Source organism: Dendrobates tinctorius, unplaced genomic scaffold (assembly GCF_039654945.1).
Source record: "Dendrobates tinctorius isolate UK_male_01 unplaced genomic scaffold, ASM3965494v1 ptg000151l, whole genome shotgun sequence".
NCBI lineage: Eukaryota > Metazoa > Chordata > Amphibia > Anura > Dendrobatidae > Dendrobates > Dendrobates tinctorius.
In genome coordinates this window covers 9,188,024-9,331,034 of record NW_027361818.1, presented here as the reverse complement: position 1 = coordinate 9,331,034, position 143,011 = coordinate 9,188,024, and the positions used below count along the sequence as shown (strand labels likewise).

The 143,011-nt window shown below is 50.5% G+C and overlaps 2 protein-coding genes and 1 long non-coding RNA gene across 8 annotated transcripts; all 3 read left to right on the top strand.

The window, feature by feature from the left end:
* The first annotated feature begins 41,030 nt into the window (after positions 1–41,030).
* Positions 41,031–127,688, top strand: PLD2 (phospholipase D2). Of its 6 annotated transcripts, XM_073547096.1 has the most exons (26): positions 41,507–41,635; positions 85,197–85,317; positions 87,756–87,886; positions 89,828–89,979; positions 90,233–90,332; positions 91,193–91,258; positions 91,634–91,692; positions 92,160–92,252; positions 94,667–94,789; positions 94,910–94,939; positions 97,797–97,946; positions 98,043–98,126; positions 105,936–106,014; positions 113,955–114,065; positions 114,137–114,313; positions 114,843–114,966; positions 115,238–115,356; positions 115,438–115,551; positions 119,187–119,291; positions 122,719–122,807; positions 122,999–123,112; positions 123,435–123,484; positions 124,066–124,203; positions 124,306–124,459; positions 125,498–125,612; positions 125,695–127,688. In XM_073547096.1, exons 2-26 carry the CDS (start codon positions 85,209–85,211, stop codon positions 125,917–125,919), a joined length of 2,811 nt encoding a protein of 936 aa, XP_073403197.1. In that variant the 5' UTR covers positions 41,507–41,635; positions 85,197–85,208; the 3' UTR covers positions 125,920–127,688. The 6 variants fall into 6 exon arrangements, with proteins under 6 accessions (XP_073403195.1, XP_073403196.1, XP_073403197.1 ...); XM_073547094.1 differs by lacking the exons at positions 41,507–41,635; positions 94,910–94,939 and adding an exon at positions 41,031–41,154 and having other exon boundaries at positions 94,667–94,819; XM_073547095.1 differs by lacking the exon at positions 94,910–94,939 and having other exon boundaries at positions 41,435–41,553; positions 94,667–94,819.
* Positions 70,283–76,044, top strand: LOC141050235 (uncharacterized). Its single transcript, XM_073547098.1, has 2 exons — positions 70,283–75,654; positions 75,744–76,044. The coding sequence occupies exon 1, from the start codon at positions 73,279–73,281 to the stop codon at positions 74,923–74,925; it is 1,647 nt and encodes a 548-aa protein (XP_073403199.1). The 5' UTR covers positions 70,283–73,278; the 3' UTR covers positions 74,926–75,654; positions 75,744–76,044.
* Positions 127,689–129,760: 2,072 nt separating the features above from the next.
* LOC141050233 (uncharacterized) lies at positions 129,761–131,360 on the top strand. The gene is made up of 2 exons (XR_012220485.1): positions 129,761–130,329; positions 130,485–131,360. It is a non-coding gene; the product is annotated as an uncharacterized lncRNA (long non-coding RNA).
* The last annotated feature ends 11,651 nt before the right edge of the window (positions 131,361–143,011 follow it).

Genomic DNA, 143,011 nt, shown 5'->3' with positions numbered 1-143,011 from the left:
CTTACCGTCCTGGGGCTAAAAACACCAAGGCAGATGCCTTGTCCAGGTGTTTTCCGGGGGGAGAACCTCGGGAAGATCCGGTACCCATCCTCCAGGAAGGCGTAGTGGTTTCGGCTCTCACGACTGAGGTAGAGGCGGAGATTGCCGAGGCCCAGGAGGAGGTACCGCCAGGACTTCCCGCTAATAAGTCATTCGTACCCCTTCATCTTCGTCTTAAAGTGTTGGGGGAACACCACGACTCTGTCCTGGCCAGTCATCCAGGGGTTAGGGGCACCTTGGAGCTGGTATCGCGCCGCTTCTGGTGGCCAAAAATCCGGCAGGACGTGGTCTCGTACGTGACAGCTTGCATCACGTGCGCCAGGGCCAAATCGCCCAGAACCCATCCTGCTGGCACTCTAAAGCCTCTGGGGGTACCTAGTAGGCCATGGACAGAAATCTCCATGGACTTTATCACGGACTTGCCTGCTTCGGCGGGGAACACGGTCATCCTGGTGGTGGTTGATCGATTTTCGAAGATGGCGCATTTTGTGTCATTGCCTTCCTTGCCCAACGCGAAGACGTTGGCTCAGGTCTTTGTGCAGGAGGTGGTCAGACTACACGGAGTTCCGTCGGACATAGTGTCTGATAGGGGGACCCAGTTTGTGGCGAAGTTTTGGAAAGCTTTTTGCTCACGATTGGGGATCAAGTTGTCTCATTCGTCGGCGTTTCATCCGCAAGACAAATGGTCAAACTGAGCGCATGAACCAAAATCTGGAGCAGTATTTGCGATGTTTTGTGTCTGACAACCAAGAGGAGTGGTCGACATTCCTTCCCTTGGCCGAGTTCGCATTAAATAATCACCGCCAAGAATCATCGGGAGAGTCTCCGTTCTTTTGTGTTTATGGGCACCATCCTCAATTTTGTACCTTGCGTCAGGGGGGCTCTGGGGGCGTCCCAGAGGAGGACCGGTTAGGAGTTCAACTATCATCGGTCTGGAGGAGTGTGAAACAGCGATTGCTGAGCATGAGTGCAAGGTACAAACGTGTGGCTGACGCCAGACGCGTGCAAGGTCCGGACCTGTGTGTGGGTGATTGGGTGTGGTTAGCTACTAAAAACATAAAACTCAAAATTCCATCATTGAAATTGGGTCCAAGGTTTATTGGCCCTTTTAAGATTGCTGCCATCATTAACCTGGTTGCTTATCGGTTGGACCTTCCTGCGGTATACAAGATACACAACGTGTTCCACAGGGCTTTATTGAAAAAGGTGGTAGGCTCTGTGGACATGACGCCGATGCCACCTCCAGTCATGGTGGATGGCAATTTAGAGTTTGAAGTCTCCAAGGTGGTGGACTCTCGAGTACTGCGCCGTTCTCTTCAGTATTTGGTACACTGGCGGGGGTATGGTCCGGAGGAGAGGTCCAGCCTGACCAGCCTCGGACATACATGCGGATCGGCTGGTCAGTTCCTTTCACCGCCGTCATCCGGACAAGCCGGGTCCTATGAATCTTGAGGGCCCTGGGGTCCCTCGTAGAAGACGGGGTACTGTCATGTCGGACGCTATTCACACTACAGCGTCCGGCAGGCAGCGGTAGTTCCATCTCCGTCCACTATAGCCTCAGTGGCGCCGGCTTGATTTTACTCAGGTTATCGGGGGTTAATCTAGCTGGAAATCAGGTGGGATGTTTGGTCATGCCCACGGTCTTTAAATAGTCGTGCTGGCCTGTGGGCGTTGCCGATTATAGCTTGTGGTTTATGCCAAGTGGTTCCGGTCTGGAGAGGAGGTGTTGGAGAGAGAAATTCATATCTGGTGTCGTATGATCCGTTGTTACCTTTTCGCCTTCCTATATTTGTGTTTTGTTTTGCCCTGTTCGCATTACGGTATTGTCCTGTGTGTATGCGGCGCTGTACGGTTTAAGTTCTCCCTGTCTGTCATTACTGTGTGGGCTTTGGTGGTTTGACAACTCACTGGGTGGAGGGTGGAGGGTTCAGCATAGGGCTGAGCAGGAGATAAGGAAAGGTTGGAGGCTCAGGCATTTGCACCATTAGCAAAAACCCTGGGTTGAGGGTCAGACAGGGTTTTCCCTAGTTGGAGGGACTCCGCAGGGGCCCCGGGTATTTCAGCCTCCTTTGACCTAAGCCCCGCATAACAGTAGAATTGCAATATTGAAGCTGAAGAACCTGCAGTCAATTGCAGTGTTGAGGCCGAAGAACCGGCAGTAGAGAATTGCAGTGTTTATGCTGAAGAACCTGCAGTGGAGAATTGCATTGTTGAAGCTGAACAACATGCAGTGGAGAACTGCATTGTTGAGGCTGAAAAAATCTACAATGGTTCTAGAATTTCAATTTTGAGGCTTTCCTGACGGTGTTTGAAAGGGTCGCCTAGAGGGAGAAACTCCTGCCAGAGCAGTGGGCACAGGTAGTGGCGCCATACTTAACGAGGGATCACCAGAAAGCATACTATGATTTAGTTTTGCAGGACGCTAAAGAGTATGGCAAGCTAAAAATGGAGATTCTTGCACACTTGGGGGTAACACTGCCTCTCAGGGCACAGCGGGTTCACCATTGGGCGTATCACTGGGACAAACCACCGCACTCCCAAATGTTTGATCTGTTGCACCTGCCGAGGCCCATACAGACTTGGGTTGCCCAGGGTGATCCCCAGAATGATTATGAACTGGTCAGACTAATCGAGAGATCCCAGGGGATGCAAGGTTCCGTGGGAAAGCAGCCCACTCCATACTGGGGGTCCCAACATGGGGCGGAGGCCCAAAAGGGGGTGGGTCTCCCATACTGCTTGCCTATGCAGTGAATGCTTGAGCTGCCCTAATTTTAGACGCACCCCAAAACCCCTTGGAAGAGACGTGGAGGAGGGCCTCATAAAACAATTTTCTCATTATTAGGAAGTTGGTCCCATGCTGTTTGCCTATGCAGTAAATGCAATGGCTGCCAAAAATTTGAACGCACCCCGATACCCCCTTTGACGAGACATGGAGGAGGGCCCCATCAAAAATGTTCCCATTAGAAAGGAGCCGGTCTCCTATACTTGTAATGCCCATACTCTAAGACAGTATAAGGGCTGACAAACATTTACCCCTGGGGATATACATGAACATACTGTATAACCATTTTTTTTTGGTACGGGCATCATAAACACCCTTTAAAACAATTATGTGGGTGTTGCATCACGGACCACGGTCACCCTGGTGATCTGGTGGTGTAGGATGAGGATGCGGAGAAGGAGGAGGACAACAGCAAACAGCCAAAATCAGGAAGCATATGCCCATGTGTGGATGTGAAGAGGTGCATGGGAATACACCTCCCAAAAAAAGACACTGGATTTAAGTTTATGTTACGCTGCTATCATGCACTGATGTAGAGAAGTCTGGTCCAATCCAGCCCTTGTTCATTTTTATAAGCGTCAGCCTGTCAGCATTTTCAATTGACAGGCGAATGCACTTATCAGTTATAATTCCACCAGCGGCACTAAAAACCCGCTCTGACAAAACGCTAGCTTCAGGGCAGGTCAGGACCTCCAAGGCGTAGAGAGCCAGTTCATGCCATGGGTCCAGCTTGGATACCCAATAATTATATGGCACAGAGGAATCACGGAGGATGTTGGTACGGTCAGCAAGGAACTCCCTCAGCATCACCCAAAACTTTGCACTCCTCTGGGCCAGGGCAAGGGGAGGGTCTGAGAATACTCTCCCAGAACCTTGCCAGTGTTCCAGTGCCTCGGCTGGATTGGAATTGTGTCTCTCTCACCTGTACTCCTTGGTTGCAGATCTGTCTGCCTCAGTAATAAGAAATAGAAAGTTCTCCTTGTAGCGTGGGTATAGAAGTGTCACCAACCAGTAATGACTGTCACCCAAAATTTTGAGAACATGAGGGTCACGGGAAATGCAGCATAACATAAACTGAGCCATGCATGCCAGACTGCCAACAGGCAAGACTTTTGTGTCCTCACCAAGAGGACGACTGACCATGCTGTCCTCCTCCTCCTCCCTGTCCTCAAGCCATCCACGTTGAACAGACGGCATGACAGTTGTGCTTGTAATATCGTCTACAGCGCATGAAAGTAGCTCCTGTTCTTCCACTTCCTCCTCTTCCGCATTGTCACCCAATCCACGTTGGGATGAGATGAGGCTGGGCTGAGTGTAATCACCTTGTATGGTTCCTTGCTGTTAGGCATCAGGTTTCTGCGTCTGCTCTGCAGGAATCCAGAGCCTCACATTCTGCGGTCTCCTGCTGTCTATCTACTGCAGAGAAGATTTCTTTACAGCAGACCGTTCCAGAGACTAAGTTCCTCTGTGCTCCTACTGGGCATACTCACGGAACGATCTCCCATTGGAGATCGGGAGTCATGTGCCCAGGTCCTGCTCCAGATCTCATTGGTCCATCTCGGAGATCTGGAAGGTCCCGCACGGCTATAAAAAGCGCGCATGACCGTTTGGCCATGCGCTAGTATAGACTTTTCAAGCTAAATGTGTGAATGGTGACGGATGTATGACTCTGGTGACTGACTCATTTCAAACCCCTTCCCTCTGATATTACGCATGTGGATAGGGAATTAGTGCAGCAGTCAGCGCCAGTCAGTGGCAAGCCTTAGGCCACTGTGCACACCGCACCTCTACTGTAGCGTCCGACATTGCGCCTGCTTCCTAGCTTTGTCGACTAGCAGCTGTGTCCTACGCCGCGCTGCAGTTTCAGCCCTCCTTGGCGTCCGCAGTAGCGACACCGCACAAACGGTAGGTCTAGACGGACGCAACTCCTCTGCCTTGGGTCCTGCTCCTGTGACCAGATACCGTATGTGCATTTCCCTGTGGTCTGTGACACTAACAGGCTTAGCGTTTTTGTATGTTTATGTTGCGGCGCCTCTGTGTGTGAACAGAGTCCGTTTTGCGCACTTCGGGTGAAGTTGAACCCGTGCGCATTATACCACCATATTGCTCGTCTGTCATTACCTAGCAGCGGTGTAACATCTACTGCACGGTGGACCCCGAGCGGCGAACGCACTTTATTATCTATTTTTATTTAGTGCATTCCGCCGTTCCTAACGTTATACTAGGGCCAGGGTCTGGCTAGTAATGGCACATCAGCAGCAACTCCTTCAGTGCATTCGCCAGCTAGAGGGCCGGTTGGCTACTCTTGAGAGTGTTATCTCAGCGGCGAAGTCTTCGGAGGCTGCAGTACAGACGATCGCAGAGGCGGTTTCACGTATGTCCATGTCCTCCCCTGCGCCGACAGTTTCCCGCCTCCCGTTGCCCGATTAATTTTCTGGCGATTGCGCCTCCTGTAGGGGTTTCATGAGCCAGTGCTCTATCCAGCTGGAGTTACTGGCTGCGCGATTCCCTACGGAACGGGCTAAGGTGGGGTTTATTATTTCCCTTCTGTCGGGCAGGACGTAGGAGTGGGCCACACCACTGTGGGAGCATGGTGACCCTGAGGTTCGGACCGCTGCTCAGTTCTTAACTTCTATCAAGCAGGTTTTCCTGGGACCACGGGTCACGCACAATACCTCTCTTCAGCTCCTTGCATTAACTCAGGGATCCCTCTCGGTCAGCCAGTATGCCGTTCGTTTTCGGACACTGGCTTCCAAGCTGGAGTGGTCTGATAAAGCCCTCATCCCTGTGTTTTGGAGAGGTTTAGCTGAGCATGTTAAGGATGCTCTATCTACCAGAGAGGTTCCTGCAAGTCTGGAGGAGCTGATTGCCATTGCCACCCACACTGATCTCCGTTTCTCGTAGCGCGGGCTGGAGCATGCTCAATCCAGACGGAGGGTTACTCCGGCTCCCAACCTCTTTGAACTTCTGGAATCACCCGAGCCAGAGTGTTCACTCCCAGAGCCCATGGAGGTGTCTCACACCAGTCTCAAGGCGCGTCCGGCACCAAGCTTTGCTTGCGGCTACCACGGTCAGCACTCTGTTCCCCAGGATAACGGGGCCCCACAATGGCCAAACTCTGTGCCGCCGGGCAAGACCTTTGTCCCCCCTCGCCTTCGGCCGAAAGTTCTCGCGTGGGCACACGCGTCCAGGGCGGGTGGTCACTGTGGCTACATGCAGACCACAAAACTGGCAGGGTTGTATTGGTGGCCGCACAGGGCTCGGGACATTAAAAAATATATTCGGGCATGCGCCTCATGTGCTCGGGATAGCCTCCTTAAACAGAGAGTGGAAACATCCGCCGACACTCCGCGGCGTTCCACTTCAACCTATGCTCCGAGCGGTTTTGCTGCTCCCGTTGTCTCCCACATGTCCCTTCTTAAACTTGGCCATCTTGCCGCCTCTGATACCTTTCGCGTGTCCCGGTTTTCCGTGTCGTCTACCGGGACATCAGACTTGCCTTTGGACGAGTCTGAGTCCTATGCCTCTGATGGGCACAAGGTGGTGGATTGGAAGGCTCAGAGGGGAGGGGGCCCTAGAAGGGGGGGTAATGTTAGGCGTCAGGTTTCTGCGTCTGCTCTGCAGGAATCCAGAGCCTCACATTCTGCGGTATCCTGCAGTCTATCTACTGCAGAGATTTCTTTACAGCAGACCATTCCAGAGACTAAGTTCCTCTGTGCTCCTACTGGGCATGCTCACGGGACGATCTCCCATTGGAGTCATGTGCCCAGGTCCTGCTCCAGATCTCATTGGTCCATCTCGGAGATCTGGAAGGTCCCGCACGGCTATAAAAAGCACGCATGACCGTGTGGCCACGCGCTAGTATAGACTTTTCAAGCTAAATGTGTGAATGGTGACGGATGTATGACTCTGGTGACTGACTCATTTGAAACCCCTTCCCTCTGATATTACGCATGTGGATAGGGAATTAGTGCCGCAGTCAGCGCCAGTCAGTGGCAAGCCTTAGGCCACTGTGCACACCGCACTTCTACTCTAGCGTCCGACATTGCGCCTGCTTCCTAGCTTTGTCGACTAGCGGCTGTGTCCTATGCCGCGCTGCAGTTGCAGCCCTCCTTGGCGTCCACAGTAGCGACGACGCACACACGGTTGGTCTAGACGGATGCAGCTCCTCTGCCTTGGGTCCTGCTCCTGTGACCTGATACCGTGTGTGCATTTCCCTGTGGTCTGTGACACTAACAGGCTCAGCGTTTTTATATGTTTATGTTGCGGCACCTCTGTGTGTGAACAGAGTCCACTTTGCGCACTTCGGGTGAAGTTGAACCTGTGCGCATTATACCGCCATATTGCTCGTCTCTCATTACCTAGCAGCGGTGTAACCTCTACTGCATGGTGGACCCCGAGCGGCAAACGCACTTTATTATTTATTTTTATTTAGTGCATTCCACCGTTCCTCACACTTGCTCTATCTCATTATGCTCAGCCTGCAATGCATCCTCTTTGATTGGGAGCTGAGAGAGTTTCAGAACAGAATAAGAGAGAAGCGGAATAGTGACGGTAATTAACAACTGCCCTCTTCTGCTCATAAATCCTTTCCAACGTCAGCAGTGTAGCGTTCCAATGCCTGGGGACATCACACAACAGTCGGTGAGCCGGAAGCTGCAAACGCTGCTGAAGCATGGCAAGGGCAGCTGAAGCTGTAGCTGACTTTCTAAAATGGGCACACAGGCGACGTACTTTGACAAGCAGTTCCGGCAGCTCCGGTAGGATTTTTGAGAAACCGCTGAACAACAAGGTTAAGCACATGGGCCAGGCATGGTATGTGTGTGAGCTTGCCTTGCCTCAGAGCCACCACCAGGTTCCGGCCATTGTTACACATGACCATGCCTGGCTGTAGGTTCAGCAGATTTGTCTGCTCTTACAGAGCTGTCCACAACTTTTCAGCATTGTGCAGTTTGTCACCTAAGCATATTAGCTTCAGTACAGCCCGTGCCTCAGCCCCAACTTCCAAAAAGGTCATGCGTGGATTTACCTGCAAGCGCTCTCGCAAGGCCTGTTTCAACATCGCGTCTCTCAAGCCTGCCACTAAGTGATCTCGCAGTACTATATCAGAGGGCCCTACACCTACACCATCGCGCTTAACAATTACAGTTTGAATCTCTTGCACCGCGTTCATGTAATGGGTCACGGTCTCCCTCTTCCTTTGTACACGATTTAATAGGCGCATGCACAATTCTCCATCTGTAGGGCCTCCATGCATCTCCTCCAGTATTTGTAGCTCCTTAATGAAGGTATCTTGATCACGTAAGGGCAGGAGCATGACGGAACTCCTCGCCTCTCCGTCTAAAGCCATCACAGCATCCTCTGCCTCTAATGCCGGGGTCATGGGGTGCATCCTCAACATACCCCTGACCCGTTCAGTCCAGCCCCACAACAGAGTGTTGCTTCCGGTAAATTTCGGGAGGTTACTCAGCATTGCGCCCAAGGATATGCTGGTCCTTGGAGCAGCCCCAACTGCTTGATCTGCCTCCTTCATGCTGGAAGACTGCATCCTGCCGACTACGCCAAGTGTGAGCAGGTTGCGGGATGCAGTGACAGACAAGAGACAGATCAAGGGTTAACGTATTTACTTGAACTGGGTTTTACTCCACACAGGGAGTTAGGCAGTTATGCAGGAATATTACAGCATCGGAGGTAACACAAGTAAATAAGGAGGGTGAAAAACACTGGTGATAAAGTGGAAACAAGTTCTTAAGGTATAACTTATCCGGGTCAGACAACTTCCAGGTGGCGGATATAACGATGCGGAGAAGTGGCGCCAACAGCGGTCAGAGAAGGCTTGATCCGGTGAAGTCCTGATGTAAGCGAGCATCCGGTGAAGTCTTGATGTAAGTGAGGATCCGGTGAAGTCTTGATGGCAACAGTCTCTGATACCCTACCCAGGGTCCTTAGACTGGGGGTTATGGTTGCGGGCAACGTACGAGCCGCAACAGTCTGACTCCCCGCTCCACATTGGGGTCAGACCCGATCTCTCTTAGGCTGGTTTCACACTAGTGTTTTATCGCGCAGCGTATCGTGCGCTATCGGGCGCACGCGCAATGTTCCCCTATCTCTAACTATCTCTAACATGGTGGTCGCAGGGTCTTGCGATTGCACGTGCTCATCAGCATTTAGTGTGCGCTGCGCATTTTACAGGTGTGCGCCCAGACGCACCGTACGCTACATGTTGCATTTTTTGTTCCGCCTACATCGTTAAAAATATCGCACGCGCACGTGTGCACCCAAAGATAGCATTACAGTCTATGGGGTCGCTGACGTGCGTTTGGATGCGCGCACGTCAGCGCTTTGTGCGCGCACGCGATTTCAGTAAACAATGTCTAAACAAGCAACATTGTTTGAGAGGAGTCTAGATAAGAGAAGGTGTCTTCAGGGCCAGACCAATACTCTACAGAGAGCCTTGAAGAGACAAGACAGCCTTCCAACTGTGGATTCCAGCTTCAGAAGCCAAAATGTGAGTATTCTTCAACATAATGTCTGTGTGTCCTGTACAATTTTATAATGTACTAATGTATTTTTTGTTTAAATTTCAGCATGTCTTCTTCTGGATCGGTCTATTCGCCATCTCGGCAAGAACTGGTCCAAGCTGATCGTGAGGTGAGGATGTTGCTGCCTTTGGGTAAGTTTAGCTGCCTCTAGAAATGTGTTTTTTTTCCTGTCTTTATTTTCATCTTCTTCTCTGTTTATTTTTCTATCTTTTTCATTCTCCAAAATTACAAAGATTTTAATTTTTTTTTCTAGGTTCCACAATGGGATGACGAAGAAGTGTACATCGACAACGAGCACCTGATCCGCCTTGTTAAGGAGCGTATCCCGTCGTGGCCGTGACCAGCAGTACAAAGACACACTGGTGACCTGGCAGCTCTGGAATGAGGTGGCCGCAGCGATGATGAATGGCTGGGACAGCGCCTCTCCAACTTCAAAAAGGGCGTTCAGTAAGTATAAAGATGCTCTGTTATACTGCATTGATTTATGGTCCTGATGGTGCTGGTGTGTTTGTGGCAAAATATATATTCTTCCATCAAACACACCAATGCCTGCTGGAAAACAGTGATTGCTTTTTGTTTTGAACTGCTGTCTTGAAGCTGCATTGATTTTTGGTCCTGATGGTACAGGTGTGTTTGTGGCAAGATATATTCTTGCATTAAACACACCAATGCCTTCTGGAAAACAGTGATTGCTTTGTGTATTGAACTGCTGTCTTGAAGCTGCATTGATTTATGGTCCTGATGGTGCTGGTGTGTTTGTGGTGTAGGATACAGCATGTTCTCAGGATGCAGTGACGAGACACGAGACTGAATGTGGTTTGTGGAATCAACTTTACTTTCATAAATTGTAGCCGCTAGGGCTATGCTGAGCAAACAAAAGGAGTTAACAACAACAACAACCGGTCAGGGACTCAACAATATTGATAACACTTTCTTAATATAATTGTGACTAACCCGGTTTGCCCGGGTGTGATAGGCCAAGTATGGGTCCTTATTTCCTATGGTAACTTATCCTTCCAGGGGTCTGTCAGGATCACAAGCGTGGCTGCGTAGAGGTCGTTGATGTGGCTGCCCTGGCTCCCCGATATCCAAGGATGGATAGGCTCGACTGGCCCTGAAGGATCGCTGCCGTTGGGGCTCAACAGGCCCTGAAGAATCTGTGCTGTTGGGGCACAACAGGCCCTAGAAGATCTGTGCTGTTGGGGTACAACAGGCTCTGGAGGATCTGTGCTGCTGGAGCACAACAGGCCCTGGAGGATCTGTGCTGTTGGGGCACAACAGGCCCTGGAGGATCTGTGCTGTTGGGGCACAACAGGCCCTGGAGGATCTGTGCTGTTGGAGCACAACAGGCCCTGGAGGATCTGTGCTGTTGGGGCACAACAGGCCCTGGAGGATCTGTGCTGTTGGGGCACAACAGGCCCTGGAGGATCTGTGCTGTTGGGGCACAACAAGCCCTGGAAGATCTGTGCTGTTGGGGCACAACAGGCCCTGGAGGATCTGTGCTGTTGGGGCACAACAGGCCCTGGAGGATCTGTGCTGTTGGAGCACAACAGGCCCTGGAGGATCTGTGCTGTTGGGGCACAACAGGCCCTGGAGGATCTGTGCTGTTGGGGCACAACAGGCCCTGGAGGATCTGTGCTGTTGGGGCACAACAAGCCCTGGAAGATCTGTGCTGTTGGAGCACAACAGGCCCTGGAGGATCTGTGCTGTTGGGGCACATCAGGCCTTGGAAGATCTGTGCTGCTTCTCGTTCTCAGACTGCATGTGTGACGCAGTTTCTAAGGTGACGGTTTGCCGGCCTCTGCTCAGGGTCCCTTTGTAGACGGGACGTAGGCCTCTACTGCCGCCTATGGCGAGAAGGCGTCCACTGAGGTCGGTGATGGACGGGCCGTAGCCGCGGGCGGAGGCAGGGAGGCAGTGTCCAGGCCGCTGCAGCGTGTGGATCCGCAGTCACAGCAGCGGCAGGGGGTCGCAGACCAACCGCTAAGGAGCGACTAACAGCCGGCACGGCTGTGGCTGAACGTGGACGGCGGGCGGCCCCCGGTCGGGATCGAGCACCCATGAATAGTCCGTGAGTGAGTCGCTTACCCCTCACAGACCCCTGATCGTCTCTCAACTTCACCGCGTCCATTACACCGTCTCTCTCTAGATCACACGGGCTCTTGTCTCTTGTCTCTTGTCTCTTGTCAGTCTCCCTGCCAACTGACTCCTGAGCGCGCCCCCTCCTCCTCTTATCCTCGCCCCGCCCCCAGTTGCCCTGACAGCCTCAGTCGTGTCTCTCCCTTCGTTGTCCCCCCGGTGTTGTTCCCTCAGGAACCCTGATGGCGGTCCCCCTGGTTCCGACTCATTCACTTTCTGGGAGTCCTCCTCCCTACAGTGGCAAGATATATTCTTGCATCAAACACACCAATGCCTTCTGGACAACAGTGATTGCTTTGTGTATTGAACTGCTGTCTTGCAGCTGCATTGATTTTTGGTCCTGATGGTACAGGTGTGTTTGTGGCAAGATATATTCTTGCATCAAACACACCAATGACTTCTGGAAAACAGTGATTGCTTTTTGTATTGAACTGCTGTCTTGATCCTGTTTTCACTCTTGCTCCTGATGATACTGTTGTTTTGGCTGCTACATATATTCTAGCAGGAAACATAAGTGTCCTCAGGATCAACAGTGACTGCATTGTGTATAGAATTTTTTTTGTGCTGCAGCATTGACTGTTGCCTTCAGTGCATTGTCTAACTATTTTTCTCTTTTTTTCCCAACAGTGAACAAAATCCGCACACGTTGGCGCTTGATGAAGGACCGCTTCAACACTGATGTTCGTGCTGAGGGACAGGTTCGCAGTGGTTCAGCGGCAAGGTGCAGAAGAAAGTACCGCTACCATCGCGAGTTGGCTTTCCTGAGACCGGTCCTTGCCAGCAGAGCGTAAGTATTTTTTTTTTTTATTACTATGTGCTTTTCTATTCCACAGCTGATGCTTCTTGTTAATGCATGATACTATTATTTTCCCTTTCTTTCCACAGCACTTGGAGCAGCACCCTGCAACCTGTCCTGGGAGCGGTTCTTCATCGATCGACCTCGGACCCGTCCCAGCCATCCGACAGCCAGGAAGCATCTTGCAGGTCAGCAACACAGACAGCTGGTGACCTGGAAGCTTGTTGTGAGTTCATTTTCCCCTTCACCATTGAGGTCTGATGAACTCCCTCTTCTGGTGAAGGAAGGTAGTGAGGCTGATTACCAAGCACCTGAGCAGGATGATGATGACTGGGTGAATGGAATTGCTGACTGGATATAAGGCAGCTGACGCCCTTCTGCCTTGCTGGTGATTTCACAGAGGGATTCTAGGAGACCAGTCTGATTCCTGCTCCTCAAAAGCTAAGTTTTCTGCTCTGCTTTTTGCATTTGTGTTTTGGTTTTGTTTTGCCTTGTTTTTCTTGATTTCTGCCATTCCCTGCTGGGGTGAGCTGAATTCCTTTTTGCTCTGTCTTCAGAAAATACCTGAGTACTGATATAGTCTTTTCGAAGCCTAGCGTCTTCAGGGCTTTTTTCCCTATCAGTCTGTTGGCTCTTGTTTTGACTGATTGCAGACAGCAGCTTTTCTTTCCTGTCTTATTTAGTTAGCTTGGGCCCCATTATTTGCTCAGCCTATCTTTCTGTGTGAGTGTTTTTTCATCTTGCTTCACCGTCATTATATGTTGGGAGCTGCCTATTGCTTTGGGGTCTGCTCTGGGGCAGTTTAGATTTCCCTTTCTATCTTTAGGCTATTTAGTTCTCCGGCTGTGATCGAGGGGTCTAGGGCACCGTAGGAACCCCCCATGGCTACTGCTAGTTGTTGTTTTTAGGTTCAGGGGTCTGCAATCCGATAGCTGCCAACTTCTCTGGTTTTCTGGACTTAGCTAGTATTTCTGTTTTTGCCTCCTACGGTGACTCATTCATAACAGAATCACCAGCCATACCGCAGATCCTAGGGTACTCAATAGAAGGAAAGAAGTGTGTATATTTTTTCCTCTATGTCTTTGAGGCCGTAGGGGGAATTTTTTTTTCTCTCAATGGAGATAAAGCAATTGTCTGATCGTGTGGAGCAGCTCGCTGCGGAAGTGCGGGGAATTTCCGCCTACCTTGCTCATTCACATGCTGCTGAACCAAAGATCCCTACTCCTGATGTGTTTTTTGGGGATCGGTCTAAATTTTTGAATTTCAAAAATAACTGTAAATTATTTTTTGCCTTAAAGCCTAACTCGCCAGGGAGCTCCGCGCAGCAGGTTAAAATTGTCATCTCTTTGCTGCGTGGCGATCCCCAGGATTGGGCGTTTTCTTTGAAACCAGATGATCCTATTCTGACTAATGTGAACGCATTTTTTCAAGCCTTGGGGTTGTTGTATGATGAACCTAATGCTATTGATCAGGCTGAAAAGACCCTGTTGGCATTGAGCCAGGGTCGAGATTCTGCAGAATTGTACTGTCAAAAATTCCAAAAGTGGGCGGTCCTTACTACCTGGAATGATAATGCCTTGGCAGCTCTCTTTTGGAAGGGTTTGTCAGAAGCCGTAAAAGATACTATGGTGGGATTTCCAGGTTCCCTCTGGTCTTGACGATTCTATGTCATTAGCCATTCAGGTTGATCGGCGTTTACGTGAACGCAGGACTGCACGAGAGGTGTTGCCACCTGCTGAACAAGTGTCTGAACCTATACAATGTGATAGAGTTTTGTCCAGGGAGCAACGTCAGGAGTTCAGAAGGCGTAAAAAGCTGTGTTTTTTTTGTGGAGATGCCTTGCATATTATTCCTGTCTGTCCTAAACGAGAGAAACGTTTTGCACACACGTTTTCTGTGGGTGGTGTTCAACCTAAGTTTCTTCTGGCAATTACTCTGATCTGCTCCCTGTCCACATTTTCCGCCAAGGCTTTTGTGGATTCGGGAGCAGCCCTGAACCTAATGGACTTGGATTTTGCTAAACGTTGTGGATTTCCGATGACACCTCTGCGGACGCCTATCCCTTTGAGGGGGATTGATGCCACTCCTTTGGCGAAAAATAAACCTCAGTTTTGGACCCAGGTGGTAATGCGGGTCGCCCCAGACCATCAAGAAAATTGCAGATTTTTGGTGTTGCATAATTTGCATGATACCATTGTTCTGGGGTTTCCCTGGTTGCAAATTCATAATCCAGTTTTGGATTGGAAATCTGTGTCTGTGGTGAGTTGGGGTTGTCGGTGTGCCTTTAGTGAGGCTCCGGTGTTTTCCACCTCTCCTCAGTCGCATGATGTTCCTGACTATTTGGCAGACTTTTATGATGTATTTAGTGAGAATGAGTCTGCGTCTTTGCCTCCTCATAGGAGTTATGACTGTGCAATTGAACTGAGCCCGGGGTGTAAATTTCCCAAGGGTCGGCTCTTCAATTTATCTGTACCCGAGCACGAGGCTATGCGATCCTATATTAAGGAGGCGTTGGAGAAGGGTCATATTAGACCATCCTCTTCACCCTTAGGTGCCGTTTTTTTTTTCGTGGCCAAAAAGGATGGTTCATTAAGGCCTTGTATTGATTATCGTGCCCTCAACAAAATTACTATCAAATATCAGTATCCGTTACCCCTGATTTCGGATCTATTCTCCAGAGTTAAAGGTGCTTGCTGGTTTACCAAGCTTGACCTCAGGGGGGCGTATAATCTTATCCGCATTAAGCATGGGGATGAATGGAAGACGGCGTTTAATACTCCGGAGGGACATTTTGAGTACCTGGTGATGCCTTTTGGGCTCACTAATGCCCCTTCTGTCTTCCAGTGCTTCATGAACGACATTTTCCAGGACTTTGTGGATAAATTTTTGATTATCTATCTGGATGATATTTTGATCTTCTCCAAGGATTGGGATTCTCATGTGTAACATGTTCGGACTGTGTTCCGGATCTTGAGGGAGAATTCCCTGTATGTCAAAGGATCGAAATGCCTTTTTGGGATACAGAGGATTTCATTTTTGGGATTAATTTTGTCTCCGTCAACTATTGAAATGGACCCGGCCAAGGTACAGGCCATTTATGATTGGGTTCAGCCCACTTCTTTGAAGGCCCTCCAGAAGTTTTTGGGATTTGCTAATTTTTATCGGAAATTTATAGCAAAATTTTCTAGTATTGCCAAGCCATTGACTGATCTGACTAAGAAAGGTGCTGATGTGTTGAATTGGTCTCCGGAGGCTGTTTCTTCCTTTCAGGAGCTGAAGCGAAGATTCACTTCTGCCCTGGTTTTGTGGCAACCTGATGTCTCACTCCCGTTCCAGGTAGAGGTGGACACTTCTGAGATTGGTGCAGGAGCTGTTTTGTCCCAAAATGATCCTGTAACATCTAAAATGAATCCCTGTGCTTTCTTTTCCCGAAAGTTCTCTCCATCTGAACGTAACTATGATGTGGGGAATCGGGAACTGTTAGCCATGAAATGGGCATTTGAGGAGTGGAGACATTGGTTGGAGGGAGCTAAACATCAAGTCGTGGTCCTCACGGACCACAAGAATTTGATTTATCTGGAGTCGGCCAAACGCTTGAACCCTAGACAGGCTAGGTGGGCCTTGTTTTTTACACGTTTTGATTTTGTGGTCTCTTTTCTTCCTGGCACTAAGAATGTCAAGGCTGACGCTCTCTCTAGAAGCTTCTTTGCTGATTCTCCTGTGGTGACCAAGCCTGCTACCATCTTAGGCGAAGGGGTAGTTCTTTCTGCCATCTCGCCCGATTTGAGACGTGCTCTGGAAGAGTTCCAGGAGGACAAACCTGAGCGTTGTCCCAGTGGAAAGTTGTTTGCTCCTGACCAGTGGAAGAAGAGAGTGATGTCTGAAGTTCATTGCTCTGCATTGGCTGGTCATCCAGGTATTTTTGGTACTAGAGATCTGGTGAGTCGGTCTTTTTGGTGGCCCGCCTTGTCTCGTGATGTCAGGAATTTTGTGCAGTCCTGTGGGACTTGCTCCCAGTCTAAACCTTGTTCTCGCTCTAGTGGGTTGTTGATGCCTTTGCCGGTCCCCAGGAGGCCATGGACCCATATTTCAATGGATTTCATCTCTGATCTGCCTGTCTCTCAGAGAATGACTGTTATTTGGGTGATTTGTGATAGGTTCTCTAAGATGGTTCATCTTGTACCACTCCCTAAGTTGCCATCTTCCTCTGAGTTGGTGCCCCTGTTTTTGCAACAGGTGGTTCGCTTGCACGGGATTCCTGAGAACATTGTATCTGACAGAGGAGTTCAGTTTGTGTCTAAATTTTGGAGTACTTTCTGTTCCAAGCTGGGAATTCAGTTGTCCTTCTCCTCTGCTTTTCACCCTCAGACCAATGGGCAGACGGAGAGAACAAACCAGACCTTGGAGTCGTATTTGAGATGTTTTATTTCCGCTGATCAGGATGATTGGGTTTCATTTTTACCCTTGGCCGAATTTGCTTTAAATAATAGAGCTAGTTCTGCCACTTTGATGTCACCTTTTTTTTGTAACTTTGGGTTTCATCCTCGATTTTCTTCAGGGCAGGTGGAGCCTTCTGCCTGCCCAGGTGTTGACACTGTGGTGGAGAGAATGCACCAGATCTGGGACCAAGTGGTGGATAAGTTATCTCTCTCCCAGGAAAAGGCCCAGCGGTTTTCCAACCGACATAGGACCATTGGTCCCCAGTTTAAGGTTGGTGATATGGTTTGGTTATCATCAAAAAATATCGCTACGAAGGTGGCTTCTCCTAAGTTTAAGCCTAGATTTATTGGACCTTACAAGATTTTGGAGATTATTAATCCGGTCTCTTTTCGTTTGGCTCGTCCTGTCACATTTAAAATCCATAATGTGTTTCTTAAGTCCTTGTTGAAGAGGTTTGTTGAACCAGTTGTTCCTGGGGTGGCACCTCCAGACCCTGTATTGGTTGAAGGTAACATGGAATATGAGGTAGAGAAGATACTGGATTCCCGTCTGGCTAGACGGAGACTCCAGTATTTGGTTAAGTGGAAGGGTTATGGTCAGGAGTATAATTCCTGGGTCTCTGCCTCTGATATTCATGCCAAAAGATTGGTGCGTGCCTTTCATCGGGCTCACCCTGATCGCCTGGTGGCGTGGATGAGGGTTCGGTGACCCCTCCTCAAGGGGGAGGTACTGTTGTGAGTTCATTTTCCCCTTCACCATTGAGGTCTGATGAACTCCCTCTTCTGGTGAAGGAAGGTAGTGAGGCTGATTACCAAGCACCTGAGCAGGATGATGATGACTGGGTGAATGGAATTGCTGACTGGATATAAGGCAGCCGACGCCCTTCTGCCTTGCTGGTGATTTCTCAGAGAGATTCTAGGAGACCAGTCTGATTCCTGCTCCTCAAAAGCTAAGTTTTCTGCTCTGCTTTTTGCATTTGTGTTTTGGTTTTGTTTTGCCTTGTTTTTCTTGATTTCTGCCATTCCCTGCTGGGGTGAGCTGAATTCCTTTTTGCTCTGTCTTCAGAAAATCCCTGAGTACTGATATAGTCTTTTTGAAGCCTAGCGTCTTCAGGGCTTTTTTCCCTATCAGTCTGTTGGCTCTTGTTTTGATAGGGTTTTGGCGGATTGCAGACAGCAGCTTTTCTATCCTGTCCTATTTAGTTAGCTTGGGCCCCATTATTTGCTCAGCCTATCTTTCTATCTGTGTGAGTGTTTTTTCATCTTGCTTCACCGTCATTATATGTTGGGGGCTGCCTATTGCTAAGGGGTCTGCTCTGGGGCAGTTTAGATTTCTCTTTCTGTCTTTAGGCTATTTAGTTCTCTGGCTGTGATCGAGGGGTCTAGGTCACTGTAGGAACCCCCCACGGCTACTGCTAGTTGTTGTTGATAGGTTCAGGGGTCTGCAATCCGATAGCTGCCAACTTCTCTGGTTTTCTGGACTTAGCTAGTATTTCTGTTTTTGCCTCCTACGGTGACTCATTCATAACAGAAGCTGGTCCATCAGATGTTCCCCTGTCCCAGGTCTCTGTCACTGGTTATGCGGGCACTACCTCTGGCATTCTCTTCCTGAGGAAGTGGTGATGGCCAACTCACTGAATGAATTTAAGAAAGGAATGGATGCTTTTCTTGTGAGTAACAGTATAGAAGGTTATGAATAACAGAATATTATAGGTAGATGGTTGACCCAGCTTAGGGGAAGGAATTTTTTTCCCTATGGAGAAAATTGGCTTCTACTCTGTAGGTTTTTTGCCTTCCCCAGGATCAACAATGCAGAACAGCTGCACTAAAAATAGGCTGAACTAGATGGACATAAGGTCTTCCTTCAGCCTTCAAAACTATTTTACTATGTTACCAGCCAGTGGCAGAGGGCCTCGGTCAGGCCTGTCATGTCCGAGTTCATGTACTTGAGTGAGGCCTTTCAGGCCAGTCTCAAGGCGCTGTCCGCCTGATGGAATGTGGTTTTAACCACATGGAACACCGCTTCCACTCTGTCGACCAGCGCCTTGAACGTCTGGAGGCCGACCTCAACAGACCAGCGCACCATTTTTTCAGTAAAATTGAACAGGGCATGGCAGAACACCTTAGTCCTGAGCAACAGCTGAGTGTGTTACAGGCCTGAAACACTGCTTTCATGCAGGTAAGCAGCAGAATCGGTATGTGCAGCAGTCAGTGGTATCATTTCCAACAGTGCCACCGCTGACTCGCACCTCCCTACCGACTTCTGTTGCATACCACTGCACGGCCACCTGCATTCCCAGCGAAGCCGGATACCACTACACCACCCCAAGTCTGAGTGCTGCTGGACACTCCTCTGCTACCACCACTATGGCAAGTGCTGCTCCTGTATGGAGCACCGCCACAGCACCACCTGCTTGGAGCAAAACCACCACAGAACCTGCTTGGGCCACCGACACCACCAGTCAACATCAAAGGAGCACCGCCAGCACTCCTCATCAAAAGAGCACCGCCAGCACTCCTCATCAAAGGAGCACCGCCAGCACTCCTCATCAAAGGAGCACCGCCAGCACTCCTCATCAAAGGAGCACCGCCAGCACTCCTCATCAAAGGAGCACCGCCAGCACTCCTCATCAAAGGAGCACCGCCAGCACTCCTCATCAAAGGAGCACCACCAGCACTCCTCATCCAAAGAGCACTGCCACCAATTATCCTCCTCGGAGTCCCGCCAGAACTTCTGCTCAGATCAACTACACGACTACATCTCCAAGGATCACCGCCACTTCTTTGAGCACAGACACGATTTCGTCTCGTATGACATCCACCGCCGCCACTTCTATGAGCACCGACACAACTTTGTCCCCTTCTAGGAGCACCGCCACCGCCACCACAGAGCAGCAGAGTGGTGACCCGCATTCGATATTTTACAGGTCAACGCCACGGTCCACCATCTCCAAGCGGTCGAGCAAAATAAGGCGGTCACACGGTGGAAGTCGGTCCAGGCAGGATAGTCCTGCGCCAAAGAAAAGAAAAAATAGACTTTGTTCGTCCGTCCACCCTCTCCTCCTAATGTGTCTCAACCTGCCTCCATGTCCATTCCAGAGCTCCCTTCCCCCAGTACTTTCGTCGCCCCTTCTCCTAGAACCCCTTCCTCAACCTCCAGCCGTTCCTTGTCTCTCCACACCCCCAAAGTATCCCGATCTTCCCCCAAAAGTCATTCCTAATAAAATCTTTTTTTTGTTGTTGTAAAAATAAATGTGCAATTCTGCTTTCGACTACACACACTGCGCCGTACACACACTGTGCCGTACACTTAGCGTTTTTGCCACCAGATATCTCCATTACTGAGACATGTTTCTTGTGTCAGTCTTGGAGATTCTTGTGTCAGTCTTGCAGATATGTGTTATCAAAACAACCAATCTATATGACTTTTCTTTTCCACAGCAGTCTCTACATTCTTGTAATATTGCACAGACTGGATCCAGCAGGGTTCCCCAACTCCAGTCCTCAAGGGCCACCAACAGATCATGTTGTATGGAATTCCTTTTTTTTGCTCTTGTGAAGCAGTTATCAGCGGAGATATGGATTTCCTTACAACATGATCTGTTGGTGGACCTTGAGGACTGTAGTTGGGGAACCCTGCTAGATCCAGTCTGTGCAATACTCCAAGAATGTAGAGACTGCTTTGGAAAAGACAAGTCATGTAGATTTTTTTTTTTTATTTTTACAACAATTTAGTTCTAGACTGACACAAGAAACATCAGTAATGGAGATATCTGGTGTATTGCACAGACTGAATTGAGCAGGGTTCCCCAACTCCAGTCTTCAAGGCCAACAAAAAAAATTAAATCCTTAAAACATGATCTGTTGGTGGACATTTAGGACTAGATTTTGGAAACCCTGGCATAGAGGATGGTGTTGAGTGCAAGGCATATCTATTGTTACCTTGCCTATTTTGTACCATCATCATTTAACTATTAGAGATAAGGCAAGGAACTGTAGATATACCTTGTAATTAACCACATACTCTATTCCGTGTGTGTTGAAGAAACTGATTAATGATGGTGAAAATAAATGTTATATATACTTCACCAATACCCTGACCTTGTATCATCATCACTATCACACCTCTGCAGGTGAATACACATGAGTTTGAACCTGCAGCGTTGCTTAACTCTCCTTACATTTGAAGAACAGTGTAGTGAGGCTGCAGTTTAATGTGTATTCTCCTGCCCATTTGTGATAAATTTGTGAAGTATTCGTCACTTCAGCATGACACCAGGCCTGGGTATTTTACCAGTGTGCTTTCAAAATCCAAGCCACAGTGCTGATCCTACAAATAATATTTATAGTCACATGTTTCGGTGGCATAAAAAGTGAAGTATGCCAGTGAATCCAAAAATCACTATTTGTAAAATCGCCCCATGTGACACAAATATTAGTTGTATTATCTCCACGGTCGCTGTTAATTGAACACACACTGTAGAGATTATAAAGGTAATACAACTTGTGTGTGTATGTATAGTCACCTACTCAGGAGTATTAGTGAAGAATTCATGATGCACAAAACACAGCATCATAAATTCCCTGATACACCTGGCTACTTGCTAATGGTATTGGGAGTGTAAAAACACAGAATGCACTCAGTACAGGTAGCAAAACAGTGTTTTTTATTAACATACCAACCAGACAATTTTTTTTACACCATTTGCTCTTGCCATTCCACCCGTCCTACATCTGAGTTGAAGTAGGCCGCAGATTGGTCCCTCATTTGGCCAACTTCGACGGATGACCTGAGAGGGTGCTGAGTAAATTCAGGCAATGGGTTAGGAGCAACATCATCAAGATCTAAGTTCGGGTGTTCTCTAGCAATTACAAAATTATGTAGAACGACACAGGCCTTCACCACCTCATCCACTGTTTCCAGTTTCAGATTAATGGCTGTGCCAAGAATGCGTCATCTAGATACAAGTATACCAAAGGCACACTCTACTGTTCTCCTGGCCCTGGTGAGCCTGTAATTAAAAATTCTTTTGTTGTGGTCCAAGTCCTGGCTGGATTAGGGCTTGAGCAGGTGTTGGCACATCTGGAATGCTTCATCACCAACCATTACAAATGGCTGTGGCGGACCTTCGGTGTTGGGAAGAGGCCGTGGCATGGGAAAATTGAACTGGCTGCCATACAACCTCCTGCCCATGTCCGAGTTCTTAAAAGCCTGGGAGTCATTCCCACGGCCATATGCCCCAATGTCCACAGCAATAAACATACAGTCTGCTTCCGCAATGGCCATGAGTACAGTAGAAAAGTACTTTTTATAGTTGTAGTACTCAGAGCCTGTTCTTTTGGGCTTGATAATCCGGATGTGGTTCCCATCCACCGCTCCCAAACAGTTAGGGAAATTGCAGACAGTCCAGAATCTTTCGGCGATTTCCAACCACTTTTCTGCGGTGGGCAGGGGAATGAATTCTGGACAAAGAACGTTCCACAAAGCCCGGCAGGTGTCCGCTACAATTCCAGACAGCGTGGAGATTCCAATACGGTACTGGAAGTGCAGTGAAGAGAGGGTCTCTCCAGTAGCCATGAATCTGTGACACAAAGAAAAAAAAAAATTAATATTTGTGTATAGGGATTTTTGTACACACCTAAAATTCAATAAAAAAAAAATATATATATACACTCACTGGCCACTTTATTAGGTACACCTGTCCAACTGTGTGTTAAGACTTAATTTCTAATCAGCCAATCACATGGCGGCAACTCAGTGCATTTAGGCATGTAGACATGGTCAAGACAATCTCCTGCAGTTCAAACCGAGCATCAGTATGGGGAAGAAAGGTGATTTGAGTGCCTTTGAACGTGGCATGATTGTTGGTGCCAGAAGGGCTGGTCTGAGAATTTCAGAAACTGCTGATCTACTGGGATTTTCACGCACAACCATCTCTAGGGTTTACAGAGAATGGTCCGAAAAAGAAAAAAAATCCAGTGAGCGGCAGTTCTGTGGCCGGAAATGCCATGTTGATGCCAGAGGTCAGAGGAGAATGGGCAGACTGGTTCGAGCTGATAGAAAGGCAACAGTGACTCAAATTGCCACCCGTTACAACCAAGGTAGGCAGAAGAGCATCTCTGAACGCACAGTGCGTCGAACTTTGAGGCAGATGGGCTACAGCAGCAGAAGACCACACTGGGTACCACTCCTCTCAGCTAAGAACAGGAAACTGAGGCTACAATTTGCACAAGCTCATCGAAATTGGACAGTAGAAGATTGGAAAAACGTTGCCTGGTCTGATGAGTCTCGATTTCTGCTGCGACATTCGGATGGTAGGGTCAGAATTTGGCGTAAACAACATGAAAGCATGGATCCATCCTGCCTTGTATCAACGGTTCAGGCTGGTGGTGGTGGTGTCATGGTGTGGGGAATTTTTTCTGGGCACTCTTTGGGCCCCTTGGTACCAATTGAGCATCGTTGCAACGCCACAGCCTACCTGAGTATTGTTGCTGACCATGTCCATCCCTTTATGACCACAATGTACCCAACATCTGATGGCTACTTTCAGCAGGATAATGCGCCATGTCATAAAGCTCGAATCATCTCAGATTGGTTTCTTGAACATGACAATGAGTTTACTGTACTAGAATCTAGAGTATGCGAAACGTCTAATGCCTTGACAGGCAAGATGGGCATTGTTCTTCACTAGGTTTAACTTTTTTGTTACATATAAGCTAGAGAATAAGAACATTAAGGCGGATGCCTTATCTCGTTTTCCTGGGGGGTGCAAATAATTGTGAAACGGTTACAATGCTACAAAAAGGGGTGGTTATTGCATCTACAAGTATATGCTCTGATCTTGAAAAAGAGGTAGTTGAGGCTCAGAGCTCAGGGGGTCGCCCGTGCTGCCTGTCCCGTTAGGTAAACTGTTTGTGCCTGTGAATCTCCATCTGAGAGTTGTTAGTGAGCATTAAGATTTGGTCTTGGCCAGACATCTTGTTAATAAAGCCACCACTGATCTTCTTACTCAGCATTTTTAGTGTTCTGGGGTACATCAAGATGTCCGGTGGTGGACAAATTAAGTAAAATGTCACATTTTATTTTGCTACCCGCTTTACCTAACGCCGAGACCTTGGCGCAACATTTCATCAGAGAGATTGTAAATTTACATGGGATCCATACCAATATTGTTTTTGACCGGGGGGGGGGGTGCAGTTTATTTGTAAAGTTTTGAACTCGTTTGGGGATCCATTTGTCGTTCTCTTCAGCATTTCACCCGCAGTCTAATGGGCAAACTGAACAGGTTAACCAGAATCATGAGACTTATCTAGCGTATTTTGTGTCTGAAAATCAGGAGGATTGGGCTACCTACTTAACTCTAGCTGAATGTGCGGTAAATAATCGTTATGAGTCTACTGATAAGTCCCCGTTTTTTGTGGCGTACGGGTTTCATCCTCAGTTCAGATCATTTTTTAGGAATCGTTCTTCTGGAATACCTGAAGAAGAACGATTTTCATCAACAATGTTTGGCAAAGGGTTATTGATAATTTGAGGAAGAATGCGGTCCCAATATAAGAGTGTGGCTGATCGGAGACGTTTGGTGGGTCTGTACCTGTGTGTTGGTGACTTGGTGTGGTTGTCCTTAAGGAACATGAAGTTGAAGGTTCCATCTTGGAAACTGGGTCCCAGGTTTGCCGGGCCTTGTGGCTGTGGTCAATCCCGTAGCATTCCACCTTGCTTTGCTGCCCAGCTTTAGGATCCGTAATGTGTTTCATTGATCTCCACTCAAGAAATACCTTGATAACTCTGTATCATAATCACTAGCGCCAACTCCTGTCTTTGTGGATGGTAATTTGGATTTTCAGATAGCTAAGATTGTTGATTTTCGCTTAGTTCTTCGGTTGCTTCAATATCTGGTACAGTGGAAGGGATACAGTCCTGAAGAGAGGATGTGGGTACCAGCATCTGGCGTCCATGTGACACACCCTGATAAACAAAGATGTGAGGTTCCGGAGGTCCCCTGTAGAATGGGGGGGGGGGTACTGTCACGAGTTTACCACCACAGAGGAGCCAGAAGACTCAAGCATCTGATTTCTCCCACTCCTGCACTGATTAGAAGCACTTCACCTTCCTATTAAACTGTGCAGTTTTGTTTTAGCAGTGCAGGTGTTAATCTGCTCAGTTGAGAGCTCCTGGAAGCTTTCCTGCAATAAGGCACTCAGCTGTGCACTGTTAGCCACTCCCATCTCCTATATAATCTGAGCCCTGGCTAGCATTGTCAGAGCTAGATTATGCTGCATGGCTGGAGGTAGTTAGTGATGGTTGTTATAGGAGGTGTTTGGTTGATTTATCTGTGACTGTTGCTAGGATTTGGGTGTGTGCTAAGGCCCTTTCTTTGTCACAGTCCAATTCTTGGATCTGTGTCAGATTCAGGATTCCCTCATATAAACCCTTTTTTTTTCCTTTTCAGGCCTTCGGGGACTTAATATGGGTTTTTGCCCCCGGTGGCCATAGGTGTAATTACATGTCTGTTTTGGTTTCCCTGCTGATGTGACCACTCCCTTGACTATATAAGGTCACATGGTGTATCAGCAGGTGTTGGTTATAGCAGGTCCTTTTTGGATTCCAACCACGGTGAAGTGAGCAGCTGGCTCTGAGGTGTTGAGCCACTGCTGAAACCTGGTGAACTTAGCAGCTGGCTCTGAGGTGTCGACCACTGCTGAAACTGGTGCTGAACTCTGCCTGCCCGGTGTTTGCAGCAGAGAAAGAGGTGAAGGTGGCAGCTGGCTCTGAGGGGTCGAGCCACTGCTGAAAGTTAATCCGGTGATGAACTCTGATGCCTGGTGACTGCAGCAGAGAAAGATGGTGAAAGTAGCAGCTGGCTCTGAGGTGTGGAGCCACTGCTGAAAGCTGATCTGGTGCTGCACTCTGCTGCCTGGTGACTGCAGCAGAGAAAGATGTGTTTTGGTGTTTTCCCCTTTTTTCCTTCGTGTGTATTAGTGCAGCGGTGGGACCAGTGTCCGCACTATCCTGTTCCCTAACAAGGGATAGGTGCAGGGATAGTGAGAGATTCAGGTATCCTGCTCGGCGACAGGTGAAGAGCCTCTATAGGGAACGTTAAGAGTGTTAGGGACACTGCCTCAGGGGAGTGCAGGAGGTCTCCACGTCCCCGTTCCCTATTGCAGGGCCCACCGTTGTAACTTTCCCCGGTGTTCCCCTTTTGTCTTGTTGATTCAGTTACCAACCTGCGGGTCGTGTCTCACAGGATAGGTATACGTGACATTCGTCTCCTACATTTGTCTCACCCCATCCTCCACTCCTCAATTCATTCCTCTGTTATATGTGTGAGTATATTTGTATGTTTGGTATCTTGTATCTTTCGTTACCCCTGTTCAAAAAACCTGGTTAGTCTGGTTGATGTATTACGGTACACTACTACTCCCTTCTTCACTGGGTGGGGGAAGGGTACAGACTGAGGGTGGATGTAGGAGCTAAGGCAATGAACGTGGCCCCGGCGTCTTCACCATCAGAAGTAATCCTGGGGAGCAGGGTGAGCTAGGGAACCCCTAGCGTTAGGGACAGGGAACGAGCCCTTGGCCCTGGGACAACTGACAACAGAGTCATGACAATAGGATAAGATATACGTCTCAGCAGACAGTATCACACAGGATATGATTAGATACACGGCTCAGCAGACAGTATCACACAGGAGAGGATTAGATACACGGCTCAGCAGACAGTATCACACAGGACAGGATTAGATACACGGCTCAGCAGTCAGTATCACACAGGATAGGATTAGATACACGGCTCAGCAGTCAGTATCACACAGGATAGGATTAGATACACGGCTCAGCAGTCAGTATCACACAGGATAGGATTAGATTCACGGCTCAGCAGTCAGTATCACACAGGATGGGATTAGATACACGGCTCAGCAGACAGTATCACACAGGATAGGATTAGATGCACAGCTCAGCAGTCAGTATCACACAGGAAGTGATTAGATACACGGCTCAGCAGTCAGTATCACACAGGATAGGATTAGATACACGGCTCAGCAGCCAGTATCACACAGGATAGGATTAGATACACGGCTCAGCAGTCAGTGTCACACAGGATAGGATTAGATACACGGCTCAGCAGCCAGTATCACACAGGATAGGATTAGATACACGGCTCAGCAGTCAGTATCACACAGGATAGGATTAGATACACGGCTCAGCAGTCAGTATCACACAGGATAGGATTAGATACACGGCTCAGCAGTCAGTATCACACAGGATAGGATTAGATACACGGCTCAGCAGTCAGTATCACACAGGATAGGATTAGATACACGGCTCAGCAGTCAGTATCACACAGGATGGGATTAGATACACGGCTCAGCAGTCAGTATCACACAGGATGGGATTAGATACACGGCTCAGCAGACAGTATCACACAGGATAGGATTAGATACACAGCTCAGCACACAGTATCACACAGGAGAGGATTAGATACACAGCTCAGCAGTCAGTATCACACAGGATAGGATTAGATACACGGCTCAGCAGTCAGTGTCACACAGGATAGGATTAGATACACGGCTCAGCAGACAGTATCACACAGGATAGGATCAGATACACAGCTCAGCAGACAGTATCACACAGGATGGGAGCGGATACACGGCTCAGCAGTCAGTATCACGCAGGATAGGATTAGATACACAGCTCAGCAGACAGTATCACACAGGATAGGATCAGATACACAGCTCAGCAGACAGTATCACACAGGATGGGAGCAGATACACGGCTCAGCAGTCAGTATCACACAGGATAGGATCAGATACACAGCTCAGCAGTCAGTATCACACAGGATAGGAATAAATACAAGGCTCAGCAGACAGTATCACACAGGATAGGATTAGATACACAGCTCAGCAGACAGTATCACACAGGATGGGATTAGATACACGGCTCAGCAGACAGTATCACACAGGATAGGATTAGATACACGGCTCAGCAGACAGTATCACACAGGATAGGAATAAATACAAGACTCAGCAGACAGTATCACACAGGATGGGATTAGATACACGGCTCAGCAGACAGTATCACACAGGAGAGGATTATATACACGGCTCAGCAGTCAGTATCACACAGGATAGGAATAAATACAAGGCTCAGCAGACAGTATCACACAGGATAGGATTAGATACACAGCTCAGCAGACAGTATCACACAGGATGGGATTAGATACACGGCTCAGCAGACAGTATCACACAGAATAGGATTAGATACACGGCTCAGCAGACAGTATCACACAGGATAGGATTAGATACACAGCTCAGCAGTCAGTATCACACAGGATAGGATTAGATACACGGCTCAGCAGTCAGTATCACACAGGATAGGATTAGATACACGGCTCAGCAGTCAGTATCACACAGGATGGGATTAGATACATGGCTCAGCAGACAGTATCACGCAGGATAGGATTAGATACACAGCTCAGCACACAGTATCACACAGGAGAGGATTAGATACACAGCTCAGCAGTCAGTATCACACAGGATAGGATTAGATACACAGCTCAGCAGTCAGTATCACACAGGATAGGATTAGATACACGGCTCAGCAGTCAGTGTCACACAGGATAGGATTAGATACACGGCTCAGCAGTCAGTATCACGCAGGATAGGATTAGATACACAGCTCAGCAGACAGTATCACACAGGATGGGATTAGATACACAGCTCAGCAGACAGTATCACACAGGATAGGATTAGATACACGGCTCAGCAGTCAGTATCACACAGGATAGGATTAGATACACAGCTCAGCAGACAGTATCACACAGGATAGGATCAGATACACAGCTCAGCAGACAGTATCACACAGGATGGGATTAGATACACAGCTCAGCAGACAGTATCACACAGGATAGGATTAGATACACGGCTCAGCAGTCAGTATCACACAGGATAGGAATAGATACACAGCTCAGCAGACAGTATCACACAGGATAGGATTAGATACACGGCTCAGCAGTCCGTATCACGCAGGATAGGACTAGATACACAGCTCAGCAGACAGTATCACACAGGATGGGATTAGATACACGGCTCAGCAGACAGTATCACACAGGATAGGATTAGATACACGGCTCAGCAGTCAGTATCACACAGGATAGGAATAGATACACAGCTCAGCAGACAGTATCACACAGGATAGGATTAGATACACGGCTCAGCAGACAGTATCACACAGGATAGGATTAGATACATGGCTCAGCAGTCAGTATCACACAGGATGGGATTAGATACACGGCTCAGCAGACAGTATCACACAGGATGGGATTAGATACACGGCTCAGCAGACGGTATCACACAGGATAGGATTAGATACACGGCTCAGCAGTCAGTATCACACAGGATAGGATTAGATACACAGCTCAGCAGACAGTATCACACAGGATGGGATTAGATACACGGCTCAGCAGACAGTATCACACAGGATAATAATAATAATAATAATAATAAATTTTATTTCTATAGCGCCGACATATTCCGCAGCACTTTACATTTCGGAGGGGATTTGTACAGACAATAGACATTACAGCATAACTATAATCACATAGATCATAACAGATACCAAGAGGAATGAGGGCCCTGCTCGCAAGCTTACAATCCATGAGGATAAAAGGGGAGACACGAGAGGTGGGTGGTAACAGTTGCCCTGATTGTATGGACCAGCCATAGTGTTAAGTGTGTAACAGTACAGACACAGAGGGCTAATGAATGCATAAAGCATGTGGGAACATGATACGGGGAATCTGGTTATGGTAAAACTTTTGGCTCTGCCACCCAGGGATAGATTAGGTTAATGTGTTGAGGCGGTAGGCCAGTCTGAATAAATGCGTTTTCAGGGCACGCTTAAAATTGTGGGGATTGGGGACTAATCGTATTGACCTCGGAAGTGCATTCCAAAGAATTGGCGCGGCACGTGTAAAGTCTTGGAGACGGGAGTGGGAGGTTCTGACTATTGAGGATGCTAACCTCAGGTCATCAGCAGAACGGAGGGCGCGGGTAGGGTGGTATACTGAAACAAGGGAGGAGATGTAGGGTGGTGCTGAGCCATGGAGGGCTTTGTGGGTGAGGGTAATAAGTTTAGACTGAATTCTGGAGTGGATGGGTAGCCAGTGTAATGACTGGCACAAGGTAGAGGCATCGGTGTAGCGATTGGTGAGGAATATAATCCTGGCTGCAGCATTCAAGACAGATTGGAGAGGGGAGAGTTTGGTAAGAGGGAGACCGATTAGAAGAGAGTTACAATAGTCGAGACGAGAATGAATAAGAGAAACAGTAAGAGTTTTTGCAGAGTCAAAAGTAAGAAAAGGTCGAATTCTAGAAATGTTTTTGAGGTGCAGATAACAAGAGCGAGCCAGTGATCGAATGTGGGGGACAAAGGAAAGCTCGGAGTCAAGTATGACCCCAAGACAGTGGGCCTGTTGCTGGGGAATAATAGTGGAACCACACACGGAAATGGCAATGTCGGGTATAGGTACATTAGTAGCGGGAGGAAACACCAGGAGTTCAGTCTTTGACAGGTTCAGTTTCAGATATAGTGAGGACATGATGTTAGACACAGCGTTTAGACAATCGCCGGTGTTTTCTAGAAAGGCTGGCATGATGTCAGGAGAAGAAGCGTATAATTGGGTGTCATCAGCATAGAGATGGTACTGGAAACCAAATCTACTGATTGTTTGACCAATAGGGGCAGTGTGCAAAGAGAAGAGGAGGGGGCCTAGGACTGATCCTTGGGGAACCCCAACAGTAAGGGGAAGGTGAGAGGAGGAGGAACCGGCAAAAGATACAGTAAAGGAGCGGTCGGAGAGATAGGAGGAGAACGGTGACCTTGAGGCCAATGGAACGGAGCATAGTGAGGAGGAGCTGATGATCCACAGTGTCGAATGCTGCAGAGAGATCCAAGAGAATTAGCATGGAGTAATGACCATTTGATTTAGCTGTTAGCAGATCATTAGAGACTTTAGTGAGGGCAGTTTCAGTAGAGTGTAAAGAGCGGAAACCGGATTGGAGAGGGTCGAGAACAGAGTTTTCTGAGAGATAGCGGATAAGACGGGAGTGGACCAGGCGTTCCAGGAGTTTTGAGATGAAGGGAAGATTAGAGACAGGTCTATAGTAAGCGGCACAGTTTTGGTCGAGGGATGGTTTTTTAAGTAGTGGATGTATGATGGCATGCTTAAATGAGGAGGGAAAAATACCAGAAGAGAGAGAGAGGTTAAATATTTTAGTTAGGTGAGGGGTGACAGCAGGGGAAAGGGACTGGAGGAGATGTGACGGAAATGGGTCACTGGTGCAAGTAGTTGGGCGGGAAGATGCAAGGAGCCTGCTTACTTCTTCTTCTGTGACTGGTTCAAAATCAGAGAGTGAGCTAGATGCAGTGGGGGAGGGGATAGGATTAGATACACGGCTCAGCAGTCAGTATCACACAGGAGAGGATTAGATACATGGCTCAGCAGTCAGTATCACACAGGAGAGGATTAGATACACGGCTCAGCAGTCAGTATCACACAGGATAGGAATAGATACTGTTAGCGCGGGTGGTCAGGAGTGGGAACTCCGAGAGTGGACCCTCTGGACCGTGGCACCGAGGGACCCCGGGCGAGCTGCCAGGTGGAACCGACCCCTATACAGGGACTGTTAGGAGCAGGCCCAGGGGTTCGAGTACCACGGTAGCCGGTACCGAGAGGGGCGGCTCAGGATGGACCGGAGTAAGACTGAGACTGGAGTAGGACGGCAGGAGCACTGAAGACAGGACTGGAGTAGGACGACAGGAACACTGAAGGCAGGACTGGAGTAGGACGGCAGGAACACTGAAGGCAGGACTGGAGTAGGACGGCAGGAACACTGAAGGCAGGACTGGAGTAGGACGGCAGGAACACTGAAGGCAGGACTGGAGTAGGACGGCAGGAACACTGAAGGCAGGACTGGAGTAGGTAACCAGGAACACGGGTAGCAGGACTGAGAAGCTGCTGTGAGGAGCAGCCGAGACAGGAACTGCAGGAGCAGAGTGTGCACGATGGAGCGAGGCCAGAGTGTCAGGAAACACAACGATCAGGCGCCTCCCTCAGGGGGAAGCGGCCTGATATGGCCCCGTCTGGTCAGCCATTGGTCCAAAGGTGCTTCCGGGTCAGGGTACAGCCAGAGCATAAGAAGCAGGAAGGAGGCGCGGCCGCGGCCTATGGCGCATGCGCATAGCATGCAGGGAAGGCATCGGTCGCGGGCCTGTCTCAGGTGACCGCTGCGGCCGTCGGGTGGAGAGAGGCTGCGGCGTGGGAGCGGAGGGCGACTGCGGCGTGGGAGCGGAGGCCGGGTGAGTATGGCGGAGCGGTGTAACAGTACCCCCTCCCCTAAGCCGCCCCCCCGGAGGTTAACAAGAAACCTCTTGAGGATACGGGGAGCATTAATATTCTCCCGAGGCTCCCAGGATCTCTCCTCAGGACCAAAGCCCTTCCAATCAACGAGAAAGAAAGTCCTACCTCTAACCCTTTTCACAGCGAGGATGTCCTGCACTTCAAAAATGTTGTCGGCACCCACCGACTGAAGACAAAGATCAAGCGAGGAATGGAAACGATTCAGCACCACAGGCTTCAGGAGAGAGACGTGAAAGGTGTTCGGGATCCGGAGCGAAGCAGGCAACCTCAATTTGTAGGCAACTTCGTTAATACGTCCCAGAATTTCAAACGGACCAATGTAGCGTGGACCCAACTTGTAGGAGGGCAGTTTTAGTCGGACGAATTTGGAGGAGAGCCAGACCTTGTCGCCAACACGATACGGAGGAGAATCCAACCTCTTTTTGTCTGCATAGTTCTTCATCTGATCAGCGGATCTCTTGAGTGATGTGTTGGTCTCAGCCCAAATCTTAGAAAATTCCGAGGACAAGGCATTGGCCGCGGGTACCTCAGAGGCAGGGGTTATCGGAAGAGGAACACCAGGATGTCTGCCAAAAACAATGAAAAACGGAGACTTGGCCGAAGACTCACCAGCATGGTTGTTATAAGCGAACTCTGCCCAGGGGAGTAAGTTGACCCAATCGTTCTGGTGGGCGTTAGAGAAGTGGCGTAAGTATCCCGTAAGCATCTGGTTGGTACGCTCTACTTGTCCGTTGGACTGTGGATGGTAGGCCGAGGAGAAGTCGAGGGAAACGTTCATGAGCTTACAAAGCGAACGCCAGAACTTGGAGGTAAACTGAACCCCTTGGTCAGACACAATGCGCCGAGGTAGTCCATGAAGCCTGAAGACTTGATGAATGAAGATTTCGGCCAGCTCTGGCGCTGAGGGAAGATCGGGCAGAGGGATGAAGTGAGCCATCTTGGAAAAACGATCCACCACCACCAGGATGACTGTGCAGCCCGCAGAGCAGGGTAGGTCGGTGATGAAATCCATGGTGATGTTCTCCCAAGGAACCGTAGGGACAGGCAACGGAAGCAACAAGCCGGACGGAGATCTCCGTGGCACCTTGTTTTTTGCACAGGATGGACAAGAAGCCACAAAGTCGAGTACATCTTGGCGAAGTGAGGGCTAGCAGTAGTGACGTTTGGTAAGGTCAAGGGTCTTCTTAGTTCCGGCATGGCCGGCCAGTTTGGAGGAGTGCCCCCATAGAAGAACCTTTTGCTTGAGATTCTCTGGCACAAGCGTCTTGCCAGGCGGAGGAGTAAGCCAGTTCACTGGAGCCACGGTGATGATCCTAGTGGGATCAATGATATGTGACGGTTCCTCCGTAGATTCGTGTGGTTGGAAGACCCTGGACAGGGCGTCGGCTTTGGAATTCTTGTTGCCGGGACGGAATCGGAGCTCGAAATCAAATCGGGCAAAAAATAAAGACCATCTGGCCTGGCGAGGGTTTAGTCTCTGGGCAGACTGGAGATAGGCCAGATTCTTGTGGTCCGAGAAGATGACAAAAGGATGGACAGCTCCCTCCAGGAGGTGGCGCCATTCCTCCAAGGCCAACTTGATGGCCAAAAGTTCCCGGTCACCGATCGAGTAGTTACACTCGGATGGAGAAAAGGCCTTCGAGAAGAAGCCACAAGGGTGCAGGCGACCGGAGGCGGTTCTCTGGGACAGCGTCCACCTCGAGTACAAAAGGTCGATCGCTCTCAGGGCGATGCAGGACCGGAGCCATGGAGAAAGCCCGTTTTAGGGTCAGAAAGGCCTCCTCTGCCTCAGGAGACCAATCCTTGGAAGTAGACCCTTTACGGGTGAGCACAGAAATGGGTCTTGTGATCGCGGAGAAGTGGGAGACAAATTGCCGGTAATAGTTGGCGAACCCGAGGAATCGTTGTATCGCCTTTAATCCGACGGGGCGAGGCCATTTGAGGATGGCAGACAACTTCTCGGGATCCATCCTTAGACCAGCGTCGGAGATAATGTATCCCAGAAATGGCAGAGAAGTCTGTTCGAAGAGACATTTCTCGATCTTTGCATACAGACGGTTCTCCCGAAGACGCTGAAGCACCAGGCGGACACTCTTTCTGTGGGACGAGAGGTCCGGCGAGAAGACGAGGATGTCGTCTAAGTACACGACCACACAGGAGTACAAGAGATCCCGGAAGATCTCATTGACGAACTCTTGAAAGACTGCAGGAGCATTGCAAAGACCGAAGGGCATGACCAGGTACTCGTAATGGCCATCTCGAGTGTTGAAAGCGGTCTTCCACTCGTCACCTGCACGGATACAGACCAGATTGTAGGCTCCTCTGAGGTCCAGCTTGGTAAAGACCCGAGCCCCTCTGAGACGGTCAAACAGTTCTGGAATGAGTGGAAGAGGGTACCTGTTCTTGATGGTAATCTCATTCAAGCCCCTATAGTCAATGCATGGCCGTAGAGTCCCATCCTTCTTTTTGACCAAGAAGAACCCGGCTCCCGCGGGCGAAGAGGATTTCCGTATAAAGCCTTTGGCGAGGTTCTCTCGGACGTACTCAGACATGGCGGTGGTCTCCGCGGGAGACAGAGGGTAGATTCTGCCCCTTGGGGGGGTTGAACCAGAAACAAGTTCAATTGGGCAGTCAAACGGCCGGTGTGGAGGGAGGACCTCCGCTTCCTTCTTATCAAAAACATCGGCGTAGGAGCTGTAAGCTGGAGGAAGACCCGGGAGGTCTGGAGGTGACCGTGGAGCGGCCGCCAGGCGGACAGGAGTCAGACAGCGAGCTTGGCACGGGTGCCCCCAGCGGAGTATCTCCCCAGAAGACCAGTCGAGAACAGGCTGATGAGTCCTTAACCATGGAAGACCGAGTAGAATGGCGTGAGAGAGCTTAGGTAAAACGTAAAAGGCTATCTTCTCTCGATGTAAGGCTCCGATTTGCAATTCCACCTCTTCAGTGACCAAGGTGTCGGTCACCTGTAGCGGTTTGCCATCCACGGTGGCAATCTGAATTGGGTTAGATAGAGTGACTACAGGAATTTGGTATTTGTCTACCTCTTCCGGCCGAATGAAGTTACCCGCTGAGCCCGAATCCACGTAGGCCACCTCGGAACCACGCCTCCCTCCTGAAACCAAAAGCACAGAAATCGTAAGGGGTTGAGAGGAATCATCATCATCACCTAGGAAGGCCTCTCTTACCTGACCTAGGTGGAGTCGTTTCCCTGTCTCTTAGGACAGGTGCGGATATAGTGTGACGAATGACCGCAATAGAGGCACAGACCTTGTGCCCGTCTCTCTCTCTGACGTAACTCGGCCAACCTGAGATGATCTATCTGCATGGGCTCACCCGAAGAGAGGGAAGAAGATCCGACTGAACGTGAGCTGGCCGACTGAGTGAAAGGAGAAACTGACCTGGAGGAGCGCCTGTCTCTCACTGACTCCCGAGCGCGCTCCAGGAAGCGCAGGTCAATGCGGGTAGCCAGCGAGATAAGGTCCTCTAAGGTGGACGGGGTATCTCGACCTGCGAGTTCATCCTTTATTTTACTAGAAAGACCCCGCCAGAATGCCCCCACCAAAGCTGCATTATTCCAGCCGAGCTCGGAGGAAATAGTGCGAAAGCGAATAGCGTACTGTCCGACCGTGAGAGAGCCCTGGTGTAAGTTAAACAGTGACTCAGTGAGAGAGGCTAACCGGCCCGGCTCATCGAAAACCTTACGAAACGTATCCAGGAAAACCGGGAGACTCGAAACGACCAGGTCGTCACGTTCCCAGAGCGGGTTTACCCAAGAAAGGGCCTCTCCCTCCAGATTGGACATGATGAAGGCCACTTTGGCCCGGTCCGAGGGATATTGCTGCGGCAGCCATTCAAAGTGGAGACTACACTGATTTAAGAACCCCCTACAGAGCTTGGGATCCCCGGTGAAACGAGGCGGCTTGGCGAGGCGGGGCGTCGGAGGAGCAGTATACGCAGGGGGAGGAGTCGGCACTGCAGCGGCAGCATGGAGGGCCGACAAGCGACTATCAAAGGAGGCCATGTAGGACAAAATGTGGGTTTGAGTATCTTGCTGCTGACCCAGCTCCTGTTGGAGACTGGCCAGCTGAGTGGCATTTCCAGGATCGGCCACCTGTAAGGCCGACAAACGGGTGTCCATCGACTTCATGATTGACATAATGCGCCCCTGATTCTCCCGTAGGAATAGCAACTCTTTCTGGGTAGCAGCCGTAGTACCGGCGGAGTCCATGGCCTGATCGTACTGTTAGCGCGGGTGGTCAGGAGTGGGAACTCCGAGAGTGGACCCTCTGGACCGTGGCACCGAGGGACCCCGGGCGAGCTGCCAGGTGGAACCGACCCCTATACAGGGACCGTTAGGAGCAGGCTCAGGGGTTCGAGTACCACGGTAGCCGGTACCGAGAGGGGCGGCTCAGGATGGACCGGAGTAAGACTGAGACTGGAGTAGGACGGCAGGAGCACTGAAGACAGGACTGGAGTAGGACGACAGGAACACTGAAGGCAGGACTGGAGTAGGACGGCAGGAACACTGAAGGCAGGACTGGAGTAGGACGGCAGGAACACTGAAGGCAGGACTGGAGTAGGTAACCAGGAACACGGGTAGCAGGACTGAGAAGCTGCTGTGAGGAGCAGCCGAGACAGGAACTGCAGGAGCAGAGTGTGCACGATGGAGCGAGGCCAGAGTGTCAGGAAACACAACGATCAGGCGCCTCCCTCAGGGGGAAGTGGCCTGATATGGCCCCGTCTGGTCAGCCATTGGTCCAAAGGTGCTTCCGGGTCAGGGCACAGCCGGAGCATAAGAAGCAGGAAGGAGGCGCGGCAGCGGCCTATGGCGCATGCGCATAGCATGCAGGGAAGGCATCGGTCGCGGGCCTGTCTCAGGTGACCGCCGCGGCCGTCGGGTGGAGAGAGGCTGCGGCGTGGGAGCGGAGGCCGGGTGAGTATGGCGGAGCGGTGTAACAGATACAAGGCTCAGCAGACAGTATCACACAGGATAGGATTAGATACACAGTGTGATTCATAGGGAGGAGTCCTGGCTCCTGTCCTCCTTGTGACTTGATATGGGGGAGTCGGAGGGGGCTGTGCAAAAGGGTACCGTTAAACTTAGCAATGCACCATCGATCCCGACAACGATATGGATCGCTGGTGCATCGCTAAGTGGTCGCTAGTGAACTGCCACACAGGCAGATCTCACCAGCGACATAGCAGTGGTCGGGGGTCGCTACTTACCTGTCAGACGAGGCGATAAAGACGTCCTCCCACCCGCGTCCACGCGTCGGCGCCACAGGAAGCTCCCGACGAGAAACGGTCCAGGACGTTCTCGTGCGATCAGCGATAACCAGCGGGGAGCCGGTCGGAGGTAAGTATCAGACATAGCGATATCGCTAGCAATATCGCTGCTGCGTCACAAAACCAGTGACGTTACAGCGATATCGCTATGTGTAACGGGCCCTTAAGGCTATGGCCACACTATCAGTATTTTTTCTCAGCATTTGTAAGCCAAAACCAGGTGAGGAACAATCAGAGGACAAGGTCTACTAGAAACAAGTGCACCAATTCTGCATGTCTGACCCACTCCGGGTTTTGGCTTACAAATACTGATTTGAAATACTGAACAATTACTGATAGTGTGGCCGCAGCCAACACTGACAGGAGCAGAACTGGGGGACAGATGGGTCAGGAAGGGAAAGCTAGAAGCATGGAAGAAGGATGGCCGGGCAGCTGTGTGGTGTGGGGACCGCTAGGGGGCGGTGTGGTGACTATATGGTGACTGCAGGGGAGCGGGTACCGCTGGGGGTCAGTGTGGTGACTGCAGGGGAGCGGTGACCGCTCGAGGGCGGTGTGGTGACTGCAGGGGCGTGGGGACCGCTGGGGTCAGTGTGGTGACTGCAGGGGAGCGGGGACCGCTGGGGGGCGGTGTGGTGACTGCAGGGGAGCGGGGACCGCTGGGGGTCAGTGTGGTGACTGCAGGGGAGCAGTGATAGCTGAGAGGCAGTGTGGTGACTGCAGGGGAGCGGGGACCGCTGGGGGTCAGTGTGGTGACTGCAGGGGAGCGGTGACCGCTGGGGGGCGGTGTGGTGACTGCAGGGGAGCGGGGACCGCTGGGGGGCGGTGTGGTGACTGCAGGGGAGCGGGGACCGCTGGGGGTCAGTGTGGTGACTGCAGGGGAGCAATGACCGCTCGAGGGCGGTGTGGTGACTGCAGGGGCGTGGGGACCGCTGGGGTCAGTGTGGTGACTGCAGGGGAGCGGGGACCGCTGGGGGGCGGTGTGGTGACTGCAGGGGAGCGGTGACCGCTGGGGGGCGGTGTGGTGACTGCAGGGGAGCGGGGACCGCTGGGGGTCAGTGTGGTGACTGCAGGGGAGCAGTGATAGCTGAGAGGCAGTGTGGTGACTGCAGGGGAGCGGGGACCGCTGGGGGTCAGTGTGGTGACTGCAGGGGAGCGGTGACCGCTGGGGGGCGGTGTGGTGACTGCAGGGGAGCGGGGACCGCTGGGGGGCGGTGTGGTGACTGCAGGGGAGCGGGGACCGCTGGGGGTCAGTGTGGTGACTGCAGGGGAGCGGTGACCGCTGGGGGGCGGTGTGGTGACTGCAGGGGAGCGGTGACCGCTGGGGGGCGGTGTGGTGACTGCAGGGGAGCGGTGACCGCTGGGGGGCGGTGTGGTGACTGCAGGGGAGCGGGGACCGCTGGGGGTCAGTGTGGTGACTGCAGGGGAGCAGTGATAGCTGAGAGGCAGTGTGGTGACTGCAGGGGAGCGGTGACCGCTGGGGGGCGGTGTGGTGACTGCAGGGGAGCGGGGACCGCTGGGGGGCGGTGTGGTGACTGCAGGGGAGCGGGTACCGCTGGGGGTCAGTGTGGTGACTGCAGGGGAGCGGTGACCGCTGGGGGGCGGTGTGGTGACTGCAGGGGAGCGGTGACCGCTGGGGGGCGGTGTGGTGACTGCAGGGGAGCGGTGACCGCTGGGGGGCGGTGTGGTGACTGCAGGGGAGCGGGGACCGCTGGGGGTCAGTGTGGTGACTGCAGGGGAGCAGTGATAGCTGAGAGGCAGTGTGGTGACTGCAGGGGAGCGGTGACCGCTGGGGGGCGGTGTGGTGACTGCAGGGGAGCGGGGACCGCTGGGGGGCGGTGTGGTGACTGCAGGGGAGCGGGTACCGCTGGGGGTCAGTGTGGTGACTGCAGGGGAGCGGTGACCGCTCGGGGGGCGGTGTGGTGACTACAGGGGAGCGAGAACTGCTGAGGGTCAGTGTGGTGACTGCAGGGGAGCGGTGACCGCTGGGGGTCAGTGTGGTGACTGCAGGGGAGCGGTGACCGCTGGGGGTCAGTGTGGTGACTGCAGGGGAGTGGGGACCGCTGGGGGTCAGTGTGGTGACTGCAGGGGAGCGGGGACCGCTGGGGGTCAGTGTGGTGACTGCAGGGGAGCGGTGACCGCTCGGGGGCGGTGTGGTGACTGCAGGGGAGCGAGAACTGCTGAGGGTCAGTGTGGTGACTGCAGGGGGGCGGGGACCGCTGGGGGGCGGTGTGGTGACTGCAGGGGAGCGGTGACCGCTGGGGGGCGGTGTGGTGACTGCAGGGGAGCGGGGACCGCTGGGGGGCGGTGTGGTGACTGCAGGGGAGCGGGGACCGCTGGGGGGCGGTGTGGTGACTGCAGGGGAGCGGGGACCGCTGGGGGGCGGTGTGGCGACTGCAGGGGAGCGGGGACCGCTGGGGGGCGGTGTGGTGACTGCAGGGGAGCGGTGACCGCTGGGGGGCGGTGTGGTGACTGCAGGGGAGCGGTGACCGCTGGGGGGCGGTGTGGTGACTGCAGGGGAGCGGGGACCGCTGGGGGTCAGTGTGGTGACTGCAGGGGAGCAGTGATAGCTGAGAGGCAGTGTGGTGACTGCAGGGGAGCGGTGACCGCTGGGGGGCGGTGTGGTGACTGCAGGGGAGCGGGGACCGCTGGGGGGCGGTGTGGTGACTGCAGGGGAGCGGGTACCGCTGGGGGTCAGTGTGGTGACTGCAGGGGAGCGGTGACCGCTCGGGGGGCGGTGTGGTGACTACAGGGGAGCGAGAACTGCTGAGGGTCAGTGTGGTGACTGCAGGGGAGCGGGGACCGCTGGGGGTCAGTGTGGTGACTGCAGGGGAGCGGGGACCGCTGGGGGTCAGTGTGGTGACTGCAGGGGGGCGGTGACCGCTGGGGGGCAGTGTGGTGACTGCAGGGGAGCGGGGACCGCTGGGGGTCAGTGTGGTGACTGCAGGGGAGCGGGGACCGCTGGGGGTCAGTGTGGTGACTGCAGGGGAGCGGGGACCGCTGGGGGGCAGTGTGGTGACTGCAGGGGAGCGGGGACCGCTGGGGGTCAGTGTGGTGACTGCAGGGGAGCGGGGACCGCTGGGGGTCAGTGTGGTGACTGCAGGGGAGCGGTGACCGCTGGGGGGCAGTGTGGTGACTGCAGGGGAGCGGGGACCGCTGGGGGTCAGTGTGGTGACTGCAGGGGAGCGGGGACCGCTGGGGGGCAGTGTGGTGACTGCAGGGGAGCGGGGACCGCTGGGGGTCAGTGTGGTGACTGCAGGGGAGCGGGGACCGCTGGGGGTCAGTGTGGTGACTGCAGGGGAGCGGTGACCGCTGGGGGGCAGTGTGGTGACTGCAGGGGAGCGGGGACCGCTGGGGGTCAGTGTGGTGACTGCAGGGGAGCGGGGACCGCTGGGGGGCGGTGTGGTGACTGCAGGGGGGCGGTGTGGTGACCGCTGGGGGGCGGTGTGCCGGCTGATGTCCTGGGGTTGCACTCAGTGACTAGTTCAGAATATGTAAGCAGAAAGTTGTGTCTGAGGTTGGGACCGGGCGGCGCTGGTGGCGGGAGGGGAGGTCTCGGGCGGGGTAACGCACATTCCTCATTGTACTAATCCCTTGCAGTGCAGAGGAGCAGTAATCATAAGGCGGCTGCACACGGAGTGCGGGCTGGAGACGGAAGACTGGGGGAGGAGGATTGCTGTGAAGAAATCTGAAGATGAATTCATGGAGCTAAGGTATAGCTGGGAGGAGCTGCACTGGTACTGGGTGGAGTCGGCACTGGTACTGGGTGGAGTCGGCACTGGTACTGGGTGGAGTCCGGCACTGGTACTGGGTGGAGTCGGCACTGGTACTGGGTGGAGTCGGCACTGGTACTGGGTGGAGTCGGCACTGGTACTGGGTGGAGTCCGGCACTGGTACTGGGTGGAGTTCGGCACTGGTACTGGGTGGAGTTCGGCACTGGTACTGGGTGGAGTCGGCACTGGTACTGGGTGGAGTCGGCACTGGTACTGGGTGGAGTCGGCACTGGTACTGGGTGGAGTCGGCACTGGTACTGGGTGGAGTTCGGCACTGGTACTGGGTGGAGGTGTGGTTCCTGCAGGAAGTGATGGCCGCCGGGTCAGGTGCTTGTACAGGTATATTATGTATCAGGCTGTGCACGTTGTGGCCTCTTGGTGTTTGCAGTGGAGTCTTGTGTGAACAGGTGTCACATGAAAGGTGAGCTGTGAACCTGATCACTGGTGTCAGAAGTGTCTGTCTGCATTGTATAGAGATCCCCTGTGCAGATAGCACCTCATGTTTTCTTCACACTTTTTACCCTCGCACCTCTCCTGACGGGACTGTTCTCCGTTATTACTCTCGCACCTCTCCTGACGGGACTGTTCTCCGTTATTACTCTCGCACCTCTCCTGACGGGACTGTTCTCCGTTATTACTCTCGCACCTCTCCTGACGGGACTGTTCTCCGTTATTACTCTCGCACCTCTCCTGACGGGACTGTTCTCCGTTATTACTCTCGCACCTCTCCTGACGGGACTGTTCTCCGTTATTACTCTCGCACCTCTCCTGACGGGACTGTTCTCCGTTATTACTCTCGCACCTCTCCTGACGGGACTGTTCTCCGTTATTACTCTCGCACCTCTCCTGACGGGACTGTTCTCCGTTATTACTCTCGCACCTCTCCTGACGGGACTGTTCTCCGTTATTACTCTCGCACCTCTCCTGACGGGACTGTTCTCCGTTATTACCCTCGCACCTCTCCTGACGGGACTGTTCTCCGTTATTACTCTCGCACCTCTCCTGACGGGACTGTTCTCCGTTATTACTCTCGCACCTCTCCTGACGGGACTGTTCTCCGTTATTACTCTCGCACCTCTCCTGACGGGACTGTTCTCCGTTATTACTCTCGCACCTCTCCTGACGGGACTGTTCTCCGTTATTACTCTCGCACCTCTCCTGACGGGACTGTTCTCCGTTATTACTCTCGCACCTCTCCTGACGGGACTGTTCTCCGTTATTACTCTCGCACCTCTCCTGACGGGACTGTTCTCCGTTATTACTCTCGCACCTCTCCTGACGGGACTGTTCTCCGTTATTACTCTCGCACCTCTCCTGACGGGACTGTTCTCCGTTATTACTCTCGCACCTCTCCTGACGGGACTGTTCTCCGTTATTACTCTCGCACCTCTCCTGACGGGACTGTTCTCCGTTATTACTCTCGCACCTCTCCTGACGGGACTGTTCTCCGTTATTACTCTCGCACCTCTCCTGACGGGACTGTTCTCCGTTATTACTCTCGCACCTCTCCTGACGGGACTGTTCTCCGTTATTACTCTCGCACCTCTCCTGACGGGACTGTTCTCCGTTATTACTCTCGCACCTCTCCTGACGGGACTGTTCTCCGTTATTACTCTCGCACCTCTCCTGACGGGACTGTTCTCCGTTATTACTCTCGCACCTCTCCTGACGGGACTGTTCTCCGTTATTACTCTCGCACCTCTCCTGACGGGACTGTTCTCCGTTATTACTCTCGCACCTCTCCTGACGGGACTGTTCTCCGTTATTACTCTCGCACCTCTCCTGACGGGACTGTTCTCCGTTATTACTCTCGCACCTCTCCTGACGGGACTGTTCTCCGTTATTACTCTCGCACCTCTCCTGACGGGACTGTTCTCCGTTATTACTCTCGCACCTCTCCTGACGGGACTGTTCTCCGTTATTACTCTCGCACCTCTCCTGACGGGACTGTTCTCCGTTATTACTCTCGCACCTCTCCTGACGGGACTGTTCTCCGTTATTACTCTCGCACCTCTCCTGACGGGACTGTTCTCCGTTATTACTCCTCGCACCTCTCCTGACGGGACTGTTCTCCGTTATTACTCTCGCACCTCTCCTGACGGGACTGTTCTCCGTTATTACTCTCGCACCTCTCCTGACGGGACTGTTCTCCGTTATTACTCTCGCACCTCTCCTGACGGGACTGTTCTCCGTTATTACTCTCGCACCTCTCCTGACGGGACTGTTCTCCGTTATTACTCTCGCACCTCTCCTGACGGGACTGTTCTCCGTTATTACTCTCGCACCTCTCCTGACGGGACTGTTCTCCGTTATTACTCTCGCACCTCTCCTGACGGGACTGTTCTCCGTTATTACTCTCGCACCTCTCCTGACGGGACTGTTCTCCGTTATTACTCTCGCACCTCTCCTGACGGGACTGTTCTCCGTTATTACTCTCGCACCTCTCCTGACGGGACTGTTCTCCGTTATTACTCTCGCACCTCTCCTGACGGGACTGTTCTCCGTTATTACTCTCGCACCTCTCCTGACGGGACTGTTCTCCGTTATTACTCTCGCACCTCTCCTGACGGGACTGTTCTCCGTTATTACTCTCGCACCTCTCCTGACGGGACTGTTCTCCGTTATTACTCTCGCACCTCTCCTGACGGGACTGTTCTCCGTTATTACTCTCGCACCTCTCCTGACGGGACTGTTCTCCGTTATTACTCTCGCACCTCTCCTGACGGGACTGTTCTCCGTTATTACTCTCGCACCTCTCCTGACGGGACTGTTCTCCGTTATTACTCTCGCACCTCTCCTGACGGGACTGTTCTCCGTTATTACTCTCGCACCTCTCCTGACGGGACTGTTCTCCGTTATTACTCTCGCACCTCTCCTGACGGGACTGTTCTCCGTTATTACTCTCGCACCTCTCCTGACGGGACTGTTCTCCGTTATTACTCTCGCACCTCTCCTGACGGGACTGTTCTCCGTTATTACTCTCGCACCTCTCCTGACGGGACTGTTCTCCGTTATTACTCTCGCACCTCTCCTGACGGGACTGTTCTCCGTTATTACTCTCGCACCTCTCCTGACGGGACTGTTCTCCGTTATTACTCTCGCACCTCTCCTGACGGGACTGTTCTCCGTTATTACTCTCGCACCTCTCCTGACGGGACTGTTCTCCGTTATTACTCTCGCACCTCTCCTGACGGGACTGTTCTCCGTTATTACTCTCGCACCTCTCCTGACGGGACTGTTCTCCGTTATTACTCTCGCACCTCTCCTGACGGGACTGTTCTCCGTTATTACTCTCGCACCTCTCCTGACGGGACTGTTCTCCGTTATTACTCTCGCACCTCTCCTGACGGGACTGTTCTCCGTTATTACTCTCGCACCTCTCCTGACGGGACTGTTCTCCGTTATTACCCTCGCACCTCTCCTGACGGGACTGTTCTCCGTTATTACCCTCGCACCTCTCCTGACGGGACTGTTCTCCGTTATTACTCTCGCACCTCTCCTGACGGGACTGTTCTCCGTTATTACCCTCGCACCTCTCCTGACGGGACTGTTCTCCGTTATTACCCTCGCACCTCTCCTGACGGGACTGTTCTCCGTTATTACTCTCGCACCTCTCCTGACGGGACTGTTCTCCGTTATTACTCTCGCACCTCTCCTGACGGGACTGTTCTCCGTTATTACCCTCGCACCTCTCCTGACGGGACTGTTCTCCGTTATTACCCTCGCACCTCTCCTGACGGGACTGTTCTCCGTTATTACTCTCGCACCTCTCCTGACGGGACTGTTCTCCGAAGAAATGGGGTTTTGGGGTCACTTCGGAAATTTGCGGCTTCATTCATTACTTTTTTCACTTAATCTCCAAGACATTCCATGGTAGCACAAAACCTACATGAACTGCTGAACTAACCTGAAATAAACTCACATTGACACCTTTCTGGCATAAAATGGCCCTGGCATTTTTATTAAGGGTTACCAAAAATTTTTTAATAACCATGAATTAATAAATGACCTTTGAAACACTTAATACTTAAATTAAACACCATTCCATCAACTTTAGATTACCGTATACCATAACCAGAATCCCCCCAAGCAAAACAAAGAAAACAAACTAATAAAAACTCGGGGCGGGCGTTTCTTCTTTGATTCCTGTCAGACAATCAGCTGACCTGTGTGACAGAGCCATTTATAAACTCTTCCCGCACTTTTTATCTCTCCAATCAGCTGGATTCTGGGGCAGCAGGCATCAACACCATTGGTTGCCACCCCTGTGAGGCCTGTTTTCTGAGGTCTTCAGAGCCATACTGTGTGCTCAGATCCAGCCAAATGCATCCAGACTGATTGGTCGTCGTTTCATACTACAGAAGGACAATGACCCAAAACATAAAGCCAAAGCAACCCAGGAGTTTATTAAAGCCAAGAAGTGGAATATTCTAGAATGGCCAAGTCAGTCACCTGATCTCAACCCAATTGAGCATGCATTTCACTTGTTAAAGACTAAACATCAGACAGAAAAGCCCAAAAACAAACAGCAACTGAAAACCACCGCAGTGAAGGCCTGAAAACCACCGCAGTGAAGGCCTGGCAGAGCATCAAAAAGGAGGAAACACAGCGTCTGGTGATGGCCATGAGTTCAAGACTTCAGGCAGTCATTGCCAACAAAGGGTTTTCAACCAAGTACTAGAAATGAACATTTTATTTACAATTATTTAATCTGTCCAATTACTTTTGGTCCCTTTAAAATCAGGGTGGCACATGGTAAGGAGCTGAAACTCCTAAACCCTTCATCCAATGTTAATGTGGACACCCTCAAATGAAAGTCTGAACTTCAACGGCATCTCAATTGTTTTGTTTAAAATTCATTGTGGTAATGTCTAGAACCAAAATTAGAAAAATTCTGTCTCTGCCCAAATATATATGGACCTAACTGTATATTGGCGCTGGAGCTATTGCCCCATGCGCTCACACCATTGAAATTGTCCTGCTCGACCTTCTACTCAATCGTCCCAGTGGTTGAATTCCAGCGAAATAGAGAATCTTACTACGAAAAATGATTAACATATGTTTGAGAAGTTTTCAGTTCCTGATATTACTAACACATTGAACAGTCTGAAAATGTGCAGTTGGCGACCACAAATCACATGAGCGGACAGCCATCCTAGACTTGTACTACGAGGTACAGAAAGTGACGTCACTGGTGCAGCGAGCAACGTAACCTAACGATCGTTGCGTCCGTCACAGGCGTGTATTTTTTTAACATTTGCTTTGCAGCCTGACAAGCGGAAATGTTGCTGCCTTAGGCTACTTTCAAACATCAGGTTTTCGGCGTCAGGCGCGATCCGGCGTCGTACCGGAATGCCGGATCCGGCAAATGTTTCGTAAAACCGGATGTGACGGATCCGGTTTTCTGCCGGATCCGTCTTTTTCTTGACAGACAAAACCGGATCCGTCTCATCCGGTTCATCCGTTTTTCTATCCGTTTTTCGACGGATTACGCCGGATCCGATTTTTAAAATTGACCCTTGTGGCCTTCCGAACGGGATTGGCTACTGGAAAACTATATATAGCGTGTTCCCACAGCCCTTCTTTGACAGGTTGTAGAGGAGAAAGTGCAGGTTGGAGAGAAGAGCAAGTTACTGGCAAAGATGGATGTTGTCATTGGAAATATTTTGAAGAATTTGGCGGATTTTACAGCGGAGGCGAATCGTTTGAGGGTGATTGTTCTGGAGAAGGAGAGAGCGAGACAGCAGCGCATCAGGCATCGTAGACGACGTTTGTGGATCCACCCCATCACAGCCAAGAGAATGACGCGTGGGGTCTATTCTACACTCTGCATGGACCTTCGACGAAACCCGGATAAATTTTTTGGATATGTTAGGATGAAAATGGAGAATTTTGATTACTTGGTGGAGCGCATTGCACACCTCATAAGAAAAGCGGACACCTATTGCCGCTTCTCTGTTTCACCCGCAGAGCATCTGATGGTAACTTTAAGGTAAGCCACATTTATTGGATATGCTCGCATCAGAGCACACTTTCACTGCAATATTGTTGGTGGTAGTTTGTATCTCCAAGTGTTATAGCTCAGTTTTGGTATGTAATGCTGTGATTTAAAACTAATTTATTGTTTTTTAATTCCCCACAGATTTCTTGCAACTGGAGAATCCCTTTCGTCACTGCATTTCCAGTACAGACTCGGGATTTCCACCATATCTGGAATAGTGAAGTACACATGCCGTGCACTGTGGGACTCCTTAGCTGAAGAGTTTTTACCAGAGCCCACAACAGAGAGGTGGATTGAAATTGCTGACAAGTTTCAACAGATATGTCAGTTTCCCAAATGCTTGGGCGCTGTGGACGGGAAACATATCCGCATTGTAAAGCCAGCTGGATCGGGATCGGAATATTTCAATTACAAGAAATATTTTTCAATTTTCCTCATGGCCATCGCTGACGCGGAATACAAATTTATTGCGGTTGATATTGGGGCCTATGGCCGCTCCAATGACTCTCAAGTTTTCAAACTGTCTGCCATGGGGCGTAAACTGTATGGAAACACCTTCCAGTTCCCACCACCTAGACCGCTGCCGCAAACATCTGGTCCACCTATGCCATTTGTCTGTGTAGGGGATGAAGCCTTCCAGCTGTCAGAACACCTTTTGAAACCGTACTCTAGCAGAGGATTGACAAGACCAAAATGCATTTTTAATTACCGCCTCACAAGAGCAAGAAGAATGGTTGAATGTACCTTTGGTATTCTGACAGCCAAATGGCGGGTCCTATTGACTGCGATCAACCTCAAGACAGAAACTGTGGACGAGGTGATCAAAGCGTGCGTGGTACTCCACAATTTTGTTATCTGCAAGGAACCCATTTCCATTGAGGACACCTCTGAAGAAACCACCTTGCAAGATTACCATGACATCACTAGAAGTTCTGTGACGGTTTCAGTAATGAGGGACAATTTTGCACTATACTTTATGTCACCTCAAGGCAGAGTACACTGGCAGGATGACAGAGTGTGAAAGATTTGTGCCCAACCAAACTTGTGTACCTTCTGTACCAACAGTATATACCTTTGCCAACCAAAGTTGGCTATCTTGTCATGGTCTCTATTTTTAGCTTTAGGCCACAGGTGTGTACCTGGTTGTGTTTTATGCAAAGTATTTCACCTTTTAACAAAAGTTGTGTACATTGTTAGGAAATCACCAACAATAAACACAACTTTTTAGGTGAAATACTTTGCTTCAAACACAACCAGGAACACAACTGTGGCAAAAAGCTAAAATTTACCCACAGTTATATACCTGGTTTTGAATACCATTTCACCTTTTAAATACCCTGTATTTAACCTTTTTCGCCGCAGAAAGAAATGACAGACAACCAGTGTAAAATAATTTAACTTTTATTGAAAAATGTTTTTTTTAGTTAACTTTTTTTAAAAATTTAATAAACTTGTTTAATAAAACTTTGAAACTATAAAACTGAAACCATAAAACTGGTCATTTTTATTTAAATACACACATTATAAATCTGTGTAGTGTGTGGTGGAAATACTGCTGGTGGTGCTGCGGGACACTTCGACACTGGGAGTGTGGAGAGAGGACTGGGATCGTGGTGGGGAAGGAACAGTTAGAGGTGAAGGTGTGGAAAAAACTACAGAATGGGTGGACATGTGGGAAGCAGAAGAGGTGGTGGGTGGTGGAGTGGAGGGTTGGGCAGGGACTGTAGGAGCAGATGATGTTGATGGCAAGTTGTATGGGGAAGGAGTTTGGTACGGGGCAGGTTGCTGGAAGTGGGGAGATGTCTGGTACGGGGCAGGTTGCTGGAAGTGGGGAGATGTCTGGTACGGGGCAGGTTGCTGGAAGTGGGGAGATGTCTGGTACGGGGCAGATTGCTGGAAGTGGGGAGATGTCTGGTACGGGGCAGGTTGCTGGAAGTGGGGAGATGTCTGGTACGGGGCAGGTTGCTGGAAGTGGGGAGATGTCTGGTACGGGGCAGGTTGCTGGAAGTGGGGAGATGTCTGGTACGGGGCAGGTTGCTGGAAGTGGGGAGATGTCTGGTACGGGGCAGGTTGCTGGAAGTGGGGAGATGTCTGGTACGGGGCAGGTTGCTGGAAGTGGGGAGATGTCTGGTACGGGGCAGGTTGCTGGAAGTGGGGAGATGTCTGGTACGGGGCAGGTTGCTGGAAGTGGGGAGATGTCTGGTACGGGGCAGGTTGCTGGAAGTGGGGAGATGTCTGGTACGGGGCAGGTTGCTGGAAGTGGGGAGATGTCTGGTACGGGGCAGGTTGCTGGAAGTGGGGAGATGTCTGGTACGGGGCAGGTTGCTGGAAGTGGGGAGATGTCTGGTACGGGGCAGGTTGCTGGAAGTGGGGAGATGTCTGGTACGGGGCAGGTTGCTGGAAGTGGGGAGATGTCTGGTACGGGGCAGGTTGCTGGAAGTGGGGAGATGTCTGGTACGGGGCAGGTTGCTGGAAGTGGGGAGATGTCTGGTACGGGGCAGGTTGCTGGAAGTGGGGAGATGTCTGGTACGGGGCAGGTTGCTGGAAGTGGGGAGATGTCTGGTACGGGGCAGGTTGCTGGAAGTGGGGAGATGTCTGGTACTGGGGAGGTTGCTGGAAGTGGGGAGATGTCTGGTACTGGGGAGGTTGCTGGTACTGGGGAGGTTGCTGGTACTGGGGAGGTTGCTGGTGCTGGGGAGGTTGCTGGTGCTGGGGAGGTTGCTGGTACTGGGGAGGTTGCTGGTGCTGGGGAGGTTGCTGGTACTGGGGAGGTTGCTGGTGCTGGGGAGGTTGCTGGTGCTGGGGAGGTTGCTGGTGCTGGGGAGGTTGCTGGTGCTGGGGAGGTTGCTGGTGCTGGGGAGGTTGCTGGTGCTGGGGAGGTTGCTGGTGCTGGGGAGGTTGCTGGTGCTGGGGAGGTTGCTGGTGCTGGGGAGGTTGCTGGTGCTGGGGAGGTGGATGGTGCTGGGGAGGTGGATGGTATGTAATAGGAGGGGGAGGATGGAAAGTGGCTGGAGGGGGTGTAGATGTAATAGGAGGGGGAGGATGGAAAGTGGCTGGAGGGGGTGCAGGTGGAGGAACTACTGTGGTGGGAGGAGGAGGTTGGGAGGTAACTTGCTGGAGAGCAGCGTGGCATGAATGCATTACATGCATCTGCTGGGCAGGAGAGAGCGTTTCCATGCGCTCCACAACAGACCTGAAAAAGGTGTGGTTTGGCGAAGATCTTGCTTCTGAATGCATGGTTTGCAGAAGTGTCTTCACCTCCAGAATGCTGGAGTTGATCTGCTGAAAGCCTGCGGAGATTTGCTCTGACAAGACTTTTAGACAGTTCTGGAAAGATGCATTCAGATGCAAGAACTCTGGCGCATAAGTCTTTTCCTGACCCCTCTGCCGCTGCCGCCCAGTACCCACAGGTGTACTAGAGGTGGCAGGGGTAGAAGGGTGGGGTAAAGGGAAAGCGATCTCCTCACCAGCAGCTTCATGTAATGCAGGCGGCCACGATGCTCCTGTGCTGGTGGATGGGACAGATGGGTCGAATGTGTGGTAAGGCTGGGAAGGTGCAGATGTACCGGGGCGGTCGAAGTGTCCCTCGGTGCCGGTCTCCTCAGGGATCGCCTCAGAAGGGTCCAATCGTGCCGGCTCCCGAGTGCTGCTCACCGTGCTGTGGAATAAAGAGAAAAAAAAACAAATTTACATCTAACATTTTTTTTCACATGTGGTGTGTAATATTTACCTTCTGGTGAGCATTGTTTCCCGGAGGAATGACAGGGCTTGTGCGTACTTGTACTTGCTCCTGCGTCCTCCAGATCCACTCGGGGCCCGCATCTCTTTATTGAACTCCTTCTTGAAACGATCCCTCACAGACCGCCACCGATTCACAATTCTGTTCCCTGAAACGAAAAAGGAGTGGTTAGTATACAACATCAGTGTTTCCCAAACTCCAGTCCTCATGGTCCCCAGGGGTCATGTTTTCAGGATTTCCATAGTAAATAGACATCCTGAACACATGATCCGTGGGGACCACGAGGACTGGAGTTCGGGAAACACTGGTTTACATCAAGCAACCGGTACTGTATATACTTACGCTCTTTAATCTGGGCCCGAGCTTCGAGGTCCTCCCAGCGGTCCACAAGGAGCGAACAGATTTCCTCCCAGAGTCGTCGGGTAACGATCAGGTCAGCGTGGCGGCGGTCAGCCATATTCCAGAGCGGCTCCCTTTCTCTGACGAGATCGATGAGGCGGTCCACATCAATCCCTCCATCCTCACGGTCAGAGTCGGGAGCACGCTGTGAAGGCTGTTAAAGAAAAAGACAAAAATAACATAATTAGCCTCCACAAAAGAAATGAAATAAAAAGTGCAAAAAACAAAGCAAAAATATTTATACTTACACGCTGGTGACCGCCGCGTTGCTGTCGCCGACGACCCTGGGAGGCACTGCGAGGACCTCTTGGCCGAGCACCAGATTGGGAAGACTAGAGAAGAAAACAAAAAAAGTTATGTCTTTGGATGTAGGCATTTGTTTGCTGTGTGTGGTCTGCAGAACATTGTTTTCTATGTGTTGTGTGTAGTGTGATGTTGTGTTTCTGCGTTTGATGCAAAAAACTTACCAATTGTGAGCCCACTCCAGGTGTCTGTCCACCCCTTCCTCCTTCTTCTGGGAGCTCCTCTTCATCTTGTGATTCCTGTTTTGAAATAAAAGGCAATGAATAGACATATATTACAGAGATGATGGATTTTGGAAATAAAAACTTACCGTCAAACGCTGACGATGCGAGGGAGGGCTCCCAGAAGAAGATGTGGTGTCTTCCTGGTGGCCACACTCCATGCCTGTGGGTGGTGTTCCAGCTGCTGCCATTGCTGCTGCTGCTGCTGCTGCATCTATTGGGCGGCTGTTGAATAAAGAGAAACAAAGGGCCAATGAATATCTTGATATTCCATGGCCCTAGTTTGGAGGAATGGGGGATTTGATAATTACCGTCTCTCATCTGCTGCTGGCCTCCCCTCCTCAGCATGTTCCATTTGCTGCTCCATTTGGGGTGGTGGTGGTGCGGATGGTGCTGCAGTGGTCTCCTGCCTTCTCCTGCTTCGCTTGGTTGCTTTCTTGGGTGGCATGTTGGGTGTGGCTGTGGGTCCCACTGTCTTGCTTTTATATATGTCTTGTGGGCAGAGCTACTGAGCATGCTCAGACCAAAAAACCGGATCCGGCGCATTGCGGCGCTCATAGGCTTTCATTGTGTGAAAAAGCCGGACGCGCCGGATCCGGCGTGTCCGGCTTTTTCGCCGGAGACAAAAAAGTTACAGTAGACGTTTTTTCCAGACGCCGGATCGCGACACATTGCCGGATCCGGCGAAAACCGGATGAAACGCATGGCCATCCGGCGCGATCCGGCGCAAATGCAAGTCAATGGGGGGGAAACCGGATCCGGCATTGCATTTCACCGGATCCGGTTTCTGTCAAAAGCGCCGGATCGCGCCTGACGGCGAAAACCTGATGTGTGAAAGAGGCCTTACCAAAACTCCAGGCAGGCTTTACTTTAGGATGAGTGAAGATAGTTTGGAAATGTGTGACCTCCTCCCTCTCGAAGGTCACCGGGATTTTAGCAAATTGCCATAAAGAAAGTAGACACCTGGAGGTTCTGCGGAGGCTTCGGTATCTGATGCTTCTGTGAAGGATGGCGATACATCAAGGGTTATATTATCCGTTACATGGGTATATAAAACCTTTTTCGTTAATGCAGTGAACATAACCTTCCCATAAACAGCTACTTTTTTGTTGACCTACTTGGGATTGAACCGAAAAAATTGATTTGTGTAAAATACCATTTAGAGTCACAGGAACTTGTGCATTCCTTATACGTAGGACAGATCCTGCTGCATCCGGTGCACAACCTTACTGTGAAATGTTTTACTTACTCAAAAAAGATAACTTGCTATCCTTCACATAAACGTTACCCATATGTATGTCACCTGTATATAGCATCCTTATGTCACCTGTATATAGCATCCTTATGTCGCCTGTATATAGCCTCCTTATGTCACCTGTATATAGCCTCCTTATGTCGCCTGTATATAGCCTCCTTATGTCACCTGTATATAGCCTCCTTATGTCGCCTGTATATAGCCTCCTTATGTCGCCTGTATATAGCCTCCTTATGTCGCCTGTATATAGCCTCCTTATGTCGCCTGTATATAGCCTCCTTATGTCGCCTGTATATAGCCTCCTTATGTCGCCTGTATATAGCCTCCTTATGTCGCCTGTATATAGCCTCCTTATGTCGCCTGTATATAGCCTCCTTATGTCGCCTGTATATAGCCTCCTTATGTCGCCTGTATATAGCCCCCGCGTGTTGCCTGTCTGTAGCATAGTGACATAGCAAGGCCGAAAAAAGCCACGTGTCCATCCAGTTCAGCCTATATTCCGTCAGAATAAATCCCCAGATCTACGTCCTTCTAAAGAACCTAATCACTGTAAGATACAATATTGTTACGCTCCAGGAAGACATCCAGGCCTCTCTTGCACCCCTTGACTAGTAGCCGCACGTCGCCTTTCTGTAGCAATACAATGGTAAGTTTAATTTGCTGTATGCAAACACGATCGTCAGCCTCTGATATCTATAGTGCCAGGCAAATGTTGCATCCATTACTCTGGAATTTACCCCTGTTATTAAGAGGTTTTCCTCTGTCCTGTGGAGAAGTTACAGCTCTCACCTGATATAAGCCGCTTTAATGTCCTGGATTTGGCAATGTAATTGTTGCTGAGCATGTCCTCTACATTCAAAATCGAGGGGTCGTGTGTGACCACCCTTAGCGAGGTCTGAATCGGGGGGGTCGTGTGTGACCACCCTTAGCGAGGTCTGAATCGGGGGGGTCGTGTGTGACCACCCTTAGTGAGGTCTGAATCGGGGGGGGGGGGGGTCGTGTGTGACCACCCTTAGCGAGGTCTGAACCGGGGGGTCGTGTGTGACCACCCTTAGCGAGGTCTGAACCGGGGGGTCGTGTGTGACCACCCTTAGCGAGGTCTGAATCGGGGGGTCGCGTGTGACCACCCTTAGCGAGGTCTGAATCGGGGGGTCGCGTGTGACCACCCTTAGCGAGGTCTGAATCGGGGGGTCGCGTGTGACCACCCTTAGCGAGGTCTGAATCGGGGGGTCGCGTGTGACCACCCTTAGCGAGGTCTGCAGAATGGTCAGACTACGCTCTCTGGGCTGTGATCTACTTGTGGGATGACTTCCTCTAGGTGTAGAGCATGCCTACGGTTATCACCAAGTGTCACCTGATAGCTTATCTCCACACTCATTATAAGACCATTACTTATCAGCGTACAGCACCATTATCTTTATTGCTTCTCAGCCACCGGGTGTTTATAGAGTAGTAATACCTATTACTATATAGAGGAATGTAGGTGGTGGATATAATATGCGAGTCAATGGATGTTATGTGATGGGACCAAATGTTTACATCCTGAGCTTTATGCTACTCCTTTTCTCTAGCCGGTGGCTATAACATATTGACCAACCCAGATTCCTGGTGCTGTAGTTATCCCGCCAGCATCCTAACTCAACCCAGATTCCTGGTGCTGTAGTTATCCCGCCAGCATCCTAACTCAACCCAGATTCCTGGTGATGCAGGTATCCCACCAGCACGCTGATTCAACCCAGATTCCTAGTTATGCAGGTATCCCGCCAGCACCCTGACTCAACCCAGATTCTTGGTGACATAGTTATCCCGCCAGCACCCTAACTCAACCCAGATTTCTGGTGATGTAGTTATCCCGCCAGCACCCTAACTCAACCCAGATTCCTGGTGATGTAGGTGTCCCGCCAGCACCCTTACCTAACCTAGATTCCTGGTGATGTAGGTATCCCGCCAGCACCCTGACTCAACCCAGATTCCTGGTGACGTAGGTATCCCGCCAGCACCCTGACTCAACCCAGATTCCTGGTGATACAGGTATCCCGCCAGCACCCTGACTCAACCCAGATTCCTAGTGATGCAGGTATCCCGCCAGCACCCTGACTCAACCCAGATTCCTAGTGATGCAGGTATCCCGCCAGCACCCTGACTCAACCCAGATTCTTGGTGACGTAGTTATCCCGCCAGTACCCTGACTCAACCCAGAGCCCTGGTGATGTAGTTATCCTTCCAGCACCCTGACTCAACCCAGATTCCTGGTGATGTAGGTATCCCGCTAGCACCCTGACTCAACCCAGAGCCCTGGTGATGTAGGTATCCCGCCAGCACCCTGACTCAACTCAGATTCCTGGTGATGCAGGTATCCCGCCAGCACCCTGACTCAACTCAGATTCCTGGTGATGCAGGTATCCTGCCAGCACCCTGACTCAACCCAGATTCCTAGTGATGCAGGTATCCCGCCAGCACCCTGACTCAACCCAGATTCTTGGTGATGTAGTTATCCCGCCAGCACCCTGACTCAACCCAGATCATCGGTGACGTAGTTATCCCACCAGTACCCTGACAACCCAGATTCCTAGTGATGCAGGTATCCCGCCAGCACCCTGACTCAACCCAGATTCTTGGTGACGTAGTTATCCCGCCAGTACCCTGACTCATCCCAGAGCCCTGGTGATGTAGTTATCTTGCCAGCACCCTGACTCAACCCAGATTCTTGGTGATGTAGTTATCCCGCCGGCACCCTGACTCAACCCAGATCCCCGGTGACGTAGTTATCCCGCCAGTACCCTGACTCAACCCAGATTCCTGGTGATGTAGGTATCCCACCAGCACCCTGACTCAACCCAGATTCCTGGTGATGCAGGTATCCTGCCAGCACCCTGACTCAACTCAGATTCTTGGTGACGTAGTTATCCCGCCAGTACCCTGACTCATCCCAGAGCCCTGGTGATGTAGTTATCCTGCCAGCACCCTGACTCAACCCAGATTCTTGGTGATGTAGTTATCCCGCCGGCACCCTGACTCAACCCAGATCCCCGGTGACGTAGTTATCCCGCCAGTACCCTGACTCAACCCAGATTCCTGGTGATGTAGGTATCCCACCAGCACCCTGACTCAACCCAGATTCCTGGTGATGCAGGTATCCTGCCAGCACCCTGACTCAACTCAGATTCTTGGTGACGTAGTTATCCCGCTATACCGTGACTCAACCCATATCCCTGGTGAAGTTTTAATGATGCATGCAGAATATTGGTCCCCACATAATGCTCATTGCAGTATTATGTGCCCCATGTAATGGTCCGTGCAGAATACTGGGCTCGCGTAATGCTGCATGCAGAATAATGGGCCCCACGTAATGCTCCATAAATAATCAAATACTCGCCTCTCCTTGTTCTTTGCTGACTGCAGCTCTTATCTCCTTCTGAGTGTGGCCCTCTGCACTGCTCAGCGCAGAGGACACCCTGCAATGACATCATGGTGCCCTCTGTCCTGAGATGTCGAAGAGTCAGAAGATGCGAATAGACCATGCAGCGGAGGAACAGGTAGAGGTGGTAACAGTTTAATGCATGATTGGGGTGGCCCCAGTGACAGCGCCCCCTACTCACTGGCCCAATAAAGTGCGGGTTTCCCCAACAACAAGTGGGCCCCCCACTTTCTCAGGGCCTCGGAACTTGCTTGGGTGTGCCAGGTGGCTTTGTGTATATACAGGACATGGTGTAGTAGTACATATACAGCGTGCACAGGTTTTAGTGTGTGTGTGTATATATACAGTCATGGTTTTGGTATTGGTCACCCCTTTTGTAATAAATAACTTCAATCAATCGCTTCCTATAATCATCAACAAGCTTCTTACACCTTTCACCTGGAATTTTGGAACACTCTTCTTTTGCAAACTACTCCAGGTCTCTCATATTTGGAGGCACCTTCTCCCAACAGTAATTTTAAGGTCTCTGCACAGGTGATCAATGGGATTTGGATCTGGACTCATTGCTACCACTTCAGAACTTTCTAGTGCTTTTCCATCCATTTCTGGGGGGGCTTCTTGAAATATGTTTGGGGTCATTGTCCTGCTTGAAGAACCATGACCTAGGACACCCAGCTTTCTGACACTGGACACTACTTTGCTGTCCAAAATCCTTTGGTAATCTTCAGATTTCATGATACAGTCAAGGCACCCAGTGCCAGAGGCAACAGAACAGCTCTGAAACATATTTGACCCTCCACCATATTTCACTATAGGTACTGTGTTCTTTTCTTTGTAGTCCTCATTCCGTTTTTGGTAAACAGTAGAATGATGAGCTTTACCAAAATGCTCTACCTTGGTCTCATCTGTCCACAAGATGCTTTCCAAGAAGGATTTTGGATTACAAACATACGTCTTGGCAAACTACAGTCTAGCTTTATGTCTGTGTCAGTAGTGGGGTCCTGCTGGGTCTCCTGCCATAGCGTTTCATTACATTCAAATGTCGGTGGATAGTTTGCACTGACTATAGGACACCTTGGATTTCTTTAAAACTTGAATGGAACTGTTTCTCCACCATCTGGACTATGCTGCTTTGCAATCTTTCATCAATTTCTCTCTGCTGTCCATGTTCCAGGGAGATTAGCTACAATTCCATGAGTTATAAACTTTTTGATTTATGTTGTGCACAATGGACAAAAAAACATCAAGTTCTCTGGAAATGGACTTGAAAAAGATCAACAACCTCAAGGTTACAGCTATTTCTTTTCTCATGTCCTCAGTTTTCTTCTCCTCTTTCTGTTCTCTGTTCTTAGTGTGCCACACGATAGACACACAATGCAGAGATTGAGCCAACTTCTCTTTTTATCTGGTTTCGAGTGAGCTTTTCATATTGTCCACACCTGTTACTTGCCACAGGTGAGTATGAATGAGCATCATATGCTTGTAACAAAGTTGTTTTCCCACATTTTTGAATAGGTGCCAAGAATTTTGACGGTCCCTTTTTTGGGATGTAGTGCGAAATGATGTCCAATTTGCTTTTTTTTTTTTGTCTGTGTTCCCTTACGCACAAAGGAAATAAACATATGTATAACAAAACATGTAATTTCAATAATTTTACCCTTCGCCCTGACAGCACCCACTCACTCCGGTGGGTGCTGTCGTGGACTCACTAAAAGAGCATTACCGGTGAGTAATCCGGCTTTTTGTGGGAGAAATACTTAATTTTCTAGAACAATTTTAAGGGTGCCAACATTTTTTGCCATGACTGTACAGTGTGCACAGGTTGTGGTGTAGCTGTGTTATATATATATATACACGTTGTGTTGTAGCAGTGCATTGTATACACACAATGCAATGTGTGCACAGGTCACAGTGTAGCAGTGTATTACATTGTATATGTGGTGCATGCAGATCATGGTGTGTACATGTCACGGTGTAGCGGTATGTATATACGGTGTGTATAGGTCACGTGTAGCGGTATGTATATACGCTGTGTACAGGTCACGATGTAGCGGTATGTATATACGGTGTGTACAGGTCACGGTGTAGCGGTATGTATATACGGTGTGTACAGGTCACGGTGTAGCGGTATGTATATACGGTGTGTACAGGTCACGGTGTAGCGGTATGTATATACGGTGTGTACAGGTCAAGTGTAGCGGTATGTATATACGGTGTGTACAGGTAACGGTGTAGCGGTATGTATATACGGTGTGTACAGGTCACGTGTAGCGGTATGTATATACGGTGTGTACAGGTCACGTGTAGCGGTATGTATATACGGTGTGTACAGGTCACGTGTAGCGGTATGTATATACGGTGTGTACAGGTCACGTGTAGCGGTATGTATATACGGTGCATGCATGTCATGTAGTGGTGTCTATACGGTGTGTGCAGGTCACGGTGTAGCGGTGAATATACGGTGCTTTCATGTCATGTAGTGGTGCATGGGCGGACATACCGCCGATTCAACCGGTGCGGCTGCATCGGGTTCAGAGGCTCCAGGGGGCCCCTGGCCAGATTGCCCTCATGTGCGGCGGGCAGGGAGCGATCCCAGCAGCTCCGCTACCTGCAAGAGAAAATAGGAACGGAGCTGCAGGGTTCCATCCTGCTTCCTGCCCGGCGGCCGCGCTTCTTGTCTCTGACACAGAGAGCAGCGCTGCTGGATGACATCCTCGCACTGGCACAGCGGCCACTGAATGAAGTGTGGGTGCCGGTGATGTTGTGGACAGATGAGAGGTGGTGTGTGTGTGTGTGTGTGTGTGTGTGTGTGTGTGTGTGTGTGTGGAGAAGGCAATGATGGGGAGAAGGGCCCTGATGCGGGTGGTGGGGAGAAGGGCCGTGATGCGGGTGGTGGGGAGAAGGGCCGTGATGCGGGTGGTGGGGAGAAGGAGAAATGATTATGTGGGTGGTGGGGGGGAATGCAATGATGGTGGAAAGGGCAATAATGGGAGTGGTGGAGGAGGAGGAAATGATGGAGGTGGTGGATGGGCAATGATGGGAGTGGTGGGGGAGAAAGCAAAGATAGTGGTGAGGGAGAAGAAAATGATGGAGGTGGTGAAGAGGGCAATGATGGGGTGGGGGAGAGGACAATGATGGGATGCGGGGGGAGGATGACAATGAGGGGTGTAGGGGATTGGGATGTGAGGAAGGGGGACTAATAATGGCCTTAGGAACAGGGGGAGGTGGAGGAAGCCATTATCCCTTATTATGTCTAACACAGTCCCTTAGTATATAGTGTACTCACTATGTCTAACACAGTCCCTTAGTATATAGTGTATTTACTTATGTCTAACACAGTCCCTTAGTATATAGTGTACTCACTATGTCTAACACAGTCCCTTAGTATATAGTGCACGTACTTATGTCTAACACAGTCCCTTAGTATATAGTGTACTCACTATGTCTAACACAGTCCCTTAGTATATAGTGCACGTACTTATGTCTAACACAGTCCCTTAGTATATAGTGTACTCACTATGTCTAACACAGTCCCTTAGTATATAGTGCACGTACTTATGTCTAACACAGTCCCTTAGTATATAGTGTACTCACTATGTCTAACACAGTCCCTTAGTATATAGTGCACGTACTTATGTCTAACACAGTCCCTTAGTATATAGTGTATTTACTTATTATGTCTAACACAGTCCCTTAGTATATAGTGTACTCACTATGTCTAACACAGTCCCTTAGTATATAGTGTACTCACTATGTCTAACACAGTCCCTTAGTATATAGTGTACTCACTGTCTAACACAGTCCCTTAGTATATAGTGTGTTTTCTTATTATGTATAACACAGTCCCTTAGTATATAGTGTATATACTTATTTTGTCTAACACAGTCCCTTAGTATATAGTGTATATACTTATTATGTCTAACACAGTCCCTTAGTATATAGTGTATATACTTATGTCTAACACAGTCCCTTAGTATATAATGTATATACTTATTATGTCTAACACGGTCCCTTAGTATATAGTGTGTATATACTTATTATGTCTAACACAGTCCCTTAGTATATAGTGTATTTACTTATTATGTCTAACACAGTCCCTTAGTATATAGTGTACTCACTATGTCTAACACAGTCCCTTAGTATATAGTGTGTTTACTTATTATGTCTAACACAGTCCCTTAGTATATAGTGTGTTTACTTATTATGTATAACACAGTCCCTTAGTATATAGTGTATATACTTATTATGTATAACACAGTCCCTTAGTATATAGTGTACGCACTAATTCTGTATAACACCATCTTTAGTTACATAGTTTCCTCTTTTATTATGTATAACACTGTGCCTTATTACGTACCATCCTCTCTAGTTATATATGGTGCCATCCCTTATTATATAGATTCCTCTGTTATGTATAGTGCTGTCTCTTACATAGTGTGTTCTTGTTATTTTTGTTATTCACAGCGCCCTCTTTTATTACATAGTCCGCTCTCTTGTTAGATATAAAATTACTGCTGATTAAGGTGACCATATGACAAGTCCATCATCTCCTCCATTAGAAAGGAAGCTTTCCCATGCTCCATCAGCCATCATTGCATTATACAGCTAACAAGACAGGACGGTATGTAATAAACAGGGCTCTATATAATCCAATATGTAAGGGACGGTACTGTACATAACGAGAGGGCACTGTATAATAAGGGACAGCAATATATATAATATAGGAGACTATGTAATATATATATATATATATATATATATATATATATATATATATATATATATATATATATATATATCTTTGTTGCCATAAAAAGAAGGGGGCCCAGACACATTTCTTGCACAGGGGCCCCGAGCTGTCAGTGTCCGCCTGTGTAGTGATGTATATACGCTGTGTGCAGGTCAGGATGTAGCGGTGTATATACGGTGTACAGGTCACGGTGTAGTATGTGCTGTAGCTGTGGGACTCTGCTCTTCCTGCTCTTCCTCCTCACCCTCTCTGGGCGTTGCTGGCAGGGATGTGACAGGGAGGGGCGGTGTGTGGCTGACAGGACGGTGGCGGTGTGCAGGATGGTGGTGCAGGAGATGAAGTCCCAGAAGTGAACATCAGCAGCTGAGGTGACGTTAGTTCAGGGCCCTGGAGTGTGTGTCCTGTGTGAGTGGTGCTGACCCCGCTGGGTGTAGTAGTGTTCAGGCTGTGCTGACTGTATACAGTGTGCTCCATACTGCAGTGCAGGGGGGAGAGTGCGGCACTGGAGACTGCACAGGAATAGCAGAGCTGGAGTGGTGAGCAGCAGAGATTGCCAGAGTGATGTAGTGGCGGGAACACTTCATGAGTTAGATGTGGTGGTGATGACATGACGCCTACAGGAATAGTCTAATAATGGCAGCTGTAGTGTTAATAATGTGTATTGCAGGAATAGCAGAGCTGGGTGTGATGGTTAGCGGTGTAGTGTGGGTGATGGGAGCAGAATAGCAGAGCTAGGTGTGATGGATAGCGGTGTAGTGAGGGTGATAGGAGTGGAGTAGCAGAGCTGGGTGTAATGGTTAGTGGTGTAGTGTGGGTGATGGGAGCAGAATAGCAGAGCTGGGTATGTTGGATAGCGGTATAGTGAGGGTGATAGGAGCAGAATAGCAGAGCTGGGTGTGATGGTTAGCGGTGTAGTGTGGGTGATGGGAGCAGAATAGCAGAGCTGGGTGTGATGGATAGCGGTGTAGTGAGGGTGATGGGAGCGGAGTAGCAGAGCTGGGTGTGATGGTTAGCGGTGTAGTGTGGGTGATGGGAGTGGAGTAGCAGAGCTGGGTGTGATGGTTAGTGGTGTAGTGTGGGTGATGGGAGCAGAATAGCAGAGCTGGGTGTGATGGATAGCGGTGTAGTGAGGTGATTGGTGTGATGGATAGCGGTGTAGTGAGGGTGATAGGAGCAGAATAGCAGAGCTGGGTGTGATGGTTAGCGGTGTAGTGTGGGTGATGGGAGCAGAATAGCAGAGCTGGGTGTGATGGATAGCGGTGTAGTGAGGGTGATGGGAGCGGAGTAGCAGAGCTGGGTGTGATGGTTAGCGGTGTAGTGTGGGTGATGGGAGCAGAATAGCAGGGCTGGGTGTGATAGATAGCGGTGTAGTGAGGGTGATAGGAGCGGAGTAGCAGAGCTGGGTGTGATGGATAGCGGTGTAGTGAGGTGATGGGAGTGGAGTAGCAGAGCTGGGTGTGATGGTTAGTGGTGTAGTGTGGGTGATGGGAGCAGAATAGCAGAGCTGGGTGTGATGGTTAGTGGTGTAGTGTGGGTGATGGGAGCAGAATAGCAGAGCTGGGTGTGATGGATAGCTGTGTAGTGAGGGTGACAGGAGTGGAGTAGCAGAGCTGGGTATGACGGATAGCGGTGTAGTGTGGGTGACAGGAGTGGAGTAGCAGAGCTGAGTGTGATGGTTAGCTGTGTAGTGTTGGTGATGGGAGCGGAGTAGCAGAGCTGGGTGTGATGGATAGCGGTGTAGTGTGGGTGATGGGAGCAGAATAGCAGAGCTGGGTGTGATGGTTAGCGGTGTAGTGTGGGAATGGGAGCGGAGTAGCAGAGCTGGGTGTGATGGATAGCGGTGTAGTGTGGGTGATGGGAGTGGAGTAGCAGAGCTGGGTATGATGGTTAGTGGTGTAGTGTGGGTGATGGGAGCAGAATAGCAGAGCTGGGTGTGATGGTTAGTGGTGTAGTGAGGGTGATGGGAGCGGAGTAGCAGAGCTGGGTGTGATGGTTAGCGGTGTAGTGAGGGTGATGGGAGCGGAGTAGCAGAGTTTGGTATGATGGATAGCGGTGTAGTGAGGGTGACAAGAGTGGAATAGCAGAGCTGGGTATGATGGATAGCGGAGTAGTGAGGGTGATGGGAGCGGAGTAGCAGAGCTCGGTGTGATGGATAGCGGTGTAGTGAGGGTGATGGGAGTGGAGTAGCAGAGCTGGGTGTGATGGTTAGCGGTGTAGTGTGGGTGATGGGAGCGGAGTAGCAGAGCTGGGTGTGATGGTTAGCGGTGTAGTGAGGGTGATGGGAGCGGAGTAGCAGAGTTGGGTGTGATGGATAGCGGTGTAGTGAGGGTGACAGGAGTGGAGTAGCAGAGCTGGGTATGACGGATAGCGGTGTAGTGTGGGTGACAGGAGTGGAGTAGCAGAGCTGAGTGTGATGGTTAGTTGTGTAGTGTTGGTGACAGGAGTGGAGTAGCAGAGCTGGGTGTGATGGTTAGCGGAGTAGTGTGGGTGATAGGAGCGGAGTAGCAGAGCTGGGTGTGATGGATAGCGGTGTAGTGAGGGTGATAGGAGCGGAGTAGCAGAGCTGGGTGTGATGGATAGCGGTGTAGTGAGGTGATGGGAGTGGAGTAGCAGAGCTGGGTGTGATGGTTAGTGGTGTAGTGTGGGTGATGGGAGCAGAATAGCAGAGCTGGGTGTGATGGATAGCGGTGTAGTGAGGTGATTGGTGTGATGGATAGCGGTGTAGTGAGGGTGATAGGAGCAGAATAGCAGAGCTGGGTGTGATGGTTAGCGGTGTAGTGTGGGTGATGGGAGCAGAATAGCAGAGCTGGGTGTGATGGATAGCGGTGTAGTGAGGGTGATGGGAGCGGAGTAGCAGAGCTGGGTGTGATGGTTAGCGGTGTAGTGTGGGTGATGGGAGCAGAATAGCAGGGCTGGGTGTGATAGATAGCGGTGTAGTGAGGGTGATAGGAGCGGAGTAGCAGAGCTGGGTGTGATGGATAGCGGTGTAGTGAGGTGATGGGAGTGGAGTAGCAGAGCTGGGTGTGATGGTTAGTGGTGTAGTGTGGGTGATGGGAGCAGAATAGCAGAGCTGGGTGTGATGGTTAGTGGTGTAGTGTGGGTGATGGGAGCAGAATAGCAGAGCTGGGTGTGATGGATAGCTGTGTAGTGAGGGTGACAGGAGTGGAGTAGCAGAGCTGGGTATGACGGATAGCGGTGTAGTGTGGGTGACAGGAGTGGAGTAGCAGAGCTGAGTGTGATGGTTAGCTGTGTAGTGTTGGTGATGGGAGCGGAGTAGCAGAGCTGGGTGTGATGGATAGCGGTGTAGTGTGGGTGATGGGAGCAGAATAGCAGAGCTGGGTGTGATGGTTAGCGGTGTAGTGTGGGAATGGGAGCGGAGTAGCAGAGCTGGGTGTGATGGATAGCGGTGTAGTGTGGGTGATGGGAGTGGAGTAGCAGAGCTGGGTATGATGGTTAGTGGTGTAGTGTGGGTGATGGGAGCAGAATAGCAGAGCTGGGTGTGATGGTTAGTGGTGTAGTGAGGGTGATGGGAGCGGAGTAGCAGAGCTGGGTGTGATGGTTAGCGGTGTAGTGAGGGTGATGGGAGCGGAGTAGCAGAGTTTGGTATGATGGATAGCGGTGTAGTGAGGGTGACAAGAGTGGAATAGCAGAGCTGGGTATGATGGATAGCGGAGTAGTGAGGGTGATGGGAGCGGAGTAGCAGAGCTCGGTGTGATGGATAGCGGTGTAGTGAGGGTGATGGGAGTGGAGTAGCAGAGCTGGGTGTGATGGTTAGCGGTGTAGTGTGGGTGATGGGAGCGGAGTAGCAGAGCTGGGTGTGATGGTTAGCGGTGTAGTGAGGGTGATGGGAGCGGAGTAGCAGAGTTGGGTGTGATGGATAGCGGTGTAGTGAGGGTGACAGGAGTGGAGTAGCAGAGCTGGGTATGACGGATAGCGGTGTAGTGTGGGTGACAGGAGTGGAGTAGCAGAGCTGAGTGTGATGGTTAGTTGTGTAGTGTTGGTGACAGGAGTGGAGTAGCAGAGCTGGGTGTGATGGTTAGCGGAGTAGTGTGGGTGATAGGAGCGGAGTAGCAGAGCTGGGTGTGATGGTTAGCGGTGTAGTGAGGGTGATGGGAGCGGAGTAGCAGAGCTGGGTGTGATGGATAGCGGTGTAGTGAGGGTGATAGGAGCGGAGTAGCAGAGCTGGGTGTGATGGTTAGCAGTGTAGTGTGGGTGACAGTAGTGGAGTAGCAGAGCTGGGGGTGATGGGAGCGGAGTAGCAGAGTTGGGAATGATGGATAGCGGTGTAGTGAGGGTGACAGGAGCGGATTAGCAGAGCTGGGTGTGATGGTTAGCGGTGTAGTGAGGGTGATGGGAGTGGAGTAGCAGAGCTGGGTGTGATGGTTAGTGGTGTAGTGTGGGTGATGGGAGCAGAATAGCAGAGCTGGGTGTGATGGTTAGCTGTGTAGTGAGGGTGACAGGAGTGGAGTAGCAGAGCTGGGTATGACGGATAGCGGTGTAGTGTGGGTGACAGGAGCTGAGTAGCAGAGCTGGGTATGATGGTTAGCGATGTAGTGAGGTGATAGGAGCGGAGTAGCAGAGCTGGGTGTGATGGATAGCGGTGTAGTGAGAGTGATAGGAGCGGAGTAGCAGAGCTGGGTGTGATGGTTAGCGGTGTAGTGTGGGTGACAGTAGTGGAGTAGCAGAGCTGGGGGTGATGGGAGCGGAGTAGCAGTGTTGGGAATGATGGATAGCGGTGTAGTGTGGGTGATGGGAGTGGAGTAGCAGAGCTGGGTGTGATGGTTAGCGGTGTAGTGAGGGTGACAGGAGCGGAGTAGCAGAGCTGGGTGTGATGGTTAGCGGTGTAGTGAGGTGATGGGAGTGGAGTAGCAGAGCTGGGTGTGATGGTTAGCGGTGTAGTGAGGGTGATAGGAGCGGAGTAGCAGAGCTGGGTGTGATGGTTAGCGGTGTAGTGAGGGTGACAGGAGCGGAGTAGCAGAGCTGGGTATGATGGTTAGCGGTGTAGTGAGGGTGATAGGAGCGGAGTAGCAGAGCTGGGTGTGATGGTTAGCGGTGTAGTGAGGGTGACAGGAGCAGAGTAGCAGAGCTGGGTGTGATGGTTAGAGGTGTAGTGAGGTGATGGGAGCGAAGTAGCAGAGCTGGGTGTGATGGTTAGCGGTGTAGTGAGGGTGACAGGAGTGGAGTAGCAGAGCTGGGTGTTATGGTTAGAGGTGTAGTGAGGTGATGGGAGCGGAGTAGCAGAGCTGGGTGTGATGGTTAGCGGTGTAGTGAGGGTGACAGGAGCGGAGTAGCAGAGCTGGGTATGATGGTTAGCGGTGTAGTGAGGTGATAGGAGCGGAGTAGCAGAGCTGGGTGTGATGGATAGCGGTGTAGTGAGGGTGATAGGAGCGGAGTAGCAGAGCTGGGTGTGATGGTTAGCGGTATAGTGTGGGAGACAGTAGTGGAGTAGCAGAGCTGGGGGTGATGGGAGCGGAGTAGCAGAGTTGGGAATGATGGATAGCGGTGTAGTGAGGGTGATAGGAGCGGAGTAGCAGGGCTGGGTGTGATGGATAGCGGTGTAGTGAGGGTGACAGGAGCAGAGCTGGGTGTGATGGTTAGCGGTGTAGTGAGGGTGACAGGAGTGGAGTAGCAGAGCTGGGTGTGATGGTTAGCGGTGTAGTGAGGGTGACAGGAGCGGAGTAGCAGAGCTGGGTGTGATGGTTAGCGGTGTAGTGAGGGTGACAGGAGCGGAGTAGCAGAGCTGGGTATGATGGTTAGCGGTGTAGTGAGGTGATAGGAGCGGAGTAGCAGAGCTGGGTGTGATGGATAGCGGTGTAGTGAGGGTGATAGGAGCGGAGTAGCAGAGCTGGGTGTGATGGTTAGCGGTGTAGTGTGGGTGACAGTAGTGGAGTAGCAGAGCTGGGGGTGATGGGAGCGGAGTAGCAGAGTTGGGAATGATGGATAGCGGTGTAGTGAGGGTGATAGGAGCGGAGTAGCAGGGCTGGGTGTGATGGATAGCGGTGTAGTGAGGGTGACAGGAGCGGAGTAGCAGAGCTGGGTGTGATGGTTAGCGGTGTAGTGAGGGTGACAGGAGTGGAGTAGCAGAGCTGGGTGTGATGGTTAGCGGTGTAGTGAGGGTGACAGGAGTGGAGTAGCAGAGCTGGGTGTGATGGTTAGCGGTGTAGTGAGGGTGACAGGAGTGGAGTAGCAGGGCTGGGTGTGATGGTTAGCAGTGTAGTGAGGGTGACAGGAGTGGAGTAGCAGAGCTGGGTGTGATGTTTAGCGGTGTAGTGAGGGTGACAGGAGCGGAGTAGCAGAGCTGGGTGTGATGGTTAGCGGTGTAGTGAGGGTGACAGGAGTGGAGTAGCAGAGCTGGGTGTGATGGTTTGCGGTGTAGTGAGGGTGACAGGAGCGGAGTAGCAGAGCTGGGTGTGATGGTTAGCGGTGTAGTGAGGGTGACAGGAGTGGAGTAGCAGAGCTGGGTGTGATGGTTAGCGGTGTAGTGAGGGTGATGAGTGATACATTTATCTACATGAAGTGACATTGACCATTTATTTGTGTGGCTGGCGCAGGAATGTAGCAGAGCCGGTGTGTGTAGTGTCGCCATGTGCTAAGGTGTATACATCATGCACAGACCCACAGCTCGCCTACCACCGCACTTCCACCCCCTCCCAGCCTCCATTATTTATGTAGTGCCGCCACACCCCTCTGGTTAACTCTTTATTGCCTGAGCCTTGCCACGCAAAAATAAAACTCCACACACTCGTATTGAGGGGATTATTCACACTGTACCCGTTATTCTGTATCTGGAAATATGGATGTGGTCCGTCCACGTGTATACACTGTATGCTGCTCCTCATGATGTGCACTGATGCACAGTATGGGGCGTGTACGTCTGTCCTGTGTAAATGAGGGATACGTGTGATTGTGACTTGTATCCGGCATTTTTCTCCAGTTTTCTCCTCACCAGCCTAACTTCTAATTTCTCAGTGGGTAAAGATTAGCTTCTGTTTCCCACTCGCAGACATGAGTGACTCCTGGTCTCCTGTCTGTGTAGCACGTGGTCAGACGCAGCTTTATAACTCCGTACTGAGCAGTGTAGCTGTGAGTCCAGCTCTGTTGTGGGAGAAAAAAAAACACTAGAAATCATCAGCAACAAGGAGTACTGAACCCTGTAGCTGTGAGTCCATCCAGCTCTGGGGTGAGAGAAAAAAATGAAGTAGGAAGCTCGTGTTTTCCTCTTCGCCACGACAGCACCCACTGAGAGAGGGGATCCGCCCCCGGAACAGGAAACCTACAGAGAGATAAATGGGGTGGTCCCCCTCGCTCCCTCAGTTTGGTTTCCTGTTCCTGGAAGGGAACCCGCAGAAGAGGATTCCTGGTCTGGTAGCCGCCTGCATGCAGAATATGACCAGCAGGGGCCCCAGGACCGGAGGCAGCGTCGGGTGGAGAGGTATATCCCCCCCCCCCCCTAGAGCTGGTGATGCGGTGAGGCCGGAGGTGAGATTGGTGCCAAGGCTCACTGGGGAGGACGGTGAAATCCCCCCCCCCTGGGGGGGCGCATTACAGGTAAACCGGCCGGGCAATTTCAGCGGTGCCCCCCCCCCCCCCCCCCCCCAGCAAAGGGCTCGAGCGTTTGTGCTGGGCAGCGCTTCCGGGGGTCATACCTGTGGAGGGGAGAAGGACCCCGTGTGTGGTGGCAGGGTGCAGATACCTGGGAGGCACAGCGGGACAGCCGCCGCATCAGTGCTCTGCTGTGAGCGAGCGCTTCCCCAGCAGAGGCAACCCGGAAGTGGAGAGAACTTCCGGGGTCAGACAGGAGGCAAAGATCGCGGGAGAACGCCCGCGCATGCGCAGAAGCGCAAAAAAAAAAAAAAAGAGAGGAAGAGGAGCAGCTATAGCAGCGGCTATAAAAAGAAGCCACAAACGCTGCGGGGGTGCGCAGTCATAGAATCATAGAATCGTAGAGTTGGAAGGGACCTCCTGGGCCATCTGGTCCAACCCCCTGCTCAAAGCAGGATTCGCTAAATCATCCCAGTTAGATGTCTGTCCAGCCTCTGTTTGAAGACTTCCATTGAAGGAGAACTCACCACTTCTCGTGGCAGCCTGTTCCACTCATTGATCACTCTAACTGTCAAAAAGTTTTTTCTAATATCTAATCTGTGTCTCCTCCCATTCAGCTTCATCCCATTGCTTCTAGTCTTTCCTTGTGCAAATGAGAATAAAGTTGATCCTTCTACAATGTGACAGCCCTTTAGATATTTGTAGACAGCTATTAAGTCTCCTCTCAGTCTTCTCTTTTGCAAACTAAACATTCCCAAATCCTGCAACCTTTCCTCATAAGACAGGGTTTGCAGACCAGTCACCATTCTGGTCGCTCTTTTCTGAACTTGCTCCAGTTTGTTGATGTCTTTTTTAAAATGTGGTGCCCAAAATTGGACACAATATTCCAGATGAGGTCTGACCAAAGAGGAGTAGAGGGAAATAATTACTTCACGTGATCTAGACTGTATGCTTCTGTTAATACATCCTAGAATTGCATTTGCCTTTTTTGCTGCTGCATCACACTGTTGACTCATATTCAGTCTGTGATCTATTAGTATACCCAAGTCTTTTTCACATGTGCTGTCACTTAGCCCTATTCCTCCCATTCTATATATGCTTTTTTCATTTTTATTGCCCAGATGTAGTACTTTGCATTTCTCCCTGTTAAAAACCATTCTGTTAGTTGCTGCCCACTTCTCCAGTTTATTTAAATCTTTTTGAATCCTCTCTCTCTCTTTTCTAGTATTAGCTATCCCTCCTAGCTTTGTGTCATCAGCAAATTTAATCAGTTTACCCTCAATTCCTTCATCTAAATCGTTGATAAAGATGTTGAACAATACAGGGCCCAGGACAGAGCCCTGTGGTACCCCACTTGAGACATTCTTCCAACTGGATGTGCAGCCATTTACGACCACTCTTTGGGTCCGATCACTAAGCCAGTTATGAATCCACCTAACAGTTGCCTTGTCCATTCCATACTTAGTCATTTTTTCAATAAGGATTGTATGAGAGACTTTGTCAAATGCTTTGCTGAAGTCAAGATATACTATATCTACAGCATTTCCTTGATCCACCCAATCAGTAATACCATCATAGAAGGAAATTAAATTAGTCTGACATGACTTATTAGTTACAAACCCATGCTGACTCTGTTTAATCACTTCATTCTTATTCAGGTATTGACATACATGTTGTTTAATAATTTGTTCAAAGATCTTTCCTGGTATAGAAGTCAGACTCACCGGCCTATAGTTGCCTGGGTCCACCTTCTTCCCCTTTTTGAAGATAGGAACAACATTTGCTCTTCTCCAGTCTTCTGGCACTTCTCCTGTTCTCCAAGAATTTTCAAAGATTATGGAGAGGGGTTCAAAAATTTCTTCTGCTATCTCCTTCAGTACTCTGGGGTGTAATTCATCTGGACCTGGAGACTTGAATACATTTAGGTTAGCTAAGTGTTTCATGTCGTCCTTAGATGACCCAGCTTCGCTCCCGTTAGGTCAGCCAGTGCAATCCCCACATGGCAGTAGACAGAGCAGTGCTACAAGAAGAAGTGGTAGCACCAGGAAAAGTGGCAGCTCCAGGAAGGAATCTAGTGGACCTTCCAGGCAAGATGAGCCCTTGGAGAAAAAACGCAAAGAGAAGAAGTCATCCCATGCCTCGCCTCAGCCTGGGTCGCGGACCCCGCAGCCGGTAGTTTACTGACGAAACTCACGGGTGAGTGTTTTTTGGTCAGAATGTGTAATTGATGGCCTTCTCTTTCTGGTCCATACCCCCTTTAGGCTAAAAGAACGGAGAAGGCGAAACATAGAGAGTGTGCCTTATGTTCTCAGCCCCTCCCAGACGGCCACCCTAAGAGATTATGCCAATCATGTATTGAGGAGGCCTTACAGGAGGAGTCCTCACGAAAGAAGGAGGATATCCGGGCAATTATAAGAGAGGAGCTACGGGCCTTAGGCGGTTCCAGTAGTTTTGGGGGGTCACTCCTCCGCAAGAGAAATATGTTCGCCAGGAGGAGTAGCCTCGCTGGCGTCAAAATTGCCATCTGAGACCGGGGAACTAGATTCCGACAAATCCCAGGAATACATTTGCTCAGAGGATGAGGACCAAACGTGCTTCCCCACGGACAGTGTCAGTAATTTAGTGAAGTCTGTCTGAAATACCATGGGGTTGCCAGAAAGTAAGGACCCCAAGACCCCACAGGACATAATGTTTGCAGGCATTTCCCGTAGAAAGGTCCAGGCTTTCCCAGTGGTACCAGCTGTTAAAGAGCTAGTTAAAAGGGAGTGGGAAAAACAAGGTCAAAGAACCTTCCTCCCCTTAACGTCAAAGCGTAAGTACCTCTTTGACGATGAGGAGTAAAGTTAATAGCCTGGTCAAGAGCCCCCAAGGTGGATGCGGCAGTGGCCTCTACCTCTCGTAGATCCTCTCTGCCGGTAGAGGATTCGGCAACCTTGGCTGATTCCTTGGATCGGAAAACTGATACATTTCTTAAGAGATCTTGGGAGGCATGTACGGCAGCCTTTAAGCCCGCAATAGCAGCCACATGTACGGCAAGATCATTATTGGTGTGGCTGAATGACTTAGAGGACAATATTAAGAATGGAGTAGCTAGGAATAGACTCCTTTCCTCTATGCCCCTCATTAAGGGAGCAGCGGCCTTCCTCTCCGACTCCTCCGCGGACTCTCTCCGGTTCTCGGCTAGAGCGGCAGGACTGACCAATGCAGGCAGAGGAGCCTTATGGTTGAAGGGGTGGAAAGGAGACACACAAACAAAAACTAGACTGTGTGCTATACCCTGCCAGGGTAAGTACTTGTTTGGCACGGAACTGGGTGAGATTTTGACAAAAGCGGGGGAGAGGAAGAAGGGTTTCCCTAACCCGTATGTTCCATTCAACAGGAGGGCCTACAGGAAGCCGCCGTTTGGTAAAAAGAAAGACTTTAGACCCCAGGACCGCTGGGGAAATAAGGACCCCAAACAAAGGGGCAACCTTTTCGGGAAGCGTCCCTTCAGGGGAGACAGATCCCGATAAAATCATTATACCGGTAGGTGGCAGGCTATTACAATTTAGCCGCCAATGGGAAAAAGTGACATCAAATCCATGGGCCTTGAATATCCTGTCATCAGGCCTGAAATTAGAATTTGTTCGGTATCCACCGAACTCCTTCCTATTGACTTCCATGAAGTCCTTGGCACAGCAGGAAGCGCTGGAGATGGAGATTGCAGTACTGCTAACTAAGCAGGTCCTAGTAGACGTCCCAGATGATGAAATGGGGATGGGCTTTTATTCTCCTCTATTTTTAGTCCCAAAACCAGTTGGCTCTTACAGGACTATAATAAATTTAAAGAAACTTAATACCTTCCTAAGACTGAGGTCGTTTAAAATGGAGTCGATTAAGTCTGCAATAAAGCTTTTGTTTCCCAGGTGTTATATGGCAGTCTTGGACCTAAAGGACGCCTACTACCATCTCCCCATATATCGAGGGCACCAGAGGTTCCTGCGGGTAGCAGTCTGGTTCAAAGGTCGGATTCAGCATTTCCAGTTTGCGGCAATGCCATTCGGGCTATCCATGGCTCCTCGGGTATTTACAAAATTGATGCTGGAAGTAATGTCGTATGTAAGGCTGAATGACACCCTAGTTGTCCCTTACTTAGACGACCTACTCATAGTGGGGAATTCTGTTTCACAGTGTGAAGCGAGAATAGCTAGGATTATCTCATCCCTACAAACACTGGGTTGGCTAATTAACTGGGAGAAGTCTAGACTAGAGCCAGTGACCTGTCAGAGGTTTTTGGGCCTGCAAGTGGACTCCGTAACTGAGGAGTGCTTTCTGCCGAACGCCAAGGTAATGGCCATAATCGATAAGATACAGAATACTAAAGGAAGACCCGTAATATCATTGAGACAGGGTATGTCCTTGCTGGGGTCTCTGATATCGTGCATCCCAGCAGTGCAATGGGCTCAGTTCCACTCCAGAGAACTGCAGTGGGCTATTCTGCAGGAGACAGACTGCAGGGGCGGCTGGAAGGGAAGATGTCCCTCTCGCCCGAGGTGGTTGAATCCCTAAAATGGTGGTTAAATCCTTCCAATCTAGCGAAGGGAGTACAGTGGTGGGTGACTCCCTCCAAAATACTCACCACGGATGCCAGCCCCTTAGGTTGGGGAGCCCATCTAGAGGAGCACATGGTACAAGGCTGGTGGCGTGAGGATGAAATAGAGGCCTCCTCTAATGTAAAGGAGCTAACAGCGATTTTTTTATGCGATATCTCACTTTCTCCCGCAGTTAAGGGGCACCCACGTAAAGATCTAGACAGACAATACCACCGCAGTGGCCTATATAAACCGGCAAGGAGGCACGCGGTCAATGCCACTGATGTCTATCGCGGGAAAGATCCTAGAGATGGCCGAGGTCCATCTTCTCTCCTTGTCAGCTCTCCATATAAGAGGAGTAGACAACTCCCAAGCAGACTATCTCAGTCGCCAGGCCCTATACCAGGGCGAATGGGTCCTCAGCAGACTCGTCTTCGAAATGATAGCGTCAGCATGGGGCAGACCAGAGATAGACCTATTCGCAACCAGAGCCAACAGGCGCGTAAAAAGGTTTGCTTCACTCTACAGGTCGGACAACCCGGATATTCTAGATGCCCTCCAAGCACCCTGGGCATTCCAACTAGCCTATGCCTTCCCTCCAATGGTGCTACTACCAACAGTAGTCAGGAAAATAAGACAGGAGAGGGCGAGGGTCATCTTGATAGCCCTGTTTTGGCCAAAAAGACTGTGATTTTCATGGCTAAGAGCCATGTCAGTAACCGACCCGTGGATCCTGCCGCTGCACCAGAATCTTCTCTCGCAGGGACCCTGCTACCATCCACAGGCCAAAGCCCTGCACCTAGCGGCCTGGAATTTGAAAGGGAGCTACTGAGGCAGAAGGGTTTCTCAAAGAACCTAATCAATACCCTGCTACAAAGTAGGAAGGAGTCCACAACAAAAATATATGCTAAAGTGTGGAAAAAGTTCCTGGCCTTTCACCCAACAAAACTAGCCGGTGAAGTACCCATTACGGCCATTCTAGAGTTTCTACAAAAAGGCCGAGAATTGAGACTCTCAGTGAGCACTCTAAAGGTCCACGTATCAGCCCTAGGAGCCCTGTTTAACTATAACGTGGCAGCAAATAGATGGGTGACTCGGTTTATCTCGGCCTGTCAACGGGCAGAACCGGTGCATACGCCTCGGCTACCAGCGTGGAACCTTACTCTAGTTCTGGAGGCCTTCACCCAGGCACCATTTGAGCCCATAAGCTCAGCTTCAGTAAAGTGCCTCTCATTGAAAACGGCTATGCTAGTGGCCTTAGTATCGGCCAGGAGGGTGAGTGATCTTCACGCTCTATCAGTAGACCCTCCGTTCCTAATTATAACACGGGACAGTCTGATTTTAAAGACGGACCCGTCCTACCTGCCCAAACGGGCAACTAAATTTCATAGATCTCAAGAGATATGTCTACCTTCATTCTATGAGAACCCGTCAACACAGGACGAGGAGAAATATCACACCTTAGATGTGAAGAGAGCCGTGCTAGCCTATCTAGATAGGACCAGTCCCTGAAGGCAGAGTAGGTCTCTTTTTGTCTCCTTCCAGGGCAGCAGAAAGGGGTCTGCAGTTACAACGAGCACGATATCCAGGTGGATTAGAGATGCGATCACGATGGCATATTTGGCAAAGGGAGAAGACCCTCCATTGGGGATTAAGGCGCACTCCACTAGAGCCATATCATCCTCCTGGGCCGAGAGGGCGAACGTCCCAATTGAACAAATATGTAAGGCTGCAACCTGGTCTTCTCCATCTACCTTTTATAGTCACTATAGACTAGATTTGTCCTCTACCGAGGATCTAACTTTTGGGAGATCAATCCTTAACACGGTGTGCCCGCCCAAGTGATTATCTCTGAAAATCTCTCAGTGGGTGCTGTCGTGGCGAAGAGGAAAAACCGGATTACTTACCGGTAATACTCTTTTGTAGAGTCCACGACAGCACCCGCTCACTTCCCTCCCGTATTAATTTTGCACACATGGGTCTCCTTGGTGGTGGAGATTATGATTTAAGTTAGATATGTGATTAAACTTAGTATGCTTAAAGCTGCATAGGGGTAAGATAGATGAATCGCCCAGACAGTTTGACTAAAACATGTATGGCGGTTCCTCCGTTGTTCTCGGTAACACAAACTGAGGGAGTGCGGGGGACCGCCCCATTTATCTCTCTGTAGGTTTCCTGTTCCGGGGGCGGATCCCCTCTCTCAGTGGGTGCTGTCGTGGGCTCTACAAAAGAGTATTACCGGTAAGTAATCCGGTTTTCATTTGTCTCCCACTCTTCTCCACCCAAGTTAGCTGGTAATCAGCTTTTGATTTTAGCATGTTTTCCCACAGTGAATGATGACTTCAGGAGGCTGAGGGAGAGGAAGAAGCGGCTCATAAGTGGGGAAAGAAGCAGATTTGTCTGATAAGTTGCATTACCCAGTTTATTATTGTCGCTGTTACTATGGATGTATTCCAAGTTTCTGTGAATAATTACAGTGACCATTAAAATAAAAAATGAACATAAAATTCCCCTGAATCGTGTGAATCATCCGCTACGGTTTCCTGTTTCTCAGTGTATCATTATTTTCTTGCTTCTTATTCTCCGAGGTGTTCTATTGTCTGAATTACATGTACAGTGGGGAAATAAGTATTTGATCCTCTGCCGATATTGTAAGTTTTCCCACCTACAAAGAATGGAGAGATCTGTAATTATCGTAGGTACACTTCACCTGTGAGAAACAGAATCTAACAACAAATCCAGAAGATCACATTGTAGGATTGTTGCATAATTAATTTTCTTCGTATTGGATGAAATAAGTATTTGCTACAATAGAAAAACAGAACTTAATATTTGGTCCGGAAACCTTTGTTTGTAATTTATTGGTCAGATGTTTCCTGTAGTTCTTGGCCAGGTTTGCACACACTGCAGCAGGGATTTTGGCCCCCTCCTCCACACAGATCTCCTGATCTTACAGGTTTTGCAGCTGTCCCTGGGTAACATTGAGTTTCGGCTCCCTCCAAAGATGTTCTATTGGGTTTAGGTCTGGAGACTGGCTAGGCCACTCCAGGACCTTGAAATGCTTCTTACGGAGCCGCTCCTTAGTTGCCCCTGGCTGTGTTTCGAGTCTTTGTCATGCTGGAAGACAGAGCCACGTCCAGTGCTCTTACTGAGGGGAAGGAGGTTGTTGGCCAAAGTCTTGCGGTACTTATAATAATATTAATATTATTTCTATATCGCCGACATATTCCGCAGCACTTTACATTTCGGAGGGGATTTGTACAGACAATAGACATTACATAGCATAACAATAATCACATAGATCATAACAGATACCAAGAGGAGTGAGGGCCCTGCTCGCAAGCTTACAGTCTATGAGGAAAGAGGTAGACATGAGAGGTGGGTGGTAACAGTTGCTCTGATTGTATGGACCAGCCATAATGTTAAGTGTGTGACAGTACAGACACAAAGGGCTAATGAATGCATAAAGCATGTGGGAACATGATGCCGGGAACCTGGTTATGGTAAAACTTTTGGCTCTGCCACCCAGAGATAGATTAGGTTAATGTGTTGAGGCGATAGGCCAGTCTGAATAAATGCGTTTTCAGGGCACGCTTAAAATTGTGGGGATTGGGGACTAATCGTATTAACCTGGGAAGTACATTCCAAAGAATTGGCGCAGCACATGTAAAGTCTTGGAGACGGGAGTGGGAGATTTTGATTGAGGATGCTAACCTCAGGTCATCAGCAGAACGGAGGGCGCGGGTAGGGTGGTATACTGAAACAAGGGAGGAGATGTAGGGTGGTGCTGAGCCATGGAGGGCTTTGTGGGTGAGGGTAATAAGTTTATACTGGATTCTGGAGTGGATGGGTAGCCAGTGTAAGGACTGGCACAAGGTAGAGGCATCGGTGTAACGATTGGCGAGGAATATGATCCTGGCTGCAGCATTCAGGACAGATTGGAGAGGGGAGAGTTTGGTAAGAGGGAGACCGATTAGAAGAGAGTTACAATAGTCGAGATGAGAATGAATAAGAGAAACAGTAAGAGTTTTTGCAGAGTTAAAAGTAATAAAAGGTTGAATTCTCGAAATGTTTTCGAGGTGCAGATGACAAGAGCGAGCCAGTGATCGGATGTGAGGGGCAAAGGAAAGCTTGGAATCAAGTATGGTCCCAAGACAGCGGGCCTGTTGCTGGGGAGTAATAGTGGAACCACACACAGAAATGGCAATGTCGGGTATAGGTGCATTAGTAGCGGGAGGAAACACCAGGAGTTCAGTCTTTGACAGGTTCAGTTTCAGATATAGTGAGGACATAATGTTAGACACAGCGTTTAGACAATCGCCGGTGTAGAAATGTCTTTTATACAGGTAACGAGGTCAAACAGGTGCAATTAATCCAGGTAATGAGTGCGGAGTAGGAGGCTTCTTAAAGAAAAACTAACAGGTCTGTGAGAGCCAGAATTCTTCCGGGTTGATAGGTGATCAAATACTTAATTTGCATTTTATTGCATGAAATATGTAAAAATCATACAATGTGATTTTTCTGGACTTTATTGTTAGATTCTGTCTCTCACAGGTGAAGTGTACTTATGATAAAAATTACAGATGTCTCCATTCTTTGTAGGTGGGAAAACTTCCCTAATCGGCAGCGTATCAAACACTTCTTTTCCCCACCGTATACTAAGCTCATGTACATTCTTTATGGTCGTGTAGTCTATGCGGGAGTCCGCATGCTGGCATCCACTGTGCGGGAGCACTCGCGCTCTGAATGAAGGCCTGTTTCTTCAGTATATGGTTGATTGTGGACCTGTAAGTGCTCAGGGTGTATGATGTATCCACAGGGAGGGTGAGACTTCCCGTAGATGTTCTTCATAGGGTTGGTGACTGGACGTGTACAATCTGTAGGTCCTCGGCAGCGTGTCAGAATGTATTTTTGTGTTCTGCACAAATAACTTGTCCCAGCGAGTATATGAGTGTGCATATTTCTGGCTGTATGTTCTGCCAGTCTGTTCTCGGTAGGGGTCTTTATTGCAGTCTGTTCTCTGGAGGATGTTCTCTAGAAGTGTCCACCACCTGCTTAGATGCAGCTGTACAGACCTGCTGACAATACTCCACCAGACTGTGACTTTTTGACCTGAGAGATTGATTATTGCTTATTTACTATTGCATGTTTCCGTTTGTAAATCTGCCCAAAGATGTCCGTGCCCGGTGTAAAGAGTCACTGATTCTGGAACTTCCCTCAGAGCGTTGTCGGACTAGGGCCCAACAGCAACATTGATACTGGTGCCTCAGTGTTCAGCTACGTGCGATATTACCGGACCCTCGTACATAAAGTCACCTTTGCTTCTTTATAACAAACTGGAAAATTTTGTAAAATGAATGAGATACAGCTTTCATCTGCAGCTCATGTGAGAAGTTCACTACTGCATTGGGGCCCACCGGGTAATTCTCCAGCTCTCCTATGGGCCAGTCCGAGCCATTTTAATCTGTCACTTAAATGTGATGTCTCTGTCCATACCTACTGAGCACAATATGAAGAGGTAATTCTCTTCATTCTGGTTTAACACATTGGTCACTGCTACCATAACAAATATTGGACATCCTTCCATGAAAAAACCCCTGTGGTCCCTCTGCGTTCTCCTGTGTTGCTTTGGACTTTCCATTTGCCTCTGGTCTGTCCTCCTGGCCCTGTGGTTTCCAGTGTGCCCAAGTCACATGCTTTCCAGCTGAGTATCCAACGCCTCGGGTCCTGGGGTCAAAAGCCAGTTCTGGGTCTTAAAAATTGAAGTTTGGATCACTGCCCCACTGGATACCGAAGACAGAATCAAGACCACTAGATGCCAGTCACAGGCTGGGCCTTCAGTCATTGGACTGGTTTGGGGCATCAAAAAATACCAGGCTTGTCCTGAAACCACTGGATGCCAGGGATTTTTTTTTTTTACCAGGATGAAGTATTAAGCCATTGGACATCAGACTTTGGCATGGAAAAACTTGGTTCTGTGATCTTTATGGACCATCAAACTGCTTGATGCCAAGGACAAGGTGAGGCATTTAACCACAGAATGGTGAATGTGGACCCACTGCGCCACTGGCCAGGATTAGCCCAGAGAGGCATGACTAAGTGGCTTCCTGGTCTTCACTAGAACCTCTGATGGTGAGGATAGGCTTGACTGCAGCATAGCCACCAGGCGCCAGAGGGGTTTAAAGTTCAGAGCAGAAATTGCATGCTGTGAGGTGAGAGAGGATGGTCCAGCTCCTATAGTTCTGGCAGAATGAATACTGTTCAAAAATGCAGAGCCTGAGAATTGGGAGTGTGCATCAGATCCAGGTTTGCCTCCATCTAAAATAAAAAAATGTTAATTTTGAGATATTTTAGAGAAATTCTCCCTGAATGTCACTGCTCAGAGCTTTGCGTTGAATCGTATAAATATGCGTTGCACCCACCCGCTGTATATGATTGCCGAAACGTTATTTAAATCGTGTTTTATAGGGTTAATTTTAATCTGTTTTTTGACTTGTTTTGCTGGGCTGAGCAGGGCGGTACGTTTACTAATTGTCAGGGTGTGACGAGGTGTAGATTAATGCTAGTTCTCAAGAACTAGTCTACAATTAAAAAAAAAAAAAAAAGTCATGCCTGACAGTGTTGGCACTACTTATATTTTTCCAGAAAATGAAGTATTTCTCCCAGAAAATTACTGTTATTCCATTTTTTTTTGTTATACACATTTCCTTTTGTGTATTGAAACAACACAAAGCAGAAAAAAAGTCAAATTTGACATAATTTCACACACAACCCCAATAATGGGAGAGACCAGGTGATCAATGGGATTTAGACCTGGACTCATTGCTGCCACTTAACAGTTCTCCATCTCTTTGTTTCCTTCCATTTCCGAGTGCTTCTTGAAGTATTGTTCTGCTGGAAGACCTAGGACACAAATCCAGCTTTCGGACACTGGGCAATACCCTGCGATCCAAAATTCTTTGGTAATCTTCAGATTTCATCATGCCTTGCACACAGTCAAGGCCTCCAGTGCCAGAAGCAGCAAAACAACCCCCAAAAAATCTTTGACCCTCCACCATATCTTACTGTAGGTGTTGTGTTCTTTTCTTTGTAGGCCTCTTTCCATTTTTTGATAAATAGTTGATTGATGTGCTTTACCAAAAAGCTCTATCTTGTTCTCATCAGTCAATAAGACTCTTTCCCAGAAGGATTTTTGATTTACTCATGTACGTTTTTTTATGTCTCTGTGTCAGCAGTGGATCCTCTGTAGTCTCCTGCCATACGTTTTCATTTTATTCACAAGTGGATGGATAGTTTGTGCTGACTCTGAAGCACCCTGAGCCTGCAGGACATCTTGGATTTCTTTGGAACTTGATTGGGGCTGCTTATCAACCATGTGGATCATCCTGTGTTACAACCTTTTCATCAATTTTTCTTAGTTGTCTAGATTCCAGAGAAATTAGCTGCAGTGCTATGGGTTGTAAACTATTTTGTTTTTTGTTGTGCACCATGGACAAAGGGACATCAAAATCTCTGGAGTTGGACTTGTAACCTTGAAATTCTTGCTATTGTTCAAAAAGGTTGGTTCTCATTTCCTCAGACAGTTCTTTTCTTGTCCTCTTTCTGTTCTCCATGCTTAGTGTAGCACACAGACACACAATGCAAAGATTGAATTAACTTCTCCCCTTTTTATCTGGTGTCAGGTGTGCTTTTTCATATTACCCACTCCTGTTACTTGCCACAGGTGAGTGTGAACAAGCATCACTTGTTTGAAACAAAGTTGTTTACCCACAATTTTGGAAAGGTGCCAACAATTTTTGTCTGACCTATTTTTGGGGGTTGTTATGAAATTATGTCGAATTTGCCTTTTTTCAGTTTTTTTGTGTTCCCATACGCACAAAGGAAATAAACGTGTAATTGCAATAATTTTCTGGGAGAAATGCTAAATTTTCTGGCACAATTTCAAGTGTGCCAACACTTTCGGCCATGACTGTGTGTATGTATATTTATATTATAATATGACCTTTTAATCCTTAAAGAATTTGTCCTATGTCAGCAAGTTATCGCCTATTCTCAGCCTGGGAGGCGACTTGCTGTGCATCTGAGTACTGAGCTATCTACAAATCGCGAGCATGCTCAGTGACTATGTATGCTCACTGCTGCATATTTCATGGGACTGCTGAAGTAAATCACGATGGGGTATTGGGGTATTTCAGAGCTCATCCTCTTTTGAGTGAACCCTATTAACCCCTTCCTGCTGTAGTCGATTTTAATTTTTTAGTTTTTCTCTGTATAACCGTATGTTTGCTTTTTAAGAGTTGTAGATATGAATGATTGCAATCCATTTATCTTACAATCTTTTTTTTTTTTTTTTTTTGTTTGTTTTGTGTCTGTGATGTTGTATTCAATAACATAAGGATTTTCGTTTTTCACTGGCCGAGATGAGGGGGTGCACTTATTTTTTATTTTGTTTTGTATCTTTTAGTCCATAATGCAGAATTTCTATACAGTTGTGTATTCTGTCATGTAATATAAAACTGGTAAGCGCCCATGGTCCTGGCATCTGGATATGGTCATGTGTAGACCCCTGGCTGCGATCGTTTCACAGGTTGGAGGGCGGGCGATAGCTGCCTGCTGGAGCCCGTCCTGCGTCTGCTTCTTAAAATCATCGTTCCGAGTGCTATGTAACGTGATATTTGCATCACAGTGAGATCGGCCAGGACCCGGCGGTGTATTGTGTCAGTGTTTACACAGGTGAGGGCGACGGAGAAAAAGATGTCTGTTCTTGCCAAGAGGAGCCTTGAATGCGAGATCTGTCAGTGTTGCACACCTTTCCAGGGTCCGGACTGTGCTCCTCACACCTTGTCTGCTAAACTTTCTTGTGCTCCATGTTGGGCTTTGCAAGTAGCTTGGTGTGCGCCCATGTGTTGATCTTTTTAGTCTTTAATAAGGCCTCCCAAGACACACATCCGAGTATTGATGTTAAGACTTTTTTAGTCTGTGTGCACAGTTCCTGTCCACGGTCTCCAAGACGTCCCCAGTCTGCCTTTGGCTTCCAATATCTCGGCTACCTGTCTGCTCTATCCTGGATGTCTCTGGTCTTCCTGCAGCTTCTAGTATCTCGGCTACCTGTTCATAGTCTTCAGGACGTCTCAGTTCTGCCTGCAGCTTCCAGTACCTCTGCTACCTGTCTCCGGTCTGTCTGCAGCTTTCATTACTTCTTCAGCTTGTCATCAGGATGTCTCCTGTCTAACTGTAGCTTCCAGTACCTCTGTCAATGGTCTACTGTCTGTGTCCTGCATCCATTCCTCACATGTCTTCTGCCCCAACACCCTTGGCCCTTGTGCCCATCTGGACAGCCAGGACCTGCTATTACATGGACATTCGTGTATACATTTTTTTTTTTTTTTTTTTGTACAGCTGGTATAACCTGGGCATCTCCTATATATAATTATATATGTACAGCTGGTATAACCTGGGCATCTCCTATATATAATTATATATGTACAGCTGGTATAACCTGGGCATCTCCTGTATATAATTATATATGTACAGCTGGTATAACCTGGGTATCTCCTGTATATAATTATATATGTACAGCTGGTATAACCTGGGTATCTCCTGTATATAATTATATATGTACAGCTGGTATAACCTGGGCATCTCCTGTATATAATTATATATGTACAGCTGGTATAACCTGGGCATCTCCTGTATATAATTATATATGTACAGCTGGTATAACCTGGGTATCTCCTGTATATAATTATATATGTACAGCTGGTATAACCTGGGCATCTCCTGTACATAATTATATATGTACAGCTGGTATAACCTGGGCATCTCCTGTATATAATTATATATGTACAGCTGGTATAACCTGGGCATCTCCTGTATATAATTATATATGTACAGCTGGTATTACCTGGGCATCTCCTGTATATAATTATATATGTACAGCTGGAATAACCTGGGCATCTGCTGTATATAATTATATATGTACAGCTGGTATAACCTGGGCATCTCCTGTATATAATTATATATGTACAGCTGGCATAACCTGGGCATCTCCTGTATATAATTATATATGTACAGCTGGTATAACTTGGGCATCTCCTGTATATAATTATATATGTACAGCTGGTATAACCTGGGCATCTCCTGTATATAATTATATATGTACAGCTGGCATAACCTGGGCATCTCCTATATATAATTATATATGTACAGCTGGTATAACCTGGGCATCTCCTGTATATAATTATATATGTACAGCTGGTATAACCTGGGCATCTCCTGTATATAATTATTTATGTACAGCTGGTATAACCTGGGCATCTCCTGTATATAATTATATATGTACAGCTGGTATAACCTGGGCATCTCCTGTACATAATTATATATGTACAGCTGGTATAACCTGGGCATCTCCTGTATATAATTATATATGTGCATAACCTGGGCATCTCCTATATATAATTATATATGTACAGCTGGAATAACCTGGGCATCTGCTGTATATAATTATATATGTACAGCTGGTATAACCTGGGCATCTCCTGTATATAATTATATATGTACAGCTGGCATAACCTGGGCATCTCCTGTATATAATTATATATGTACAGCTGGTATAACCTGGGCATCTCCTGTATATAATTATATATGTACAGCTGGTATAACCCGGGAATCTCCTGTATCTAATTATATATGTACAGGTGGTATAACCTGGGCATCTCCTGTATATAATTATATATGTACAGCTGGTATAACCTGGGCATCTCCTGTATATAATTATATATGTACAGCTGGCATAACCTGGGCATCTGCTGTATATAATTATATATGTACAGCTGGTATAACCTGGGCATCTCCTGTATATAATTATATATGTACAGCTGGTATAACCTGGGCATCTCCTGTATATAATTATATATGTACAGCTGGTATAACCCGGGAATCTCCTGTATCTAATTATATATGTACAGGTGGTATAGCCTGGTATAAGAGGAGTGTATATGGTGCGGTTGTAGTGCCCATGTGTTCTGGTGTAATATATGCCTCAGTAGCTCAGTAATTCCTCTCCGGCACGTCTCAGCTCTCGGGCTGAGCTTTCTTGGCAGCGAGGTGACGTTACATAAGACTTTTTGGCTGAGGTTTTGTCTTCCCTCATTAGTATTCTCCGAGAGTATGTATTGTCAGATGATGGGGGGAGTTGTCCATTAGGGGTTACATGAGGCCTCCAGCGCCCTGTCGTTATTAGGCGGTGCCCACGGCTCGGGGGTCTCTGTGCCGCTGGCAGGGTTGGCCGGGACGCCACATCTTGGCTGTGCCCCATTGTGTAATCACTTTGATATAAATGTTTTCTCCACTGTTTTCCAGGCAGACGCAGCCAGCATTTTTTTTTTTTTTTGTCTCTTCCAGTAAGCTCAGAATCCCCGAGCCCCTGCTCTCTGCTTGGTGTAACTATTCCTCGCGGAACCATCTCACGTTCAAGTCCCCGAAACGTTAAAATAAGAATTAGCATTGCCCTGCTTTCCCACGTTATTAAACACTAGTGGACGTTCCCCTCCACGAGTCTGTGCAGATGACATCTGTTACATATCCAGATGCCTGCAGCCACCACCAGGGGGAGCTCACAGTATTTAAGTGGAGACAAGCTGACAAAATCCGTGAGCTCCCCCGGTGGTGGTTGTAGGTAGTGGAGATTTTTCATAATTTTTTTTTTTTTTAACAATTGGAGATTTCTCTTTCGGATCTGAGTGCGTCCAATCCCTAATATATTCCCACTTTTATCCTTTCAGGTGCCTCTTAATATGCAGACTCCAGAATCGCCCGATGGCTGCTTCCTGCCCCAACATCTGGACACTGCAGCCCTAGACTTAGATGTCGATGAGCTGGACTCTATACGGGAAGATGAAGAAGGTACTCCACACCATTAAAACCACTCCTAAAGGGCCTCTGCCCAAATCCTAAACCTTCTGTGTGCTTCAGAATACTCTTCTCTGACTTTGTCTTGTAAGGGCAGCAGTTTGTTCTCCAGAGCTGTACTTCCTGAAGATAAAAGTATTAAAGCTGAGTGGTTTAGTCACCTGGTCACCCCCGCCTGTATACAGACTCCTTCTCTTAGGTGCAGTTGCACAACTTTTGGGAATGGTGAGGATTCCTAAATTCCAGTCTAACCATTTAGGGGTGGAGGGAGACATGTAAACCCTACTCTAAAGGGGGCATTCAATTTTGTCATGGGGTCTAAGGCTTTCCTGCAGCGCCCCTGCTCTACCTGTGCTTCCACCTTACCTTCTGTGTTTATTATACATGGGACTCTGGATGCATCCACATGACGGCCCATGCTCACTACCAGTGCAGCTGGCTTCATTTTACTCTGCTTCACAAGGAATTCTTCAGAAATGCTGACGTCGGCCTGATCTCCTCAGAGATTTATCCCATAAGCCGTGCCTGAGAAATGACGAGCTCCTCCGCTAATCAGGGGAAAAGGACATCCCGGGTGAAACATTACATGGTGGTCAGCGCCCTACGGTTTATGATTAATCTTATTTTGCATAGCGTTTGTGTCCTTCACTCCTTAAAGCAGCAGTAGGTTTTGAACACAGATGTATATTACACTGCAGATCTCCTCACTATAGGAAATCATCACTTCTTGCATCATATTTATAGAAGTCAAGCAGAGAGAGATATACATCACATGGGAGACGCTGAGACTGCTGTATGTACATCACATAGGAGACACCAAGACTGCTGTATGTACATCAAATGGGAGACACTGAGGCTGCTGTATATACATCACATGAGAGGCGCCGAAGCTGCTGTATATACATCACATGGGAGACGCTGAGACTGCTGTATGTACATCACATAGGAGACACCGAGGCTGCTGTATGTACATCACATGAGAGACTCCGACGCTGCTGTATATACATCACATGAGAGACACCAAGGCTGCTGTATGTACATCAACTGGGAGACACCGAGGCTGCTGTATGTACATCACATGAGAGACTCCGACGCTGCTGTATGTACATCAACTGGGAGACACCGAGGCTGCTGTATGTACATCACATGAGAGACACCGAGGCTGCTGTATGTACATCACGTGGGAGACACCGAGGCTGCTGCATCTACGTCACGTTGGAGACCCCGGGGCTGCTGCATCTACGTCACGTGCGAGACCCCGGGGCTGCTGCATCTACGTCACGTGGGAGACCCCGGGGCTGCTGCATCTACGTCACGTGGGAGACCCCGGGGCTGCTGCATCTACGTCACGTGGGAGACCCCGGGGCTGCTGCATCTACGTCACGTGGGAGACCCCGGGGCTGCTGCATCTACGTCACGTGGGAGACGCCGGGGCTGCTGCATCTACGTCACGTGGGAGATGCTGGGACATGTACATGACTGAAGGCGCCAGGGCTGTCCCTGCTGTTGTCGTTGGTCGGACTGGAGCACAGAGTGCGCTGACTCCGCCCACAAAAAACGACAAAGTTGGCCTGCGTAATGTAATCTACGGCCCAAGCATTGTGTTCTCTGGGAATTTGTCAGGGGTCTGAGAAAAGTACTTTGTGGGCTGGAGGTTCCCCACCCCTGCCTTAAAGGGATACATCTTGCAGGGGGACTTCTCTCAATTTCCCATGCAAGTCATCTCTGTTGTTCCCTGTTACCAGCCATTTCAGTCTGAGAAGAGACTGACTACAGGACAGGTGAATAGTGTATTGTCGACCATTTTCCTTCAACCAGATTCTTCTATAACTAATGTATTCAGCCTTATCTTCTCTCTGGGAGACCATGCCGCCTAACCCTTAAGCCCCCTTCACACATAGCGAGATCACTAGCGATATCGCTAAAGCGTCACCGATTTTGTGACGCAACAGCGATATCGGTAGCGATCTCGCTACATGTGATACTCACCTCCGACCGGCCCCCTGCTGGATTTCGCTGATCGCGCGATATCGTTCTGGTCGTCGGCTTCTTGCTGGCGCCGACGAGCGACTCCATGGACGCGGGCGGAAGACGTCACCCTCGCTGCGTGTGACAGTTAAGTATCGACCGCCGACCGCTGCTGCATCGCTGGTGAGATCTGCCTGTTTGGCAGCTCACTAGCGACCATTTAGCGATGCACCAGCGATCCTGACCGGGTCGCATTATTGTCGGGATCACTGGTGCATCACTAAATGTAACGGGACCTTTAGTGAGCTCAGGATGTTTATCTGCTATACATTAGGCTGCCTCTTCCTGATGCACAGACCTGTTTTATGTCTCCCCTGCTGCTACAGCTAGCACCAGTGAAGGCCGCCAGATTTCTGCATTTTACATGGTGATACTGTTTTCTAATATTTCTTCTCTCTCTACAGGATCTCAGTTCAGCTCGTTCCTCAATGTCTATTGTCTCAAACCACTGAAACACCAGGGGTCTGTATTCCTGAAAGGCGTCCCCGTGACTGCAAATATATTACAGACTGAGCGCTACACCAGTGGCACCAAGGTAGGAGAGCAGAGCTTAGCAAGAAATGGGCGGAGTCTCCGTGATAGGAGGAGCTATTAGGCTCCACCTCCTGCAGGGTGATACAGGTGGGAGGAGCTATGAGACTCCACTCCCTGCAGGGTGATAGATGGGAGGAGCTATGAGTCACCTACCCCTACAGACACTATGAGCAGCTTGGAGATTTAGTGCTGGACCAGGGGAGGGAGAGGAAAACACAGCTTGTTGGATTTTTTATTTTATTATAATACTACAACCCCTCTTAATGTTTCAGTCCAAATATTCAAAAAAAAAGTTAGTGTAAATGAAAGATTTATATAGGAATAAGGCTGTGTGCCCACGAAGCGTTTTTTAAGCGTTTCCGCGGTGTTTTTAAACGCGCGATTCTGCCGCGGAAACGCTTAAAAAAAAGCTTTCCATGGATTTGTAATAGAAAATGCACATGTTGTGCCAGTGGTGCGTTTTTTACCGCTGCGGTATCGCTTAGCGGTAAAAAACGCAGCATGTTCATTAATTTTGCCTGCGATTCCGCATTCCATCAATTATATGGGCAAAAACGCATGGGAAAACGCTTGACAATCGCGTCAAAAAGCGCATGCGTTTCTGCTCAGGAAAAAATCGCTTGAAAAATGCTACGTGGGCACATAGCCTGATAGCCACGAAAAGGAAAGCTGCAACTCAGAAGAAAACAAGAGCCTCATTCGGCGATGTTTACTAAAAAATAAGTCATTGCTGTTATGTAACAACAGATTTCTTCTGGGGAACATTAGATAGAAGAATGCTGCTCCTCCCGCCAGTGGACAGGAGCAGCCAAAACTTTTGGAGACTGACACAAGCCTTGGTTTTCACATTTTGCTGGTTTGGGTATTTTTATTGACGGACAATTATAAAACATTCCATAAGTTTTTACACTTTTATTGAAAAACTGCCCCCTTATTCTCTGCGCTCGTGCCCCCTTATTCTCCGCGCTCGTGCTCCCTTAGTCTCCGCGCTCGTGCCCTCTTATTCTCCGTGCTCGTGCCCCCTTATTCTCCGCGCTCGTGGCCCCCTTATTCTCTGCGCTCGTGCCCCCTTATTCTCCGCGCTCGTGCTCCCTTAGTCTCCGCGCTCATGCCCTCTTATTCTCCGTGCTCGTGCCCCCTTATTCTCCGCGCTCGTGGCCCCCTTATTCTCCGCGCTCGTGGCCTCCTTACTCTCCGCGCTCGTGGCCCCCTTATTCTCCGCGCTCGTGGCCCCCTTATTCTCCGCGCTCGTGGCCCCCTTATTCTCCGCGCTCGTGGCCCCCTTATTCTCCGTGCTCGTGGCCCCCTTATTCTCCGCGCTCGTGGCCCCCTTATTCTCCGCGCTCGTGGCCCCCTTATTCTCCGCGCTCGTGGCCCCCTTATTCTCCGCGCTCGTGGCCCCCTTATTCTCCGCGCTCGTGGCCCCCTTAGTCTCCGCGCTCGTGCCCCCTTAGTCTCCGCGCTCGTGCCCCCTTAGTCTCCGCGCTCGTGCCCCCTTATTCTCCGCGCTCGGGCCCCCTTATTCTCCGCGCTCGTGGCCCCCTTATTCTCCGCGCTCGGGCCCCCTTATTCTCCGCGCTCGGGCCCCCTTATTCTCCGCGCTCGTGGCCCCCTTATTCTCCGCGCTCGTGGCCCCCTTATTCTCCGCGCTCGTGGCCCCCTTATTCTCCGCGCTCGTGGCCCCCTTATTCTCCGCGCTCGTGGCCCCCTTATTCTCTGCGCTCGTGGCCCCCTTATTCTCTGCGCTCGTGGCCCCCTTATTCTCTGCGCTGCCAGTTAGATCCTATTCATGACGGTGTTCTCAGGTCCAGTCCTGCACTTTATTTTACAGGTGTTTCTGGTGATGTAATGCCCCACCCTCTTGTACATTTCAGGATCGAACCTGCACTACTTATACAGGCTTTTCTGGTGATGTAATGCCCCACCTTCTTGTACATTTCAGGTTCGGACCAGCACTTTATATTCCATATGTCTCACGCACGGGCCTTTCCAATGGACGATCAAGAAGAAGTACAAACATTTCCAGGAGCTGCACCGCGATCTCCTTAGGCACAAGATATTTGTCTCCCTCCTGCCCCTAAACCCGCTATCTCGGTAAGTAGAGGTGGTGCCCAAATGAGGGCAGGGGTTGAGTTGAGGTATGGGTGATGGCTCCTCAGGGGCGGGATCTTGTGGTCTTTGAGGAGCTCAAAGGTTGTGTCCCATCAATGAGTCTCTGTCACATCCGGGTCTCACCAACATTGTGTAGCTCCACCTCAGGAGATACACCTCTCATCTCCGTGTATCTAAGTGTCTTAGATGCAGTGGTCCATACATCTGAGGCTCTTATCTATAATCCCACTGCCAGGTTTTCTGTGACGAGGTCCCGAGCTGAAACCACCTCCGAGGAAATGCCCTCTCTGCCCCACGCCTCCGGGGAGTCCTCACGGCGGACCTCAAGTAAGCAGGTCGGTATGTAACCTACCAAAGGGCTTAGATATACAGCTCAGCAGATGGTATTACCCAGGATAGGATTAGATACACAGCTCAGGAGTACAGTACGACACAGGATTAGATGCACAGCTTAGGAATACAGTATGGCACGGGATTAGATGCACAGCTTAGGAGTACAGTATGACACGGGATTAGATGCACAGCTCAGGAGTACTGTATTACACGGGATTAGATACACAGCTCAGGGATACAGTATCACACGGGATTAGATACACAGCTCGGGTACAGTATCACATGGGATTAGATGCACAGTATCACATGGGAATAGGTGCAAAGTTCAGGCATACTGTATCACACGGGATTAGATACACAGCTCAGGGGTAAAGTATCACACGTAATTAGATGCATGGCTCGGGTACAGTACCACACGGGATTAGATGCACGGCTCAGGGGTACAGTATCACACGGGATAGTCAGCACGGTGGCTCAGTGGTTCTGGGTTCGAATCCCACGAAGCACAACATCTGCAAGGAGTTTGTATGTTCTCCCCATGTTTGCGTGGGTTTCCTCCAGGTACTCCGGTTTCCTCCCACACTCCAAAAACATACTGATAGGGAATTTAGATTGTGAGCCCCATTGGGGACAGTGATGAAAATGTGTGCAAACTGTAAAGCGCTGCGGAATATGTTAGCGCTATATAAAAATAAAGATTATTAAAAAATAAAGATTAGATGCACGGCTCAGGAGAACAGTATCACACAGGCTTAGATACACAGCTCAGGAGAACAGTATCACACAGGCTTAGATACGATGCTATTTATGGACAGTCTGGACTGTTCTCTACTCTGAGGGTCTCATTTGTGTTTTCTTCTAGAAATATCTGGCTGAATACCTCAATGTGCTCCTGGCCAAGTCCTTCTACCGAAACTACCACGCCATGGTGAGAGACGGCTGGGGGAAGCGCTGCTGTTGTATACTGATGACGGGCCTGCCTTATATACAATGTCGTCACACTGCAGTGGAGCAGTGTTGGGACAGGGGCTCCGGACCACCTCATACACTTCTCCTGATGGAGATGACTCGGGGCCGCACATTAACTGAAGCTCTTCTCACTGCTGAGCACCGGCCCGACACACCTTATCCCAGAAACTGCCACAGAGTAGGGGGTCGGTCTCGCCCCGGCGGGCAGGGGGTCGCGTAGTGCAGCTGTCACTGTGTATGGCCAGATCTCCACCCTCCAGTGTCTGTATGAGGTCACTGTTAGGTGTCTGGCCATCAGGACGGACGTCTTCATATTCACACTGTTCTCTTCCAGATGGAGTTCCTGGAGGTCAGTCAGCTCTCCTTCATCTCAGACCTGGGAAGCAAAGGACTGTGAGTGTTCAGTGTATCGCCCGTGCCGAGTGCCATTATCCTGTACCTGAATGACAGTAACCTTATCCTGTACTCCCAGTGTCGGCGTCATTATCCCGTCCTGATTGTCTACATCCCGAGTGTCATTGTTTTGTGCCCTAACTGTCACTATCCCATTTTCCAAGTATCTGTGACAATAGGGTCATTGTTCTGTACCCAGGGTATCATTATGAATGTCGGCATCATTATGTTACGTCTGTACCCAGAGTGTCACTGTCACTATCCCATCCCCCAAGTGTCATTGTCCTGTATCCTGTCAGTGTCATTATCCTGTCCCTGAGTGTCTGTACCCTGAATGGTTTTGGTGTCATTATCTTGTCTCCCCTCCCTCCCCCCCCCCCCCCCCCGTACCGGAGGAATTCCGTGGGGCTGCCCATAAGTCAGTGCCGGGACCTCCACTACTTTTGTCACTTAACTTTCTCTTTCAGAGAGGGTTTTATACTGAAGAGATCGGGGGGTCATCGAATTCAAGGTCTCAATTGCTTCGGCCATCACCAAATCTGTTACCGGTGGTCAAAAAGGTGAAAGCTACATGCTCTATATTAATCCTCTTTCACACTTCAGTGTCCGATACATGTGGTGACAGTTCTCGCATGTACCAGAGACCCTTTATATACAAGTGAATGGGTCTGTGCACATGTCAGTGTGTGTTTCCTCGGACTGTGTGTCTGTGGGCAAAATATGCTGACATGTCCGTTTTTTTAACTGCATCACGGGCCGCAATATGTCCCGCACACATATGACACACGAAGGACATCCGTGTGTTACCAGTGTGACACGTACCAGCTCCTGGGAAGCAGCTGTACTGTTAGCGCTGTTCCCCGGCACTGGGTGCTAAAGACCGCTCTCATCATTCTCCCGTGCTCTGCCGGCGAGCAGGGAACAATTGCGGGAGTTTTATTCAACTGATAACAGTAAGAACAGGCGCCGGCTAATAGGAGTATTCATCAGCTGTCACCTGCACTATAAGTAAATAAATAAAAGAAAACTGAGTGGGTTCCCCTGTTTTTTTTTTTTTTGTTTTTTTTAATAACCAGCCAGGCAAAACTTACAGCTCACGGTTCCAACCCTCAGCTGTCAGCTTCAGCAAGGCTGGTTATCAAGAATGGAAGAGTCCCCATTCGTTTTTGTTTTTTTTTTAATTTAAATACATTTTTTTAAAAATGGCGTGGGTTCCCCCCCCCATTTTTGACAGCAAGCCTTGCTAAAGCAGACAGTTGGGGGCTGGTGTTCTCAGACTGGTAAGGGGCCATCCCCCTAAAAAAATGTAGCTTGCAGCTGCCCAGAAAAGGCACATCTATTAGATGCGATTAATTCTGGTGCTTTGCCTGGCTCTTCCCACCTGCCACGTGGCGGTGGCAAGTGGGGTTGATGTCACCTTTGTATTGTCAAGTGACCTCAAGCCCACGGATTAGTAATGGAGAGGCGTCTGGTTAAAAAAAAAAAGACACCTATCCATTACTAATCCTATAGTTATATGGTGAATAAAGTCCTTTATTAGAAATAAAACCAAACCACAGTTTTCCATTTTTATTTATAAAAAACAAACACAGTTAGGTGAGTATGACGCCTAATTCCACTAAATCATTCGCCTTCTCACTGTGATCTGTGGTGAAGTCACTGAGCTGAACAGCGATGAATTCAGTGACTTTTTCCCACGGTGCTGAGGTCACTGCAGTTCAGCCCGGCTGGGAACGCAGCCTCAGTGACCCGGAAGTAGCCTCGATGACGTCACCGCTAGTCACTGAGGCTGCGGTTCTCAGCCTGGACGGTCACATCTTGGTATCGTTCAGGTTGAACACTGTTAATCCCCAGACATGGATTACGGCGTAGGACAGAACGACAGACAGGTGATGGATATGGTTGTTTTTATTTTTGTTTTTATTACAGGAGATGTTTGCTTCAATGGAATGGGCGTTAGGTGAGTATAACTGTGTTTATTATTGTGAAATAAAAAGGGAAAACTGTCTTTAGTCTTATTTCAAATAAAGGCCTTGATTCTGGCTGTGGTTATTTATAATACAACTATAGGATTAATAATGGATTGGTGTCTCCTAGACGCTTCTCCATTACTAAGCCATGAGCTTGATGTCACCGGACAATACAAAGGTGATATCAACCCCACAAATATTACTCCACCTGCCACCGCTACAGGGCAAGTGGGAAGAGCCGGGATAAGTGCCAGAATTGTCTGCTTTAGCAAGGCTTGTTGTCAAAAATGTTGGGGGACCCCACATCATTTTTTTTTTTTTTTTAAATATTTAAATTTAATAAAATTGCATGGGGACCCCTCTATTCTGGATAACCAGCCTTGCTGACAGCTGATGGTTGCAGCTTCCAGCTCTCAGTTTTTGCCTGGCTGGTAATCAAAAGTACAGGGGAACCCATTCCGGATTTTTGATGTATTTACTTATAGCGCAGGCGGCAGCTGATGAATACTCCCATCATCCACCGCCTGCTCTCACTGTTATCAGTTTAATAGAACACTCAACATTCTCCCCTGGTGACTCAGCACGTGCAGGGGAGAATGTTGAAAGTGGTCTTCAGCACCGGACACTCGGGAACAGCGCTAACAGTACCGCTAATTCCCAGGCGCTGGTGTGTGTGCCGTATCAGTACCACACATTCCTATATTTTGTTATTACTGTACGCCTATAATTTACAGTATTGCTATACTCCTATATTTTATGGCATTACTATACTCTTATATGGCATTACTATGCTCCTATATTATAGGGTATTATTATACTCGATATTATATGGTATCACTACACTCTATATTATATGGCATTTTATATGGCATTACTATACTCCTATTTTATATGGTGTCACAATACTTCCATATTATATGGCATCAGTATACATTTCTTACATTATGTAGTATTACTTTGCTTCTCTCGTGCTGAGTTGACCATCCCCTTGGTGTCTTCTCCAGGTGGGTCGTGGTTAAAGACTCCTTCCTTCTCTACTTAAAACCAGATTCTGGAGAAATCTCTTTTGTTTTGCTCTTTGATCCTCAATTTAAAACTGAAGTTGGCAAAAAAACGACAGAGACGAAGTACGGGGTCAGCATTGAGAACTATCTGAGGTACGGGGTCAGCATTGAGAACTATCTGAGGTACGGGGTCAGCATTGAGAACTATCTGAGGTACGGGGTCAGCATTGAGAACTATCTGAGGTACGGGGTCAGCATCGAGAACTATCTGAGGTACGGGGTCAGCATCGAGAACTATCTGGCGTATAGGGTCAGCATCGAGAACTATCTGACGTACGGGGTCAGCATTGAGAACTATCTGACGTACAGGGTCAGCATTGAGAACTATCTGACGTACGGGGTCAGCATTGAGAACTATCTGAGGTACGGGGTCAGCATTGAGAACTATCTGAGGTACGGGGTCAGCATTGAGAACTATCTGAGGTACGGGGTCAGCATTGAGAACTATCTGAGGTGTACTGGGTTCACGGCCAGTAGTCCACAGACCCAACTAATGAAATCACCGAGGGACATCAAACATTTCCCGGCTTCACATCTATGACATCACTATTCATGATCTCTGCTTGCTGTCAATGAATTGCTTTCTACTGACGTCTCGCTCTCACAACTGTGACTTTGTTACAATGTATTTGTGCAGAGAGAGAATCTGTCACTTTCTATAAATATATATATTTTTTACGTGGTATAAATGCCGCTGTTCTCCTGAATCGGTGTAGTTTTTGCTGCGTTCTTGCTCCTCTCCGCTCCGGAGATATGGTTCCTCCTTCCCTGTGCTTAAGTCAGGTTTTGTTATTCAAATGGGCGTGTTCAGCTCTTTTGTGGGTGTCATCCTGAGGACCACACCCTCTTGGTTAACAAGACTAGATTTATATATATATATAGGGAAGATAGGGCCATATCTCGGGATCGAAGAGGCGCAGAAATAAAATAAAAATTGCGCCGGATTCAGGAGAACAGCGGCAATTACACCAGGTGAAAAAATGACTTATTTATTGCCAGTGACCAGTCCTTTCAAGTAAGGGATTTGCATGAAGTCTAGAACTGACATTTGTTATTTTCTGCTATGTTTACTGAAGTTCATATAGACTTCTACATTGTAGCAAAACCTCAGCTGTGTGACAAGGTCAGAGCAAGTGTCCTGTCTATACCTGTCACTGACGGGAAGCAGAGCTACTGAATAATCCAGTGACCGTCCTAATCTGAGTAACGTGGCCTCGTCCATTCCTTGTATGTATCGGCGCCCTCGTCCCGGCTGTGACTTCTCTATAAGGCGCCTATAAATAGTTAATGCCCCACTTTCCTGATATCTCTATCAAAAGAATCCACGTATTGAATGTTCTGCTCGTACAGGGAGCAGATGATCGCCGGCGGCTGTTGATTCTCCATGTTCTCATGTCGGTCTTGTGCTCCTCACTTGATGTTGGCATTGTAGGGGCATTTCATTATCACATTAGCAATATGTTGGGCAGCAGTTTGTTCTCCGGAGCTGCACTTCCCACTGTAAGAGGAAAAGTGATCACTCTTATCTTATACTTTATATAGAGATATGTTTATGAAGACTTGCTGCTTCTAGGGTAAAGTGGAGAGGGAGGAGGAGGATGCGGGGAGTCTGGAGAGGGAGGATGAGTGTGTGGGGAGTCTGGAGGAGGATGTGGGGGGGAGACTAGAAAGGAAGGATGACGGTGTTGTGGGGGTGTCTGGAAGGGAGGAAGGTGGAAAAAGATGTGGAGGAGTCTGTAGGGGAGGGAGGAGGACGACTATATGGTGGGGATTCTGGAGGGCAGGATGGAGGATGGGGGGCCCTTGGGAGCAAGAAGGACAACAATCAGGGAGTTTAGTCTAGAAGGGAGGAAAGAGGACGACGCTGGGGTGGGGGTGGGGAGTCTGGAAGGGAGGAAGGAGGACGACGCTGGGGGGGCAGTCTGGAAGGGAGGAAGGAGGACGACGCTGGGGGAGAGTCTGGAAGGGAGGAAGGAGGACGACGCTGGGGGAGAGTCTGGAAGGGAGGAAGGAGGACGACGCTGGGGGAGAGTCTGGAAGGGAGGAAGGAGGACGACACTGTGGGGGAAATTGAAGGGGAAGTAAGAGGACAATGATGGAGAATCTGGAATGGAGGAAGGAGGACTATGGTAAAGAATCTGGAGGGGAGGAAGGAGGACGGCGACGAGAAGGCAGTCTGGAGGGGAGGAAGGAGGATGACCATGTGGAGGGGGGGTGGAGCTTGGAGGGGAGGAAGGAGTCTGGAAGGAAAGAAGGATGATGTGGGGAGAGGGAAGGAATGAGTACAACTGGAGGCTGTCTGAAGGGGAGGAATGAGGATGACGGTGGGGTAAGTCTGGAATAGAAGAAGTAAGATGAAGTGGGGGAGGGGAGGAATGAGGACATTGGGGTCTTAGTCTGGAGGGTGGAAGTAAGGCAAGGTGGGGGTGGAGTCTGGAGGGGAGGAAGGAGGTGGATGTTTGCTGGAGGAGGGAGTCTGAGGGGGATGAAGGAGGACAAAGTAATTGTATTCTGGAAGGGAAGAAGGAGGATTACATGGGGGGAAGGGAATGAATGAGGACTACTGGAGAGTAAGGCTGAAGGGGAGGAAGGAGGTCTACTTTGGAGAGTCTGCCCTACTTCCTCCATTGCAATGTGGGGGGAGGGGAAGAATGAGGATGACGGTTAGGTAAATCTGGCAGGTAAGAAAGAGGATGATGTGAGGGGAGGAATGACGACACCGTGGGACGTGATTCTGGAGGGTAAGAAGGAGGACGACTGGTGGGGTGGAGGGCGTCTTGAAGGAAAGGAGGAGGTTGACGTGGGGGAAGAATGAGCACTACTGGGGGTAAATCTGAAGGGGAGGAAGGGGGTCGACAGTGGGGGGATGATTATGTGAGGGGTGAGTCTGGAGGGGAGGAAAGAGGACGACGTGGAGTGGGGAGTCTGGAGGGGACGTGAGGGTGATTCATTTGTTGTAGTGTTAATAAACATGATTAACCGTGTACATGTATGTGACACCAGTGACTATTACTATCTAGTGGCCACTTTGTTATCTCACCTTCTGCTGACCCTTTCATGCACATGGTAGGACGCTGATCCTGAAGTTTGGGGGGTATCGTCAGGCTCGCTGGTGGAAGCAGCAGATCACGCAGATTGCGGAGGAACAGGGTAAAGATTTCCTGAGTCTCCATCGGTTTGATGCTCACACTCCGATCAGGCAGAAAACCCAAGTGAAGTGGTGAGTATTGGCCTCTGGTCTTCTGCTCTCCTCCTTCTGTGTGGTTATGGACGATTTTCACCCAATCTTTCTTCATTCTTGGGCTCTGCCCTCCAGGTTTGTTAATGGCGCTGGTTATTTTGCTGCGGTTGCTGATGCTCTAATGCAGGCTCGAGAAGAAATCTTCATCACTGACTGGTGGTAAGAAGGGATTTGGGGTCAGTTTTGTGTGTTTTCTATTGGACATGTATGATGGGCGACTATATGACCATTGGGGTTCACCACTCAATCTTTGCAATGACACCTAGGTCTGGGTGGATAATGACAAGTTCTGAATTTCCACAGTAGAACATTCTAGAACGTCACCATATTTTAGAGCAGGTAGATGCATCTCTGTGCATAGGTAGGACTGGACTAGGGGAGGTTGATCCTCATTACATGGTGGCCAGTTTGGGCTCTGAGTCATTAGTAGCCATTTCTGTAGTAGACCCCAGGGAAGTGGGTGTGGAGTCTGCTGTAGACCCCAGGTAGGGGGTGTGGAGTCTGTTCTAGACCCCCAGGTAGGGGGCATGGAGTCTGCCCTTGACCCCAGGGAAGTGGGTGTGGAGTCTGCTGTAGACCCCAGGTAGGGGGTGTGGAGTCTGCTGTAGACCCCAGGTAGGGGGTGTGGAGTCTGCTGTAGACCACAGGTAGGGGATGTGGAGTCTGCTGTAGACCACAGGTAGGGGGTGTGGAGTCTGCTGTAGACCACAGGTAAGGGGTGTGGAGTCTGTTCTAGACCCCCAGGTAGGGGGCGTGGAGTCTGCTCTTGACCCCAGGGAAGTGGGTGTGGAGTCTGCTGTAGACCCCAGGTAGGGGGTGTGGAGTCTGCTGTAGACCCCAGGTAGGGGGTGTGGAGTCTGCTGTAGACCCCAGGTAGGGGGTGTGGAGTCTGCTGTAGACCCCAGGTAGGGGGTGTGGAGTCTGCTGTAGACCCCAGGTAGGGGGTGTGGAGTCTGCTGTAGACCCCAGGTAGGGGGTGTGGAGTCTGCTGTAGACCCCAGGTAGGGGGTGTGGAATCTGCTGTAGACCACAGGTAGGGGGTGTGGAGTCTGCTGTAGACCCCAGGTAGGGGGTGTGGAGTCTGCTGTAGACCCCAGGTAGGGGGTGTGGAGTCTGCTGTAGACCCCAGGTAGGGGGTGTGGAGTCTGCTGTAGACCCCAGGTAGGGGGCGTGGAGTCTGTTCTAGACCCCCAGGTAGGGGGCGTGGAGTCTGCTCTTGACCCCAGGGAAGTGGGTGTGGAGTCTGCTCTTGACCCCAGGGAAGTGGGTGTGGAGTCTGCTCTTGACCCCAGGGAAGTGGGTGTGGAGTCTGCTCTTGACCCCAGGGAAGTGGGTGTGGAGTCTGCTCTTGACCCCAGGGAAGTGGGTGTGGAGTCTGCTCTTGACCCCAGGGAAGTGGGTGTGGAGTCTGCTCTTGACCCCAGGGAAGTGGGTGTGGAGTCTGCTGTAGACCCCAGGTAGGGGGTGTGGAGTCTGCCGTAGACCCCAGGTAGGGGGCGTGGGGTTTACTCTAGACCCCAGGCAGGGGGGGCGGCGTGAGGTCTGCTCTAAACCCCAGGTAGGGGGCATGAGGTCTGTTCTATACCACAGGTAGGGGGTGTGATGTCTGCTCTAGACCCCAGGTAGGGGGTGTGGAGTCTGTTCTAGACCCCCAGGTAGGGGGAGTGGAGTCTGCTGTAGACCCCAGGGAAGAGGGTGTGGAGTCTGCTGTAGACCCCAGGGAAGTGGGTGTGGAGTCTGCTGTAGACCCCAGGGAAGTGGGTGTGGAGTCTGCTGTAGACCCCAGGGAAGTGGGTGTGGAGTCTGCTGTAGACCCCAGGGAAGTGGGTGTGGAGTCTGCTGTAGACCCCAGGGAAGTGGGTGTGGAGTCTGCTGTAGACCCCAGGGAAGTGGGTGTGGAGTCTGCTGTAGACCCCAGGGAAGTGGGTGTGGAGTCTGCTGTAGACCCCAGGGAAGTGGGTGTGGAGTCTGCTGTAGACCCCAGGGAAGTGGGTGTGGAGTCTGCTGTAGACCCCAGGTAGGGGGCGTGGAGTCTGCTCTTGACCCCAGGGAAGTGGGTGTGGAGTCTGCTCTTGACCCCAGGGAAGTGGGTGTGGAGTCTGCTCTTGACCCCAGGGAAGTGGGTGTGGAGTCTGCTCTTGACCCCAGGGAAGTGGGTGTGGAGTCTGCTCTTGACCCCAGGGAAGTGGGTGTGGAGTCTGCTGTAGACCCCAGGTAGGGGGTGTGGAGTCTGCCGTAGACCCCAGGTAGGGGGCGTGGGGTTTACTCTAGACCCCAGGCAGGGGGGGCGGCGTGAGGTCTGCTCTAAACCCCAGGTAGGGGGCATGAGGTCTGTTCTATACCACAGGTAGGGGGTGTGATGTCTGCTCTAGACCCCAGGTAGGGGGTGTGGAGTCTGTTCTAGACCCCCAGGTAGGGGGCGTGGAGTCTGCTGTAGACCCCAGGGAAGAGGGTGTGGAGTCTGCTGTAGACCCCAGGGAAGTGGGTGTGGAGTCTGCTGTAGACCCCAGGGAAGTGGGTGTGGAGTCTGCTGTAGACCCCAGGGAAGTGGGTGTGGAGTCTGCTGTAGACCCCAGGGAAGTGGGTGTGGAGTCTGCTGTAGACCCCAGGGAAGTGGGTGTGGAGTCTGCTGTAGACCCCAGGGAAGTGGGTGTGGAGTCTGCTGTAGACCCCAGGGAAGTGGGTGTGGAGTCTGCTGTAGACCCCAGGGAAGTGGGTGTGGAGTCTGCTGTAGACCCCAGGGAAGTGGGTGTGGAGTCTGCTGTAGACCCCAGGGAAGTGGGTGTGGAGTCTGCTGTAGACCCCAGGGAAGTGGGTGTGGAGTCTGCTGTAGACCCCAGGGAAGTGGGTGTGGAGTCTGCTGTAGACCCCAGGGAAGTGGGTGTGGAGTCTGCTGTAGACCCCAGGGAAGTGGGTGTGGAGTCTGCTGTAGACCCCAGGGAAGTGGGTGTGGAGTCTGCTGTAGACCCCAGGGAAGTGGGTGTGGAGTCTGCTGTAGACCCCAGGGAAGTGGGTGTGGAGTCTGCTGTAGACCCCAGGGAAGTGGGTGTGGAGTCTGCTGTAGACCCCAGGGAAGTGGGTGTGGAGTCTGCTGTAGACCCCAGGGAAGTGGGTGTGGAGTCTGCTGTAGACCCCAGGGAAGTGGGTGTGGAGTCTGCTGTAGACCCCAGGGAAGTGGGTGTGGAGTCTGCTGTAGACCCCAGGGAAGTGGGTGTGGAGTCTGCTGTAGACCCCAGGGAAGTGGGTGTGGAGTCTGCTGTAGACCCCAGGGAAGTGGGTGTGGAGTCTGCTGTAGACCCCAGGGAAGTGGGTGTGGAGTCTGCTGTAGACCCCAGGGAAGTGGGTGTGGAGTCTGCTGTAGACCCCAGGGAAGTGGGTGTGGAGTCTGCTGTAGACCCCAGGGAAGTGGGTGTGGAGTCTGCTGTAGACCCCAGGGAAGTGGGTGTGGAGTCTGCTGTAGACCCCAGGGAAGTGGGTGTGGAGTCTGCTGTAGACCCCAGGGAAGTGGGTGTGGAGTCTGCTGTAGACCCCAGGGAAGTGGGTGTGGAGTCTGCTGTAGACCCCAGGGAAGTGGGTGTGGAGTCTGCTGTAGACCCCAGGGAAGTGGGTGTGGAGTCTGCTGTAGACCCCAGGGAAGTGGGTGTGGAGTCTGCTGTAGACCCCAGGGAAGTGGGTGTGGAGTCTGCTGTAGACCCCAGGGAAGTGGGTGTGGAGTCTGCTGTAGACCCCAGGGAAGTGGGTGTGGAGTCTGCTGTAGACCCCAGGGAAGTGGGTGTGGAGTCTGCTGTAGACCCCAGGGAAGTGGGTGTGGAGTCTGCTGTAGACCCCAGGGAAGTGGGTGTGGAGTCTGCTGTAGACCCCAGGGAAGTGGGTGTGGAGTCTGCTGTAGACCCCAGGGAAGTGGGTGTGGAGTCTGCTGTAGACCCCAGGGAAGTGGGTGTGGAGTCTGCTGTAGACCCCAGGGAAGTGGGTGTGGAGTCTGCTGTAGACCCCAGGGAAGTGGGTGTGGAGTCTGCTGTAGACCCCAGGGAAGTGGGTGTGGAGTCTGCTGTAGACCCCAGGGAAGTGGGTGTGGAGTCTGCTGTAGACCCCAGGGAAGTGGGTGTGGAGTCTGCTGTAGACCCCAGGGAAGTGGGTGTGGAGTCTGCCGTAGACCCCAGGTAGGGGGTGTGGAGTCTGCCGTAGACCCCAGGTAGGGGGCGTGGGGTTTACTCTAGACCCCAGGCAGGGGGGGCGGCGTGAGGTCTGCTCTAAACCCCAGGTAGGGGGCATGAGGTCTGTTCTATACCACAGGTAGGGGGTGTGATGTCTGCTCTAGACCCCAGGTAGGGGGTGTGGAGTCTGTTCTAGACCCCCGGGTAGGGGGCGTGGAGTCTGCTGTAGACCCCAGGGAAGAGGGTGTGGAGTCTGCTGTAGACCCCAGGGAAGTGGGTGTGGAGTCTGCTGTAGACCCCAGGGAAGTGGGTGTGGAGTCTGCTGTAGACCCCAGGGAAGTGGGTGTGGAGTCTGCTGTAGACCCCAGGGAAGTGGGTGTGGAGTCTGCTGTAGACCCCAGGGAAGTGGGTGTGGAGTCTGCTGTAGACCCCAGGGAAGTGGGTGTGGAGTCTGCTGTAGACCCCAGGGAAGTGGGTGTGGAGTCTGCTGTAGACCCCAGGGAAGTGGGTGTGGAGTCTGCTGTAGACCCCAGGGAAGTGGGTGTGGAGTCTGCTGTAGACCCCAGGGAAGTGGGTGTGGAGTCTGCTGTAGACCCCAGGGAAGTGGGTGTGGAGTCTGCTGTAGACCCCAGGGAAGTGGGTGTGGAGTCTGCTGTAGACCCCAGGGAAGTGGGTGTGGAGTCTGCTGTAGACCCCAGGGAAGTGGGTGTGGAGTCTGCTGTAGACCCCAGGGAAGTGGGTGTGGAGTCTGCTGTAGACCCCAGGGAAGTGGGTGTGGAGTCTGCTGTAGACCCCAGGGAAGTGGGTGTGGAGTCTGCTGTAGACCCCAGGGAAGTGGGTGTGGAGTCTGCTGTAGACCCCAGGGAAGTGGGTGTGGAGTCTGCTGTAGACCCCAGGGAAGTGGGTGTGGAGTCTGCTGTAGACCCCAGGGAAGTGGGTGTGGAGTCTGCTGTAGACCCCAGGGAAGTGGGTGTGGAGTCTGCTGTAGACCCCAGGGAAGTGGGTGTGGAGTCTGCTGTAGACCCCAGGGAAGTGGGTGTGGAGTCTGCTGTAGACCCCAGGGAAGTGGGTGTGGAGTCTGCTGTAGACCCCAGGGAAGTGGGTGTGGAGTCTGCTGTAGACCCCAGGGAAGTGGGTGTGGAGTCTGCTGTAGACCCCAGGGAAGTGGGTGTGGAGTCTGCTGTAGACCCCAGGGAAGTGGGTGTGGAGTCTGCTGTAGACCCCAGGGAAGTGGGTGTGGAGTCTGCTGTAGACCCCAGGGAAGTGGGTGTGGAGTCTGCTGTAGACCCCAGGGAAGTGGGTGTGGAGTCTGCTGTAGACCCCAGGGAAGTGGGTGTGGAGTCTGCTGTAGACCCCAGGGAAGTGGGTGTGGAGTCTGCTGTAGACCCCAGGGAAGTGGGTGTGGAGTCTGCTGTAGACCCCAGGGAAGTGGGTGTGGAGTCTGCTGTAGACCCCAGGGAAGTGGGTGTGGAGTCTGCTGTAGACCCCAGGGAAGTGGGTGTGGAGTCTGCTGTAGACCCCAGGGAAGTGGGTGTGGAGTCTGCTGTAGACCCCAGGGAAGTGGGTGTGGAGTCTGCTGTAGACCCCAGGGAAGTGGGTGTGGAGTCTGCTGTAGACCCCAGGGAAGTGGGTGTGGAGTCTGCTGTAGACCCCAGGGAAGTGGGTGTGGAGTCTGCTGTAGACCCCAGGGAAGTGGGTGTGGAGTCTGCTGTAGACCCCAGGGAAGTGGGTGTGGAGTCTGCTGTAGACCCCAGGGAAGTGGGTGTGGAGTCTGCTGTAGACCCCAGGGAAGTGGGTGTGGAGTCTGCTGTAGACCACAGGGAAGTGGGTGTGGAGTCTGCTGTAGACCCCAGGGAAGTGGGTGTGGAGTCTGCTGTAGACCCCAGGGAAGTGGGTGTGGAGTCTGCTGTAGACCCCAGGGAAGTGGGTGTGGAGTCTGCTGTAGACCCCAGGGAAGTGGGTGTGGAGTCTGCTGTAGACCCCAGGGAAGTGGGTGTGGAGTCTGCTGTAGACCCCAGGGAAGTGGGTGTGGAGTCTGCTGTAGACCCCAGGGAAGTGGGTGTGGAGTCTGCTGTAGACCCCAGGGAAGTGGGTGTGGAGTCTGCTGTAGACCCCAGGGAAGTGGGTGTGGAGTCTGCTGTAGACCCCAGGGAAGTGGGTGTGGAGTCTGCTGTAGACCCCAGGGAAGTGGGTGTGGAGTCTGCTGTAGACCCCAGGGAAGTGGGTGTGGAGTCTGCTGTAGACCCCAGGGAAGTGGGTGTGGAGTCTGCTGTAGACCCCAGGGAAGTGGGTGTGGAGTCTGCTGTAGACCCCAGGGAAGTGGGTGTGGAGTCTGCTGTAGACCCCAGGGAAGTGGGTGTGGAGTCTGCTGTAGACCCCAGGGAAGTGGGTGTGGAGTCTGCTGTAGACCCCAGGGAAGTGGGTGTGGAGTCTGCTGTAGACCCCAGGGAAGTGGGTGTGGAGTCTGCTGTAGACCCCAGGGAAGTGGGTGTGGAGTCTGCTGTAGACCCCAGGGAAGTGGGTGTGGAGTCTGCTGTAGACCCCAGGGAAGTGGGTGTGGAGTCTGCTGTAGACCCCAGGGAAGTGGGTGTGGAGTCTGCTGTAGACCCCAGGGAAGTGGGTGTGGAGTCTGCTGTAGACCCCAGGGAAGTGGGTGTGGAGTCTGCTGTAGACCCCAGGGAAGTGGGTGTGGAGTCTGCTGTAGACCCCAGGGAAGTGGGTGTGGAGTCTGCTGTAGACCCCAGGGAAGTGGGTGTGGAGTCTGCTGTAGACCCCAGGGAAGTGGGTGTGGAGTCTGCTGTAGACCCCAGGGAAGTGGGTGTGGAGTCTGCTGTAGACCCCAGGGAAGTGGGTGTGGAGTCTGCTGTAGACCCCAGGGAAGTGGGTGTGGAGTCTGCTGTAGACCCCAGGGAAGTGGGTGTGGAGTCTGCTGTAGACCCCAGGGAAGTGGGTGTGGAGTCTGCTGTAGACCCCAGGGAAGTGGGTGTGGAGTCTGCTGTAGACCCCAGGGAAGTGGGTGTGGAGTCTGCTGTAGACCCCAGGGAAGTGGGTGTGGAGTCTGCTGTAGACCCCAGGGAAGTGGGTGTGGAGTCTGCTGTAGACCCCAGGGAAGTGGGTGTGGAGTCTGCTGTAGACCCCAGGGAAGTGGGTGTGGAGTCTGCTGTAGACCCCAGGGAAGTGGGTGTGGAGTCTGCTGTAGACCCCAGGGAAGTGGGTGTGGAGTCTGCTGTAGACCCCAGGGAAGTGGGTGTGGAGTCTGCTGTAGACCCCAGGGAAGTGGGTGTGGAGTCTGCTGTAGACCCCAGGGAAGTGGGTGTGGAGTCTGCTGTAGACCCCAGGGAAGTGGGTGTGGAGTCTGCTGTAGACCCCAGGGAAGTGGGTGTGGAGTCTGCTGTAGACCCCAGGTAGGGGGTGTGGAGTCTGCTGTAGACCCCAGGTAGGGGGTGTGGAGTCTGCTGTAGACCCCAGGTAGGGGGTGTGGAGTCTGCTGTAGACCCCAGGTAAAAGGCTTTTTAGATCCCATGAAGTTTCAGTTTTGATTTTAGTCGGGGGCACATTATGTATCCATGGCAATGGACACTCTTGATCCCATCCCATGCCATGCACTTTCTAGATCCCAGTTAATGGGCACAGTAGATCTCTGGCCGGGGGCTTGCTAGATCCTAGGCAGGGTCCATTGTAGATCTCAGGCACATCAATCGTGCCTACCTGGTATAGTGTGCTAGGCACATGCTGTCCACATATGTGGCTTTGCCATTTCTTCCCCGGTCGCACAACTGCTATATTGTGTTTTCCTTATTTCTCCCCTTTCTAGGCTCAGCCCTGAAGTCCATCTGAAGCGGCCGGCGCTAGATGACCTCTACAGACTGGACATTATCCTGAAGCGTAAGGCGGTCAGTACCTCAGGCCCCAATCATAATGGTGCGGTATTCATGGTCATTGATAGCTGTAAGGTCCAAACCCTGGGGGGCGATCATGGATGGTGGCCACTCATGGATAACTTATGGATAACGCATCACAAGAGACCAATATGTTGCCAATCACTTCTTTGGGTGGCTGCCTCAGTTTGAGACTCCATGGTTGGGTAGATGACGCTATATGCACCTCCAGGGTCAGGTGCATTGTCACGACTCTGTTGTCGGGTGTCCCAGGACCAGTGGCTCCTTCCCTGTCCCTAAAGCTAGGGGCGCCCTAACTTGCCCTGTTCTCGCGGTTACTTCTGATTGTGAAGACGCCTTGGTCACGTACCTTGCCTTAGCTCCTGAATCCGCTCTGTCTGTGCCCTTCCCCCATCGAGGAAAGAGTGGAGTAGTAGTGTACCGTAATACTCCAACCAGACTAACGAGGTAATACAAAGAGGGATAAAGGAAAACACCAATCACACAAATATACTCACATAAACGGCCCACGGGACACATCCGCCCGCGGACCGAGACAGCCGTGGGCCTGGAAACCAGAGGTCCCCTGGCCGCACCGTGCCCGCCTGCTATGTGTCTCCATGTGCGCTTACTTCTCTGGTGGAGGAGAAGCCTCCGGCCACTTCCTCCACCAATCAGCATGTGAAATGGCTGACGCGATGACGTCATTTCATCGCGTCAGCTGTGTACTGCGGAGAGTCGGCGCATCGGAGGCGCGGAGAGAAGCAGAGCGCTGGGGAACAGGACCGAGGTGAGTATTTGGTGTCTTTTTTTTATTTTTAAAGTGTATGGTGCTGCATATGGAGGTGACATGCTGCACATGGTGCTGGCTATGGAAGTGACATGCTTCACATGGTGCTGCATATGGGGGTGACATGCTGCACATGGTGCTGGCTATGGAAGTGACATGCTTCACATGGTGCTGCATATGGGGGTGACATGCTGCACATGGTGCTGGCTATCAGGGTGACATGCTGCACATGGTGCTGCAGCCTGCAATGATCCTCGGTCTACTGAACCACCGCACAAACTGCTCTACCCTCTCTCGTACTGTATCCTTACCCATCCCTATAGACTGTGAGCCCTCGCGGGCAGGGTCCCCTCTCCTTATGTACTTGTGTGTCCCTTGTCTTACACAAGCTTATTATACTTGTCTATATTTCCCCTTTTCACATGTAAAGCGCCATGGAATAAATGGCGCTATATAAATGCATAATAATAATAAATTAATAAATTTTATTTCTATAGCGCCGACATATTCCGCAGCACTTTACATTTCGGAGGGATTTGTACAGACAATAGACATTACAGCATAACAATAATCACATAGATTATAACAAATACCAAGAGGAGTGAGGGCCCTGCTCGCAAGCTTACAGTCTATGAGGAAAGAGGTAGACATGAGAGGTGGGTGGTAACAGTTGCCCTGATTGTATGGACCAGTCATAATGTTAAGTGTGTAACAGTACGGACACAGAGGGCTAATGGATGTATAAAGCATGTGGGAACATGATGCGGGGAACCTGGTTATGGTAAAACTTTTGACTGTGCCACCCAGGGATAGATTAGGTTAATGTTGTTGAGGCGGTAGGCCAGTCTGAATAAATGCGTTTTCAGGGAACGCTTAAAATTGTAGGGATTGGGGACTAATCGTCTTGACCTGGGTAGTGCATTCCAAAGAATTGGCGCAGCTTGTGTAAAGTCTTGCAGACGGGAGTGGGAGGTTCTGATTATTGAGGATGCTAAACTTAGGTCATCAGCAGAACGGAGGGCGCGGGTAGGGTGGTATACTGAAACGAGGGAGGAGATGTAGGGTGGTGCTGAGCCGTGGAGAGCTTTGTGGGTGAGGGTAATAAGTTTGTAATGGATTCTGGAGTGGATGGGTAGCCAGTGCAAGGACTGGCACAAGGTAGAGGCATCGGTGTAACGATTGGCGAAGAATATGATCCTGGCTGCAGCATTCAAGACAGATTGGAGAGGGGAGAGTTTGGTAAGAGGGAGACCGATTAGAAGAGAGTTACAATAGTCGAGACGAGAATGAATAAGAGAAACAGTAAGAGTTTTTGCAGAGTCAAAAGTAAGAAAAGGTCGAATTCTAGAAATGTTTTTGAGGTGCAGATAACAAGAGCGAGCCAGTGATCGGATGTGAGGGGCAAAGGAAAGCTCGGAATCAAGTATGACCCCAAGACAGCGGGCATGTTGCTGGGTTGTAATAGTGGAACCACACACGGAAATGGCAATGTCGGGTACCTATACATTAGTAGAGGGAGGAAACACAAGGAGCTCAGTCTTTGACAGGTTCAGTTTCAGATATAGTGAGGACATGATGTTAGACACAGCGTTTAGACAATCGCCGGTGTTTTCTAGAAAGGCTGGCGTGATGTCAGGAGAAGAAGCGTATAATTGGGTGTCATCAGCATAGAGATGGTACTGGAGACTAAATCTACTGATTGTTTGACCAATAGGGGCAGTGTACAAGGAGAGGAGGAGGGGGCCTAGGACTGATCCTTGAGGAACCCCAACAGTAAGGGGAAGGTGAGAGGAGGAGGAACCGGCAAAAGATACAGTAAAGGAGCGGTCAGAGAGATAGGAGGAGAACCAGGAGAGAACGGTGTCCTTGAGGCCAATGGAACGGAGCATAGTGAGGAGGAGCTGATGATCCACAGTGTCGAATGCTGCAGAGAGATCCAAGAGAATTAGCATGGAGTAATGACCATTTGATTTAGCTGTTAGCAGATCATTAGAGACTTTAGTGAGGGCAGTTTCAGTAGAGTGTAAAGAGCGGAAACCGGATTGGAGGGTCGAGGAGAGCGTTATCAAAGAGATAGCGGATAAGACGGGAGTGGACCAGGCGTTCCAGGAGTTTAGAGATGAAGGGAAGATTAGAGACAGGTCTATAGTTAGCGGCACAGTTTTGGTCGAGGGATGGTTTTTTAAGTAGTGGATGTATGATGGCATGCTTAAATGAGGAGGGAAAGCTACCAGAAGAGAGAGAGAGGTTAAATATTTTAGTTAGGCGAGTGGTGACAGCAGGGGAAAGGGACTGGAGGAGATGTGACGGAAATGGGTCTCTGGTGCAAGTGGTTGGGCGAGAAGATGCAAGGAGCCTGCTTCCTTCTTCTGTGACTGGTTCAAAATCAGAGAGTGAGCTCGATGCAGTGGGGAAGGGAGGACAGTGCATGGTATGAGGTGATTGGGAGATAATTTCCTGTCGGATCTGGTCAATTTTTTCTTTGAAGTAATTGGTCAGATCGTCAGCTCGGAGCTCCGGGGTTGGGGCCTGTACTCTTGGGTTGAGTAGAGAATGAAAAGTGTCAAAGAGATGTTTCGGGTTATTGGACAGTGAGGTGATGAGGGTGTTGAAATAGGTTTGTTTAGAGAGGTGAAGGGCAGTGTTGTATGTTCTAAGCATGAACTTATAATGGATGAAATCTTCGTGTAGATTGGATTTTCTCCACAGACGTTCGGCGCACTTGGAGCACCGCTGCAGGAAACGTGTTTGCAGGGTGTGCCAAGGTTGTCGCCGTCTGTGTTTTGGTGTTGTATTTATAGCGGATGCAAATTCATCCAGGGCACTTTGAAGTGTTTCATTGTAATGCTTCAATGCAGAATCAGGACAGGAGAGGGAGGAGATAGGGGCCAATGAAGACTGCAAGTTCTTCATAAGTTTCTGGGTGTTAATGGCCTGTATGTTTCTATAAGTATGGACAGTGGGGGTGACCTGAGCAGCCTGGCAGTTCTTGATAGAGAATGAAAGAAGGTTGTGGTCAGAGAGCGGGAGAGGGGAGTTTGCAAAATCATCCACTGCACAAAGCCGAGAGAAGACCAAGTCGAGGGAGTTCCCGTCTTCATGCGTTGGAGAATTAGTAAGCTGCGAAAGGCCAAACGAGGAGGTTAGAGATAAAAGGTGAGTAGCAGATGGGGAGAGGGGAAGAGCAATGGGGATGTTGAAATCTCCCATGATGAGGGTAGGGATGTCACAGGAGAGAAAATGTGGAAGCCAAGTGGCAAAATGATCCAGGAACTGATGAGAAGGGCCAGGAGGACGATACACCACCGCCACTCGCATGGAGAAGGGGGTGTAGAGTCTGACGGCATGGACCTCAAAAGAAGGGAAGACAAGTGAGGGTAGTTGAGGGATAACCTGAAAGGTACATTTTGGTGATAGGAGCAGACCAACGCCTCCACCAGCTCTATTGTCTGATCTTGGGGTATGAGAGAAGTGTAGTCCCCCGTATGAAACAGCAGCAGCAGCGGTAGTGTCTGACTGCTGGATCCAGGTTTCAGTAAGAGCCAGGAGGTTAAGAGAATTAGAAAGGAAGAAGTCATGAATGAGGAGAGTTTGTTACACACTGAGCGAGAATTCCTAAGGGCACAATTAAGAGAGACAGATGGCATGCAGGGAATATTAATAAGATTAGAGGGGTTTCTAAGTGTAGCAGTTGGGGGGGTTTGACTTTCTATAACATGGGGGACCAGGGTTGGGAGCAATGTCTCCTGCGACTAGGAGAAGGAGGATAGAAAGAGTGAGCAGATGGTTAAGTGATTTGTGAGAGCGTCTCTTATGTTGAATGGTGGGACTGACTGGATCTGTGCAATTTAACAATGTGAAAAGAGCGTGAGTGCTATACATAGGAGAGGAAAGGAGCGAGGGGCCGATATGGATGGAGTGTAGAGAGTTAATGCCAGGGCAGTGGATGTGTGTGAATGCAGCAGCCAGGATATAAATTGCACAAATGCATATGGGGGTGACATGCTGCACATGGGGAGGCTATGGAGGTGACATACTGCACATGGGGAGGCTATGGGGGCGACATGCTGCACATGGTGCTGGCTATGGAGGTGACATGGTTCACATGGTGCTGCATATGGGGGTGACTGTCAGGCTGCTGCTATGCAGATAGGTGCAGGCTCCACTAGATGGCAGAATAAACGCAGAACTGCACCTAACAGAGCAGGCTTGTAATGCAGCAGCCCGGTTACCACAGGTGGCAGCAGAGTAGTCAGACAGGCCGAGTCAAGCAACACACTGTAGCGCAGTACAAAGCGGAATAAACAAACTCTGGGTTAGAGGCAAGCCGAGAAGGTCAGGAGCGGATAAGATAAGACAGGTCAGGATACAAGCCAAGTCAGAATCGGGAGGTCAATACTCTAAAGGGGAACACTGAGTCAAAACAGGAATGGGGTGAAAACAGAGACACGGGTTCAGGTAGCAAGCGCAGGAGGACAAATCAGAGCAGCTACAGCAGCACTAGGCAAAACTATAACTGACATCACCTGCAGGAAGCAGTGGCAATAAATAGCAAACCTGAGCACAGACTGAGGCTGAGCAAGGTTAACCCCTGACATAACCAAACCGGGGAAAAGGGAAAATGGGACTCAAAACCCAGTCTGGATCATGGGGGTGACGAGCTTCACATGGTGCTGGTTATGGGGGTGACAAGCTGCACATGGTGCTTGCTTTGGGGGTGATATGGTGCACATGGAACTGGCTATGGAGGGTGTCATACTGCACAAGGGGAGGCTATGAGGGTGGCATGCTGCACATGGGGAGTCTGGGGGCGTCATGCTGCACTTGGGGAGGCTATGGGGGCCTCATGCAGTATATGGGGAGGCTGTGTGGGGTTCATGCTGTATATAGGGAGGCTGTGTGGGGCTCGTACTGCATATACAGAGGCTGTGTGGGGCTCATGCAGTATATATAGGGAGGCTGTGGGGTTCATGCTGTATATAGGGAGGCTGTGTGGGGCTCATGCAGTATATAGGGAGGCTGTGTGGGGTTCATGCTGTATATAGGGAGGCTGTGTGGGGCTCATGCTGTATATAGGGAGGCTGTGTGGGGTTCATGCTGTATATAGGGAGGCTGTGGGGCTCATGCTGTATATAGGGAGGCTGTGTGGGGCTCATGCTGTATATAGGGAGGCTGTGTGGGGCTCATGCTGTATATAGGGAGGCTGTGTGGGGCTCATGCTGTATATAGGGAGGCTGTGTGGGGCTCATGCTGTATATAGGGAGGCTGTGTGGGGTTCATGCTGTATATAGGGAGGCTGTGTGGGGTCATGCTGTATATAGGGAGGCTGTGTTGGGGTCATGCTGTATATAGGGAGGCTGTGTGGGGCTCATGCTGTATATAGGGAGGCTGTGTGGGGCTCATGCAGTATATAGGGAGGCTGTGTGGGGCTCATGCTGTATTTAGGGAGGCTGTGTGGGGTTCATGCTGTATATAGGGAGGCTGTGTGGGGCTCATGCTGTATATAGGGAGGCTGTGGGGTTCATGCTGTATATAGGGAGGCTGTGTGGGGTTCATGCTGTATATAGGGAGGCTGTGTGGGGTCATGCTGTATATAGGGAGGCTGTGTTGGGGTCATGCTGTATATAGGGAGGCTGTGTGGGGCTCATGCTGTATATAGGGAGGCTGTGTGGGGCTCATGCAGTATATAGGGAGGCTGTGTGGGGCTCATGCAGTATATAGGGAGGCTGTGTGGGGTTCATGCTGTATATAGGGAGGCTGTGGGGCTCATGCTGTATATAGGGAGGCTGTGTGGGGTTCATGCTGTATATAGGGAGGCTGTGTGGGGTCATGCTGTATATACGGAGGCTGTGTGGGGCTCATGCTGTATATAGGGAGGCTGTGTGGGGCTCATGCAGTATATAGGGAGGCTGTGTGGGGCTCATGCAGTATATAGGGAGGCTGTGTGGGGCTCATGCTGTATATAGGGAGGCTGTGTGGGGCTCATGCTGTATATAGGGAGGCTGTGTGGGGCTCATGCTGTATATAGGGAGGCTGTGTGGGGCTCATGCTGTATATAGGGAGGCTGTGTGGGGTTCATGCTGTATATAGGGAGGCTGTGTGGGGTTCATGCTGTATATAGGGAGGCTGTGTGGGGTTCATGCTGTATATAGGGAGGCTGTGTGGGGTTCATGCTGTATATACGGAGGCTGTGTGGGGCTCATGCAGTATATATAGGGAGGCTGTGGGGTTCATGCTGTATATAGGGAGGCTGTGTGTGGCTCATGCAGTGTATATAGGGCGGCTGTGTGGGGCTCATGCCGCATATGGGGGAGCAAGGTGTGGGGTTCATGCCGCATGTGGGGCTCATGCTGCATATGGGGAGGCTCTGGGGCTCATGCTGCGTATAGGGAGGCTGTGTGGGGTTCATGCAGTGTATATAGGGAGGGTTTCATGCCGCATGTGGGGCTCATGCTGCATATGGGGAGGCTCTGGGGCTCATGCTGCGTATAGGGAGGCTGTGTGGGGTCTCATGCCACATATGGGGGAGGAAGGTGTGGGACTCAAATTACATATGGGGGATGCTGTGTGGGGCTCATGCAGTGTATATAGGGAGGCTTTGTGGGGCTCATGCTGCATGTAGGGGAGGCTGTGTGGGGCCTCTACAGTATATAAGGGGCTGTGGGGGGCTCATACGATATACAGAAGGGGCTGTACTTGGGTTCAGCCTTTTGGTTCGGCTCAGGAAAATTAATTGCCCACCGATGTTTTAAACCAAAGTAGGAGGGGAAAAAAAGGAATTATCACACTCAAAACATAACAGTCACGGATTAATTCACCAAACACCTTCTCCTATAACAACCACCAACAACCTCCAGCCATACAGCATAATCTTGCTCTGACAATGCTAGCCAGGGCTCAGATTATATAGGAGATGGGAGTGGCTAACAGTGCACAGCTGAGAGACTTAATGCAGGAAAGCCTCCAGGAGCTCTAACCTGAGCAGATTAACCCCTGCACTGCCAAAAGAAACCTGCACCGTTTAATACGAAGGTGAAGTGCTTCTAATCCTTGCAGGAGTAGGAGAAATCAGACGCTGGAGTCTTCTGGCTCCTCTCTGTCGCAGTAAACCTGTGATATGCATTGAGTCTTGATGGCACCTCTGACTTTGGTGTCTTCCTTGCAGGAGGCCGGGGTGCGAGTGTGTGTCATTCTATTTAAGGAGATGGAGCTGGCGCTAGGGATCAACAGTGGATACAGCAAGAGAGCACTGATGCTGCTGCACCCCAATATCAAGGTGAGGAACCCCATTCCCATGGCACGGCTCTGGCAGGTATTGAGATAACCTCAGTTCTCCCCGTCTTCCAGGTCATGCGTCACCCGGATCACGTGTCATCCATTGTCTTCCTCTGGGCTCACCACGAGAAGATGGTGGCCGTCGACCAGTCTGTAGTGTTTTTGGGTGGCTTGGACTTAGCCTACGGGCGATGGGATGATCATACTTACCGACTAACGGACGCGGGACCAAGAGAGAGGCAGCATCAGGTACCCACTAACCCTGGGCGACCCGTCACCCTTACTGACCACAGTCCGGTGCTTTTCTTCTGCCATAGTGTTACTCTATTACTCCTGTTACTCTTTCCACCTTGATCCCCCTTAGTACTCCTAATAACCACCTATTACTCCACTCGCCTAATATAGCGCCCCCTTCTGATCCATTCTACATGTAACCACCATTACTATGCCTAATAATTTGTCCCATCTTCTTCTGTACACTCACCTATTACTCCACTCACCTAATATAGCGCCCCCTTATGATCCTCCCTCCATGTAACCACCATTACTACTTCTAATAACTGCTCCTGTCTTCTGTAAACTCATCTGTTACTCCATCCACCTAATTTAGCGCGCCCTACTGATCCTCCCTACATGTAACCACCATTACTAATCCTGTGAGCAACATGTAACCCTCCTATATCTTCTCCTGTCTCTGACCTCTTCTCTTTCGCTGTCTGTCCCTTTGTTGGTTGTCTCTTTGCTCCTTTAAGGGTGGCCTCCCGCTGTCTCTCACCAGAATGGAGCCACAGCCACCGACCACTCTACAGAGGAAGACGCCATGATGTGTCAGACCTGGATGGGCAAAGACTATAGTAACCTCATCCTCAAAGACTGGGTGCAACTGGACAAGCCATTCGAAGGTATGAGACGAAGTGTGACAAAGAGGAGGAGCCAACGTATTACTCCTCCTATCTGTATCACCCTGCAGGGGCAGATACTCTGCTCCATCTATCTGTATCACCCTGCAGGGGGAGGAGACTCACGGCTTCTTCTGAATCTCCCTGCAAGGGGAAGAGTCTCATAGCTCCTCCTATCTGTATCACCCCGAAGGGGGAGGAGACTTGTAGCTCCTCCCATCTGTAGCACCCCGAGGGGGCGGAGATTGATAGCACCTCCTACCTATAATTCCAGATTTCATCGATCGGATGAAAAACCCACGGATGCCGTGGAGAGATGTGGGTGCTGTGATTCATGGTAAAGCCGCCAGAGACGTCTCCCGACATTTTATCCAGCGGTGGAACTTTAACAAGGTGATGCTGACAAAGGACGCACACAGTGTTATTAACCCTCGCTGTCAATGATTCTCATTAACCCTTTATTTTGTGTTGTAGACGATGAAAAGCAAATATAAAGGACCGGAGTTTCCATATTTGCTTCCTAAGTCTCAGTGCACTGCGGAGAGATACCATTACTCAGTCCCGGGGTGTCACAGCGCCAACGTGCAGGTGTGGTACTGAGCGTGGGGCGGAAGGGTGTGCCTGCAATGATGGGGAATCACATACTATAGGAGGAGAAACTAGTAACTGGGAGAGGGAAGGGGCACAGCTATAGTGATACCTTCTCACTGTGCTCTAGCCACTCTGCACACGTACAACATATAGTACCACATTGTGTAGGTTGGGCGCTGCGTCGGTTGAGAAATAGCAGGGAGTTCTGGATGTAGTGTGTGGTGTCCTGTGCCCAGCCGGAGCTCTGGATGTAGTGTGCGGTGTCCTGTGCCCTGGCCGGAGCTCTGGATGTAGTGTGCGGTGTCCTGTGCCCTGGCCGGAGCTCTGGATGTAGTGTGTGGTGTCCTGTGCCCAGCCGGAGCTCTGGATGTAGTGTGCGGTGTCCTGTGCCCTGGCCGGAGCTCTGGATGTAGTGTGTGGTGTCCTGTGCCCTGGCCGGAGCTCTGGATGTAGTGTGCGGTGTCCTGTGCCCTGGCCGGAGCTCTGGATGTAGTGTGTGGTGTCCTGTGCCCTGGCCGGAGCTCTGGATGTAGTGTGCGGTGTCCTGTGCCCCGGCCAGAGTTCTGGATGTAGTGTGCGGTGTCCTGTGGCCCGGCCGGAGCTCTGGACCTAGTGTGCGGTGTCCTGTGCCCGGCTGGAGCTCTGGATGTAGTGTGCGGTGTCCTGTGCCCCGGCCAGAGCTCTGGACATAGTGTGCGGTGTTCTGTACCCCGGCCGGAGCTCTGGACGTAGTGTGCGGTGTCCTGTGCCCCGACCGGAGCTCTGGACGTAGTGTGCGATGTCCTGTGGCACTGCTGGAGCTCTGGATGTAGTGTGAGGTGTCCTGTGCCCCGGCCTGGAGCTCTGGACGTAGTGTGCGATGTCCTGTGCCACTGCTGGAGCTCTGGATGTAGTGTGCGGTGTCCTGTTCCCCGGCCGGAGCTCTGGACGTAGTGTGCGATGTCCTGTGGCACTGCTGGAGCTCTGGATGTAGTGTGAGGTGTCCTGTGCCCCGGCCTGGAGCTCTGGATGTAGTGTGCGGTGTCCTGTGCCCTGGCCGGAGCTCTGGACGTAGTGTGCGATGTCCTGTGGCACTGCTGGAGCTCTGGATGTAGTGTGTGGTGTCCTGTGCCCAGCCGGAGCTCTGGATGTAGTGTGTGGTGTCCTGTGCCCTGGCCGGAGCTCTGGATGTAGTGTGCGGTGTCCTGTGCCCTGGCCGGAGCTCTGGATGTAGTGTGTGGTGTCCTGTGCCCTGGCCGGAGCTCTGGATGTAGTGTGCGGTGTCCTGTGCCCCGGCCAGAGTTCTGGATGTAGTGTGCGGTGTCCTGTGGCCCGGCCGGAGCTCTGGACCTAGTGTGCGGTGTCCTGTGCCCGGCTGGAGCTCTGGATGTAGTGTGCGGTGTCCTGTGCCCCGGCCAGAGCTCTGGACATAGTGTGCGGTGTTCTGTACCCCAGCCGGAGCTCTGGACGTAGTGTGCGGTGTCCTGTGCCCCGACCGGAGCTCTGGACGTAGTGTGCGATGTCCTGTGGCACTGCTGGAGCTCTGGATGTAGTGTGAGGTGTCCTGTGCCCCGGCCTGGAGCTCTGGACGTAGTGTGCGATGTCCTGTGCCACTGCTGGAGCTCTGGATGTAGTGTGCGGTGTCCTGTTCCCCGGCCGGAGCTCTGGACGTAGTGTGCGATGTCCTGTGGCACTGCTGGAGCTCTGGATGTAGTGTGAGGTGTCCTGTGCCCCGGCCTGGAGCTCTGGATGTAGTGTGCGGTGTCCTGTGCCCTGGCCGGAGCTCTGGACGTAGTGTGCGATGTCCTGTGGCACTGCTGGAGCTCTGGATGTAGTGTGTGGTGTCCTGTGCCCAGCCGGAGCTCTGGATGTAGTGTGCGGTGTCCTGTGCCCCGGTCGGAGTTCTGGATGTAGTGTGCGGTGTCCTGTGGCCCGGCCGGAGCTCTGGACCTAGTGTGCGGTGTCCTGTGCCCGGCCGGAGCTCTGGACGTAGTGTGCGGTGTCCTGTGCCCCGGCCAGAGCTCTGGACATAGTGTGCGGTGTCCTGTGCCCAGCCGGAGTTCTGGATGTAGTGTGCGGTGTCCTGTGCCCCGGCCGGAGTTCTGGACGTAGTGTGCGGTGTCCTGTACCCCGGCCGGAGCTCTGGACCTAGTGTGCGGTGTCCTGTACCCCGGCCGGAGCTCTGGACCTAGTGTGCGGTGTCCTGTGCCCGGCCGGAGCTCTGGATGTAGTGTGCGGTGTCCTGTGCCCCGACCGGAGCTCTGGACGTAGTGTGCGATGTCCTGTGGCACTGCTGGAGCTCTGGATGTAGTGTGAGGTGTCCTGTGCCCCGGCCTGGAGCTCTGGACGTAGTGTGCGATGTCCTGTGGCACTGCTGGAGCTCTGGACGTAGTGTGCGGTGTCCTGTACCCCGGCCGGAGCTCTGGACGTAGTGTGCGGTGTCCTGTACCCCGGCCGGAGCTCTGGACCTAGTGTGCAGTGTCCTGTGCCCGGCCGGAGCTCTGGATGTAGTGTGCGGTGTCCTGTTCCCCGACCGGAGCTCTGGACGTAGTGTGCGATGTCCTGTGGCACTGCTGGAGCTCTGGATGTAGTGTGAGGTGTCCTGTGCCCCGGCCTGGAGCTCTGGACGTAGTGTGCGATGTCCTGTGCCACTACTGGAGCTCTGGATGTAGTGTGCGATGTCCTGTGCCACTGCTGGAGCTCTGGACGTAGTGTGCGATGTCCTGTGGCACTGCTGGAGTTCTGGATGTAGTGTGAGGTGTCCTGTGCCCCGGCCTGGAGCTCTGGACGTAGTGTGCGATGTCCTGTGCCACTGCTGGAGCTCTGGATGTAGTGTGCGATGTCCTGTGCCACTGCTGGAGCTCTGGACGTAGTGTGCGATGTCCTGTGGCACTGCTGGAGCTCTGGATGTAGTGTGAGGTGTCCTGTGCCCCGGCCTGGAGCTCTGGACGTAGTGTGCGATGTCCTGTGGCACTGCTGGAGTTCTGGATGTAGTTTGTGGTGTCCTGTGCCCCGGCCTGGAGCTCTGGATGTAGTGTGCGATGTCCTGTGCCACTGCTGGAGCTCTGGATGTAGTGTGCGATGTCCTTTGCCACTGCTGGAGTTCTGGATGTAGTGTGCGATGTCCTTCACACCGGCCAGCGCTCTGGATGTAGTTTGTGGTGTCCTGTGCCCTGGCCGGAGCTCTGGATGTAGTGTGCGATGTCCTGTGCCCCGGCCTGGAGCTCTGGATGTAGTGTGCGATGTCCTGTGCCCCGGCCTGGAGCTCTGGATGTAGTGTGAGGTGTCCTGTGCCCCGGCCGGAGCTCTGGATGTAGTGTGCGATGTCCTGTGCCACTGCTGGAGCTCTGGATGTAGTGTGAGGTGTACTGTGCCCGGCCAGAGCTCTTGATGTAGTGTGTGGTGTGCTTCACACCGGCCAGCGCTCTGGATGTAGTTTGTGGTGTCCTGTGCCCTGGCCGGAGCTCTGGATGTAGTGTGCGATGTCCTGTGCCCCGGCCTGGAGCTCTGGATGTAGTGTGCGATGTCCTGTGCCCCAGCCTGGAGCTCTGGATGTAGTGTGCGGTGTCTTGTGCCACTGCTGGAGCCCTGGATGTAGTGTGAGGTGTTCTGCCTGTCATGACGTGTCCTGTGCCTCGGCCGCTCTCTTCCAGGTGCTGCGCTCAGTTGATCGCTGGTCGGCCGGCTGTAATGAGTGCTCCATCCTCAATGCTTACCTGCACTGTATATCCCAGGCGGAGCACTATGTGTATATTGAGGTGAGTCCAGGCCGTATACCAGAATGTGACATGTATGATCCGTGCACTGACACCCCGAGGACGTGTTACTAGTGACACTAGTGGTGGTATAGGTCCTGGTAGTGCAGTAATGATAATACTACCCGTTATTTAATAATCCGATGTGCCTGAAAGGAAAAATCAAGGTTTAAACCCACATCCCAAAGTGCTTTAGGGGTGTATTAATGTAATCTGTGTAGGGACACACCCACAATGTATTTCCATGATAATTTGCATGTGACTTCAAAGCTGAGGTTGTGATTACACTGACACCCCCACCAGGGGGCGCTCACTACTGTTATGAGAAATGGGAGTTGTATAAACCTCTGACATTAGTGCCACCTGGTGGCAACTGACAGAATCATATGATTTAACTCCATTTGAGTTTTTTAAAAAAAGATAAATAAATTTTTACCCTTTTGTGACTTGTGTTTTGATTTTGTCCTTCTAAAATTTCTGTACCGACCCTTGTTCCTCTCTCCGGTGGTAAGGCCACCTTTGTAAGCCATTGTCTGATCCAACATTGTCCATCTCACCCTGTGATGTAATTCGACTACTATTCAACTACTTACACATATTTTGAAAATTAACACAAAAATGTTATTGTGTAGAAGATAAGAAGTCGTAGTGTCCTCATCTGTCAGTGGTGATTGCGGCACTGATTGTAGCCTGGTGTAGTCCTCGGTGTCTCTGTCGCCTCCGAGTCCTTGTCTGCTCGGTGTCTCTGTTGCCTTGGTGTCCCTGTCTGCTCGGTGTCTCTGTTGCCTCGGCGTGTCTGTTGGCTCAGTGTGTCTGTTGCCTCGGCGTCCCTGTCTGCTCGGTGTCTCTGTTGCCTCGGCGTCCCTGTCTGCTCGGTGTCTCTGTCGCCTCGGCGTCCCTGTCTGCTCGGTGTCTCTGTTGCCTTGGTGTCCCTGTCTGCTCGGTGTCTCTGTTGCCTCGGCGTGTCTGTTGGCTCAGTGTGTCTGTTGCCTCGGCGTCCCTGTCTGCTCGGTGTCTCTGTTGCCTCGGCGTCCCTGTCGGCTCGGTGTCTCTGTTGCCTCGGCGTCCCTGTCGGCTCGGTGTCTCTGTTGCCTCGGCGTCCCTGTCGGCTCGGTGTCTCTGTTGCCTCGGCGTCCCTGTCGGCTCGGTGTCTCTGTTGCCTCGGCGTCCCTGTCGGCTCGGTGTCTCTGTTGCCTCGGCGTCCCTGTCGGCTCGGTGTCTCTGTTGCCTCGGCGTCCCTGTCGGCTCGGTGTCTCTGTTGCCTCGGCGTCCCTGTCGGCTCGGTGTCTCTGTTGCCTCGGCGTCCCTGTCGGCTCGGTGTCTCTGTTGGCTCGGTGTGTCTGTTGCCTCGGCGTGTCTGTCGGCTTGGTGTCCCCGTCGCCTCGGTGTCTCTGTTGCCTCGGTGTCCCTGTCTCCTCGGCTCAGTGTCTCTGTTGCCTCGGTGTCCCCGTCGCCTCGGTGTCCCCGTCGCCTCGGTGTCCCCGTCGCCTCGGTGTCCCCGTCGCCTCGGTGTCCCCGTCGCCTCGGTGTCCCCGTCGCCTCGGTGTCCCCGTCGCCTCGGTGTCCCCGTCGCCTCGGTGTCCCCGTCGCCTCGGTGTCCCCGTCGCCTCGGCGTGTCTGTTGCCTCGGCGTGTCTGTCGGCTTGGTGTCCCCGTCGCCTTGGTGTCTCTGTTGCCTCGGCGTCCCTGTCGGCTCGGTGTCTCTGTTGGCTCGGTGTCTCTGTTACCTCGGCGTCCCTGTCGGCTCGGTGTCTGTTACCTCGGCGTGTCTGTTGGCTCAGTGTGTCTGTTGCCTCGGCGTGTCTGTCGGCTTGGTGTCCCCGTCGCCTCGGTGTCTCTGTTGCCTCGGCGTGTCTGTTGGCTCAGTGTGTCTGTTGCCTCGGCGTCCCTGTCTGCTCGGTGTCTCTGTTGCCTCGGCGTCCCTGTCGGCTCGGTGTCTCTGTTGCCTCGGCGTCCCTGTCGGCTCGGTGTCTCTGTTGCCTCGGCGTCCCTGTCGGCTCGGTGTCTCTGTTGCCTCGGCGTCCCTGTCGGCTCGGTGTCTCTGTTGGCTCGGTGTGTCTGTTGCCTCGGCGTGTCTGTCGGCTTGGTGTCCCCGTCGCCTCGGTGTCTCTGTTGCCTCGGTGTCCCTGTCTCCTCGGCTCAGTGTCTCTGTTGCCTCGGTGTCCCCGTCGCCTCGGTGTCCCCGTCGCCTCGGTGTCCCCGTCGCCTCGGTGTCCCCGTCGCCTCGGTGTCCCCGTCGCCTCGGCGTGTCTGTTGCCTCGGCGTGTCTGTCGGCTTGGTGTCCCCGTCGCCTTGGTGTCTCTGTTGCCTCGGCGTCCCTGTCGGCTCGGTGTCTCTGTTGGCTCGGTGTCTCTGTTACCTCGGCGTCCCTGTCGGCTCGGTGTCTGTTACCTCGGCGTGTCTGTTGGCTCAGTGTGTCTGTTGCCTCGGCGTGTCTGTCGGCTTGGTGTCCCCGTCGCCTCGGTGTCTCTGTTGCCTCGGCGTGTCTGTTGGCTCAGTGTGTCTGTTGCCTCGGCGTCCCTGTCTGCTCGGTGTCTCTGTTGCCTCGGCGTCCCTGTCGGCTCGGTGTCTCTGTTGCCTCGGCGTCCCTGTCGGCTCGGTGTCTCTGTTGCCTCGGCGTCCCTGTCGGCTCGGTGTCTCTGTTGCCTCGGCGTCCCTGTCGGCTCGGTGTCTCTGTTGCCTCGGCGTCCCTGTCGGCTCGGTGTCTCTGTTGCCTCGGCGTCCCTGTCGGCTCGGTGTCTCTGTTGCCTCGGCGTCCCTGTCGGCTCGGTGTCTCTGTTGCCTCGGCGTCCCTGTCGGCTCGGCGTCCCTGTCGGCTCGTTGTCTCTGTTGGCTCGGTGTGTCTGTTGCCTCGGCGTCCCTGTCGGCTCGGTGTCTCTGTTGGCTCGGTGTGTCTGTTGCCTCGGCGTGTCTGTCGGCTTGGTGTCCCCGTCGCCTCAGTGTCTCTGTTGCCTCGGTGTCCCTGTCTCCTCGGCTCAGTGTCCCCGTCGCCTCGGTGTCCCCGTCGCCTCGGTGTCCCCGTCGCCTCGGTGTCCCCGTCGCCTCGGTGTCCCCGTCGCCTCGGTGTCCCCGTCGCCTCGGTGTCCCCGTCGCCTCGGTGTCCCCGTCGCCTCGGTGTCCCCGTCGCCTCGGTGTCCCCGTCGCCTCGGCGTGTCTGTCGGCTTGGTGTCCCCGTCGCCTTGGTGTCTCTGTTGCCTCGGCGTCCCTGTCGGCTCGGTGTCTCTGTTGGCTCGGTGTCTCTGTTACCTCGGCGTCCCTGTCGGCTCGGTGTCTGTTACCTCGGCGTGTCTGTTGTCTCAGTGTGTCTGTTGCCTCGGCGTGTCTGTCGGCTTGGTGTCCCCGTCGCCTCGGTGTCTCTGTTGCCTCGGTGTCCCTGTCGCCTCGGTGTCTGTTGCATAGGTGTCAATGTCATCTCCTCTCTGTCTTTCTAGAATCAGTTTTTCATCAGTTCTACAGAGGGAAGAACAATCCAGAACATGATCTCAGACGCCATCGTCCAGCGCATATTCTGGGCTCACAGGTGAGTCGTCCCTATGTGTTCTTGTGACTGTACAAGGCATGCTGGGAGGTGTAGTCACCAGTTGTGCAATAATTCTCAGGGTAGAAGGATAATGACAGTGACGCTGGGGGTTTCGGGGACCATGATGCTGACACCCGGGGTATATGACAGCTATCTAATCCTCCCTGGTTTATTTCTCTTTATTGCTCCAGAGAAGGCAGAAGGTTCCGCGTCTTCATCGTGATCCCGCTTTTACCCGGCTTCGAGGGTAATATTGACATGGGAGGTGGAAACTCCATCCAGGCCATACTGCACTTTACATACAGGTAACACAGCGGTGACACCTCGTCATCAGACGCCCTGAAGGATTTGTCAGGGGTCAATAGTAATGGAGATGACGGTTTCTCATGGGGGATGTATCTGGCGTCGGGTCACATCAGAGACGTTCGAGGCCCATGTGACATGGAACAGTCTAAACGTCCTGGCCGCTCGGGCCCAACTCTACAAATGCCGGAGGCTCTGACCTGGCTCGGCCTTGTATTGCCACTAATGCTTATCGGCGTGGACCCTGGAGCTCTGCCCACCGCCATTCTTCTCTGGACGTTGTACTTATACCGTTATGAGGTCTTTTCTTTCTTCTTTTTGCAGCTCTATCTGCCGTGGAGACCATTCTATTATTTCTCGTCTGAAGGAAGGAAGTAAGTGAGATCTAAAGTAATATTCAGAGAGTGGCGCTGCTTGTGAACACAGATGGCCTCGCGCGCCTGCCCCCATATGTCGGGTGTTAGAGGGGATGTCACCAATGGAGTAGTGATAGGCACTATGCCTCCTCCTCTCCTCACCCGTCCTCCTCTCCTCACCTGTCGTCCTGTACTGTCGTCCTCCTATCACCCATCGTCCTCCTTGCCACACGCCTGTCGTCCTCCTATCACCTGTCGTCCTGTGCCATCATCCTCCTCACCTCTCGCCTGTCATCCTCCTGTCACCTGTGGTCCTGCGCCGTCCTGACCCGTGGTCCTGCGCCGTCCTGACCCGTGGTCCTGCGCCGTCCTGACCCGTGGTCCTGCGCCGTCCTGACCCGTCGTCGTCCTCCTCTCCTCTCGCCCGTCGTCCTGCGCCGTCGTCGTCCTCCTCTCCTCTCGCCCGTCGTCCTGCGCCGTCGTCGTCCTCCTCTCCTCTCGCCCGTCGTCCTGCGCCGTCGTCGTCCTCCTCTCCTCTCGCCCGTCGTCCTGCGCCGTCCTTCTCTCACCCGTTGTCCTGTGCCGTCCTCTCCCTGCAGTGGGTGATGCCTGGCGCCAATACCTGTCCATCTGCGGCCTGCGGACACATGGTGACATGCCGGATGGATCTCTGGTCACAGAACTCGTTTACATTCACAGTAAAATGCTGATAGTGGACGACAGAAGAGTCATCATCGGTAGGTGCCAGATAGTGGCGGTGACCGTGTACATGGTGCTCTCCTCTCCGCAGCTTGCGACGTCACTCTGTATGATGTCTCCATTTCTGTCTCTCTGTGAAGGCTCGGCGAATATAAATGACCGGAGCATGCTGGGAAAGAGGGACAGCGAGCTGGCTATAATAGTGGAGGACACGGAGTACGAGAAGTCTGTCATGGATGGCGAGCCGTACCAGGCGGGGAGATATGCGCTTAGCCTGCGCACTGACTGCTTCATGTAAGAGACTGTGTCATGCACTGTCCCCGGACAAACCGCCCTACTGTACTACGCCTCCATCATCCCCTCGTCCCATACAAGGCCTCCTCATACCTCTACCGCTCCCCCATCATCTTCCGATACCGTCCTCCTCCTCATACCTCTACTACTCCCGGTATTGCCCCCCTCCTCATACTACTCCCATCAACTCCCGGTACCGCCCCCCTCCTCATACTACTACTTCCCCATAAACTGCCGGTACCGTCCCCTCCTGATACTACTTACTCCCCCCCCCATCAACTCCCGGTACCACCCCCTGCTCATACTACTCCCCCTTCATCTCCCGTTACCATCCTCCTCATGCTACTCCCCCATCATCTCCCATTACCGTCGTCCTCCTCATACTATACTCCCCCATCATCTCCTGTTACCGCCCCCTCCTCATGCTACTACTCCCCCATAAACTCCCAGCACCGCCCCCTCCTCCTACTACTCCCGCCCCCCCAATCAACTCCCGGTACCGCCCCTTGCTCATACTACTCCCACATCATCTCCTGTTACCATCCTCATCCTCATACTACTCCCTTATCCTCATACTACTCCCCCATCATCTCCCGTTACCGTCCTCCTCCTCCTCATTCTACTCCCCCATCATCTCCGTTTACCGTCCTCTTCCTCATACTACCCCCCATCATCTCCCATTACCGTATTCTTCCTCATGCTACCCCCCATCATCTCCCATTACTGTCCTCTTCCTCATGCTACCCCCCATCATCTCCCATTACTGTCCTCTTCCTCATACTATCCCCCATCATCTCCCATTACTGTCCTCCTCCTCATGCTACTCCCCATCATCTCCCATTACCGTCCTCCTCCTCATACTACTCCCCCATCATCTCCCGATACCATCCTCATACTACTACTCACCCATCATCTCCTGGTACCGTACTACTCCCCCATAATCTCCCAGTACCGTCCCCCTCATACTACTACTCCCCCATCATCTGGTACCTTACTACTCCCCCATTATTGCCTCCTCACTTCTCCCTCTCTTTCCAGGACTCTGCTCGGGGCACACACTCCACCATGTCTGGACGTCTCTGATCCGGTGTCAGATTCGTTCTTTGAGGTCTGGACGCAGACGGCCCTGAATAACACGGCGCTGTACGACCAGGTACTGGCCCGGGTTCTCCAGTCACACCCGGAGCTGCAGCAGACGATTCCTTTAATCTCTCCTCCATCTTCTTGTCTACCAGGTCTTCCGCTGCCTCCCGACCAACGCTGTGCAGAGCCATCGGGTGCGGCAGGTGTACACAACCGTGGCCAGCCTGGCCAGTACGGACGCTGAGCTCTCCCGCCAGATCCTGGGCCGGGTGCGGGGGCATCTGGTGGAGTTCCCCCTTTACTTTCTTGTTGAGGAGAATCTTCTGCCTCCTCTCAGCAGCAAAGAAGGAGTGATCCCCACCGAAGTGTGGACGTGACCAGTGAGAGGGGATCAACTCCAATCCTGCAATGTCCGATACTTAGAGCATCTGCCGGATCTAAAGACTTGTCATTCATAGTGTGACTGGATCACTGGCCACGTTGTGCCCACTCCGTGCCCTGCAAGAGAAGCCATAGCCACCACATTCATACATGATCAAAAGAGATCCCCAGAGATCCCTCACCTGTATACACCATATCCTCCCGGAGAGACCCCTCCTCTGTGTGCACCGTATACTCCGGAAAGATCTCCCCCCCTGTGTGTACCATATCCCACAGAGATCACTGATCTGTGTGCACCGTATCCCCCCAGATATCACTCCTCTATGTTCACCGTATCCCCCAGAGATCGCCCCTCTGCGTGCACCGTATCCCCCAGATATCACTGATCTGCGTGCACCGTATTCCCCAGAGATCGCCCCTCTGCGTGCACCGTATCCCCCAGAAATCACCCCTCTGCGTGCACCGTATCCCCCAGAAATCACCCCTCTGCGTGCACCGTATCCCCCAGAGATCGCCCCTCTGCGTGCACCGTATCCCCCAGAGATCGCCCCTCTGCGTGCACCGTATCCCCCAGATATCACTGATCTGCGTTCACCGTATCCCCCAGAGATCGCCCCTCTGCGTGCACCGTATCCCCCAGAAATCACCCCTCTGCGTGCACCGTATCCCCCAGAAATCACCCCTCTGCGTGCACCGTATCCCCCAGAGATCGCCCCTCTGCGTGCACCGTATCCCCCAGAGATCGCCCCTCTGCGTGCACCGTATCCCCCAGATATCACTGATCTGCGTGCACCGTATTCCCCAGAGATCGCCCCTCTGCGTGCACCGTATCCCCCAGAAATCACCCCTCTGCGTGCACCGTATCCCCCAGAAATCACCCCTCTGCGTGCACCGTATCCCCCAGAGATCGCCCCTCTGCGTGCACCGTATCCCCCAGAGATCGCCCCTCTGCGTGCACCGTATCCCCCAGATATCACTGATCTGCGTTCACCGTATCCCCCAGAGATCGCCCCTCTGCGTGCACCGTATCCCCCAGAGATCGCCCCTCTGCGTGCACCGTATCCCCGATATCACTGATCTGTATGTAAGGTATATACCCCAGATATCACTCCTCTGTTGCACCATGTCCCCTCAGCCGTCCCTCCTCTGGGTCCCCGGGCTCTCCTCTGGGTCCCCGGGCTCTCCTCTGGGTCCCCGGGCTCTCCTCTGGGTCCCCGGGCTCTCCTCTGGGTCCCCGGGCTCTCCTCTGGGTCCCCGGGCTCTCCACTGAGTCCCCGGGCTCTCCTCTGGGTCCCCGGGCTCTCCTCTGGGTCCCCGGGCTCTCCTCTGGGTCCCCGGGCTCTCCTCTGGGTCCCCGGGCTCTCCTCTGGGTCCCCGGGCTCTCCTCTGGGTCCCCGGGCTCTCGGCGTTGTCCCTACTCACTGATGTAGTACAGAATCCTCACCGTTTCCTTCTGACCTCGGCACGTCCAGAAGGCAGGACTCTATCCATGTCTGGGACTCCAGCTGGTAAATGGGGATGTGTGATTTAGGACTTAAGGTCCACTCATGGTGGACATTCATCTCATGTGACCCCGCACCATGCTGCACTACAGAGAACAGACTCTTCAGCCTCTTATAGGATCTGTATGATGGCGACTTCTGACTATGCACTCTCCTATAGGACAATGTCTTCCACACACCGACCTGTGGTAATAGAGTGTGAACACTAGCGATCGTTGTGATAACTGGAGGCTGCTCTACCAATAAACACTCATTGTATTTTATCTACTGCACTTTATTAGCTCGGATTTATTGCGATGTTTCCAGCACAGAGTATTTCAGGAGAAGCGTATGCAGAAGCACAAAGACTCAGGACTATGTGACAAAAGAGTCTCTGAGCTTCAGTCTAAGCCGACTAATCACAGACTGGCAAATGTAGCTAAGCAGTAAGCGAAGCGGTAGTACTCAACATCAGGCAGCAGTTACAAAAGCAAATTGAATTTTAGGGAGAGTAAGGCTGAGTTCACACGTGGCTTTTTTTTCGCGTTTCCGCGGCGGTTTTAACCACGCGATTTTGCCGCGAAAAATAAGCATCCCATGCATTCCTATGGGATTCCGCAATGCTGTGCTAATGCTGCGGTTTTTACCGCGGCGGAATCGCTTCGTGGTAAATGCAGCATGCTCATTAATTTGCGGAATCGCGGCGATCCCGCACCCATAGGAATGCATTGTTCTGCTTACTTCCCGCATGTGGCTGTGCACACCATGCGGAAAGTAAGCAGAACAATTGCGGATGGTACCCACGGTCCGGAGGAGAGGAGACTGTCCACCGCGCTTTGGGTACCATATCCCTGTAAAAAATAGAATTTAAAATAAAAAATATTGTTGTTATTACCTTCCGGCGTCCCGCGCAGCTTTCCCGCCTCTCTCCACGCTCCCGTTCCCAGTAATCCTTTGCGAAAATGCCCGCGATGGCGTCCATTCTCGCGGGATCGCGAAGTCTCGCGGTCATTCGCTCGACGTCATCGCGAATTACCGCGAGACGTCGCAATCCCGCGAGAACTGACGTCATTGCGGGAATTTCGCAAAGGATTACTGGGAACGGATGCGTGGGACGTCGGAAGGTAAGAATATCACCATTTTTTATTTTTTTTTTTTACATTCTATCTTTTACTACTGAGGCCGCATAGGCGGCCTCAGTAGTAAAAAGTTGGTCACACTCGTCAAACACTGTGTTTGACGAGTGTGACCAACCTGTCAATCAGTTCTCCAAGCGATGCTACAGATCGCTTGGAGAACGCTAGCATTTTGCAAGCTAATTACGCTTGCAAAATGCTAGTTTTTCCGCGGGAAAATCGCGGGAATTTAAAATGCGATTTTCCCGCGGAATGGAATTCCGGAATTCTCGCGGTAATTTCCGCGAGAGTTCCGGTATGTGTGCACTTAGCCTAAGGCTATGTACCCACGTATGCAGAAAATTCCTGACAGAAAACCAGAACTTGCGTTTTTGATGCGTTTTTTTCCGGAGCGTCCCCAGTCTCATAGAAAATAGTTAGAAATGCGGGCTTTTCTGCGAAATTGATGAGCATGCTGCGTTTGCGGAAAAAAATGCATCAATATGCACAAAAGGTGCAGAATTCATTCAAATGAATGGGATGCTTCTTGTAGGCGTTTTTGCCGGTCAAAACGTGAAAAAAACCGCTTACATGTGCACACACCCTAAAAGTAGATGTGAAAACCTGTAGTTCTCATGTAAGTTTAATTTTGTGTAAGGCCAAATTTCAAATATAAAATTCTATCTTGGTCTCCAGATATAAAATGGGACATCAGAAAGCTGGGGGGGAAGGTACCATGATGTGCTGCTGGATATCGGAATGGTATGGGAGCGTTCTCTTAGGCTAGGTTCAAATTTGTGTCTATGTGCAAAGCATATCATCCGCAAACACATGCAAAAATGCATGCTGACGCATCGTTTAGGCTGGTTTCACATTTGCGTTAAAACAACGCTGCGCCCTGCGTCGTTAAGCTCCGCCCCGAGCCGGCTCCCTGCCCGCCCCATCCGGGATCACCGCCTACTTTCGCATTTGCACGCATGCGATCAGCGCACCCTATCTTTAGCATAGGGTGCGCAGATCATGCGCTGCCAGTGTGAAAGTAGCGTGTTGCGCACTTTTGACGGTGCGCCGTGCGCGCCGAAATGCAGCACACTGGCAGCGCATGATCTGCGCACCCTATGCTAAAGATAGGGTGCGCCGATCGCATGCGTGCAAATGCGAAAGTAGGCGGTGATCCCGGATGGGGCGGGCAGGGAGCCGGCTCGGGGCGGGGCTTAACAACGCAGGGCGCAGCATTGTTTTAACGCAAATGTGAAACCAGCCTTATCTGCATCCGCTTGCGCATGATGGCAAAAAAAATGCAGTTTGCCTGCGTTTGTGCTTTTTATGCACATGTGTTTGATAGGAAAATGCTTTTCCAGGAGAATTTCCTAGACACAAGCCACGCCCAATGGGCGTGTCTCATGGAAATTCTGTATATAGACCCTTGTACAGATGAAATCCTCAGATTTTGCTGCTGTATCCAGCGTCAAGATGGATCTTCGCATGGAGAGTTTCTATCGTAATCTGGATTTGGATGTGAACTTGTTTCTTGCCTTTGCATTTGCTTGTGAACAAGAAGGGAAAAGAGAGACTGAGAAGTCGTCGCTTTTTGGCAACACCCCATTGTTGACGTCCGAGAGAGTCGTGGAGCCTACCACTCCTTATTCAGTGAGCTCCATGAAAACCGGGATAAATATTTTGAGTACACGAGGATGTCTCAACAGAGCTTCAGTGATTTGCTGCTACGTGTACAAGGAGCCATCAGCAGGCAGGACACACAGCTACGTAGAGCGATTCCTGCTGAATAACGTCTGCTGGTGACCCTAAGGTATGTAATTTTTAAAAAGAAATGCCTGTCATAAATATTATTATTCTGCCATGTCCTTAATTTTTTTTCCTTTTTCTGTTCAGCAAAACACCTGTCATAAATATTATTGTTCTAAAAGCCATGTACTTTGTTTTTTTCCTCTCTCTTTTTGGCAGATTCCTGGCTACCGGAGAGCGCTTATCATCGCTCCATTTCCAATTCCGGATTGTCATTTCCACCCTTTCTGGGATTGTTGCAGACACCTGCCGGGCTTTGTGGGATGTTCTATGTGAGGAATTTATCCCCCTACCCACCCCTGAAATCTGGCAGGAAAATACCGAAATACTTGGATCCGAGTATTTTAATTCTAAAAAATACTTTTCTATTGTGCTCATGGCGATTGCAGCTGCTGACTGTAGATTTGTCGCCGTGGACATTGGATCTTTTGGAAGAGGTAATGACTCCCAGACGTTCAAAAACTCGGACATGGGCCAACGCTTGTATGGGAATAATTTCAATTTCCCACTGCCACGACCTCTTCCCAACAGTGAAGGACCTCCAATGCCGTTTGTTGTGGTTGGGGATGAGGCCTTTCAGATGTGTGGCAACCTCCTTAAACCATACAAAAAGGATTTTTAACTACTGACTGACAAGGGAACGAAGAACTGTAGAGGGTGCTTTTGGTTTTCTGGTATCTAAATGGCGGATTTTGGGAACAGCCAGTAATCTGAAAACTGAGACTATCGAAGTTGTCAAAGCGTGTGTGGTTCTGCACAACTACATCATGGCTAAAGAGCGACCCAACGTAGAACTTCATGAACCTGTTTCTACCCCATTGCCAGATTACCAACATCACCCTCTGATGACAACAAGGGAAGTTGCCCAAATGAGGGATACATTTGCTGCCTACTTTGTTTCGGATATTGAACGTGTGGCATGGTAAGATGAAGTGGTTTAAGCCAGTAAAATGTTCCTGTAATGTTATGTACCTGGAATGTTAAAATGTACCTGTTATGTTTGCTGACTGAAATAATAAAACACCTCTGGTTTAACACCTGTTTCAAGTGCCCTCAACATTACAATACTTGGTTTTATAAGGTGCTCACACTGTGTGTTAACCACGACGGTGCAGAAGCAGACAAAGAACAAGCAGTGATTGGGGGGGATCTCTGCCTTACAGGTTCACTGCCGCATTAGACCACATTGCAATACTTAAGAAAATCCTTTCGGACTTGTGGCGTGGCGTTGTCCCAGTCATCCATCAGCGATTGGGCCACTTCATTCAACAGCCGATGAATCACCACAGTGTCCGAGTGCTGCTGATCCCGGGTGTCCCACAACGGAGCTCGCTCCTCCACCAATGTGATGAGGAGGTCATTGTCAATGGTTTATTCCTCCCGTTGTGGAACCTACTTCCAGTGCCCACACCCTTTTTTTATACAGCTTTGTGTGGGAGGTGGCTTAAACCAGTTCCAGGACATGTTTACTCAGAAATACGCATGCAAACGCAAGTGTACACATGTCCTTACGTATCTATGCTTTCCAGTAGACTGTAATGCGTTGTTCTGACGTACTCCATCCGCAAGCGTCCGCATACGTATAGCTGCGCATATTTAACGCCTCAAAAAAAATGCAACATCTTGCTTTAGCCACACCCCACCGCACATGGCAAAACGACGCATGCATACGCATCTACAAGCGAACGCATGTCCCTGCGTACACCATGTTAAAGATATGTACGCAGGACGCATGGGGATGAAACGCTGCGTACACAGACACAAATGTGAAACCAGCCTTAATGAGATGCTAGAATTATCTAGCTTCCCTGATTCTGACATTTTTTTCTATTTTGCTCTGCATCGATTCATTGCAGAGCTATTAACAATTGTTGCTATTGGAGCGCAGTATGTGAAATCTCAGCAGATCAACCGGGCAAGTCGTTTCTGGAGGCGTGAGCTTTCACCAGTCATAGCAGTTGATCTAAAAGTCTGGCAGCCTCAGACGTTGTCGAAGGAGGAGGGAAAGAGCAGAGTCCCAGAGAAAACGCTGAGGAGACCCGGAGTTCTATGAGCAGAGATTTCACATATTGTTCTCCAAAAGTAACAAATGTAAATATCTCTGCATTGTACAGTAAAATTCTACAAAGTAAATTTTGTTCATCATGGAAAATTATTGACCTTTGAAAATCACTTTATTTGGAGACTAGTCTTAATTCCTGTAAACAAATTGCATCTAAGAGGCTTCCAAATTACTGCTTTTCCCCAGTCTATTTTCCTGTCTACAGCTGCATTGATATTAGGATGCTCTCATTTGGAGCACAGATGATGGCTGTGATGGGTCAGCTTCTGTCTCCTCCTCCGAGACTTGGGCTTATTAGAATCATCTGCAGCAGCTTATCCCCAGAGCTGGGGTAGCTAGTTTTTGGAGCAGAAACTGAGTGGAAACTCCTAAGTTTCTGAGGTAGATTAGGAGTTTCTGCTCAATGTGCACATATCCTTAGTGAGACACAGATGCTGACCCTTTCACTGCCATCATCTGTACTCCAAATGAGAACAATCTGACATAAATGGCAGGCAAATACACTTGGGGGGGTAGCAGGAATGGGTTTGGAACACGCTTGTATATTTTTACTTTTTAAAAGCTATTTTGCAAAGTTTGATAAATTTCAATGCTGGACAGAATATAAAAAAAAAAAAAAAATTGTTGCTCTGTAAAAGTGGAACATCCATTACCTATGTAGGTGAATTACTCAGACATTAAAGTAGGGCTCTTCACAGGGCAATCAAAATACAGAATGCCTGATTTTAAGAGGAATAGGCATAGTTGTCAAGGACAACACGAGGGAGAGAGAACGCAGATATGTCTTGCCTGGGCTGTTCATAAAACCCAGTATTCACAACTTGCAAGGAAGGGGGGAGAAACAAAGCTTTAAAGTAGTTTACCTGCCAGCTCTGCTCATACCAAGGTCATAGATCTGTCGCTTATTCTTCTGCAGCCGAGGACAAAGATGATGAGTTATCTCTACCGGCCATAAATCTGTTGTATCCCAGAATTTCTCTCTCAGCCGTGTCTGGTTTAGTCCATCAGTCACTCTTTAATTACCTGTTCACATCAGGGGGTCTCCTTGCATCAGGATCATCTGGAGGTTAGAGCCTTGCTTCAATATTCACTATCAACTATGAAATGGCTTATAGATTTACAGTTATCTCTATAACGCCTCCACCTTTTTAGAGATGGTATACAAGACAAATTTACAGATTGTCACTCAAGCCCGGCATCCCCCTGGTTGGACATCCCATCAGCGTTACCATGTTCACGACCCTTCTTATGCTGAATGATAAAATTGTACTGCTATAGAGCCAAGCTCTAGCACAGTAGTTTACAATTGTCACCGGCCACCCGGTGCACCCAACTAAGAGGGTTGTGGCCGGTCACTATGGTGAAGTTGCACCCGTATAGGTAGGGCTGCAGCTTCCTCAGGGCCCACACTATAGCGAGACACTCCTTTTCCACATTAGTGTAGGCCACTTCCTGGGGTAAGAGCTGGAAGCTGAAGAACATCCCTGGATGCTCTTCCTCCCAGTTTACCTGGCTGAGCTCGGCACCTAGGCCATACTCACAGACATTGGTTTGAACTACAAACTGAAGTCTCGAGCTGGAGAATTAGCCAGGGTGGTTTTCATCACTGTGAAGAACCGCTCAGTCAGCCGTCCAGTAACTGTTTGTGGTAGCTTCTTTTTAATAAGGTCTGTTAGAAGCTTGACAAGTAAAAGCAAAGATCCAGCTTCAGTAAAAAATTCAAGGTTTTATTAGAACATTTAAAACTGGCATTGTCGTGACACACCATATAGGCACAGTTGGAGGTTTGGAAGGTGCAAGAAATGTGAAACACCAAATGCGTTTCAAACACTGAGTGTTCTTATACACAGTCTTTGAAAAGCGTTCAGCACTTTCCAAACCTCTAACTATGTGTATATGGTGTGTCACGATAATGCCATAGTTTTAAATGTTCTAATAAAGCTTAGGATTTTTTTTTATACTGGATCTTTGCTTCCACTTGCGCACCTTTCTTCTATGTCTGACGGAGACTGGATCTCGCTCTCCGTTGCGTGGAACCCGCTGGGAATCCTTCAAGGGTGAGCTGAACAACAGTCTTTTACATATGCCACTACAGTAGAAGGCAACCTTCCTATAGTACCCTGCCAAACCCAAGAAGGATATCGCCTGCTTCTTGGTTTTGGGGATAAGCCAGGAGGTGATGGCATCTACCTTCCCGGGCTCTGGCTCCAGAAGTCTGTCACTCACTCAGTGACCGAGGTACTGCACACCTGTCACGTCTATTTGGCATTTTCCTGGCATTATAGGCAAACCAGTGCCCTGAATCCATTTAAGCACCTTCCCTAGACGTTCCTTTCAATGCTGAGCTTTATAATTCCACAATCAATAAACCTGTCCTCTTCCTTTCACCTCCTCTCCAACACGAACTACTTGCTTCCTATATCCCTATAACCTTCCCACTGGTTCCCCTATAGGGCTTCTTTCCTGAACTCTCAAGGGACGACCTTGCAGATAACCCTGCAAGAACCTGACGCACACATTGGCCATAGTGCTACAAAAAAAACTATGTATATAATAAGCAGAATCACAACAGACTTTAACTTTTTAGCACACACTTGACGTGACTTCTTGAGGGGAACAGGACTCCTCCGCCCTCTTGCATATCCCCCTCCTTTTAAATATGGTCATCTCCGACCATACCAACATCTGCAACATGAAAAAATAGTTATCACAAACCATTATAACACAACATTCACAACTTGGACTCTTTTCTTCTCCACCATCACAATGTATTCTTTATTTCGCTTTTAATCATCACTACTCGGAACATAATGTTCATGTCCCTTTGAACTCCTGTGGCAGTTAGAGTTCCTCAGATCCGACTGATCTGGTCTGCATTTGGAGGACACTTGAATAAGGCCATGTGAAGTTGACCCTATGGGAACTAGAACGGTGGCTAGATCCATAACTCTCTCTCGCAAACTCCTTTGTCCATTTATTCACACAAGAGGTGCATTTGGGCCTATCTTTATTTTTATTTTACAGGGAGTTGAGGCAAATTTGAGTCCGCAGGCCCCAGTGACTGCTCCCTTCATGCTTAAGTTTATTCCATGGGAATTTAGTGCCACCAGGGTCATAAAAACTAATGGGCTCATCCGCCTGTCAACTCAAAATGCTAACAAGATGACTCCTCAGCCCCACCAGATGACAGCAGGGGAACATAAAGGCAATTCAAATGTTCTTTTTTCTTCTGGTTTATTTCCACAAATCCCTTCCCACCCCAGAAAGAATATACGGTTCAAGTTTTATTATTTTTAGTGTCCTCCTCCTCCACCAGGGAAGGGAAACGTTTTCTGCCAAGGGCCATTTGGATATTTAAACCAACCTTTGGGGCCGTACAAATTATGCGCTAACTCCGCCCACAAAGTACAGCCTGACGTTGGCTTTGGTCTCAGTATGTAATTGTTCATTACATGTGACTCAGCGTTCAATAGTGAACACTGCATGCTTGAGCTCACCGAGCAAGAAGTAATTAAAGGGTTGATAGCCGTTATAATACAGCTGCCGGCCCAAGCACTGCGGTCCCTGTGCATCTGCCCGTGGGCCGGATAAAAGGTCATTGATGGTCGTTAATGTCCCGCGGCCCTCGCTCCAAATTTTTTGAGGACCTTAAGGTGGCACTCACTCATACATTTTGGAGGGCCATCGTGCTTAATTCATTTTCCGGGCTACCTATTTTATTTTAATAAAATAACACCATACAGTTGGCAGGCAGGAGCACAACAAACACGGTCATCCACGAGACCTAGCTTCCTGTCCCACTTTACAGGGGGGCACTGGACAAAACTCTTGAAGCCAGAACACTACAAACAGGTAACATAGTAATTAAGGTTGAAGGAAGACTTTAAGTCAATCTAGTTCAACCCATATCCTGTCCTAACTTGCCCTAACATGTTGATTCAGAGGAGGGCAAAAAAAAACCCATGTGGCAATCAGTAAGCTTCACATTGGGGAAAAAAATTCCTTCCCGACACCACATACGGCAATCAGACTAGCTCCCTGGATCAACGCAATATCAAGGAAACTAGTGTATATGCCCAGTAATATTATACTTTTTAAGAAAGGCATCCAGTCCCTTCTTAAATTTTAGTAGGGAATCACTCATTGCAACATCATATGGCAGAGAGTTCCAGAGTCTCACTGCTCTTACAGTAATGAATCCGCATCTGTGATTATGCTTAAACCTTCTTTCCTCCAGACACAGAGGATGCCCCCTTGTCCCCGCCACAGGTCTAAGGGTAAAAAGATCATTAGAAAGGTCTTTTGTACTGTCTCCGCATATATTTATACACTGTAATAAGATCACCCCTAAGCCTTCGATTTTCCAAACTAAATAACCCCAAGTGTAATAACCTGTCTTGGTATTGTATATGCCTCTTTTTTAATGCATCCCATTATTTTATTTGCCTTTGCAGCAGCTGCCTGACACTGGCCACTAAATGTGAGTTTGTCATCCACCCATACACCCGGGTCTTTTTCATTGACAGTTTTGCCCAGTGTTTTATAATTAACCACATAATTATACATCTTATTTGTTCTTTCCACGTGCATGACCTTACATTTATCCCCATTAAAGCTATTTGCCATTTATCAGCCCAAGCTTCTAGTTTACATAAATCCTCCTGTAATATAAAATTGTCCTCCTCTGTATTGATTACCCTGCAGAGTTTAGTGTCATCTGCAAATATTGAAATTCTACTCTGCCCCCCACAAGGTCATTAATAAATGTTAAAAAGAAGCGGACCCAATACTGACCCCTGTGGTACCCCACTGCTAACCGTGACCCAGTCCGAGTGTGCTCCATTGATAACCACCCTTTGTTTCCTATCCCTGATCCAGCTCTTAACCCACTTACACATATTTTCCCCTATCCCCATTGTTCTCATTTTATGTATGAACCTTTAGTGTGGCACCATATCAAAAGCTTTTGAAAAGTCCATGTACACCACGTCCACTGCATTTCCTTGGTCCAGTCCGGAACTTACCTCTTCATAAAAGCTTATCAGATTAGGCTGACAGGAACGGCCCCTTGTAAACCCATGTTGATATTGGGCCATGAGGTTATTCTTCAGATACTCCAGTATAGTATCTCTTAGAAAACCTTCCAGGATTTTACCGACCGTTGAGGTTAAGCTCACTGGTCTATAATTTGTAAGTTCAGTTTTTGTGCCCTTTTTGAATATTGGCCCCACATTTGCTATACGCCAGTCCCTGTTATTATGGAATCTTTAAAGATTAAAAATAATGGTCTATCTATGACTGTACTTAAAGGGATATATACTTGGCACTCAATGGTGGAAAGCATTATTTCTTTTATTGTGCATCCAGTCAAAAATACTCATATAAATGTTTTTGGTCCAACTCAACGGGTTGGATACCTAACTTGAGCACCAATCTACCTCCTTGATCTCAGGAGTGCCGTGTTTCCCCTCTTTGTACTTAAAGGAAATCTGTCATCCCATTTTTGACAAATAAGCTGCGGCCACAGCCATCAGGGGCTTATCTACAGCATTCTGTGATGCTGTAGATAAACCCCTGTTGTAACCTGAAAGATAAGAAAAACGAGTTAGACTATACTCACCCCGGGGTCCAGTCCGATGGGTGTCGCGGTCCGGTTCGGCACCTCTCATCTTCTAGCGATGACGTAGTCCTTCCTACTTCTGCTGCGGATCCTGTCTTATGAGGAAAGGTTGCAGGATTTGGGAATGTTTAGTTTGCCAAAGAGAAGACTGAGAGGAGACTTAATAGCTGTCTACAAATATCTAAAGGGCTGTCACATTGTAGAAGGATCAACTTTATTCTCATTTGCACAAGGAAAGACTAGAAGCAATGGGATGAAACTGAATGGGAGGAGACACAGATTAGATATTAGAAAAAACTTTTTGACAGAGTGATCAATGAGTGGAACAAGCTGCCACGAGAAGTGGTGAGTTCTCCTTCAATGGAAGTCTTCAAACAGAGACTGGACAGACATCTGACTGGGATGATTTAGCGAATCCTGCTTTGAGCAGGGGGTTGGACCAGATGGCCCAGGAGGTCCCTTCCAACTCTATGATTCTATGATTCAGGCATACTGATTTGCCCTGTTGAGGGCAGAGTAAAGTACTGCAGTGCGCAGGCGCCGGACCTCTCTAACCTTTCCCGGCACCTGCGCAATGCAGTACTTTACTCTGCCCTCAACAGGACAGATAAAGTACGCCTGCGTAGGAGCCGCGGCAGAAGTAAGGAGGAGGACGTCATCGTATGAAGATGGGAGGCACCAGACCGCGACACCCGCCGCACCGGACCACGCCCTCCGGTGAGTATAATCTAACTTGCTTTTCTTATCTTTCAGATTACATTGGGGGCTTATCTACAGCATTACAGAATGCTGTAGATAAGCCCTGATGGCTGTGGCCGCAGCTTATAGGCCGAAAATGTGGTGACAGATTCCCTTTAATTCCAGCCGTACTCGGGGGTGTATCCCATCCGGGCCCCGGGAATTGTCAATTTTAGTGATTTTTAGACGCCGCTGTACTTCCCGCTGGGTTAAGCAGGTGACATTTAATGGAGAATTTTTGTTATCACTGATCATGTTATCTGTCATGGGATTTTCTTGTGTAAATACTGTGAAAGTCATTTAGCATATTGGCTTTTTCCTCGTCCACCATTTCACCCAGACTATTTTTCAGGGGCCAACACTATCATTTTTTTGCTTCTTACTATTTATGTAGTTAAAGAATATTTTGGGATTATTTTTACTTTCTCTGGCAATGAGTCTCTCTGTCTCAATCTTTGCTGCCTTGATTTGCTTTTTACAGAATTTATTTAATCTTCTGTATTTAGTTAATGCCTCATCACTACCTACTTGCTTTAATTCTCTAAATGCTTTATTTTTATCTCTTATTGCGCCCCTTACAGCTCTATTTAGCCATAGTGGTTTCTTCCTATTTCTCGCAGGTTTATTCCCATACGGTATATATTGTGCACAGGTCCTATTCAGGATGCTAATAAACGTCTCCCATTTTCTTTGTGTATTTTTATGTCTCAGAATATCGTCCCAGTTAATTGCACCAAGATCATCTCTCATCCGTTGGAAATTTGCCTTCCTGAAGTTTAGTGTCCTTGTAACCCCTCTACTACACATCTTATTAAAGGATACATGAAAACTTATTATTTTGTGATCACTATTACCCCAGCGACCCTCAAGCCTTATATTTGATATGCGGTCTGGCCTGTTGGTTAGATGTCAGAAAATGCTTCTAGTATGTTTACCTGCACCACCCTGTCTTCCACACAGTCCAGTCTCGCTAACCATGAGTCTGGATCGCTTAATCCTCAACCTGATCCTCCTTCTTCCCACCATGGCAAGACCTAGTAGAAAACTGATCCAACAATCGGACACTCCGAGGAGCGAGTTTCTACATTTCCATTTATTGATTCTAGTCTCTAGCCCTGCATGTTTCAAATAGGACAGGAGGAGATCGTGGGTAGCGATGCCCAAATATTTGAGAAGCCAAGGTCAGAAGGAGAGAGGAGTGTGCACATCTCACGAGGTGATTTCATGTTGGTTGTGTTGAAGTTTTCAGCTTTCAGAAGAATCATTCAGCATTTAGACATGAGCATGAACGGTTTACTTGGCCCGTGTTTGACTACTATTTGTTCTACACTTTGGAAAACAATCTGATTGCGATCAAAAAGTTTTTTCCTTTTTAGGATTTCAATTCAGCTCTTGTCTTTTGTGGGTTACTGTGGGACAATATATGGGAACCTCCTGATCATCCAGGTTTCCACCAGAAAGAACCTCCACTCTCCAACATACCATTTATTTTGCAACATTGTCCTGTTACTTGAACATGACTGTTATGGCACCTTCATTGCTCATTTGGAGATTGATGTAGGAGACATTTCAGTCATCTTCATTCCAACCACAATTATTATAATCTCTTATACTTGTAGTCTTACATATCCCATTCATGACCGGCAGACAGAAAGCCTTCTACATTTGGAGATGGTATTTTGCATATTCTGTAACAGTGATCCCCAACCTTTCTGCCTTGAGAGCCACATTAAGCTTTGAGAAAGGGTCGCGAGCCACATTTAGGTCCAAGAGAAAGTCACAAGCCACATCCAACTCCCGCCCACCTCACAATAGGGAGACCCATTGCTCCCATTACAGGTATCATGACAGCCAAAGTTTTACAAATGCAATTACACAAAGGCAGTGTACCAAGAGCCAGAGGTTCCCACATTACCCCCAGTCAGTATTATTTCATCAACCACCCTCCCCACACTGTCGCATCCAGCTTTAAGCATCTCCTCTTGACACTTCATATCATCCAGTCTCCACCTTACCATACTTAAATTACTTCCTAACCCCCAAGGCCAGAATATACACATTCAGATCTGCACTTCTGTACTGGGCTACTCACAAAATACACCATCTGAAAAATTGCTCTTCGTAGTGGTTTTCTAGAACTGATGGTAATGCACCAAGCTGGCAGCCAGTCGTGAGCCACATATCATGGGTCCAAGAGCCACATGTGGTTCCCGAGCTACTGGTTGGGGGACCCCTGTTCTATGGGATCATGTTGAGTGTTTACCCATTAAAGGCACAAGCGCCCATCAAAAGCACTATATAGTGTTTACTCTGGTCATCAACCCCATTATATACAGTCCCTGAAATGAGGACATTGGGAAAGCTGTACAAGAAGCGGTTTACAAGTGTGTGGTCTTCTCCACTAAAGTTAGATCAGAAGATGCTTCATGTCCAAATGGTAAAAAAAAGACATTGTGAAAAGAGAGTAAACAGAGAGTCTGGGGACGGGTCCAAACGTCCTTCCAATTATTGAATGCAAGAGTGAACCTGGCACCGAAGTTAGTGGGCAGCTACAGTATCATGTCCTGCCATTAATTAGCTGATCAATCAGAGAACCATAAAGTAAAAGTTTCCTCCTCGGTTCATCCGTCTGTCAGTCCCCAGTTCTGCCTCTCTGACTTCCCTCTCAGTACTCAGTTCAGCTCCTCTATCCATCACCTCTCTCTCTCTGTGCTCTGTACAGTCTCTTTCTCTCTCACTACTCTCTCTACCAGTGCTCAGTTCAGCCTCTCTGTTTCCTCTCGCAGCACTCTCTTTAGCCTCTCTGTCACCTCTCTCTGTCCTCAAATCAGCCCCTCTCTTGGTCACCTCTCTTTCTCTTTCTGGTAAGCCTCCTTCTCTTCAGCCCTCAGTTTAACTTGTCTCTCGGTCACCTCTTTACCTCAAAGCTTGTTTTAGCCCCTTTCTCTGTCACCTCTTTTTCAGCACTCTCCCTCGGTCACCTCTCTCTCAGCACTTAGTTCAGTCCCTCTGAAGAAACAGACTTGATAAACGAGGAGGGGGTGTCGCATTGTATGTTAGAAACGCGTATATCTGCACAGAGATTGAAGCTTCAGAGACTGGGAGTTCTGTGGAAACTGTTTGGGTAAGAATACAAGGACAGAACAATGGAAAGGACACCATTGTAGGCATTTACTACAGGCCGCCTGTGCAAGCTGAAGATATGGATGAACTCTTTATGCATCAAATGGCCAAGTTCTCCAAAAAATATGACATTGTTGTCATGGGAGATTTCAACTATCCAGACATTTGTTGGGAATCTCTCTCAGGCAAAACTAACAGGTCAAGGAAATTCTTATCCTCTCTTGCTGACAACTTTATCTTCCAAAAGGTAAGGGAGAAAACAAGGGGAACTGCTACCTTGGATCTAATCCTTATAAACAGGGAGGAAATGGTTGAGGAGGTAAAAGTGGCTGGGACCCTAGGAGGTAGCGACCATGCTATTTTAGAATTTTGGATTACTAGAGGTGGAAGACCTGTGAAGACTCAGACGTCAAGGTTAGATTTCAGAAAGGCAGATTTTAAGGGATTCAGAAAGAGAATTGGAGGGATCCAATGGCTGGATATCCTTAAAGACAAAAATGTCCAGGAAGGATGGGAAATCTTGAAAAATGAAATTCTCAAAGCACAATTGTTAACAATTCCGAAAAGAGGGAAGAATAGGAAGCATTTAAGGAAACCAGGATGGATGAACACAGAACTTAAGCACATGCTAAAAAGTAAGGAAAAAATGTTTATAAAATGGAAAGAGGGAGGCATATCTAAAGAAGAATATAATGCTGTCTGCAGAACCTGCAGGGCACAAATCAGATTAGCTAAAGCTGAAAATGAATGGAGGCTTGCAAGAGATGTCAAAAGCAATAATAAAGGATTTTGGGGATATGTCAAAAGTAAAAGAAAAGTCAAAGATGCTATAGGATTTTTACAGGATGAAAATGATGAAATGGTAAGACAGGATGTTGAGAAGGCCGAACTTTAAAATTCCTATTTTGCATCTGTTTTCTCTCTGAAAGGAAATGTAACATCAACTGTTCTTCACTGTCCTATTAAAGGAATAGAAGAAACCAGGATATCTATAAACAGAAAGATAGTGAGGAAACACTTGGCTAGCCTAAATGAATTCAAGTCTCCAGGTCCAGATGAATTACACCCCAGAGTACTGAAGGAGATAGCAGAAGAAATTTTTGAACCCCTCTCCATAATCTTTGAAATTTCTTGGAGAACAGG

Coding starts and splice junctions, on each gene's coding strand:
- LOC141050235 (XM_073547098.1), top strand. CDS start 73,279: ATGGGCTCAGTTCCACTCCAGAGAACTGCAGTGGGCTATTCTGCAGGA.
- PLD2 (XM_073547094.1), top strand. CDS start 85,209: ATGCAGACTCCAGAATCGCCCGATGGCTGCTTCCTGCCCCAACATCTG. Junction 106,015..113,954: donor TTATCCTGAAGCGTAAGGCG/GTCAGTACCTCA, acceptor TCTTCCTTGCAG/GAGGCCGGGGTGCGAGTGTG. Junction 115,552..119,186: donor GTCACAGCGCCAACGTGCAG/GTGTGGTACTGA, acceptor GCTCTCTTCCAG/GTGCTGCGCTCAGTTGATCG.